This window comes from Molothrus ater, chromosome 6 (genome assembly GCF_012460135.2).
Source record: "Molothrus ater isolate BHLD 08-10-18 breed brown headed cowbird chromosome 6, BPBGC_Mater_1.1, whole genome shotgun sequence".
Classification (NCBI taxonomy): domain Eukaryota; kingdom Metazoa; phylum Chordata; class Aves; order Passeriformes; family Icteridae; genus Molothrus; species Molothrus ater.
The window spans coordinates 25,213,543-25,335,438 of record NC_050483.2 but is presented as its reverse complement, the minus strand read 5'-3'; the positions used below and the strand labels follow the sequence as shown (position 1 = coordinate 25,335,438).

The following is a 121,896-nucleotide window of genomic DNA, read 5'->3' as shown; positions in this document are numbered from 1 at the left end:
AACTATGGGGTTTCCAGTTCCCCACATGTGCCCCATCATTAATCTGTACTCTTCTATTCTACATCCTTTGTTTCCAATTCTAAAGGCCTGCTATTATATAACATGCCTGCATTTCTCTCCATATCATTATTTTGGTCATAAATGTCTTATTGCACATAAAATACCTGCTTAATACTCGTACATATATAAAACTCTGGTTGCACCACCTGAAGGCAAACAGAAGTAAAAGAAATTAACCATAGACACCTGGCCAGTTATAGAAATTGTTATAGCAAAGCTAAGTAAAACAAAGATACAGGCAGGCCAAAGAAAGTTCATAAGGGGAAGCATGATTTTCCTCCTCGGGCCCTGCAGGCTTTGCAGACTCAGTACTAAGCTTATGGCCTGTTACTAACAGCCCTAAGACACTATTACAGTGCTTGTCATGACCTTCTTGGAAGAAGCTGAACAAGCCCTAATCCATGACCATCTCAGTGGCCTTTCACTAAATTTGTTTCAGGTTGCTGAAATCTTCCTTGAACTGGGGAACCCCAAAATTACACACAGTCTACATGCAGTCTGATATAAAATACCAGATACATCATCCTAAGTACTATCAATACTCACCCTGCCTTCTGTTACTGATAGGTAAGGGCAATATATTGGCTATTTCTGAGAAGTTCCTACTTTAAATTACCTTCTTTAACTGCTCATTCTCTTAGCTGAATACTGCTTCTTCTCAGGAGAAAGAAGTATGCTAAATTAAAAGAGTCAAGTCTCCCTCCAAAGGCTGGAATTATGCGGGTAATGCCTACCTGTTATGGCCTGACACAGCTGGGCCACAGGAGCCTTTAAAATCTTGATAGATGTTAAGGCATAAAGAACCCCAAGCAAATATTGAATGGCTGGCTTTCCAAAGAGCTGTCTGTAGAAGTTTAAGATATTACCACTACAACTCTCCATGTTTACTAGCCCCACAGTCCAACTAACCAAGCAGAAACCTAAGTTGGTGGTTGGGTTTTGTTTGTTTGGGGGTTTTTACCCAGATAATTGCACACACAATAGACTTGAAGAAATTGCTCATTTGAGATTCCTTCAGCTACTGAGTGTAGAGGTGAGCTAAAATCTGAAGCAAATGATGGTGGTGGTAAGGTAAAATTAGTGAGTTCAAGATGAAAAAAAAAAGAAAACAAACCTATTTGTTTGGCTACTTAAGCATTTCCCTCTAAAAGACTAAGCGACTGTGCCGAAAGTAAGACTGCATAGGTATCAGTAGCTTAATAACCCAATTTACAATTCACAAGTACAGCAAAGGAACGCTTTGCTAAGCAAATCTCAGTTACAGCTCTTAACTCAAACTTCCAGGCCAAGTCTTCCAGCCTGCTCAGTGATTAATCGCTAGGGACAATCTTGTTTCACAGACAGCCCTAGCAGGTGTCCACAACCAGGGAGTCTCAGAAAGGATGTGTTGGGAAATCCTGCACTGCTCATCCTAAGCCACCATGTCTGTGAGAAAAATTCTGGGTACTACATTACTTTGCATGTCAAAAGGGGGATGGGGCAGAGGCAGTACTTGCAGGGAAGACAGAGAAAACTGGAGAAAGTACAAAATTACCTCCAGCTCATACATTAATTTAGATCAGAAAGGAGCTCAGGGTGATCCCCAATCCATGCTCCTTCTCAAAACTGGGTAAGCTACAGGATTGCTAGATTAAGGCATGAGTAACACAATCCATTCTCTTTTTGGAGGAAAACCTCCAAAAGAGACAGAAAAATCTCTCAGGCAACCTAGTTCACTGTTTAACTGTCCTGAAGGTAATTTTTTAAATATTACATCTTGGCAGAGCTTAGCCTGTTTCAAATTATGCCTGTTGTGTCTCATCCTCACACTGAGCGCCCCTGAGAAATCTTGCTTCACCTTACTCAGTAGCTTCTTCAAGTTCAGCTATATGCTTTAGCATTTTTGATTACAAAAGTAGACTGGATTTCTACAAGACAAGCAAAGTCTGTTTTAAGTGAGATGCAATAGAGGTGCAAGTGAACTAACCTTCCAAGAGGCTCCATTTGAGTCTAGTGATAAGGACCAACTCCAGATGTTAGAGAGTGATCCAGGAGTCAACAGCAGCTCTTGCAAAGAAAGAGGGCTTACTTTTCATTAATTATTTCACAGTATTAGTATTAAATATAATAGTGTCAGTTTCTAAAAAACAAGATCCAGACAGGAAACCCTTAGCACCTCAGATCAAGGGATAAACAATCAACCTTATTAAACCAACAAACCAAGTTTATTTATATAAGTCTGTACAATTGTGATGAACTATGCTAGGACACCAATGAAACAAAGTAAACAAATCTCTCCCTCTCTAACAAGTGGGAGGTGTAGTCACTCACCTTTACATGCACTTAAAGGAAAAAAGATTACAGCTTTCATACAATTATGTAACTATTCAAGAGTACTTTCTTCATGTATTATTTTCAATATAAGAGGTTTGCATAATTTACTGACAGTTGCCTTCTCTGAAAAACAGCATTTTAGGAAAACGCAGAGACTTTGAGAAGGTAAGTGGCAGCTTCATAATTGCAGATAACTAGGTCATAGTCCATCAATCAGACTGGCATCCTAAACACACTGCATCTCCTGTGTTTCAGTTTTCTCTACTAAAAGTTATTTGCAACACTGTATGGATCCATCATCCACATTTTGGTGTTTTGTGTTACCAAATGCAGAAGTTAACTAAAACTAATACATCAAGGCCAAGCATATTAAAAATACTGTATTTGGGTTAAGTTTACCTTTAGAGACCACTTGTCACTGCATCTCAGAGCTCTGAGGCATTTCTGTGGAAAAAATCAGTTCCTGAACTCTTTGATTTGGCAATTATTTCTGCAAACCATTAGAGTGATTATTTTTAAAACCGTCTATTGCCAAGTAAGTTTAATATTTTTTTTATCACAAATCACTTTAGCTGTTGAAAAAACCAAATCATATCAAATGCTTATCTACACAGTGAATCACAATGTTTCCTATGAAGTTATGATGGTACGTCCCATAAATCCAATCTTAAAAAGTTATAAGTATGTATATGTGACAGCCTACTCTAACTCCAGAGAAGCTGCTAAAATAGGCCATCAAATAAAGTAGTCTATGATTACATATTTACAGAATAATCCATATGTCCTAGAACTATGGACTATTCAGTAAATATGTACTGAAATAATTCTATTTATTTGTTTACATGGTAGGCTTCATATGTTGATTTTCTTTTTATACACAGTTTGTAGAATCAATCTGCACATATTACATGATGTTTCTTTAAAGTTGCTGTTAAAAAAGGAAGAAAAAGTTAAATAAGAACTAGATTAAAGTTTCATTAAGAATCCAACAAGAAAGTATCAAACACAGGTTTTAAGATAACCAGTGTATAATTTCAGAAAAACAGCGATGCTCTGACACAAGAAGAGCATTGCATTTTTGCTCCTTAGAGTCCCCCAGAAACATTCCTATCCAGTTCAGTGCTTAAGTTGTTATATTCATACTGGCCTGAGTAGGAACACACACGTGCTTGCACGCTTACCTGAACGAGGGCCTCTAACTTTTAGATTTCTAATTCTCTTTTAATTTAGTTCTTAGTTTCATATATTCAGCTGTATCTTTTTTGGAAAAGCTATTTTTTAAATGTCACTTATATTTACATTTGATTTTTTTTTCTTTTTTACACCTGAGTGATAATTTAGCTGTCAATTTATGCCTAGTCAAATATTCCATAAAGCCATATAATTCTTGTGCTAATGTTGCACTCTACTTGTACCAGGTTATATATGAAAAATGTCCATCACCTACCTCTCATATTACCCACTGATCTTTCTATTATGTCCTTCCTCTTCCATAAAATGTGATTTTTAAAAAAAAAATTTTGTTTATCATAGAAGTCCCATTTAAATGGTTCAGAAAGCAAGAAACAAAGTAAGCTGGAGTCCAGTGACGACATGATAACTTAACAAATATGTAATATTGAAGACTTGGAGAAGAAACTAAAGCCCAACCAAATGAGCTCCCCAGGATCACCCCATAAAAAGCTACTTCACCCCATTACAGCTGTAGAGTCTGGATGTGCTATAGATGACAAGTCCCACATTAAGAGCTGTGTACCTCTTTCTCATCGGTTAAGTATAATTAAAAAAGAGAACATGAGTTAAATAGCTATATCAGCCAAGCCGTTTTAGTAAGAAGAATCACATTTAATGAGTTTCTTTCTTGCAATTTCAGATGCTCAAATACAGCTGGTAGAAATTCAAACAGCCGTAAAGAACTGTGACAGACGGATACAAATAGTACTGCAGCTTAAAAATGATAAAAAACACCTGAAAAAAAGTCACACAACCCTCCCAAAAAAATTTACACTTTGAACCTAGGCCAGTTTTTGAAGATTCCCTTCTCCAAAACTAGGATGAAGGAGGAAGAAGAGGGAGAAAGTGCAGATGACCTTCCAGCCACAAAGGTCTTGCGCCAACGTTTATTCACTGTGCCTGTGGTGGTATGTAAGGGGAGATCACCAAGTGTTGATTCTGCGACTGCCAAGATTCCTATGGAAATCCAGACCTCAGGCTAATACTGAACACAGAGTGGACCAACGAGCTGCATCAACAAAATAAAAACAAAACTCAAACTAAAAGAAATGGGAAAACCCCAAATAGCACAGATCCACATTTGTGAGGGGAGCAGAGGAAAGGGCAAGAAGGGAGGTCTATACAGTAAATAGTTGAATGGTTTATGTTACAGATGACTGGCAGTTTTAAAGAGTCTCTTCCCAGCTCCATTGCTGCTCCAACCCAGAAGAGAGAACTGAAAAGGGAGGAAGAAAAAGTAGGACATCATCATGGAGCATGCAGGATCAGAAGCAGCAGAGTGGGCATGCTCAAATAAGCCCCCGTCTCTTTTTGTAGTCCTCCAAGTTCAATGATCGCCGAGGGGCACCATCTTTTGCTGGAGGAGCCTTGGAGGTGATGGCCAGTGCCTTAGATTCTGTTGGGGACAAGAAAAGAGTAAGGACAAAACTACAGGCAAAATTTTTACTTGTTGTTTTTGCTGACAACTTCACCACAAAATCATGTTTGGCTTCTCTAGTACACATCTTCAGTTAATAATACAGACAGTATTGGGGAGCTTATACTCATAGATGCAGCACATGCAATTTTGAGTCTGTATATTAATCCAGAGACAGATAGTAAGCAGAAAAAGTCAAACATTCTATCTATGTCTACCACACATTTTCATCAGTCTCCAGATTCTTCTGCTAAGCAAGGAGACTGCACAAAATAAGATGCCAAAATGGGTGTTCTGTCTAAGGAAAACTCCTCATCCTTCTCTCTTCAGTGTCCTTCAGTGCCTAACCCTCATCTGCTTGCTAACTCAAGTTCCTAACTCTCACTAGCTGTTACACAAAGTTTCTTGTTCTTGAACTCCTGCCTCATTCTCTAGTCTTACATCCAGAGTTGACCTCGTTTTGAAAAACAACTTCTCCTGCTCTTGCTTCTTGTCTTTGTGCATTCTTACAGTACTTCCTAAATTACTGTCCTCCAAAAAACTGCAGATCTAATCCTTCAAGTAATGAAAGAAATGGATGTCACTATCACACATCCCCACCCTCCTCAGTTCAAGATACTTGCCAAGATGGTAAACAGAGTCCTTACTCCCATTTCCAAAAGCCCACCAAATCCTTGAAAGAATTATTCTGGAAGAAGTAAGTTCTATCAAAATGGGCTGGACGATCACATCCCCAAACTCAGATGGAACACCTACCTGAACTGGGAACCTGAAGATCAATCTTTACATCAAAGTCATGCACTTTGAAAAGATCTTCTGAGAGGTCACTAGCTGATTTAGAGTTCACATCTTTATCTTTTCCTTGACCCTGAAATAAAAACTACAGGTAAGTCTCCAAACCTTACCTGGCCACAAAAACAGAGATAAAAATGTTTTTTCCCCGTCTTCTGTCATAAACACACTTAGTGTAGCTTTCATACTGCTAGAGCAACTTAAATTTCCTGTTTCAAGTAACCAAGAAACTGTTGCTTTTTATGATAAAGCTCTACAGGATACCCTGTTCTACGATTGAAGCATGCATCTCTGTTACTCACAAGCTTCACAGAACAAAAGGGTGACAGTGTGAGGAACATAATGGAGACAAAAATGGAAACTTACCTTATTTATGTCCTTTGGAGCATCTGGTAACACACCAGATCCATATTTTGCATTTAGCTGGGCAAGGATGGCAGCTTGGACAGCAGGATCTCTGGACTGCAAAGGTGAAATATCAGGCAAGGATAAAAATCAAAAATTCATGCATTTAAATTTGCAAAAGCTAGAACTACATTTTGTTAAAACAGTTTTCACATCCATGAATCTAAAACCATAAGAGACTGTATATGCGTTTACCCAACTTTCAGAATCCCAGAAGGCTACTGAAATCATCCTGGCATTATCTGACAATAACAAACTAAAAATCATCGTCAGAAAGAAACCAGAAATACATTCCCTGGTTATACGGTTTGTTTCTGTGATTACTCTTGATGCTACTTAGTATGTATTTGCTTTCAGTTCTGCCTGAAACACTGACAAGCAATCTATAGAAGACTACTGTCTTTACCTAATAGTTCTCTAGCATAATAAAGCTACTCAGTTACAATTCTTTTCTATTAAAGAAGTATTTCAGAAATACTTCATTCAATCCCTGCAACAGAATTTCTCTTTTGTTTCCTTGCTGGTTTGTGATGAAGCCACTGATGAAAGCCAACCTGAGCAGTTGGTTTTTTAGGTACCTACACCAGAACCACATACTCTTCCAGAACAGACCTCAACAAGGCCAGATTACTTAGAAGGAGGAGGTGATCACCTTGCCACTCATCAGTTATATACGGAGGAATTGCAGGAGAAGGTTTTGCCACAGTGTCACGAGGGAGGTTTCTGTTTAACTACTTCATCCATCACAGGCCCAAATGCTTGTTCTCCTCTCACCCTAAACTGACCTTTCAGGAAACTTTCAGCTAATTAAAAGTGAAACTCACACTTAAAGCAAACTATATTCTCAGAGCTAACTAAATCTGAATAATTCAACATAGATGAACTCATGACAGAAGTCTCAATCATGGTTGCTTTTGCAGTACATACCCACATCACTTATGTCCTTCACACTTTGCATTAAAAAAGAAGAGGGACCAGGATCTCACTCAGCTGTATCTCACAGCGCCATTCAGGGTGTTAATAGCATATGGCACAGTTGGGAATTTTTGTTCCTGCATTCTGCATTACATTGGTTTCTGTTTTTCAACAAATTGCCTTAACTGAACTTAAGTCTTACACTCACATTAGACACTATTGTGGGCTTGCACTGCCGTCTAGTAAAGGGGTCCATTTGTTGGTTCTTCATGCTGTGACTTTCAGCCTGGAGAAGAAATTGCACATGGTTTTGCAGAGTTTGCTACTTGTTCTCTTTTAAATCCTCCCACAGCCCCCCATCCATGGAATTACTCATCTGCTATATACAATACTGAGATCAGAGAAAAACCAGCAACATTACAGATTAGAAAGATTTTAATGCACCCATTGTCTTGTGCTTCATAGGACAAAAGTGTCCATATTGCATGCAACAACAGAAAATAGGCACACAGCTCTCAGGAAGGTTAATGCTTAAGCATTTGGTAACAAGCTTAACTCTTCCTTAATAAAAATGTAACTACAAAGAACCGAATATCTCCTTCACTCTTCTCTTATTTGAAGTCTCCTTTATGAGGAGACATTTTCTTTCCCATACAACAAGCATTAAGTCACTCTTACAGTGACTAATCTGCTGATAACTGAATTGAGGAAAAGGATAAAGCAATGTGCTTTCAAATCATATCATTTGCCTCTATGAAAGATTTTACAGATTTTAAAAAATTAGTGACTTTGCCATGCAATTATCCCTCTGCATCATTTCACCTCTACTCGTAGAAAAGTATGAATTCAGCACTATTTACCACAAGAGCCTTCTCAGACTCAACGATATTCCACTCTCTATTTCTCTGGTTGATGTAACTGCAGAATGGAAAAAAAGGAGGGTGGGGGAAAGAAAAAGAAAGTGACTGTCATTTATCAGTCCCTACACAGCAAAACAGCTGAAAGCATTCTTGCAGCTTCATCCTGACCATAAATTACTCTTATTGCAATGCAACTGCACCCTGGGGTATATAGAAGACAGTTTACATTTTTGACAGTTTTAACAGCATGACAGATACAAGAAAGTGAAGATAGACAAGGACTAACAGAGCCATTACAATACACATTAACACACTGTACAGGAAAAAAGAAACAAAATCCTGCAGTTAATTTTTAATGCATTAGTTTCTCTTTTTTACATATTGTTTGATACTGTTTAAGAAAGAAAATGCCCAATATCTGCTTCTTACCTGATTGCAGAAATATTTTTTGTTCGCTGACGATCCAGGGCCTCTGCTCTCTCTTCAAGTTCATTAAGCTGATCTTGAATCTGCTTGGCCTTATCTTGGTCCCCCAAATCCTCAGCCATAGCCTTCAACCAAAAAGGAACTAATTAGGAACTACTCTCTACCCAGAATTACTCAGAGAGACAAGAGATATATCCATGAATCAGTCAGCCAACCCTACTTCAGTCGTGAATGTTCTTCCCTGCATGGTAAGAGTACAACAAAGAGCTACACTTTCCTTACAACTCAGGGCAAAACTGGATTTCTTATTCTGAAGAACTCTGAAAACCCTCACACTAAGGAGGATGTAGGAACACCAGTCCCAGCATGGGGAGGACAGGTCAGTGAGATTACTTAAATTACAAGTTTTATTAAAATTTAACAACCCCATCATCCCCATTTAGCAGATCAGGAAAAGAATTATTTCCACAACTTCCAGTTGCCATTTACTTCGGCGAGCGAGGCGTCACCTGAGGCACGACAACAGCTTATTGCGCCACCTGGTGACAACAAAAAGAAACTGCACTCCCTGTGACGGGAACCTCATCATTTACATGTTCGTGTATAGTAAAATAGCGACCACAGAAAAAAATACAGTTAAACCAAGGAACCAAGAAAGGTACATTAATACGAACTCTTGGGTTTTACTGTATATGAAGCTTTAATGTCTCGAGAAAGACAAACAAATTTTGGCTCTATTTGTGCAGTCCTATCTTCAGAGATACTTAAGACTGCTCCTTTTCTTCACTTCTTGGCTTTGGCTTTTATGCACTGCTAGGTCTACTTGTTCCAGGAAGACTACAGGTAAAAATAGTTCATGGCAAGTAAACCTTTCAGCCACTTCTTTTTTTTCAATAGAAATTACCAGGCATAAAATGACAATTCAGTTAGTCCTGAATAAAAAATGTAAAACAACTTCTATTTTTCCTATCTTATAATAAGAAGAGGAAATCAACTTCCAAACATTATTACCAAGTACTATAAAAACAAAAACAAACAAAACCAAAACAAACAAAAAAAACCCAAAAAAACCCCAAAAAAAACGAAACAAAAAACCCACCACCACCACCACCAAAAAAACCTAAAAGGACCAAAAAAAAAAAAAAAAAACAAAAGAGAAAAAAACTAAGAAAAAATAAGAAGTTTCTGAGGCAGACCAATTTAAGACCTTGTTTAACAGACACAAGAAAAGACAGCTTAAATTGTTGGCAATTGCCCCTAAAAAAAAGGGGTGCAATAGCTGACTGGATTCTTCTGAGTATTCCAATCCCAGCAATGAACCTTGAGAACCCCCTTCCAGCTACACAGTTAAAGTTGAGCCTACTGCTGACTTCTGCCAATCCAGATGAGCTCCAGTTCTTTGAAATCAAAGACTGCATTAAGCTTGCAGGCATCATCTCATCTCTCACCTTCTCCTTTAATAGCTGAGTTTTCTTCATGGCATAATTTGGAGGTGCTTTTCTGAACCTTTCCTTCTCCTTCACAATCTGTAAGATGCAGAGGAAACAACATGAATATGCAAATATGAAATCTCTATTTCAGTAGTTGGACATTAGAATCAACAGAAGAGTATCACCTAGGAAATTTATTTATTGCCACTGAATTTGATGTATGCTCTGATAGTTCTGTTTTTTAGTTTGTGCCCTTGGTAATGAGTTTCAGCTCCATTCTCCTTACTACCTACAAAAGCCTGATGCTTATCACCTTTGGTCAGTACCAAGCAAGTACAAAACTGCAAAACCTGTGAAAAATGCAACTACCATGATGCTGTCAAGTTTTTCACAACTTGAGAACTAAGTTGCCATACTCAGGAGTTCAGAGATACGCAACACAAGTTCAAGAGGAGATAACAGGGCACAAATGATAAAGAAAAGCAGGAGTGAACACAAGACAACGGCAGGATCACCAAGCTACTCTATCCAGTTATGAAACTTCCTTTGAGCCTTTTACTTCCTTGTAATGCAAATATCATGATCATTTGGCTTTGTAACTGCTACTGCATGAATTCCTGTCACTTTTAAGCACTGACACAGCTTCACTACAATGCACCATTTACCTCTTCAATGTCCTGATCATTAAACTTGTAGTTGAGGGCTTCTTTGATGGACACTTCCTTCTTGTTTATCTCATCTAGTGTGGGTAGCTGCATCCCAGCAGAGAACATCTAAACACAAGACAGAGTTACTTTCTACTTAAAGTATGTTTGGCAGAAGGCTGCTAAGAAGCAACTGAAGTCTAGCCAACTTACTGCTTCCTTCCACTTCATAAATTCACTTTCAGTAAATTCCTGATTTGAGACAAACTCCAAGCGAAACACACGTGAATCATTGCCATGCCTGCAATGATAAAATGCAAAACATCCCCTTGTGATGGTGTAAAGTGGTGACATTGGATCTATACGTGTAATCTGATTAAACAAGTCCAAAAATAAACAACCACACATCAACATAATCATAACAGCCTGCATGAAATTTTTGGGGTATTTTATAATTTCCACTACGCACAAGGAGGAAAAAAACCCAAATAAATCCAAACCAAACATTCTAGCATTAAGTAGCGTGACAAGGCTCAGTCTACTTTTCAGTTCTCACCTCCAAATCCCACACAAACTATTATTTGCTATGAAAAGGACACTTATTTATGAACTAAAGAGAATTCCTTTAGTATCTTACCGCAACTGCAGGCCTTTGTTTGTCCGTGTGCCACCAAGCTGGTAAACCTTTGCAGTCTCTACCACACCAGTTATTTCAGCAACCTGTATCACAGAGTATAATATATGAGAAGAAGGATGCAAGAGAGGTTTAGGGCTGTTTTTTCATGTTTCTGGAATGTATCAGGCATATTCAAACCTTTTCATTAGAAATAAAAAACCTTTTTCTAGCTAACAATTCTAACCAGATCAAGGAAAGCAAGACACTTCAGTATACGTTATCAGGTACTGAATGAGTTGCTTCATACATAATTTTTGAGTTAATAAATTATACCATCTGAATATATGATGCAGTTTTTGTATCTTCACAGCTCTGCCTTCCTGCCCAAATAGTGTACACTCTCCTACCTTTCCTATTTCCTTCTCAAATAATGTTGGTTTGGGTTAACATATATTTCAAATGAAATACACTACTGCTGCTCAGATACTAAACACAACCCTTCTGGGGTCTTTTTAAGGCAGTTTTAGAGACTATTATTGTATCCTATGATTACAACAATGAAACAGAAAAACAAAACTGTGTTCTCAATGCAGTCTCTTCTGAAGGCACAGGGGTGTACTAGAAGCTTTGTAAAAAAAGAGTCAAGACCACACAATAACTTCAGAATGGTCCTAAAAGTAAGGAATGAATCTTACTCATCCTTACTTGGTCTAAGCAGTCTCAAACTAGAGTCTAAAACTCTAGTTTGCAATACAAATGATAAGACAGCATGAACCAAAACTGGAAGATCAGGCTTTTATAGTGCTCTGTCTCTCTCACTAAATTTATCTCCTCCCCTAGGTGGTCACACAGATTTAATTATTCTTAAACCAGTCTCTTCCACCTCTTTGGCAGCAATTACATTTTCTGGTTATAAGCAATCTTTTTTTATCAGTCAAACAGTCCCTGGTACCTGAGACCTGATAAGCTGCAAATATTTTATTACAGCGCACAACAAAGAATCAAATCCCTCAGCGCTAAACCCACCCGATATACAGGTTTGCTGTTGTGATTGCCGATGCCAATGCGGACAAAGCAGCCGGTGACGGTCTTGGCAAAGAAGGGCATGTGACACCAGCGCTCCAGCTTGTGCCGCGACAACCGCACTCGGTTCAGCTCTTCAGGCAGGGACACTGGCTGGGACTTGGGAGGAATTTCTTCTTTCCTGATTTGGGAGAGGTGAGAGAGAATAAAGAAAAAAGTAGAGACATAATTGAAGCCCAAAAAGGGGGTCCTGAGTAAGGTGCAGCATGAGCACCTTACATTATTTAAATTACCAGTAAAAGGAATGATTCATCATGCACTAGTTGACTGTAGATGTGTGAATTTAGCATTCATGAGAAAGGCTTAAGGTGAAATCCTAGACTTATTAAATGCTGCCCCTGCTACCAGAAAGCAGAAAGACACACACCGAGGCAGTTTATAGACAAATGCTTTAAGATAAGCCAGCACATGTATCTGCCCAGAGATCTGCAGCTGCTGAACTGCAGGACTAAACAAACCAGTACACAACAGTGTAATTTGGGCTAAATCTGACAGCAGGGAACTGAAGTTGCAAACCCACCCAAGGTAACAAGTCCCATGAACCATGATATAGTGCCAAGGACTCAAATCTGAGCAATGCCATTTTGCCCAGAGGCAAAAACACTTTAGAGACACTGAACTGCCCCAAACAATCCTCTGAAAAAGCATGTGTCTACCTAAAGTAGATCTCTATTTTTGAACATACTTACAAGGAATCATAGCCTAGTGTTTACTACTTACTCTTCCTCTTCATCAGAGGATGACGATCTGGATGAGCGATCACTTTTCTCACTAGACTTATCATCCTCCTCCTCCTCTTCATCATCAGAGTATACTTCACTAGTTTTTAATGGCTGTTTTTTTGCAAGCAATTCAGCTGGGTGAAGGACAGAGAACAAGGAAAAGCAAGCTATAAATATTTTATGAAATGCTTCCCTATAAGAGCTGAACTTTAATTGCTTTAAAAAAAGTCCAAGAGGCAGACAGGTATTAATTTTACACTAGATACAGGTGGCACATGTTCAAATCCACTAGTAAGCTGTGCACTTCGTTGATTTTTCTCTTTGCATATACATGAAGTATTTAAAATCATTCTAAACCTCAGTTGTACTTAATTTCAGTCTCCCAATTTGACTGCACATAGTAACTCAAGATGGGTGTAACAATTGGATATACAAGAAAAAAACTATTATGATCAGACAACTCATTGCTATTTTACATGGAAAAATAAAAAACCTCATGTTTGGAGAGGATTACAATGAAGTCCAGTAGAGTAAAAAATATGGCTGCATCAAAAGTTAGTGGCAAGATGGACAAGATGATGTGCCAGTGAAGAAACAAGCAAATGTAGACAGGGTATCACAAGTACAATAAGCAGGAGTTTGAATGATTCAGAGATTAAAAACCTGAATCCAAGTGACCAATTCAGATACATTAACTAAACCTTACTAAGAACCATTCAGTGGACTGTGATCAGAGTTCTGATGTTAGGCCACTCCAGGGAGGGGCAGGGGTGAGGAATATTCCATCAGTGGTAAATTGCCAAGTATCACCCTAGATGGTCATGCTGGGCAAAGGCCAAGGAAAACACAGACATGGAATTCATTCACTCCAAGGTGTAGGATTGATGCATTAATTTGAAACAGGAAGTAGTGATTTCAGAAAGCTGCAATAATGCCTCAAAAACTGTAGCAAGAGCAACATCCTTTCATACCTGTTCTGTTCTTCCTTTTCTCTCTTTCTGCTTTTAGCTCCTCCATTGCCTGAGATTTCTTGTCTAGCTTTTCATCCCGCTTTGATCTCCGCTCTTTGTTATGTGACATGACCTAAAAACATATGCAGAAAATCCCTCAACATCATTAATCCATAAGTAGAAAAGCATCAAAGCAAATATTTGTTTGCATACTTTGAATTTTTTTCAAATAGAAATTACTAGCTTATTCCTTTTTCAAATCAGTTTTTTTCAGTTCATTTTTTATGGAAGCTAGAGAGAGATAGCAATCTGGAGCATATTTCTCTATTCTACCTCAAATCAAAATTAATGAACATATTTATAGTTCAACATTTCTGCCACCAAGTCTTAGTCTCAAAATTCCTCCTTTAAGTTACAAAAGGATAGAGAAATAAAACAGAAATAATTCAACAAATAACATGTAATGAGGAAAAACTGGATGAATAGTCTCATTTGCTGCTTCTGCAAGGCCAAATCAAAGCACTAGTTTTCACTTAGTAGCAAAGGAAAAAGTCATGTTAAAAAATACTTAAAGCAGAAAGAAAGTTGCTTGTAAAATCTGCAAGATGGTCCAAATCTTAAATGTTTAAAGTCTTCTTGTGTTTTCCATTTCTAACAGGTCTATCTCTATAGAGAAAGCAGCCTCTATAATAAGCATAAAAGACAGTAATTTCAGCTAAGTTGAAGTAATTTCTGCAAGGCACCGTAAAAGAACTCTACATAAGATCCTTTTACACATGCATATATGTATTTGCAAGTACACTTTGTGTATTATAAATGGACTATTAAAGCATACACAATGTACATATATGAAGTTGAGGGAGTAGGGAAATGTGATTCATTCCACTCAACATGTGCCTAAGGGAAAACTCATCTCACCCAATTAGATTTTAGGTGTTAAACATCTGTTTCACTAGAAAATAACACAGTGAATCGTCAGCTGAAGATGCCCTCTTCCATTGCACAAAACGACAGGCAACAAAAAGTGTAAACAATCAACTGGTTCTTAGATGGCTGAAGTTAGGCAAGATGAATCTCATCCCACTCTGAGAGCCTACCTGCCCTGGCTCTGTATTAATGGCAGGATCTTCATTATTTGAAACCACAGCTCAGTTACAGAGGCCTGGCCTCAAAAACTAGTGTTGTCCTCTTTTTACTGGAGGTAGGAAAAACTATAGAACTACTTCTGCTCCTCCTGGCATTCAAGCTTTTCCTTGACATCCTGCCAGAGGAAACTAAGCATCTTTGCCACTGTATGTATGTGCACACAAAATAATTAATATGATAGCTGAGCAGTTTTTGGTCTGCTCTCTCAAACTTTTCAAGAAGAGCATGTATGGAATGTTTCAGACAGAACTACAGAAGTTTGGCTAAAGGAACTGTAAAAGGTTGCTTTCCTTTTCTCATGTGGGAGGGCTATCACAGCAACTGCAGACATAGCTGCAATTCTGTATTTTTCATTAAAGTAGTATTAGTGCACCCCTCAACAGGCCAAAGATGTTAACTTCCTTAAATAAACTGGAAAAACTGAAGATAGCTTGAGCATATAAATTAACTAAATTCTGATTTGCTTACTACACTGTTAGACATTAAGGGAAAACATTAGGGGTAGAGAGGCCATATCCTCTCCCCTTTCTCCAAGGAAAAAGGGTTTGTTACAAAGAACAGTTTCATTTCCTACCTGGGATTCCTGGATCTGTGTGAGTTTTTTCTTCTCCTGCTCTTCCTCTTGCTTTTTCTTTTTCTCTTTCTTTTCTTTCTTTTTTGCTGTTTTTAGTTTTTTCTTGATTTCAAATCTAGTAGAAGTTATTGGAACAAAGAGAATGTATGAAAGAATGCTCTTCCTGAGAGAGCAAAGGATTGCTCACATGCTATCACAATTGCTATTAGGCTGCAAGTAACACTTCAACTGCTTGTTCCTTGTCCCTTTTATGTTATCCTGTCCCCTATTCCCACCCCCTTCCTTTCCCAAGAAAACATAGTGAATAAAAGCTGAGCACACCAAGTGCAGTCCTTCAGAGAGCTAACCTAAAGGGTTGATGAGACCATGTAGAAATTACTATTCCAGAAATATGCCCTTACTCCATCTTCCTCTTTGCCAGTGCAGCGATCATTGCATGCTGCCTCAAACTCTAAAATCATGTGGCTATTTTACATAATTTGAACCTAAACAGCTAAAGATTTTTTTTCTTTAAAGCCACTGTCATGCTAGCTTTTTCATGCTTAAACTTCACCTTTTTACTGGCACTGGTCTGTATAAGAATGATTGCCACGTTTCAAGTCCTCCTTCAGCAGCTGAATTCTCATCAGACTCAGTTTCTGCAGAATAATTTAGGCACTTCCATGTCTACCTTCATGAAATATATCACCCTGATGTCTTATTTTCAGCCACTGAATTCAGAAGAGTAGTAATTTCAATAGAACAGACCCAAGAACAAGATTCCACTGCACCCTGGACTGGTCATTGCTTTAGTGAAGTGTGCATATGGACATACACAAGAAAAAAAATAGCTTCCAAAAACTGAAATTCATGTGTTATCTACATGCACACTACACAGTCGATTCTTCTTCAGTCCTTTACACCTGGATTTTGTAGACAACAAACTGAAGTGTCAGATGAGCTCATTGCCCTTTATGCCTTTAACATGAAGCATGACACACAAGGCACAGGCATTATAGCAGATGCAATGTCTGCTGTAATCCAAATGAACTCACAGCATAATGTGCACACAAAGAGCTTTTAAAAGATTAAATTTATCATAAATGACTACCCCACCACCCCCTTAGTTCTAACTGCCAAGACTTTACACAGACAGCACAAATTCATTTAAGATTAAATCAGTAACTCAAGCTTTGACTGTTTAGCTTGTTTGTATCAAGTATTCTCCAGCATTCATTCTAGAACAGAGACATTCAGTTACCAGGAAATAGAGAGTAAAATTTGAACAATACGATGTCCTTCTATATGATCTAAATCCAAACTTACAATCATTCTGATCCCTTTGAGGAGAGCAGCAGACCACATAAGATTCTGAATGTGGTGTTAAAATCAAGGCAGGCAGGCAGTGCTCTAGCTATTGCTTGGACAAACACAGTTTGGCAGTTGCTTGTATTGACATGATTTACTCAACAGATGTCAGTCTTCTAGGGAAATTTCTCAGCAAGTGAGAAAAGAGAAGGCACTAAAGAAGAAAGAAACTCGAGAAACCTTGTCCCATACATGCCAAATCCTTTAGATTAAGACACATGGGAAGTAAAATACCTTTACTATATAAAGAAGCTGCCTGGACAGTGTAACAGCTACAGACAAACAATAAAACAACAGTACATAAGGTACTAAAGATTCCATGAAAAGGACATATCCAACACCACTCATTATTTCAGTATCTCTACCTTCTATTAGGACCCAAACCAGTTTCACACCCATATACAGGCAACCCTAACACTGATCATGGTTTTCTGAAAAGTTGCAAAAACTCATGTACACCTTATGCTTTGTTTGCCTTCCCAAAGCATCAACACATGACAGTTAATACAAAAAAGATGAAGAAAAGCAGGCCTTCTGACTGTCTGGCATCTAACCTATGGGGCAGTAAAATAACTACAAGAGTAGCTGATAGAACCAGGCATATTCAACAGCTGAGAAACTTTTAGATACTGTCTCCTACAAGAATATGCAGAACTCCTGCTGTGTGCTTCTTAACTACTATAAGGACAGTTTAGTTACAAAAAATATACAGTCAAGCTTAACTCACTAAACAGTACTGAGAGCACAGTCAGCATACTCCCTATGCAGCCTTTAAGAATTTGCTACCAAATATCAACAGATATAAAATTCACCTTCTCTTTAGCACTTCTCTCTTCTCTATCCGGTTAAACAGCTCCTGCTCTCTCTCCTTTTCCGTCATTTGTTCCAGTCGAGCTCGGTCTTCTTCATCTCCCATCAGGTCTTCTCCATAGCCATCATGGAATTCCTCATCTTCAGATGAAGAATCTGAATCTGAGCTAGATGAGGAGCTGTTGCTTTCTGAGTCAGAGACCTCTCCTAAATCAAAAATATAAGGTAATGAGATTCAGCTGGGGCAAAGCCCAGCCACTTCATTATAGCATATTAGCAAGGCATAACATGAATTAATTCTACACTTGTCTTCCACTATACTAAAAACATACCTATAATGCAATTTAAGGCCAGATCAAAATTATCATAATATATGTATGCTAAAAAAATTCTAAAATGAGTGGTACTACATTTGAATACAAACTGGGTTATAATGAAAAATTCTTAGTAGAACAAACAAATTTAAAAGGCCTTTTAGTAATGTGTTGCAGTCCTACAGTTAGATTTCTATGCCCATATGCTTATGTCCCTGACAAGTTGCTTATACAGCCATGAATTTGTGTGCACACACCTCAAACACCATGATCAACCACCACGGAATTAACCACCTCATTATAGCAACCTAAATGACCAAAATTAGTCATACAAAGACTGCAACACTATAAATTGCTACACCAGGAGATAAAGTTGAAACCAATACCCTCAGGGCTGGCAATGCCCTGTTACTGTAACAAGTCCTCCCAGCTCCAGAGGGGTTTAGGGAACAGCTGACTCCTCTCTAGTATTGGGTAATACCACCTTTAAACTTGATCCAAGTCCAAACGCTTTGATTGTCTCACCTAATTGACTAAATAACATTGAATTACGAAAAGCAGGCCATTAGGATTCCTTCTTTCACTTCCACTCTGGTATTGGTATTTCTGGAAACTTCCAGCTTTGCAAGCTCACACTGTGAAAACCCTTGATTTGTAAGCGCTGGTATATACAGGTGCAGTCACTCCATGCTTTTGTCTGTATATGCTGTGCTTGATACACTTAAAACTTTAAGCTCCTTCATGTACTTTTTTAACTTCCTTTTTTAGCATCAATGGAAATTGCAAGTAAGCACCTGCAAACCTTCATGGACATGATGAAAACAGAAGATAGGAAGTTTGCCCAGCATTGAAATGTATTCAATATTAATTAAAAAAAATTCTGACAAAGTTATAAAATTATTTTTCTTCTTCTATGTCAGTATAAATGTGCAAGAATTCCAATTCAGAGCAAATGCATAAAAGATAAGCTCTTATTTGCATCACAAACACTATGTACCTTTCCCTTTGTTATCACAAGAAGTTTGGGATGGGAAAGTACGTCAATGAGAATCAAAAATGCTTCCCACATGGATAGATAGGACATGCTAGAAGGAAGCAAGGAAGCCTCTTTTCCAGGAGAAAGTCAAGCAATGAAATGTCATTCATTCTTCAGATGAAATAGCATTTACCTTGTAGTTGTAATGGAGTGCTCACAGCAATGCTACACTGAATTACTTTAAGCCACAGTAAATGTAAAAGTTACTCTGACTGTTAAGTTACACAACTAAAAATCTTTGAAGATGGTCTTCAATATCACCATGCAACATTTCTCTCCAGGGTGCACAACAGGTAAGTTCACTTGGAATCACTCTAAATAAATGCACAGGTATTATCTTACCCTCTTCAGGTGCCGAGCTCTCGGCCGAGCTGTCTTTATCCGAGCTGCCAGAAGAGGCAGCTTTGTTCATCTGTCTCTTCATGGCTCCTTTCTTCTCTGCCTTACCCGCTTTTCCCTTTTTCTTGTTTTTAGAACCTCCAACAGTCCACTGCAAGGAAAGAAGCAAGAAAGGGATCGTGAGATACAAACGCCACTCTCTTCTCCCTTCTCCAGAACACTGGAGTAAAACCAGCTGAGAAATAGTCCAACACCTGACAGCAAAAAAACCATACAAGTGTAAAGAAGAGAAAAAAAGAGAAGCCAATAGGAAACTTATCACATAAATGAGAGCCTTTTTTGGGAGAGGTTTTCGGGAGTAGAGTGTTGTGCGGTTGGGTGAAGCTTTTTCTTTGAAAAAAAAAACAGTTTTAACAGTTGGTAAATGACTGCTTTTAAAAGATAATGAAGACTTCAAAGTTGGCAATATCTGCCAAGCGAGGAGGTATTGAAAATATTTTCCTAAGAAAATAATTTTAAAAAATGTGTCCAATGTGTTTGTAAAGATTAGCTTTAGTTTACTATTGAACAGAAGCAACTGATGTTTTTCCAGAACTAGTTTAACCAGGAGCAGATTTTACATTCATGAAGGACACCAATTATATGTGACAGCCTCTTCAAAATCTCAGTTTTACCAAAATTACACAATGTCTGTATTTCTATGCAACAAGCCAACAGTCCACTTATAGATGCAGGTGGTGGCACTACCCCCTATGTATACAAAGTGGAATCAAATCAGAATCAAAGAAGTCAGGGAAAAAAAAAAAGAAAAAAATACAGTATCAAGTCCTAATTTTAATTTTCTTTTAATGTCATATTTTCAGTTAACTTGGACCATAGTTTCCAAGTACAAGACTTACACCACCACCAGACAGATAGCCATTTTAATTCCCAAAGTCCCAGAAGAACTAGGGTTTACCTTACAGTGTGATTTCTTAATAGAATTTTTACATTGTTTCAACTACCTGGGTAAAGATAGAGGGAATAGAAGCAATAAAGATTGCCCATATATTACTTAAAGGCATTACAATATTTTGCACTCCACCACCTCTTTCTAAAAATTCTCCAGGCATGAGACCCTCAGGCTTTTTACATTATATATATATACATATATATATATATATACATATAAAAATAAATATTTATATACACACACAGATCCTCTAAATACCTGCGTATTATTCTCATCTTTCATGCACATCACCATCTGGTTGAACATAGAGTCTTAAAAAACTAGTCATAATGCAAGTGAGCAAATACACCTGTGCATAAGTGAGGTCTTGCACTAAAAACTACTCTAAGTGGAAAAAAAACCACCTTAGATTTGACCTCAGATACATAAAAACTTCAGGCTTCTTACCCGATCACTCTATCCTGGGAGATGAATCAAGAATATCTCTGCAGACAGTCATCATTCCATCAAATTTGATAAATTGTTCTGTCTGATAAGACACCATCCTCAGAGATCCCTGGTGTTCAATTACTCCAGATGAAACTCAAGCAGGTAATTATAAGCCACTACCTAATCTAACAATACCGAACAAATACCTTTAGAATTTGCCAGGTTTTGATTACTCTCACACCCAACCTTGTACTTTCCATGTAACCAAATGCTTCATCATGTACTTTAGGCACCATCAGAGTATTCAAAAGTCTCTGTCAAGGCCAAAGCTGGTTTTGTTCTTTTTCCTAAGGTAAAAGTGATGAGCCTTGCAATTCATACCCTATGCAGGTACCCCAGAGTCTGCTATGGTCCGTAGGACAGGTGAGAAAAAACTGCACAGAAAGCTTCTAACTTTATACTAGCCTGAGCTGGAAGTTTTTACTGGCTTCAGCATTAAAGTTTTACTTGTTCAGTGTTACAATATTGCTGTCTAATATTATTTCTGGTTACTATGCTCATATAAATCAGTAAAGAACAAGCTGGCACTCTGTCTAAATCTACTCAAATCTCAGCATTAAGGAATCATCTCCCAGGTGAAGAGAAAAGTGCATTTTTGCTATTTGCTCAAACACCCACCTACCGCTGACTTACCAGAGAGGACACAACAGCAAGAAAAGTGAAACTCAGTGTTTAGCAGTGATGAAGAGGTGCCTCCCTCCCAGAGCTCTGCCACTTCTTTTCAGTGTTCTAATGCTGAATTATACCTCATGTCAGCATGCTGCACAGCAAGGAAGCAGCACACAGAAAGCCACAGTCGAGCAGCACAGTTATATCAAGACCTTGAGAGGTCATGCTGAGATTAAAGAAGCTAAGATCAGATAAAAACCAGCAGGGCCTCAGTGAATAAAATGTTTGATAACTGTACATACATGTGTTACATATCACTGTTTTCAGCTTTTAACTCACTAGTAGAATTGTGGATAAAACCTGTGACCAGGAAGATAGGACTGAAAAGAAACCTATGTGACAAACACTTGGAAAAACAAAACAAAACAAAAAAACAGCAACCAAAACAAAACCCACAAAGAAACATCAAACAAAAAAATCCCACCTAAACAACAAAAATCCCAAACACACAAACAATGACAAAAAAAAAAAAAAACCAAAAACAAAAAACCCCAAAGCAAAACAAAAACAAAAAACCCCACAAACAAAAAAACACGCCATCAAAATGAAAAAATGAAAAACCACCCAAACAAACCAACACGGGACAAGGTAATTAAAATTCTGCTCTCTCATCTAGGAAAATGTGCTTTGGTTTCTATTTCACCCTGGAGATAACACTTCATCTCATTTTTGTTCATTCAAGTGACCTCTATGTCCATCTTCCAATTTCAGTGCTGTCACAAAGCCAAATTCTTAGCCAACTCAGTTGCTTCTGGGCTTATTCAGTTACCTCAATCCCTCATGAGTGCCTGGTTATTCCCAGAACAACTACAAGACAAGACAAGAGTTAGGACAAATCTTGGACCACTCAAAACCAGGACAAGCACAAGACTCCTAGGCTCACAAAGTGCATTTGGACACTACTGCACTTGCTGTTTGGACACTCAATGATCTATCTGCTCTGCTCAGAGAGCATGGCCAATATGAATTTCTTCTTGCAACAGAGGAGGACACAACAGCTTAGCTGGTCTAGGAAGGAGAGGGAAGGAAATATTGGAAAGCCAAAGTCTTGAGTCCCTTCCTCATTCTCCAGCACACCAGCAGAAATCAAAAATACAACATGTTCACAATGCAACATCAAGTAAAAATGCACACAGTTATAGTCAGAAACATTTCTTTGCTCTTTTTCCCTTAACTCCAAACAACAGTCACTTTCCAAAATGTGTCCTCTACTGCAGTTTCTCCAGGTCCCCTCTTCCACTCTGCTGCAGTCAGGCAGCCCCAGTCAATGCCTCTCATGCTTCTCATGACTGTACTGCCTGCTGGGAACAGCCCCTCTATTCAGCACTGCCTCCTCGGCCACCATCTGGAACCCTCCGTGGTTCCAGACACAACAAGTTAATAAAGCCGTGCACAAGTGTAGTGCAACGTGCCCTTCTGCTTATTGTTCAGCACTACCAAACAACAGAGCTTTATGGCTCTCTCACAAGAAGGAGCCAGAAGAGCCTTTTGAATTTCCCTCTTGCTGCCAAGGTTCATAGTGCTAATAGCCTGCATGTTTCCTCCAAGAAACAGTTGGACATGATGATCCTAAAGGTCCTTGTCAACCTAAATAATTCTTTGATTCTAAGAAGTCCAAATTAAGCCACAGTAACCAGAATGGACTTAGGGAAAAAAAAAACCCCAACTCACCCCATTAGAAATTACCTAGATTTAAAAGTCAGCTCTAGAAAAAACAACTACACAAAGTGATTTAAGAAAACAATGTATAGCTCAGCAAACCTGGAACATATTTCCAGTAGGGAGACGAAATGAAATTGTGGGGAAAAAAAAGAAAAAAGAAAAAAAAGAAAAAAACCCTATACCTGAAGTGAGCTCAGAATACAGAATTGTTCTACTGCTCAGGTAGTTGCTACTTCCTTCTATTCACACAGTACCTAAATGCATTAGACGCTGGGATTTTAATTTGCAAATAGGTGTTCTCCCAGCTTTTTTTTAACCCCTTATCAAGCCAGAGAGGCACAAGGGAGGTTGCCAGCCTGTCTTGCCATATCCAATGGCTTTATAAGCAAAATGCAAACTACAAGCCACAACATCAAAGCAACATAAGTCCCTTACCAATGTGTTCCTTTCCAAGGCCAGAAAAACTTCAGTTGTCCTGTTGGCATTGCATTTAAGTGCACCAAGGTAGGTAACATCAGCTCAGCTTACAAGCTCTCATGCATTCATACAGGAAAAAAATAGGGCAGTCCACCAGGCAAGCCATGAAACTACAGTTCCAGCCTGTCTGAACTCAACAGCAGGAAGCACAGATATGAAAATAAGGCAGAATTTACTGTCTTCAGGCTTTCTCAAAGCTTGGAAAATTCTACAGACAGCACTCCAAGAGCTTCAAGGAGGAAAATACTCTCTACCACTACTTTTAAAACAAAATAGTAAATAAAAAGTCCCTGTTATTTATCCTGCCTTTACAGGATCTACACCTGTCATTTGAACACCTCAAACTCTTTCATGATGATAACAGCCTAGCAATCAGAAAACTTTAAGAACTATTTTAGACAGAGAGGAAATTCTAGGTACAAACACCAAAATGGAAAGGAAATAAGCAAATAAAGAAAACACCTTTGGAAGCCACAGAAGAGGCTTTCACAGGCACTGGCTGAAGAAGGCTTCATGGACCAAAGTATCACCAGACACCTGATCTACCCTTTTCATTCAAGTACAGCTCTAAGAAGCTCCCAGAAATCAAATCCTTAGAAGTTATCCCCATGCTAGTTTGCAATATAAAGAAGTTAGTTACAGATTAAATTTTATACCAATTTTGTCCACAGCTTATTCACATTATTCCTTTGGACATGCCAGCCTTCACACAGCTTGTGCTATTCAGATTTGCACTTGCACCTTATTTGGAGTGGAGGAAATATCACCACCTCTCTTACTTGAGAAAAGCTTTACTATTGCACCCATTCATAGCTGAAGGAAACTGTCTCTAGGAAAAGTCAAAGTTACAAAGCACAGTCTATAAGCTGTGTTTAAGAAGATTAAAGCATGGCCTGTTTCAAATTTCCTAAGCTTGAAAAAAATGTGTGGCAAAGGCCTCACAGGACTGGAGAACTCACTCATTTTTGAAGGTTTAATTAAGCAGTATTATAAAATAAAAGTACACAGGAAAAGACAATATTCAGTACTGTAATTTCTACAAACCCACAAAAAGACATCCCCAAAACAGAAAGAACACATGCAGTATTCTGTTCATCTATGCTTTGCTGGAGTGCTCTAACTTTAAGTGCAGTAAGGAGATACAAAAAGGCATAAAACCCTCTAGGCTGTTACTTGAAACCAATCTCCTCACTAGCTGCATGACTACTGCTCTTCCTCCTCTGTCCCGTAGCTCTTGACAAGATCTTCAGCTATACAGGTCCCTAACAAATTATCACATTTGTAAAAAAATGGTATAAACAGATAATCCTCACTAAACTCCAGAACAGTACTAAGCACTCATTATAGAAGTTTTCTAGTTCTGGAAGGATATTCTGTCCTGACCCTGTAGGTGTTGAAAGGCAGAACTGAACTCTTCCTGCCAGTAGAATGAGTGTACTTTTCAAGAGAAACAAACAGGAGCTCCTGTAGCACTGTGGCTTTCAGTCTAATCAACACTAATGTCAGTAAAGTTGTTCCAGAAGTCATCCCCTCTTCTCACACAACAGAATGAATTATCTTACTGTAAGCAAAGATGCTTAAAAGGAAAAGCAAGAGCCCAGAACTAACCTACTGCAATTGAGGAACATCATCCACCTAATGCCCTCAATCAGTAACACGAACACTTTGTGGACACACAAACCTCTGGCATGGTAGCCCCAGCAGGAACCTGGCTAGCACCAAACTGGTTACATGTAGAAAGCTACCAGTTTGACAGGGTGAGCTCTTGAGCAGACATGGTCACACACCAGATAAAGGAGCCATCTGTGTCCAGATTAGTACATCTCTTTGCAAAGGTGGCTCTCCTCATTGCAATGCCCTGCAGTCATTGCTATTTATCAGCTCTCTGAACAAAAGACTAGAGTGATTCAGTCAAGAATGCCCCACAGCTCCACCAGAAGGCAGTTCAGAGCATCCCTCCTATTTCATTACTTGCAACTCACTTTCAGTCTGGTGGCTAGGAAATTTGATTCAGACCACAGAGGTGGTTACGGAAGTGTTACAGAAGTGTTACAGAACTCAGCATCTGGGAGAGAAGCGCATTCTCACTGATACACATAAATATAACATAAAAGATGTAGTGACATCCCTTGGGCACTATCATATAGATGCAGCATGATTTGTACCTGCTGTTATTTAGTAATTCCAAAATGTTTTTTCTCTCCCCTATGCCCCACAAACTTTCCTCCCTCTAAAAGAAAGCAGCATGCTGCATTACACTCTGCAATAGATTTAGGCTTCTTTCCTGTACATGCAACATAGTGCCAATCTTGGAACATTTAGTGCTTTCCAGGAATCACAAAGGACATGCACATTGAAAAGCCTCTGTGGAAACACATGGGTACGATTAGGAACATTTGTCCAGGGCAACAATTTCCATGCTTTTGCCTCAAGGTCTTCACCTTGCAGGAAGTCAAATAATACAAATTCAACTTTTAGATCCCCCCTACTCCAAATCCCAGGGTTGAACAAACTTCAAACCAACCACAAGAATACTTATTAAAACGTGAGTTATTCAGCAGGACTAATGCAGTCAAGCCCAGGAAAGGAATGACTGGCAGAAGCAGAACTGTTGTAAGCCAGCCGCTCATCCTGCTGTGACAAGCAGCAGTTCAGAATGCATATTTCAGGCACAGGAATAGAAGCAAGTGTCCTAATTACCTCTTCTCTAAATCTTTTTCCTCTTGCTGCATGGAGGTCAGAAAGAACATAGTATCAATTTGAAATGACATACAGATTAGAAAGAGTATCAAACACGCTGGGTGCAACAGTAGCACCGCTGATCCGCAAGGTCTGTGCAAATTTGTGAAAAGGAATTGTCACATTCTACACAGAAGAGAAAGGTAGACCTTACTTATTACACAAGTTAAAATTATGACAGCTTTCAGAGATAAATTCAGAATGGAAGGCTTTATCATCCACATGCTCTCCACACCCAAGTCTACTTTTTCCAGACAAGCTGGTCTCCACATAACTTAGAATAAATAAACTGGGAGCCAGCAGATCTGAACACACACCATGACGTGACAGACTGAGTAGTTCCCCAATAAGAAACCTAATATATCTAGGTTGTCCACTATTTTGTCTGTCTTTGTGCCTTAAATGCATATTAGATATACAAGAAGCAGGTTTTTTAAGAAAATGATTGATTTGGAACAGAGTTCCAAGCATATTTATTTTTAAAATGCCTCAGAAAGAAAATTAAACTGCACATTCTTCACAGTTATTGGAACAACTCTGCTACACTAACAAATACTTTACAGTTTATCACTGGCCTACCCTGTTAGGCTACAAGTTGCCACAATGGATAATCTGTACTGTTACTTTAGAAGGAAAAAAAGTACAAAAACCCACACCAAACATCTCCCTGTCAAATATTTAAGAATAGGTGGAATAGCAAAAATATTTGTAAGCTTTCCAGAAATTGCTTTTACTCACATACCTGTTTAACATTTGTCAGTACCTGTTTTAATAGTTTTTTTAAATTTTTCTTTTCTTGATGCACAGGCTTTTGACCAGCTCTAGACTATAGTACCAAGAACAAATACTAAAAACAGAACCAGCAGATAAGCACTGTTATACAAGAAATTGAGAAACCTTAGAAAAAAGTAATGCTGAACTCTTTCTTGCCTCTTTCTTCAAAGATGTCAATCAAAACACACCCTGTTGCATATCCAAATGGCCAGACAGCTAATTCACAGCACAGTTTTTGGAGAATAAAAGTAGCTAAGTAGAACAGTTTTACTACCTGTAAAATAGTACTATCCGCCTTGACCCTTCTGTCACGTAGGAAGCTCCACTCAAAAGGTGAAAATCTCACTCCCTGAATTCAGAGTCCAGCTTTAGCAGCTTCACTGCTACTTCAACAGCAAGCACAACACAGGAAAAACACTAGTTTAAAGCAGGCAGCTCACCACACCATATGAATGTGGGAATAAAGTGGCAGTCATCTTTTCTATATACAGACTATTTTGTGTACAATTAGAATTCAAAACATATTCATTAAAAAAAAAATCTCTGGCCTTAATGGGTCTCCATCATTGTTAGCCAGTCCCACCTTATGAAGTCAGCAGGCTAAATATACTGTATGATAAATACACTTTCACTGCTTAGGTATGATCAGACAAATAGCCCACAGCAACGTCACTGATAACGCGATAAAGTCACCTCATCATCACTGTCTGATGTCTCAGAGTCCGAGGATGCTGTAGGTTTGCTCACAGGTGGTTCCTTTTCTTCAGAGTCACTGCGCTTCCGTTTGGCCAATGACAGGAGCTCCTGGTGTAAAAACACACACATTTATTTCAAAGTGTTGTGATTAGTTTTAACAATCCAGGTCAGTGCATGTGCAGGTTCTCTGCAATATCTGAGCACATCTCAGTAGCACAATCATTGCCACCTACTAAGGAACAACTCTACCTGTGTTTCATAAATATACATGTGCACGCACAATTTTAATACTGGATGCTACAAAAGGATTTTAAAGATAACAAGCTATAAAAGGTAACTATTACTACCATTACTTTCTTGGCATAAACAATGTAAGACAAGTTACTTTCAGAGTCATGTTCAGATCTGTCTTATTTGGATTGGGTAATAATTCAAAACCACCCTAACTACACCATGAAGCATCAGCTCTAAAAAGCCAAATACCAGTAGATAGCAGCCTTCTTCTCCTCAATAACAGAGATGTCTGCAATTATACACTTTAAAGGGTAAATGCTTTAGGCATCACTTTTACATCATGTTTGGTAATATTTAGTCAGTTTGGACAGTCTGTGAAACTTAGTAGAGCTGTTCTGCTCAAAAGGAAGCATTTTCACAGGCAACACACACGCACACAAAGAACTACATGGCTCTCAAATACTCTCATCATCTTCTGTTCATCACTTGTTCAGGTGACACAAGCAGTAGTACAAAGCAAACATTTTTGAAGCTGTGTTACTGTCTTTGCAGTCTGGGACACAGAATCTATTCTCAGAAACATTACTCTGGGGTTGATGAGTCTTAGCTGTGTGTAGAAATACAGCCACACCAACTTCTGCAGTCCTGGGAAGTTGATGCTGGATTAGTTTCCATTAGTTCCACAACTGGAAGATTATCTCAACAAACTGATTACAATTTACTACCTCAAATGAGAACACAAACACTGCAGAAACTGACGGTCTGCCTACTTACCAACAAAGAAACTTTTTATTAGTTCATTAGCAATGGCATTTTACCAACTTCTAAAGAAGCCCTGCAACATCAACATAGCACAACTGTACAATTAACAGATATCTGGAAGCTCCTGAAGAAGCTTCAGTGCTTCTCTTTGGGAAGCTCTTGAAGGGAAGCACCACTTTAAAGCCATATTCCTTTTTCTTTCTTTCTTTCTATACTTGTTCTGTTTTCCAACATACTATATTTAAAAGGCTGCTAGCCCTTTGATTCAACAAGCCTAGATTGCCATGGGAACCTGTCAAACATTTAATCTACTCAGTATTTAACATTTAAGTCAGTATTCTCTCGTCTCAAAAACATGGCTTCCCTGCTACCTGATCTTCATCTTTGCACACACACCTCCCTGCTGTCACAGTTGCTACAAGCAGCTCAGTGGAGGGGAAACACCTACTACTCGGGTCCAGCTGCAGATGCCTGCTGCCAGTGAGGGATGGAACAGATGCAGAACCACGTGGTTACTCCTACCACCATCACTCCAATTGTCTGACTGATGCTAGAGCTAGTTCAACTCCCATTTTCAAGTTCTAAAACTATCAAACTGATACATTAGCAGTGAGATGTTGGCAGTGCTAAGGACTCTAGAGGTATACAAGATCAACCACATCAGCTCCAGTGTATTTGTTTTAATAGAGTATCTGATTGATTTTCCTGAAGCCCCTGTCTGCAAATGTATTTTTGTGTGTTGGGGAAGGCTGTTTATTGCAACATAGCAACAGCTTCTGTATTAAAAACTCTGAAGGTCCAACACATAATTTACATCAGACATGCCGGCTTCAGCATATTCGATCTGCCAAACTTCTCCCCGGAGCAAGCACTGCCATCCAAACTGCAACACACTTCACCTATAATGTCTTTATTTAGCCATTGGAAATCACACCATCAATACCTGCTACACCAAAAGGTGAATCTTTGAAAGCAGCCCGCTCCACAGGGGGAGACATCCCCTTTGCAACCCTGACACGCTTGAACTCACACCAGACATCGCACTTACAGCCCCGGGAGATGCTCGGATGACCAATACATAAATACTACCCTTCTTACATCTACAGGCTGGTTTCCCACCAACAGAGCTCTCCAGCGCGGTCACCAAGATTGAGAGGGTCGGATTAAACACGCATTAACACTCCAGGAGCCTGCCTGCCCCGAGGAGGGGCAGGGACCTGACACGCCGTTCTCCCGGCGTACCAAAGTAGCATGGAAAAGTTGCCCAGCCCTTTGGGCCTCTTTCCCCACTACTCGAGGTGAGAAGACCACTGGCAGCCGGGCCTCGCTACCCCCTGCTCAGGGCCAGACCGCCCGGAGCATCGCCCCGGAGCATCCACCGCGCCTCCGTCCCGCCGGCGCCGAGCAGCGGGCCCGCTGCAAAGAGCCCCCGCCAACGCGGGCCTCCTGCCAGGGGCGGGCCGGGGACCCGCCGGAGGGACGCGGGCTCTGCCCACGGCGGCCGCGGGGCCCCATCGGGCTGAGGAGGGCGAGAGCGGCGCGGGACCACCGGGCGGGAGCGAGGGAGGGATGGCGGCGCCGAGCCTCGCGCGGGCCGGCGATCCCAGGCCCCGCGTTTGGGCCGGGCCTGCCCGCGCACCTGGTCCAGGTTCTCCTCGCTGCCGCTGTCCTCGGTGTCGGAGTCGATAAGGACACGGCCTTTCCGCTTCTTCACCATGGCGGAGCCGGCGGTGCCCCCTCCCCGCCCCGGCGGCGGCGGCGGCGGCGGCGGCGCTCGCACGGCCCGGCCCGGCCTGACCCGCGCCGCCCGCCCGCCCGCCCGACACAAAGGGCACCGCGCATGCGCGGCGCGTGGGGCGGGGCGAGGGCGGGGCGTCCGCCGCTGCCGCCGTCCCCTCAGGGAGCCGTGCGCTGTCCCCGCGGCCGCTCCGCCGGCGACCGGAGATCCGCGGCGATCCCGGGTCGCGCCTCGGCCGCCGCTGTGGGCGGGACGTCCGTGGCCGCCGTCGGTGGCGGCGGAACCGGAGCGCCGCGGCGCTCGTTCCTTGGCCGGCCCAGGGCGCGGCGGACCCGGCGGCGGGAAGGTGAGGCGGAGTGGGTGCCGAGGTCTGTCGGTCACGGAGAGGCGAGGGGATTCGGCCGCCGCCCCCCCGCCCTGGCCTCGCCTCTGCCCGCCGGGCTCAGTCGTGCGGGCGGGATCCGGGCCCGGTGCCCAGGCCGCGGCGCAAGCGGGGCCGAGGCGCCGCAGCTGCCGGGCCGCGCACCGGGCTGGCGCTACAGCGGCGGACAAGGCTTCTAAAGCCTTGCTGAGGGACAAAAACCGGGCTAAAGTAGAACGCATTCGAATTCTCCGCTCTCTTCTGGTACTCGGGTGAAGCAATGAGGAGACAGGGTTTCTTGATCGAGAACTTGCTCCGATCGTAAAGTGCACGATAGAGCATAATGTGGTGTAGCTTTAGACATAACTTAATTAGAGTGTGAGAATAACAGTAGTAAATTTTACAGTGAGTAAAGGAAGGTGAGTGACATATAGAGGACATGAGTGGGGTGCCTGACTCCATTCTTAAAAGCTCACAGAAGTTGAATGCATGTGACATCGTTTTTGGTTTTGTTCTGTGGCATGAAAAAAAAAAACAAAAACCAAAAAAACCCGTTTAATTTTACAAGGAAGAGAAAATAGCCTCTGTACAGAGCATTGAGCAGAATTTTCCTAAAGCCTTATAAAAAAAAACCCCATATTGAACTCTAGTCTTTCATGTTAAACTTTTCAGTCTTTGCAAATGTCTCTGTAATCCTAACACAGGTTGAGGATGACTTGGAAGAAGATTGTGGGACTTAGTATTTGAGAAGTCTTGTCATCTGTGTCAGATGAAATTGTGATTTTTGTCTATGTGGCAGCAGCATCTGCCTGTTGTGAATTTGTGATTTTCATACAGGAATAAAACTTTTTAGTTATGTAGGTGTCATCTTTTAGAAACCTTCATGAGTTGTTTTTGCTGGTGTTATCCATAACACCTAAACTTATTGTTGGAAGGGATGAAGAGAAATTGATTTTCTTTTCTTTTTTCAGTTTTATTTGAAGTAGTTTACTTGAGTTTTCTTATTTGCATGGGGATTTTACACCGTGGGGAGAGGGGAAAGCATAGGTTGGAAGTCAATAAATAAACTCAAGCTCTGAGGAAGTGTCATTCCTGATGGTTTTTTTCATTCTGTTTTCCAATGACTTGGATTTCTAGCTAGTATTGATTATAAAAGTTAAATAATTTCACAAGCATCCCATATGTAATTTTTTATAAGTTTTTCTCTTTTTCATTAAAGGTGAAGATCAACTACATAACTACAGTAAGATAACTCTGAATACTAGTTCTGTTGTTAAATTAATTTCAATCCATTAATTGCCTTACTGGACGTGGATTCTTCAAGTTACCAGTATGGCTCTGGCTGTGATGCTGCTGAATGGTACTTCCTTCCACGGTGGATGCTGCAGGCACAAAGTTTTGCTCTCCTCACTTGGACCTCTCCTCAGCAATTCAAAATTGTACAGCAGCTACAGGAGGCCCGGGGCAGAGCCTGAGAAAAAACTGTCTTGGCAAAATGCTGATTTCAGCTTTAAGAAGAGCATTGATCACCTGAAGACTCAGCTAAGCTTGCTGAAGAAGGAAACCCAAGATTACTTAAAAGGACCTGGAGGCAATCCATTAAGTCGGCACTTGATGGAACAAACAAGGGTGTTGTGGCAGTTTAGGAGCCAAGAAGATTTAAATAAATGGGTTATTTCCTCTGATGTGGAGATTGGAGGGAAAAGTAAAGTTTACATCAAATTGGGTAGGAATAACCAGGCTGCTCTGCTGTATGGAACCCTCAATACAGAAGTGCCTCGTGATGGGGAGACAAAATACAGTGGATATTGCAGTATGAGATCCAGACCAGAAGTGGTAAGTACAGCTCCGTGTTCGCACAGCTTCTCATACCGGATCTGAGGGTGTTTGTGGAATCCCAGTGACAGCAAGTGCCTGCTCTTTCCTGCTGATCACTTTCAGGAGCACTGCATTTTCTCTCAGACGTGTAATTGCTGCTGTGCCGCTTTGACTTCGAGGGAAGTTAAATTTTTTCTTGGATTTCGTTTTCCTTTCTTAGAAAAGGAATATACATATTTGATCATTTCCTTATGTACAATAGACAGACCTGTTTGCAGCATCCTTACAAATGAAGGATCTGGAATGAAACTTTATATCCAAAATTGGAATCATTGAAATAGACATCTTTCTAAATTAGAAGTTGATTGAATGTGTCATAAGTAAGAATTTTCTGGGCTTTAACTTGGTCTATTCATCAGACTTTGTTAGGGTGAATGAATCATTTTCTCACAGGAACAGAAAACAGTGCTTTGAAATGTACTTTTTAAAGGTTGACTCCTACTGTACATCAGAAAAAAAAGTAAGACACAAATCTTTGATAGCTCAGAATTGAGCAAAATAGAACCAGAAATGGGTGTGCTTATTATGGATACTTCTTGTTTCATCCCTTATTTCTAAGCACCTTTAAAAGCCAAGGAACATTTTCACACACTGGATAAAATTCTTAAATATTTAATGTGTCTGTTGTTTGTGTCTTGGCACAAGTGCTTAGGTAAATTAATTTCTGGGCCAGAATCTTGGGGAGCAGAGAATATGAGTAAGCAAAATCAATGGGTAAATGAGAGGCATATGAACAGTGATTAAAATGGTGACATTAGATCAGGTGACTGGAACAAGTGGAGTCTTGTCTGAGTTAGACTCTCAGGACTGCTACTGACTTTTGCAAATGTGACTCAAACTTTCACCTCCTAATTCTGAAGTAGTGGAGTGTATCAGTCCATCCTTGTTTAAGTAGAAAGGCTCAAAACTGTTAAAACCATAAAATGAAGTAGCTACAGGCTTTATATTTATATATTCATCATCTACTTATTCTGTTACCTACAAGATGAGTTGGTAGAACAATAGCTGATAGGTAATCCTAGTAGTGCTGTAAAATAAAGGGGAAGCATGTGAATTTTTGGTGCTAATTTTGACTTCTTGGCAAGTCTGGCCAAGAATAACCCTGCCCTCTGCCCCTCAATGCTCCAAGTGACTTCAGTGTATCTTTCTGAGGACTCTTGGATATGTCATCATGCAAATGACAACATCAGGATTTTTCAGATCTTTGGAAAAATGCAATAAAGAATTAGATATGCTTGCAATCTTATTATTTTGCACAGTTAATGAAAAATAAGTTGTAAACATTAAATGCTCCCAGTGTTCATTAGTCTTCTGTTGGGAAGTTATCAAAGAGGATAAATTATTTCACTGCTTCAATTTCCTGCCATCACTTCTGAATGATCTAGAACTGACCACAGAATATGAAACTTAGTGAGCTACATAAGTGCTGATCTATCACTGCAGCATTTGTGTAATTGCCTGGTAGGGAATTCAGTCCTAGGAAGGAGGCCTGATTTCTGATAGTTACAAGATTGTGACTTATAATGAAAGTGTGAGTCCTCAGGCAGCAATATTGCAATTTGTGGTCTCTGATAGAGTGCCGAAGGAAATTCAGTGAGCTCAGCAGCCAGGGTGAGGACAGAGTAGCTGTGTTCACTGTGTTACAGTAAATACTATCTGACATAATAACAAGGGCAGTGATCAAGGCAAAAATGCTCTGTTCCTCATGTTGAAAGTGTCCCTCTATTAATGAGAAATAATTTTATTTATCAATAATTTGTAGGGATCTTTTAACAGGAAGAAGTATTATGACTGGTCAAACTTCAACAGTCTGTATTTACGTGTCCGTGGTGATGGCAGACCTTGGATGGTAAACATTTATACAGACCCCTACTTCTCTCATCAAAAGGATGACCTCTACAGCTACTTCATGTTTACCCGAGGAGGCCCATACTGGGAGGAAATAATGGTGAGCTAAGGAATCTTTCAAACTAATGAGACCATCTTGTGGTCCTGGCCAAAGCACAGGAAGGGGAATTCTTTCCACATTCACAGTTTATATTGCTGTCCACTTGACGTTTTCATTATACAATAGACATGTGCCTTTGACTTGGGAGTTCCCAAAACTGGACTAGGGAGGGCACACTGTGCAATTGTGTTAGAGAATCGAACCACCAGCTATTTCTCTGAATGCCTACTGTTGGCTCTTACTGGATTAACAGGATAGATACAGCAATTGAAGCTTAGCAGGTGTTGCCTGGAATATTCTCTGTGGTAACCATTTTATCTGTAATGCAAATGGGTGTGGGCTGTTGGAGGATTTGTTCCATGCAACAGGATTTGCTTAACTTGCAGCCTCTCTGGAGTCAGTCAGACTCAAGAGTTGGGGTTTGTCATTTGTGACCTTTGACTCTGTGACACAGAATAATATTTTTAAGTGTGAGTTGTGGCTCTTTTCTGGTGAAACTTGGCGACCTTTTGTAATTCTCTGATGACAACTCCAGGGAGGTTTGCACATCCCTATGAAATGCTGTTGAGTGCTCCACGATACCATTGTCCAATCATGTGGGAAAGCCTGCTGTTCCACAGACGAGGAGCCAGGAGGATGAAAGTTGGAGTGTCATTGCTGGCTTGGATGTTTTCCTCTCACCCTCACCAGCCACCAGCCCAGCCAGCCCTGCTTTCTTGCTCCCACTACTTTCAAAGAAATTTTTACATTACCCTGAGGTGCTTTGCTAGAGATACCGATGTCTGAGTATGAAGTTTGCACTGTGAAATCCACAGCCTGGGTACAGATGAGCTGTCAGTATGTGCCCATGGTAGACTTTGCAGTAATTTCTGGTTGCTATTTCCGTGTTACTGGAAGAAGATATTCTCTCTGTAAGCAGCCACCTTCTGTGCTGCAGCCATTCACTGTGTCCTGACAGGGTAGCGCTCCTGTGTGATGGCTGCAGCCACCACAGGACAGAGTGGGCCTGGAGCTGGCTGCGAGAGGCCACTTGAAGGGTTAATGTGGCCCCTTTCTTTGTGCCAGTTTTATGTACCCAATTAATGCTAGTACCAGATACAGCAGAGTGTTACTTTACTAACATGTTATTTTCTTTTCCCTAAGTTTCTATTTTATACACTAGTGAGACTAAAGTCTGATTTTGTTTTGTTTTGTTTATGTCAGATTCCATTCTCCAAATTCTTTCTCTCCAGTCGGGGAAGAGTCCAGGATAACCAGCACCCTGTCTGGTTAGACAAGGCAAGTTTTCTATAGGCTTTATTTGAAATTTCATTTGAAAAGCAGTATAAGGAACACACAACTGCTCTGTAAGAAATTCAGAATTTCCTTCAAGATGGCCTGATATAGATAACTTACAAATTCTCTAATGTTTGTGAATTTGCAATTGAAGGGCCTCTTCATGTTATAAGGTACTTATTCTCATGTGTGGTAAATGAAAACATAAGTTGTATATGGTCTATTTAAAAATATTTACTGGGAGTTAAAGGGAGAAATCAGTACTTGATCTAAGTATCCTCCACTGAAGTTTTGTTGATGATTATTTTATGTATAGCATTTGACAGCAAAAATTATGCACTTGCAGGGTAATTTTGCAAGCATATTTTAAAGAAACCCAAAAATCAGGGAAGCAGTGTGAAGGTAATTTAAGAAATCTTAATAAAATGTCTTGGTCACACTCTTGGTCACACGCTGAATATTTGGAGTTGGAAGGGACCCACAGAAACCATCAGGTCCAACTCTTAAATGAATGGCCCTCATGCTACTAATGTATGTTTTCCTAGGAGCCTGGAAAGGCAGAAAATAATTGTTAACTAGGAATAAAAAAGGCAAGAAACAGTCAATGTATCTAGGGCTTGCAAAGGAATAGATTCTTTAGAGCAGAGTTTAGGTGACTCCTGTAGATTATCTGTAACAATGTGATTTGGAAAAAAGGAGCTTTAAAAACTCTCTGGACTCCAAAAGCCAAGGGGCTGCTTGTAGAGCTTGCTGCTGGGAAGGAATAGCATGGAGAGCATTAGAATGATCCAGAGGAGTGTCAGTGCATTTACCTCGCTTTGTTCTGTTCTTTATTTAGCATATATTTGCAATATAGATTTAGATTCAGTCCACATTTATTCATCTGACACGTCCTAGACATTATTTTCCCAAACTTACAGCAGTCCTTAAAATCATGGGCACTGCTCAGACCTGCACTTTCAGCAGGGCTTTGGGGCAGCTGAGTTTGTGAGGTGGCCTGCACTGGTGACTGGACTGAGCTGGTAATGATGGAGGTGTTTTGTAACATGTGAGAGCTGAGGGAGCATTTGGGCAAGCCACAGGCTAATAGAGAGCAGGCATGAGCCACACAGATTTGTGCTTATATTTAAGAACATTATTCTAATTGGGAAACAGTGGCTAAGAACCTTGTCTTACTATTAAACTCAGTAATTAAGTTTCATGCCAACTTAAACTTAACACCAAACCAGACATTTTAGAATTTTTCACAGAGTAGATGGTGTATCACTGTCTAGAATGATCCCTTCCATCCTTAATTACATCTTTGTTTCTCCTGTTAATGAAAGAATTGTGATTTTATGAAAATGTGTTTAGAAACTCAATTGTGATGAAAAGCATGAAGGATAAAAGTAACTGTTGCTTTAGGCTCAGGCCATTTTAAATCAAGGGTTTATTTACACAGTGGCAGAAAGGCACATGTGGAGTCATTTCCCACTGGAGTCTGTATTGAAAATGGGGTAGGGAAGTGTTCAAGCCTTAAAAAATGCTGCTGCATTTTGAACAATACCAGTTTAAAGAAGATCGCTGTGATCAGCATGGAAAGTAGGGAATTGGGAGATACAACTGAGTTTGATGGTAATATTATAAATACTGTTCTACCCTCTGTGTCTTTTAACTAGGTTAGAACCCTTGGATTCACCATTGGAGATAAAGTAGATGGTCCATTCCAGCTGGAGATCGATTTTATTGGTCTGGTAAATGACAGAGCTCATAAAGAAAAGTTTGCCTATGAAGCATATGACAAGAACACTCCAGTCTAAGCTGGGCTGGTGTCCTTTGGAACATTGTTCAGATATTTGGTTTATTTTTATAGAATACTTATTAACATGTGGCTTTTAACAACTTGAAGGACCTATGTAAACATTAAAGAGATAAGTGCATGAAGTGTGGCACCACTGGCATCTTGAAACTCCCAACTACAGAATCATGGAGAGACTGTACATAGATGGATGGACTGCAATGTAGCCTGAGAGCAGTTGTGATGTTCTTACAAAGTAGTGACTCTTCTTGGCTTCTGTCCTGACCTTTACTGAAATAAAAGTATTTCATGAGTTTGTTGTTCTTTTCTTGTCCACCACTTTCATTTTCTACATTGTGGTTTATTGACAGTTGTAAAACACTTGCATTTGCTAGTTTTAAACTGAAAAAGGTATGAGAATTAATACTCTGAGGACTGGTGCGACTCAACTTCTGAAATTTACAAAGAGCAGCACCAGAAGTGGAAAAGGCAGAAGTATTGGCTCCTCTAGATAGCTAAAAAAAGAAAAAGCTGCCACTGCTAATATTTAAACAAGAGCTATGCAGCAGGCTTGACTTTTCCTTCAGAGCTGTTGAAGATAATCCTAGAATGATACAGAGCCAAGGAAGTTGGAAAGAAGCAATGCTCCAAAGGAGGGGTGGGAGGAAAGCTGCAGCCTCTGTCTGCTCCCTGAGGAGGCAGAGCTTGCCTTAGCATCATTACAGGGCACAGCAGCTCCCATTTCTGCTGTGCACAGTTAGCCTAACTCAGCTGTGTTGCAAGAATTCACAGCCTCAACTGCTGCACAGAACCTTAACACCTCCCTTTTGCAGAGAAATCCAGTTTTCAGTAATTCAAGATAACCACTCAGCACTTGTTTTGTAAAGGGCATGTTTCAGCTGTCAAATTTAAGTAATCAAAGCACTGACCTCCTCCTCCAGTGACCTTAAGTGTACTTTATAAATATTAAATGTACCTGTATTTTATAGGGAAGAGACCACAATAAAGCAAGCTGAAACAGAATCTTGTACTACCATTTTCCTTTTGCACTGAATTCAGCAGCTTAATTGTAGAAGAAGGATCATACCAGGAAAATACCAGAGCAAACATCTTTCATGGAGTGGGAGGCAGGTGAGTTGGTGAGGAAAACTTGGCACAGGAAAACACAGCAGTAAATACAAGTGTGAACAAAATGAGTGCCAGAGTAAGGAAGTTGTAGTTGGTATACTAAATGATAAAGCCAGTGATAAATAGGACATATACAAAATATTTGTCTTTATTAAAAAATTTGCTTTTTCTTGACATTGCAACATATATTTGATGGGACACTAAATTCAGTGAAACATTTATTTGCTCAACAGCTGAGATTACAACTGCTAAATTACCTTTCTACTTCTATCCCTAAAAAATCCAGACAACTTTTCTATGCATTTTTTAAATGCAAAAATAACAGCTTCTTTTAAAACCAAGGTATTGAGTTTTACATATTTATACAATTATAACATCTCAACACAATTATAACATCTTCTAAGCATCTTAGAGGTGAAAAGCAAGAGAATTTTAACATCTGCTATTGACCATAGAAACTGTTCAAAGCATGCAGTTGGTAATTTGTAAATTCAGTTGTGACTATTTCAAAAAGGTAGTTTACAATTATGTTATGCATTAGTTTGCCAGAGAGCTTGCATATTTTTTTCTTCTCTTTGAAATTCCCTACTATTTCATAGGCATTAGATTAGAAATGCTGAATAATTGCTGTAACTTAGAGCATTTAAGGATTGATCTGGAGAACAGAGCAAGCACGTACTTCCAAATCTTGTCATTTTGAACACTTGAGGAACATTTGAAGCTGCTGGTATCTAAAGCCTGCATTCTAGCACACAAGTGCATTCTGATGTACAAGTCTATCCTAAGTTGCAAGGAGGCTGCTCGAGCATCTTTTTTCCACTTATATTTTCTTCTTTAACATCTTTTAGTCAAGTAAATTAGCTAAATGAAAACATTATGAAGCAACAAGAGAGTTCTAAGGCCCTGAAAGTTTAGAATTCTCATCTTAGTAGAGAAGTTGATCATCATTATGCTCAGAGCACATTACAAGGTCTCATTAATTGCTTTCTGGATTCCACTAGCTAAAAGCAACCTGAACCATACACAGAGCACAAGCCTTTAAATGAGAGGAACAGTATTTACAGTGAAGTCTTAGATACTTCTTGTTCATCCTAACACCCAGATAGGCCTCTACGTTTTCCAAGAGCGTGAGCCTTTTTCTTTTTTCTGTCTTGCTCAAGCGTCTCACGCCTTTCTTCCCTGGAGGGGAAAAAAAAAGACCATGTCAAGTTTTATTAAAGGTAGAGACACTAGCAACCAAAGGAATCTGAAGCTGACCACAGCCTAACACAAGTTTAATCAGCGTGCTGCCTTTGCCATAGGCAGAGATAAAAGTACCACTATGGACTGAACCCAAACATTCAGGCAAATACATCTGATGAGACATGCAGGTCTAACACTTGAGGTAACAGCATGGTAATATCGACAGCTTCTACCAAGATGAAGGTGAATCTCCAAACCCTGGAACTGATACTCTTCATGGAAAAAAAAGTCTTAAATTCAGAGCAGCCTTTTGTTGACCTTCTTGAAATTGAACAGTCATTGGAAGGCCCCTTGAAAACATCAGTATGATTATACAAAAGTATTCTTTCCTAAGCTACATTTAAATCCTAAAAGAATGAATCATCATATTACTTTAAGTAACACTATCTATAAAAAGACGAGTGGCGTACTAACCTTGTCTGGAGATGTGGCTGCTTGTAATCTTTCCTATGTGAACAGATACCACCAGACCTACTGAGAACAGCATTTTCTTTAAATTCTCCCCACGGTTTTAGTCGTCCTACAATTTAGGAGCAAAACGAGAGACTAGTTTAACAGTTTAGTAACTAACTGTGTGCTTAACTTCTTATCATGAATTTATCCTAGCTAGCCTGTTTCTTATTGGTTGTTTTGAAGATGAAATGCCTCTTTAAGCTGTATTATCAGTTTCACCAGCCCATTCCCTACAAGTAGTTCTTCTGTAAGTAGAAACAAGTGACTGTACTTAGAAGTAACACTTACCATGCAAAGTTCAGCATCTCGCATGAGATTAAAAAAACCCACCTTGTTGTGTAAGGAATATTCTGTATTTCCTGTACATGCATCTATTCAGTGGAATGCAAGGATATTTATTCTTGTATATATGGGCCTTAGGTCATAAAAATCCTAATCTTCAGTAGGGAGGCTCTTGAAGCATGTATTATGAAGAAATTTAACATCAGACTATGTGGGAACCCATAGAGAAAACAAAAGGGGCAGGAAAAGAGACTGTAAACTTTGTTCTCATTGTTTGTATCAAAGTGCCCCCCCGCAGGAGCAGCTGAGTGCAAGGGGTATGACCACCACAGGCTGCGCAGGGTCACAGTACCTTTGTGTGGCTGATACCGAAGTGGCCGAGAGAGACTTGCTTTGAGATCAAATGTCTTCTTTCCACTTGTGGGTTCTGCAGGTTGAGCTCCAAACTTGAAGGGGGTAAGAGCTACAAAAGGCACCAAGATACCATCATTGGAGTAGCAAGAGCATCAATGTACACAGAAAGACCACACTGCGATTACCAAGACCAAAGAGCCGTTAAATGCCCCTGCTGCTACTTCTAAAGATAGAATTGCACAAACAACACAATTCTCACTTGAAATAGGGAGAGGCAAGAGTTGTAGAGTACTGGCCCTTTAGTATTATACAGAAAACCAGGAAGCTCTGGGTTCTTGACCCGTGCAAATATGCCTGTAATGCTAAGGGTGCCAATGGCTGGATAGCAGAGAAATTGTTAGTAATCAGATAACTTCTGATTTTTCTTAATTTTAGTTCCTGAGTTATCAGGGTCCTGAGGCTGATAACAGGTTATCCTAAAGCACAGCTAGAAACCTGATGCATGCTAACCCCACAAGAAGAATGAGACCTCTGAGAAGGTGTCAGGAATTCCTTTCTGTGCTGATGGGGTGTCCCTGTATCTGCTATATGAATCTTCTGCTATGTAATTCCTAAAGGTCTTAGAAGACTTTCTATCCTCTTTTCTGTAGGTAGCTAGGTACCATATGTTTACGTTGTGGCACTTAAACATTTTAGTTAAACCACTGGAAAACAAAGGAAACAAAGAAACTACTGCAGTTTCTGAAGAACCAGTCATAAATTAGAGAATTAAATTAAAACCTGGGTCTACATGACATTCGATTGTTAAAAACTTGTACAGTAATTCAGTAAGACAAAAGTCTTGATCTGAAAGAGCCAAATAGTCACCATCCACCTTACCCTTTGATGCAGTCAGGTCATTATTTCTTGCATTTCCCTTACTGTTCTTCTGACTTAGTAGTTTGCAGCTCTTTTGAGTGTCAGGTGTGCAGATCTCCTCCATGTATGGAGACATTCTAGATGGAGTCTTGGTAAGAGAGCGTTTGTGCTCATTATCTTTTGTGGCTTCTGAGAACCTGAAAGATTTTAGAAGTATCAAGACAAGTTCAGTCACCTACAAGGAATGTAAGCAATGTGCCAGAATATAGAAGGTCCCGCCTTCTATATTAATTATTATTAAATTATTTATTACAGATAGAAATATTTACTGTGTGAAAGATGTTCACAGCTCATACAAAAACTGTACTAAAATACATTGCTGGTATAACACTTTAAGTTTCAAGCCAGTGTCAATAGCAGTAAGTACTACTAGAAACTACAAAGAACTGACTTTCTTGTTATTTTGAAAAGCAAATATACTTGGGTGCAATAAGCTAGTAGATTTATTCACCAACAGATGTGATTTACTTTAGACCTGGATTCTGTAGTAAAGCATTGCATATTTCATTAGTTTTAAAATTCAAATTAAGAAAAACTGAAAGACAACTAACAGAATGCTGGACCTCAAAGACCTACAAGAAGAAGAAGCTGAAAATTTTGAAACACACAAGTTACCTGCATACCAAGACACACCCATTCCATATGTATTCCAAATGTGTATATACACATTTTTAATGAACACCTATGATTACTCATACGTGCACATGCATAAAAATCAAAATCTTGCAAAAATGCATGAGAATAAGCCATGAGCTTGCAAGATTTAGAAAGACAAGGAGTAAATGTTGAAGAAAGCTGTTTTTGTGGACAAGCAAGTTTATGATGAAGTACAGCTTGCAAGGTCCACCACCACAGTGCAACTGTGGAATGGAATTTTGGAAGCAAATTCTGAAAGTGATGTTTTGGTTCACATATTGCTGGAAGTCAATTAGGGCTACAGTGAAGACATCCAAGCTCATCCAAGAGGACACTAGAGGCAGTGTATTTTTTACATTTGTTATCTATTGAAATAAAAAAGACATTTAAAGTAAAAACAAAGCCATTAAGTTTGCAATCTTGATTTTGACCTTTGAACAGCAGAAGACCTGCATTCCAAAGTCTCATAAATATATATTATCAGCAATATGAGAAGTTGCATTATCTGACTTAAAAAAAAAAAAAATCCCACATACACTTTAGTCAGGGACAAAAAAAAAGCCCCAGCAGCCATGATCTTGGCATGCAGAAGTGGAAAAGTGAAGGTCATCAGAGCAAGGAACACAACCAAGGCCTGTGAACAACCGTGTATTGTTAGCAAAGGGAGAATATCTAATCAGAACTTCAGTCACTGTGGAAGGTTAAGGAAACTGATTAAAGTCAAAATCAGTATAATAGTTAGAAATCAACAAAGAAATAGCAGAAATAAAGGCTTTCATTAGAAGTTAGAAATTTCATGCAATATTAACACTAATAGAGAATTAGATTACTGTGGAGGAATGATGACATACACATAATGTTCTAAAAGGAAATGAGACGAGGTATAATAGCATTGAGTAAGAATTCATCCATTTAGCAATTGCTCATGACTTCTGGTGTCAGTTCCCATCTGAAACAGTCTGCTTATAGTAGTCAATCATAAGAGGACCCATGCTGTGACACTGAAGGGGAGGGAAAGTAGAGGACAGAAGGAAGAAAGTACCTAAAAACCATTGCAGGAATACTGAAGAGAGTTCTGATTTTAAAAATTTACAGAAAAATTAATTAGGATAAACAGAAACTACTAGGCTGCCTGGCAAAAATAGAAAACCTAACACAGTAATAGAAGAAAAATAATTTGCTTGATTTTGCATCATTTGGCTTCAGAAAAATGAAAGCCAGGACTTGAGATTCTTCTAACAGACATAAAAATGAAGAATGAAGACAGTAACAGCACAATGAGGCTTAAACCACCCAAAAAACCAGGCTGAAAGTTAGTAATCAGAATTAGTCTTGCATAGTTCATTTTTGGAAGAGAAATAATGTAGTAAATTCACAGTCAGTGTTAATTATTTCATATGTATCACATCAAATGGATTGCTGGTAGCTTTGGTTTGTTTTTTTACCTGACATTCATTTTGGATGTTGAAAGTACAGAAGGATGAAACGAAGATTTCTGGGATAAAATGCTCCGATTAGCAGCGTTCAGAGAATTGCGTGGTGAGCGCCGGACATTACAAGGAGTGCTGGTGGTGGAGAACCTGCCTCTTTCTGGATTTGGGCTGAATAAAAATCTTTTGCCACTGGCTTGTTTCTAGGGAAAAGCAAATTCTGAGTTACCATACTCTGATGAAAATTTATCTACAAAGCAGCCAAGAGGAAGGGAAAACACACAGTGAATCAGAAGCATATGGCCTCTTCAGTTCTCTCCCTTTTTTTCATCTTTAAAAGCATATTTTAAATGTAAGTATTTTTATTATTAAATTGACATGAAAAAACACATACCTTAGAATATGGAGTGTCTTTTTCTGATGCTCTTAAAGGATTTGATTTTCTGGTCAGCACCTGCCAATAGTAATTTGTCTGAAGTATACATTGATACAATATATGCCATTAAAAAAAAAAAGTAGCGTTCAGGAGTTTCATTCATTGTTACTGTTTGATATGGACAGTGCTAGAGTAACCAACCTGAACAATTCTATGGCCATTGCCATATTCATTCACACATTCATTGATGCATTACTGTCACTTTTTTAGGCTCTACTTTGTGAGAGGCCCTGTCAGCAGCTTTCACCCATGTGAGGGTGAAATACAAGAACTGAGAACAACACATATTGAATGTATTTTTAAGGAGAATCATATGCAGCCATGGGATGATAATTCAGGCACAAAAGAGAAAATTCCTGCTCTTTGAAAAATAACCTATCCCCTTGGTTAAATTTTGCAGCAATTAAAAAAGTTGTAAACAAAAGATCCAGGAGATCTTTCACAAAAGTAATTGCGACAATTATTTTTACTCAAAAACCACAAGTTAGTTGTTGGTTTCTACAGCTGTACACTGTTAACACGTAAAACATTGTATTGTTTTATAAGTTATATACAAATAACTATATACATTGGTTATAATATTCCACTGCAGGTTCACATGACCAGCTACTTACTGATCTAAAGAGACCTGGTAGGACTTTTACAGAAAGGCCCTCGAAATAATTGAATATGCCAACAATGGGTATCTTCCCAAGTTATCTCTTACCTTGACTGCACTGCAACTTTCATTCAGTTTTTTTTTCCTCTCAATGTAGTCAGCAATAGATTCCATTTTCTTGAACTGAGCCTCATGCAACTTTTTGAAGTCTAAGAAGTTCCAAAAATAAGAACATTCACAGGTATAATTTGGTGTTAAGGGAGTTTAGTACATAATAGGAGAATTTTGTGACACCAATTGTCATGGCCTCAAAGAAGCCAATGCATCCCTCTAACTAAAGGCTGTCCAACCAGCTGACCAAACAGGACCAAAAGAATCTTTCACCAGCAACATGGCCCATTACCTGGTAACCTAGAGGATTATAGAATCATGGTCTGGGTTGGAAGGGGCCTTTAAAGATCATCCAACCCAACCCCCAAATTCTGCAGTTAAAGAAAACAATAAATACTTCTACATTTGAGACGATTTAACACATTTTAAGAAGTGATGAACATGAGCTAATGTATAGTAATACAGCTCAACCATAGTATTTATAAAGTGAAAACTAAACGAGCATGAATAATAGCATGTATGTGTTCCTGTTCTTTCAAAATCATTAATACAAGTTTTGTATGGAAAAGTACCAAAATGTTCAATAAACCAGTTTTTTAACATACATGCCAGTCATTTACTACTATGAATTTACAAGCTGGAATATATACCTTGATATGTAACATTTGGGAATTCTTTTTTCTTGCTTGCTTTTTACAGAGAGAATATTCTTTCATTTGAGAATGAATAGAAATCTGAGTTTTAAAAAACTAAGCCAAGTCTCCCTTTACACAGAGAAAACACATCTCTTCCTAGAGATGGCAGGTTATCTTACTTGGTGTGGTAGCTGTCACTCCTGCAGACCTAGGTGCACGGCCTACATGTAAAGGGATCTTCCCTCCTGCAGGATGAGCATTACCTGGTACAGCAAGATTAGACAAAATCATTATGACTCCTGGATGATTTAAAGTAATCACAGTGGTTTTAAATATTGTTCCAATGTTTGTTTCAAAACACACTTTATCTCTTCAAAGCGGGTCATATTAGGTTAGTATCTTATGATAGTAAAATATTTTTCAGGGAAAGTTTACAAGAGACCTGTGCTTGCGGTAAACAAAAACTTTAAACTCACGGGCCTTGGTATGTGTTTTTTAAATGTTGATACTAAAGAAGAAATACCTTTTGACCAACTTTTCTGCCACTGCCTTATTTACATACAAAGTCCAAGCTATTGTTGTCATCTCTGTTCTCAAGTGTAGTAATACGCTCATGTTCACATTTTAATGATTAATTTTCTTAAGGAAAAAAATCAGGTAGCAACTTTACGTCAAGTTCAGCTTTTGCATGTCAACAGCAAACACTTGTATTTCTGGTCATTCACATCCCTTCAAAAGTAAACTTAGATGACTACAATATATTGAAAGAAGTCCTTATTGGAAACAAATAATGGCATGCAGTTAAAAAATCGATTTAATATTAAATGCAGACTTGTTACTACAGCTATAGGAAAAGATGAGCACTGTACCAACTGTCAAGATGAGTGATGTCCCCTCATACCCTATTGCTTTTGTTTTTAAAAACAAAGAAAATCGTTTTAGTTCATTGAAAAACCCTATTTCTGAGCTAGTTCAAAATTATTGGTGGTCTCCCATAAGACTGTCCTTGTAAATTCTATGGAACAAGAAGAATATCCATAATAAACTTACAGACTACATGCACTGAGCCTAACAGAGCAAATGCAGAAGTGTATCTTACTTGACAGATCCCTCAATATCAAGAAATTATCAGATTAGGTGGACAAACCAATTTCTTCATGTCAGCTACATACATAAAGCAGTGGGAGATAAATTAATTCCTATTTTCAGTGGCATCATGTTTGACGGACTAAAGACACCACCAGATGAAAAAGTGATCCAGTGGAATACATTCAGATACTCTACAGATACAGGTAGTTCAAACAAATGGTAAAGGATTCTATGTTTTCTGCTGATTTTACTCCTGGAAAGCAAAAGATAAATCTGTTCCTCTGTAGAAAAAGATAAATGGATCATAACGAAGCAAGTCCTCCCTTTCTTGCCACCTCCTAGAGGCCAAACAACACCTCAAGGGTATTCCAAAAGGCATTGATCCTTTTGGAAGTGTAAAACTCAAAAACACTCATATCTCTCTGAAAACTCCTTCACTAAAACAAGAGTTCTGAAGTCAAAGCCAGCAAAATTCCTACACTGCAGAATTTGTGGATTTGTGTTACAATGTTAAACAAGTAACACAAACTCAAACCAGACCAATTTTCTTCTGGTAGCCCCAAAACAAGTTACTGATCAACAGATGCGCCACAAAAATGGTATGAAGACACAATAAAATTATCTTTTGGTTATTCTGAGCAGCACAAATTGAAGTTACTTTTATCCAATTTTCTACTTACGTTGTCCTCCCCAGCCTTTAGTAGAAGTCTTCTCTGCCTGTTTCTTCTGTCCAGCACCCATCCCTGGATTCTCAATATCTCTCTCTTCAGTTATTTGGATTTTGTTTTGTGATATCTTCTGTCCCTTTTTGTGCTCCCCCTGAGGCACTTCATTTTCTTTCATATCAGAATGCGCCTGCAATTTAAACATACCTTGTTTAAGCAGTTTGTTCCAACTGGATATAAAGCAAGGCTGTTGTTCTGAGAACAGTGAGTCAGTGGAACAGATTGCCCAGAGAGGTGCACAGCCTTCATCCTCAAGGGTTTTCAGCATCAGATTGGATAAAGCCTAAAGCACTGGGCTCTAACCTCACAGCTGAGTATGCTTTGACTGAGAGATTGAGCAAGAGATTTTCTGAAGTCCAAACTGAGTTAACCTGTGAAATACTCACCCTGTTACTTCACAAACTTAGATATATTAGAAAGCTTTGACCTGCATAGCTCTCACATTTTAGTATAAAATTGCCTTTATGGATTAAAATTAATGATTTGTAAGTAAGATTAAATTCACTGAGGATGTTACTTTTTACTGCTGTATTTTTGCATACTGTACAATTCTCTAACACTAAAAGACTAATACTCCTCATTTTCTCATTCCCCTCCTCTACCTCAGTAAAAGTCTTCCAGACAGTTCTTAATTTACCTACTCCTTGTAACTCAAAAAAACTTCAACCTTCATCTCACCTGTAACTTTCTCTCCCTAAGTCACACAACCCTCACAATAAAAAAAATTATGACATTTAGGCAATTGTGCAACTTCTGATAATTTTTTCTGTACCAAAAAAGAGAGAACAGCATTATTTTAGACAAATTCTGAAACTAGCCTAAGATTCGGAATATTACAATGAACTAGCAGCCTTACACTCAGATAAGGTGTTTGGAATTGTATATTTCTTACAGGAATTTATTGTCTTGAAGCAGTGACTAGAAGTAATGTCTGTTTATTATGGGACAGTGCATAAAGGGACAAAAGCCAGTGCTACAAAATACAAAAGACCAGTACCAGAATGCGTGCATATCAATTTCTGTATGTGTCTATACACATACATATGAATACATACCATCTATAAATGGTGACTGAAAAGAAATCAAGTGTGCTTAAATTATGCTCAGAGGAAGGGAGGACAGCACACAAAAGCATGCCAAGCAAATCACCTGTTTCTCATCTGAAAGCACTGGGTTTTCTTCACTGCTGTTAGTTTCCTCATGGGAGTTCCTCTTTTTTCTGGTTATTTTCTTATCCTGACCACGTCTTTTTGTAATGAAACACACTGAATCAGACATTTCCTCCTGATTGCTCAGTTCTTCTGATTTGATGGAAGCAGATGCACTCTTTACAGGACCCTGTAGCAGAAAAATACTATAACTGGAAGATATCTGACACAAATATGAATTAAATACTCCAGGGACAGTTTCAATTTTATTATGTAAAAAAGTATTTTATACTAAGGATAAACAGAAGCATACCACATAGCAGCATAGTAATCAAGAAACAGGCAAAATATAGATTCCCCTAAGCATCAAAGCTCATTGTTTGGAGACTTTAAATACAATTCCTATGACTGGTTTATCACATTTCATTTTAATAATTTATAATAATCTAATATTTTATTTTTGAAATCTAACTTGCATGATGCCATGACCCTCCCATATTTGTACATTTGTGGAATACTCTTCAGCAGTAAAAACAGGGCTCCTTTCCTGCTCATGAAAATTTTTAAAAACCTGACAAGGTTCCTCAAGCCTTTAAAGATTTTTAAGGGATGCACTTAAAGGGAGATGTATTTTAGAAAAAGGAGATAACAAATTACTTTAATCAAAAACATTGCCACATTCAACAAAACAATTCAGCTTACAGAAAATTTTTTAAAAAGTTAAGAAAACAAAACACTAAGAGGCAAATAAAGGAAGTAGCACAACTATATTGCTTTCTTATAGGGAAAGTAAACTGTAGTAGATGCAAAATGCTTTCCAATTAGTACCTAGTCTTCTTCATTTAGGCATGCAAAATGAATAAAATATTTTTATATTTGCTACTGAATAATGTCTAGAGCCAAACAAGCAAGAATTAAGGTTTGTTCAGTGGAAATAAAATGTCATTGTTCACAGAGAATAGGTTTGTACTGATGCTGAAAAATACATTGGTAATTTTGGCAGCTGAAAGGAAATCAGCTTTCAGTCATAGAGGCTGCTTCAAAACTAACATTAGCATATCTATTTCTATCAGCATATAAGTACTTAAAACTAAGGGCACTAAGAAGAGAAAGGTATTTCTATTACAGTTCCCATTGTGGTCAAAATCACTCTTCAGGACATGCTCTGCTCTATGGGTTACAAATTAAGGTTTACATTTCTTAAAAGCAAGGTCTGATTTATTATGTTACCATATTTTCACTTTCTTCATTTGTCCTTTCAAAGTGTTGCTTCAATGATTCCAATAATTTGTCCGCCTGAAGAGAAATCGAAACAACCCATGAACCAAAGAGTCCATTAAGTCACTGAAGAGCTGCCCAGGCCCAACCCACATCCTAGAAACTGATCCAACGAGCGAGCAGAACATTTCCCGAATCCAACAGCATAAGGCATACCTAGGACTCGTTCGAGTCAGTCAATGAGAGAAAGCGCCTAAGGCCGCAGATAAATCTGCAGCGTATTCTCCACGGAGGCACAACGGCAAATTTCCTTGACTAGGTTTCCCCTGCTCTATTGTCGAGGAGGTTAATTGTTCAAGGAAGGAGACAAACTGTTTTAAGCCCCACAGCGCAGCTGAACTTGAATTAAAATTGTGTCAAATTTCTGCAATTGCTTCTGCCTTGCCCATGCTACATGCAAAGCATTCTTTTCATCCCTCGCATACGTTCAGCAGTAACAGTAATAAAACAACGATGAAAACACACCAAGCTACGAAAGACTCTTAAAGACCTAAGTAGACAGGTCAGCACAAACACAAAGAAAGTACCCCCAAAACTAACATTTCCAGAAGAACTCTGAGTCCTGTGAGGACAGGGAACTGCCTTGTCCACCCAAGATCTTTCTTTTAAGGCTCTATGAGTTGTGCCATTGCTGCAGGAGGAGCCGGGCCGTGCCTCACAGCACCCGCAGCTCCAGGCAGGACCCTGGGGCGCCCTTAAGCTTCTCGCCCTTAAAAGCGACCGCCCTCTCCTCCCGTAAGGTACTCTCTTGTCACTGTTCCTCCCTGTCCGAGTCGTCAGAAAATAAAACCCAAACCAACAAAGCCACACAAACAAACATAGCTACCCGCACCGGGGACACCGGCGTGGGGAGCAGCCGGGCCAGCAGAGGAGGGGCAGCCGCCCCTTCTCGACACCCGGGGAACACCGGAGTCCCGCTCTCCCTCTCCCCCTCCCCCAGTGCGTGCCCGCACCCCGGACGGCCGCGCAGCCCCTGGGCGCCCCAGGGCGAAGTCACCGCCGCACCCCGTGGCGCTCCAGACGCAGGAGGGTGCGCCCTGGGAGGCTGGGGACGCGTTCTCGCTACCGGGCACAGGGGCACCCCAGAACCCGGAGCTTCGTGGGCAGCGCTCCCTCGCAGCCACCCCCGCCTCACCCGAAGGTTGGCCCTCAGGCCAGCGGCCTTAGCGATACGCTGGAGCTCGGCGTATTTCAGCGCCTCCAGGGGCTGCAGCGAAGAGAGCGCCATGACAGCAGCTCCCACCGAGCGGCCCTGCCCGCCCGCGCCAACCGACACGGCTCGCACCGCCCCCGCCGTTCGAACTGGCCCGCTGCGCCAGCCCATTGGCTGGGCCAGGGAAGGGGCGTGGCTAGAGGGGGCGGAGCTCGAGAGCCGCCAATGGCGGCGCGGTCCGCTGCGCGTGCTTATTTTCAAGCGCCATGAGGCGTTCCCGGTAGAGAAAGTCGCGCGCGGTGTGGCCCGCTGCCCAATAGCCGCGGGCGGCCAGGATTGACGCGGCCACTGACCAATAGCAATGCAGATATGCGAACCATCCTCCAATCGCGATACTCGGGGGCGAGCCCCGCGTCCGAACGCTTGGCGGGAGGAGATGGCGGTGCGGCAGCGGCTGCGACAGCTGTTCCAGGACCCGCAGCCCATCGGGGCCATCGTGCTGGAGCGGACGCCCGCCCCCGCCGCTACCGCCTGGGCTTCGCCGCCACCACCCCCGCCCCCGCCGCCGCCGTCCCCGCCCCTGCCGTCGCCGCCGTTGTCTTCCTTGTCGCCGGCCGCGGTGCCGGCATCGCCGCCGCGGCGGCAGGGTCCGCTGCCGGAGGAGTGCGCCGTGTTCCACTGCCGTGGCTGCTGGACGGTGCTGGGGGACTCGCTGCAGCTGTGCGGGCAGGAGCCGCCGGGGCTTAGCGTCCTCATCTGCTTCAGTCAGTGCCTCGTCGGGCCGGCGGGTGCTGCGACGCGCCGCTACCCCGCGCGGGCGTCGGGCGGGCAGCGGCGACCGGGCGGGGGCTGGTCCGGGGGCTCTCGGCTGCAGCGCGTCTCTCTCTTTCTCCTCAGAAGTCACCAGCGATGTGACCTGGGAGGACTCGCTGCTGGTCGGCCTGGAGGGAGCCCTCCTGGGATGGTGCGTAGCTCCCGTAGTTCTGGCCTTGGGCCTGCCCTGGGCGGCAGCCGCGGTAAATCGTGCGGGAAAAGCCGGGCTCCGGCACGGCCGGGAGCTCCTCCGGCTTGTGCGCGGGGGTTCTGCGGGGCTTGGCAAACTCCCAAGTGACTTCTGTGCTTGTTTCACACTTCGGATGGAGAAACCTTTTGTAGGGATGTAGTTTTCACTTGAAATCAAAGAGTTTTGTTGCTATAACCTCTGTAGGTAGAGAGAAAAATTCGAGCAAAGCAGTAGAAGACAGCAAAACTTGTAGGTCCTTTTGTTCCCTTCCTAAAACGTCTCTTAAAACATCTCTGCCTTTTGTTTGGTTTGGTGGGGTTTTGGTTGGCCTTGGGGGGAGGGGTGGCTATTGGTTAGTTGGTTTTTCTTAATACTGAAAATAAAAAAATCGTGCTGCCTTATTCAGGAGCCTACCGTTTGCAAGGTTTGGTAACTCAGTCTAGCGGGAAGAAAGTGAAATGTCATCTAGGGGCTTACAGAACCAGTAGCTTGTTTAAATGATTTTTAAAGGCTATTTTACAAACTGTCAGGACTGGGAACTTTTTCTATTTAAGACTTGCTCTTTTTTTGACTTTTTTCCTTGCCCCTCCCTCTGCATGGGGTAAGAATCTATCTTATTAGAAAGAATTTACAACTAGCACATGCATTGCTTTATTAGTTAAATCATGTTTGAGTAGAATACTCTAAAACATTCTGTGATAATAAGATGTGCATTTTCTTCCTTAATAGCAACTTCACTTATTAGATAGATTACTTCTTTCACTACATGCCCAGTTTTTTATGGTCATGTTGTTTTTGTACATATTACTTTTTTGAGGAGGAGGTGTTATTATGCCTTGGATTTTGCCCCAAGGGAACTGAAGATTTTATGTCCTCTGACAAATATACAGCATCTGTGGTTTCAAAAGCTTCTTTTTAAAAACATTTCCCTTTCTTCTTTTAGTGCTTATTATTTATTATTCTGTCGGTCCTGTGGCTCAGCCGTGGGCTTCATTCTTTATTCTTCTGGCAGTGAGCTGGCACATCTCCGGGACTTGTTCTGTTTCTTCAAGGACAGCATCATGTGGTGAGTACACTGCATTCTTATGGTCAGTGACTTCACAGGTAGCTGTAAGTTACTGTACAACTGGCCTACAGCTAACAAAAGTGGTTTGACTTTTGTCTGAGCACATTGATGTGGGATTTTAATATTCTTGATGTCTAAACTGTGTTGATGTGAATCCCTTTGATTTGCCTTACACCTCTTGAGTGTCCTTGTGTAATGTAAGACTTCATATTTACTTGTGTGCAATGCTGAAATCTCTTCAGTTCCAGATGCATTTCACTAACCTAAGGTATCAAAGTGATTCCATGATAGGTTGAGGACTTGACTATAGCAGCTGTAAATTACTTACAGCAGGTGATGAGAGGATCTTGATTCCAAAATAAAACCATTGTTATGTTTTGAGTATTTTCATAATTACTATTTTTGGCAACAACCTTGTATCTGCTTTAAAATCATCTTAAATCATCTGTCTAAATAGTGCGACTATAGGTTTTTAACTGTTTTTCTTGTGTTTTTTTTTCCTTTCCCCTTTTGTTTTCCAGTTACTTCTTAAAAAATCAAATGATTATAGAAGCTTCTAAGGTGACTTTTCCAGCTGTGACCTTAAAGAAACACATGCAGAATGTAAGAAAATGCTAGTAATTCTGGACATTAATTCAAAAACATTGACAGAAATGTGGGGGTTTTTAGTGCCCAAGATTGAGAAAATGCTGCCTCATTTGACAGTAGTTGACTCAATGCATGAGATGTGAAACATTTTCTAAGATCTCTGAAGTGCAGAACATACCCAGTTCGAGATAAATTTTGGCAGAAGTTTGTTATCCTTTTATCTCTATACCTTGCAAAAAAAAAAAAAAACAAACCTAAAATCATTTATACAGACTTGGCCTAAGTATTACGACTCGTGTTGTCATTATTGAAGAATTTAAAAAATTTTTTTTTTTTTGAAAGGGATTTTTAAAGTCATATTTTTATGTCTGTGTAAGATCAAAACACCATGGCAGTATTTGTAGTTTCGGAGAGAATTCTAGGACCTCCCTCCTGTTGTGGTGTTCAAAGTGGATGTTCTTATCTGTAACCTGACTAGTTGTTATGTTAGTTAATTGCCTGTGCCTTAGCTCAAATGAAGTTATTGTGTGTCGGAGACAGCCAGAATATCCAGTATTTATGTGATAATTTGTTCATTACTTTTTTGTGGGGCTGAGTTTAGGTTTAGGCCTTTTATATTTCTTAAGTTTTATCCTCTTCCAAGTCATCTTCCAGTTTCTATAAGATCAGAGTGTTTTTACAGGTCAAGTGAGGCTAAGATACAAAAATTTTATCTAGATAAAACTTCTGAAGTTGAGACATGATTTAGTAATAATACATGATTGAAGTAAAAATATGACAGCACTTCATTGCAAACACAAATTACGTGACTGTAGGGAGTTCCCTTGTTGACTAGAACAAGCTCAAGCATCTGGCCTTTGCTTTTTGAGACATAATGTCCATATGTATTCCTAAGCTAATGATGAAACAGTTTGTCCACATATTGTCAAAGAAAGTCTCTGTCTGTGTGAAAACTTGAGTTAACTAGAAAAGATCAGGTTCATCATAGTAAAACTGCAACAACTCCATCTTCATCTTCCACTGTGTCCCTGGAAGGGCTGATTCTGGTACACATTGATCCATCTCCAGTTTTTAGTGCAGCCCTCTGATCTGGGTGCTGTTTTTGTCAGTACTAAACATGCAGTATAGAGATCAAGCCCCTCTATATTTTCCCATCTTGAAAGTGAGCTGCTCTTTAGCCACTTTGAGTGGGGTGCAGGTTATTCAAAGATCCAGTGTTAGGACTTTTTTTGCTAATTTTAATACTCTTCTCTTTTTTCCTAGATGAAAGAAAAGCTTGTGGAGTTAAGTAGTCGTGTAGAATTATTGACAAGGAAGCTGGATAAAATAATTATGTAACAAAATCATTATGTAACAGAATGGCAAAACTCTTCAACAGATGCAGATGACCTGCTATCAGGATATGCAAGAGTTAATGCCAACTAATACCCATTTTCAAGAACTGCTGGAGTTGTTTCTGCATCTCTGCTGAGTTTGGTCATTACAGAGAAATAATGCACCAGACCAGGTCTGAGTATTGATCTGTCACTTTATCTGTGTGTGGAAAGAACTGATGATGAAGTACATCCCTTCAAGAACACCTGATAATCTGACATACTAAAGTTATGCTTGGAAGTCTGAATAGCTCACCCATGCAGCATGTTACTCTCTGAGGCTGTGTAAATCTGACTTTGGTTTTTCTAATGACTTTGGGGGAAAACCAGCCTTTGAAATACTGAAGTCAGGTTTCTGGAGTTATGCAAAATATACTTAACAAGGTGATGGTATTCAAGAGCCACCGTTACAAACTGAACATTCTTAAAAACTAAAGCTCTTGTCCTATCTTTCAATACAGACACGTTGTTAATGGCAGCTAGATTTTGGTGAAGTGGCTCATTAGCTACATCTGATGTGTGAGCCACTGCTATATGGACTCCTGAAGAGTTTTGAGATTTGCTTGTGTGTGTTGCCTGCAAAAGCAGCAGACAAGCACGTCACAGATGCTGCAATATTCTTAGAGCGTAGGTCAGGATGGCACCATGGAGACAGAACACAAGGTTTTGAATTTCAGGTAAAGGGCAACCCATGTGCCTGCCAAGTCTGCCGAAGTGCAGCCCCAGGAACAGGACTGAGTCAAATTTTGCCAGCTAAGGCTGTGAGCAACTGCCTTCAACAGATTTGAGTGTTTCTTTCTCGAATGTTAACTATGAAACCAAGGAACAGTCTTCTGCACAATCCTGGAAGCACTGCTTTCCTGAAGTTATGACTGCCTGTTGCCTTCAAATGGCCAGTTAGGATGTTTCATAAAAAAATACCTACTTGTGGCTCATTGGCATCTCTTTCTGTTGAAAATTGGTTCTGCTTATTTCCAAATATTTAGAAAATAAATTTACAGATAATAAAGCACTACTTACCCCTTTTTATTGGGACAGAATATCCCTAATTCTTGTTTTTTGGAAGATTAAGGTCCCTTTTCTCTCCCCTCCCTAAAGGGCTAATGTTTTTCCCCAGTGGAATAATGAATTTTATGGAAAGTTTAGTAGTTTTCTGTAGTAGTCTAGAGAGGATTCTGTATTCTTGATCAACTTAATTCCAGTGATGCAAATTGCCTTCTCCTAACATATATATGACCAGCAGGCTGCAGACCTTGTTGCTGCTACTGCCAGTTCTGTGTTTTGTCTTATTTGTAAAATAACTGCTTGGAGCAGAGGGTACAAAACTCACTGTAAGGCACCTCAGAGGTTTTAGGTGGGCAACTGGTACTTAGGCTACTACTAATGCTCACTGTATTTCTGTTTGGGAGTTCTTATGGACTCAGTTCATTGTCATAAGCAAAACCATGGAGTATCAACAGCCGTTCTGCAAGGAGAGCAGGGACTCTCACAAATTCTAATACCACCTTTGTAGTACTTCCTTAGTGCTTGTGTTGTTGTTGCATGAGTCTAAGAAATGTGATTGATAATGGGCTGTTTGCTTTTGCCCTTTCATTCTAATTTCTGCATTGTGACTGGTTCTTGCTATTTTATGTCTGTATTATGAATAATGCTAAATTGTTTTGTTTCATTAGTGCTGATCCTTAAAAGGAAACTGTCAGTTACATTTTTGTACTATATTTAAAGTTGTGAAGAAGGAACTTCTTAAATAAAAGCTAATTTCTGAAACTCAGAAATTCATATAGTCCAAATCACTGCCAGTATTATGTGAGTCCTAGGCCTACTTCTTTTCCTTTGATTATTTTGCAGAAAAAACCCATCACTTTATCTCACTTGGGTCCTCATTTGTTATGAAGCATTAAAGTATCAGTTCCACAAATTATATTACGTATTATGGATTTAAATAAATAATAAGTATGTGCTGAAGAATAGCTGGTAAATTTTTAAACTGCATTTCTGTAATCTTTGAAACTGGGAGGACCTCCACCAACCACAGAAGAAATTTTTTGAAGTGTAGTCACAATATAAAAAAAAGTGTAGTCACAAAACAATAAACAATACATCCATAAAACATTCTTCTGAGGGGCCTTGTTACTATTAAGCAATCAATACAAGAAGCAGAATTTCTGCTACCCTCAAAAATAACCCTTGAAGGGACTGAAGTGGAATAACAATTTTTGTTTAGCTGCTATTTAAGAAGTCAGAAGCTCTTGTGCCTGAAGTCTACTGGGACACCTGGCCCCAAAGCAGATATCCAGCATATATGAATTCAGCTCAAGTTGTTAAGTTTTGACAGAGCTACAGCAAGTACACCTCAGAAGTGGAGTGGAATGTAATTTGGTTAATTTGTCTTCTGAACAGACGACACATCCAGTTTTAGTGCATTCTCAGCCTGTGCTGCTTTATTGCTAAAAAAGTTTTTATACAGGTGCAGAGTTTCCAGGTTCATTTTTAAACAGTTCCTCTTTACAGTGTCAAAAGAATAAAATCTTATCTTGAAATCCTCAAAGATGCATAGATATAAAAGCAAGCTGCCTTTTGGAAAAAATCAGAATTTGCAGGGAGACATTCTTTCACTGTTACCATGTAAAACATGTGCAATGGGAGTACATAGTTTGTAGTCACACCAATAATTTCCTCCACTAATCCATGCAAGAATGCTATCAGAAATTCAGTGTAAGTATTCTTTAGCCTATTAAGTACTAAGGTAATTTTTAGGAATTTACACCTAATACTTCTCCTTTGCTGTTATGTTTTTCAAAAGGAAAATAACTTCACTGATATCCTGAAGTAGCCTATTCCCCAGGTTATACTGAAGGGAAATACAAAGGATACAATGGCTTACTCATCACAATATTTAACAGACTTTAAAACCATGCATAGTGTTCTAAAGAATTAAGAATGACCGTGGTTAACCACTGGGCTAACTTTGTGTTAGAAATTTTCTTGTTTCTTGAAGAAGTTGGCTCAAAGACTTTCATTCAGTCTAACTTGTGATACCATGGAAATAGTTATCTTCTCTTATAAAATTTGTATCTTCATTTGGCAATCCTTACATATTTCAAAAGAGCATTCATGGGTAAAACCACAATTCCCATTCCAAACCCAAAACACAGTGCTTTATGAATGGTTGGCTATGAAGTATGAACAGGAGTTAACTTGACACACCTTTTTTTCCTCCGAGACACTTTCTACTTAAGAGAGAGGACTGAGCCTCTGTACATGGAGAAGTGTTCTGCACAAGTTAAGCCCACTTACAAAATTAAGCTAAGCTACAAGAATGGAATTCTGCAATTACAAGCCAGTATTCTACACGTTTAATTACAAGTTTAAACTTGGAAAAGTATTAGTGATGCAGGCTATACCACACATTCTCTTATTTTAAAACTGCCAGCAGAAATTGACTGCATTATCCACTAAGAGACTTGAATTACAGAGAACACACTAAGAGTTTACAGAAAGATGGCACCCAAATTCCCTTTTATCTAGTAAGCAAAATAAAGAAAAAAAGACAATTGCAACCTCTGTTGCAGAAGATAAAGACCTTCAGTGATCAAATCTAATTTTCTGTTTTTAAAAATCTCTTTAAAGAACTTAAAAAATATACAACATTACCAGTATTTTCAGGTTCATTCCTGCAGATGCCATTATTGCTGGCTGGTACCATTATGCTTCAGTACAGCTGCCTATGTGGCTAGAGTTACCCGAAAATACTGTCTCTTAAAAAGCTATTCAACACCTGAAAAATATCTACTGTGCTTATTAATTTCAGTATTCTCCAAATAATTTCTCTCACCACACTCAAGCTATTACTGCTGTCTGGCAAATACTACACTCAATTTGAGTCTGTGGTTTCTGTTACTCGTTTGTCGCCTTGGGTTTTGGGGTGATTTTTTTGTGGGTTTGGTTTTTTTCTTTCCCACCAGTCGCTCCCCTGCACCGTGTAAGAAACTCTGCACCCTTTTCCTTGCTACAGCTGCAGCAGGTGAGAAACCTCATCTCGCCTCTAAACATGCTTCGTTCATGCCCTGCTTTTTACATGCTCAGGACAGTGATATGAACCAGACTAGAGGTTATAAAGGCGAGTTCTGCTGATCCCGGTTCCTGATTTACAGTTTTGGTGCCATGCTTCTGTCCCTATCTATACATTCTGCCCCCTTCTCTACAGAGGCAGCACATTCTCTAAAAAAAACCCAAAATTTGAGAATCAAAGCAGGAAGTTCAAGCTATTGGTATATTAATTCCTATTGCTTCATTATGTATAAATGCATATCTCAATTTACTGGTAATAACTACATTACACTAGACATTTTGAATCATGCATAATTAGAACACTAGCTCTAAGATTTGGTTTGTGGGCCTGTGCCACTTTCCTTCAGTTTCTCCATGCAGTTCTTCATGCCTAAGGCATTACAAACTACCTGTCTTTCATTTGACCTGCAAACACACTCATTTGGAGGGGAACTGGAGAGAAGCAGACAGGATTTACATAGGACACACTGAACAGAAAGTTACCTTCTATCTTTAACTTTAGATGGGGTAAAAGTCTTGGGAGTTTGTCTATATTATAACCTGGTACATAGGCTCAGAGACAGAAACACGCTCTGCTGACATCATGAACACTGACACTTTCTCTAAAACGCAGGAGGAAGTGTAGAGACTGAATGGGAACAGATATCAGAATCCATGGTTAGTGTCTGCACTATTGAACAAGACACCCTGATTCAACTGCTGGCTTTTGTGTGCCAGTCAAAGTGCTACAGGGACAAAATGCTGGATCATTCCATGAAAGAAATCCAGTGGAATCTAAGTTGAATGTCATTCTGCAGCTCTGTACCTGATCAGCAAGCAGGATTATTAGTTTTGGAGGAAGACCAGCCAGTTTCCTAAGGATGCAAGAAGCAGTAATTTCTAAGATTCATTATACATCAAAAATAGTTCTACCTTCAGTATTTTTTCCTTTTCTGCCCCCCCCCCAAAAAAAAAAAACAGACTGCCAGTTCTTGACAATGTAATCCTCATGTAAAGTGTCAGTATCCTCAAGCTCAGTACAATTTCTTCCCACTTGCTATTGAGAAGTCTTTGCAAGACTTCCTTTTTTCTCATAAATTTGACAAATACCCTCTGTTTCAGAAGGTATAAGAAGGTTCCCAATACAAGTACTGGCTAGACCTTCTGCAGCAGCACTACTGGATATACACACAGAATATATTTGTATCATCTGAGTTTAGTACTGCTAAAGGAGGCATGTCCATACTGGTCATTATACATTTTGATATAACACACCCAAGAGTGGTAGAACCTGACACTTCCACTTAGGTTTAGAAGCTGTTAAATCAAGGAGGTTGAAGCAAAAATCATGCCATAGTACAAGGGCTGAAAGGCAAAGGAACTCCTTTTGTTGGTGTGAATAGTAATTCCTAGTCTAGCAGCCCACAGAATTCAGATCATTATTAAAAGCCTGAACTGGGAAGTGTATGTAGATAACTTGCCTGGCTACATCAGTCTTTATTTCCTCCCCCCTGTTCTGAGTGGATATACCCTCGAAGAATTCTGTTCAGCCACAAAGTTCAAACTTCTGAAGTATAAATGTGACTTTGTTTTCATTATAATTTCATTATTATGTAAATGTACTTGCTGATCACAGACCACGTAATTTCATAATTTCTCTAATGTAATCAGAAAGCAATCAAATGAAGGTCCCCTATGGCCAGCTTCCAATTTTATCAAAAAATCAATAGTTGGAATTTAAACTGATTACAATCTTTCAGATCAATTAGTTTTCATAAGCATATTACACATTAGCCAACACTTAATTTAGACATTCTCATGCTTATCCTGTTACTTTATACTGCAAAAATGCTCACAGCCATCACAGTTCCATTATCAATTTATGAAGAGCCAAAGTGCTTCACCCCATGCTTTAAAAACACAAGAAGCTTCCATTAAGCTGGAAGCTTACAGTCTAAATTACTTCAGCTTTCCAGAAGAAATGCAGTCAGATTGATCTAAACCTCTGATTCTGTTCAGAATACAATACTGTATGTTGGGCCACACTGTGTCCATAGATGAGGTATCTACACTGAAAAGTGTCAACTAGGAACTGGTTAGAAATCCTGTGGCTCTTTTATGCAACCCTTTGATAGCAAGTAATTTTCTGGATGTAGATCTAGAGGTGAAGATCAATAACCCTTTGTGTTACCAGAGGCTTCACAGTACTTTCCTCTGCAAAACTTCAGGCATCAGCTGAAATCAATTATGGTCTGAAGCAGTGTTTAGCAAAGCTGAAATTATTTTCTGCTGTAACATCTTTAGAATTCTACAGTTGTGCTTGGCATGCACAAATGTTTTGAGTGTCAAGTGCTCTCTAATGTTTTGGTTTGTTTTTTTTTTTTATTTACAGACTACCTCAGATTGGTCTTTATAAACAAAGAAAACAAAAAGTACTTCCCACCACAAAAGCTTCTAACTTTAGAATCAGGTTCTCTTCACAGTACAGTACTTGGAAAAGTTTAATTTCTCAGAGAAATAGAGCAAGTGCTAGGCTACAGAGAAAGAATAAAATAACAGGGAAACTTCAGCTATCCTTTCCAAGAGAACTGTCTGCCCTTCCCCCAGCACTCACTGACAGTGCTTCAGACACGTGGCAAAGCTAATTTTTCTTTTTTTAATATATATATCACTTTCGTTAACTTAGTATTCAGTGCCAATTTCCCTCCAATGAGAGGAACACAAGAAGAATTCACCCTTCTTCTCAGGAAGACTCTTCACACAACTCCCTGCAGCACAGAGCGCCACAAACTTATTTGGTTATTACCCACTTACTCTACTGTACAGTCTTGCTAATGCAAGTTATTTACTATCACATGCAAAACAGTTATTGCTACTAAAGTTCTATTTTCTTATTAAATCATCTTATGGCTTTGTTTGCATCAGGGATTCTTCCCCCTACATACTGTGCTATTTTGCATTCCAGTTTCAGAGGTATTTTTCAATTGATTCTCCCAAGCACTAAACTGCTTTATTCAATGGTACAGCTACGTCCATTTAGAATTGAACCTGACTCTTAGCACAGGTCCCCCAGAGCTCTGCTGTAAATGGCCCACCTGTCCAATTTTCTCAGAAATTTTTAAGATGCAGAGGGTTGTTTGGTTGGTTTTGTTGGGGTTTTTTTTTTCCCTGTTACATACATTAACTCTGCCTGGATTACTGTCATTGCACGGAAGTACATGCTTTTTGATTAATTACTTTAAAGATATATCGTACCAAAATTACAAAACCAAGCTACCCATTCCCTCCCTCCCCCTAATGGCCATTTACAGGCAGGTCTCAGGAAAAAAAGATGCAGTATCCTCTCTAAGCTGAAAGAGAGAAATGGGTGAAGAGCAGCACTGGCATCAAATAAAAGACTTATTCCTAGGAAATCAGAGGATGCCATCCACAGAGCAATGCACATCTCAAGAATCATACCAGTCTCCTATTTGACCAGTCTAAGCTGCCCATTGAGTGCTAAGCCAATTTTACTTCCCTGGTCTAAACTTTCCTTCTGAAAAAAGCAGAGGGAGAGACAGAAATCATTAAAATTGAGCTTAGAGCTGGAAAGCAAAACTGGAAGTTACCTAAAATACAAGATATTGAATTCTCAATAATACAGGGGTGGGGAATCTCTGATTCATTGGCTAGAGACAGCCTGCTGCACAGATACAGCCTGCAACATCGTTTTCCAACAGCCTTGGACCTTAACGCATTCTCTCTTATTAAGATGTATGTAAATGCAGGATCCACCAAAGTTATTTTAAGATTCAATAGGATTTCAGCCAAAAAAGGTTCCCCATTCCTGCAATAATGGAGAAAAGTCTTCTACGCATAATTAGCACATCACATTTTGCAACTATTAACTTATCACATAATGAGGATAATGTTTTGCTAGCTATAATCATAGAGTCAGATCGGAAAAAAAGATTACTTAACAGACTTTGTAAATTATCTGAAGGTAAGAGATGTGTACAGAATGCACACAAACTCCTTAGCATATTCATACTTTTTGAGTATATCACAGGATGGGTGATAGATGGTTCAATAAAATTGAAAATGGAAGAAAACACCAACAAAGATTTAAAGAAAAGAATCACACCGATAGGGATGAGAATTATGGATACTTTTATACTCTAGCTTACTACTGTAGTTGGACAGACAGACAAATATCAAAAAGTCAACTATGATTCTATGAAGCCCATTAAGTGAATGAGTTCCATTCCTAAGGATAGCATTGCCATTGTCAAAGGGAGGATACTGCATGTTTAGACCATGTTTGTGACATTCCTATTGTATCCTTTCTAGTGTTAATTACATTACCATCACTGTTTACTAATAAATTTGTCACTCAGAAATTGTAAAAATACTACTAGGCTCATGCACTGGTCCTAACATGGCACTACAGTTTGCTACAAAGCACTAATGCTTATGGAACTATACACATCTCAAAATGGAAGACATTGGTGATTTTGTTGTTTTCGAACAACTTGTAACATCATTTTGTCCACAAGTATTAAAATATATATATGTATATATATATATATATGAGCTATTGCACATGCCCCTTGTTTTTGTAATCTTTCACATGGGAAGATTTCCAACCAACATAAAGAAAAAGCGGAGCAAGGAAAAGTGAGTCAGATGAAGCAGCATTTCCAAACACAGCAGCTCTTTAAAGGTGCTGGCCAGGAAGGTACAGCAATGGGGGTCTTCTGGGCATGCACTATAGGAGTATTATTTCTGTGAAAGCCACAGATCCTTAACCTAATAAAATCCTGATGTTCTAAAATTAAACTCGAAAACTAATGCTGCTACACTGTCATGAATAGGAGTTATTAAAAAAATCAGTAATTCTACTTTTTGTTATAATGCCAGGTTACAAAATATTAAGGAGCTTAGATTATCAGCTCTCTAATCAGGCAAATTTGCAATTTTTGTACATGTCCACAGAAAAAAAAATACCTTCCTGTCCCCCAAGTATTTTGTCATCAAGCTATGCAAGAAACAACTGCTATCTTTAACATCAGAAGTGTAAGTATGGGCAGAAGGAAGAAAATTCCCAGATCTAAACCAGGCATTTCTTATACCACATACTTCCCAACCACTGTAATCCTATGATATTGACAGTATTTTCCACCACTTAGAGATGGATCCTGCTTCTACAGACATCTCCATTAAATCCTATTGGCTTCAACGTAAGGAGGCCCTAAAACAAAGTGTGCTTTTCTAGTTGCCTCCAATGCCAGAAAGTTCAGACCATATTCAGCAAAGTCAGGCCAAGCTGGCGGTCGCCTCATCAAGCTCCATGTTAGCTCTTATCACACAGCTCACCACAATGTTACACACAATTTTAGAGCACCTCTCTGCTCATTAAAGTTGGCATTACTTTGATACACAGCGTCCTGCCCATCACTCTTAAGCTTATGTGTCTGCTCTTTGCTTCATGGAAACACAAAATGGGTGAAGCTGTCATTAAATCCTATTGTTACAAAACAAGTCTAAACACAGACATTACTTGGAGGATTAGAATCAACATCATCGCTTGTCCTCACTCTGCTATGGAACTTGGTCCCACAAAATGTCACCACATTTCTGATACTAGAATGCTGCCCTGGCAATCAATCACCAAGATTTAAGAAGGATTTCAATTGTTTGCTTTTTGAGCCATTTTCAGGCTGTCTGGCTCTCTCCAGCAGTTTTCTAAAAGGAAAAACAGAACAAGAAATCTAGAACACTTCCCCAGCCATTTTAGTATCTCCCGTACTTTAAGCTAGCAAGCCACATTTCTAAATCACAAGCTTGGAATAAGGTGCACTAAAGAGTTTCAGATTTGAGGTGGAATATAATACATATCCCAGTTCTGGTAGTTTTTTGCCAAAAATCTTACTTGTTATAGATAATCCCATAGCAGGGAGCATGTAAACAATATATGCTCCCATCTCAGAATGACAGAAAATATCCTATATAATTACAAATTACATAGACAAAGAATCTTGTGTAAACATGAGAACAACCAGATTGTGCCTTAGTTTGGGAAGGAATAAGAAGAGCCAGAAAAAGGACTGTACTAAGTATTTCTGCTCTCAACTCACCCCTCTTACGTGGCTAACATTCCATTTTCCTGGGCCTATTTCTACCTAGATGAAGGAAACATAAAGGTCCTCTCAGTCAGGAAAGAATCAAAAACAAGATTTCATCAGCAGTAGGAAAAGCTGAAATTGTGTCGAGGAAGCCAGGTAGATAAACTGCAACTTTACAGCTCTGGTCTCTTCCATCCCATCAAAAGTTAATTTCTATAATAAAGAAAGATGTTCTGCCCATCTCTTCTCCTGTAGAATGGTCTTGTTCCTTTTGATGCTAAGGATTCATTAAAAGCCTGAGGAAGGTAATGATTAAATGCAAACCTAGTCATTATGCTGTTACCCCAGAGGCCTTCAAAGCTTCCTTTTTCTTTGCTAAAAATGAAATGATGCAGAGTAATTTCTTCTTCAGGTGAAAGCTCTTCATATCCTGCACTTACAGAGGTTCACACATGCAAATATACATTTTGATCACAGCTTGGGATACACAGTATAGACAAGGTGATTCTGTATTTGTTCTTGTACATTAGCTGCTTTATGTGAGCTGACGCCTATCTACAAAGTCAAACCAGGGACCTGGACTAGAAAATACCTGTATGAGATACACCTAGTTGTTTGCTAAGTTTCTTGCAGAAAACATTCTGGTTTTCCTCCTGCAACTTTTCATATATATCAGGTCAGTCTGACACAGCAATGCATGCAGACGCTTTATCCGCTAGGAATTCCAATTTGACACAGCAAAGTATTTAACCATCCTAAAATTAAGAAGGAAATACCAGTGAAAAACACCAGCTTCAACTTACATCTGATTACAAAGTATTTTTCATTTTAAAACAGAATGCAGAAAGCTGAATGAAGAGCTGGCACAGAAGACATATTTTCAGGAAAACAAATGCCGATTTGTGTTACTCTGCTTCTGAGTTTTGATAAAACAATGGGCTACTTCTGTGGGGGAAATCATCTGGTGAATCAAATGTTTGGTGAGATGATTCAAACAGAAGTGGACAGATCTTTGTTCATTCAGCTCCATGGAAATGAAGAACGAGTTTTGCTTGCTAGAAGAAAATATCCACATTTTATAGCCTTTGATCAAGTAAGAGGACCACCTTCTTGGGAGCGGATCTGGAATTCCAAATTAAAAAAACAGGGAAGGTAGTTTAGTAATCAGAATAAAATACATTCAACATTAAAATGCCCACCAGTTCACTACTTTAAAAGCCTGACTCTATTGGATAAAATTATCTGGTTTCACAAACTGCAATAGTCCCTTGGTCTGTAAAATTCTGTATCTAACTTTAGATGGCCATAAGCTGGCTAAGGAAACACTTCAGAAATGCTGAACTACATACTTAGAAGCGATGCAGCTAAAAATACACTACTGTTAATTAGCTGTGGGGCTTCAGCCGTGTCTCCAACACAGAGATGACAACGAAGAGGCAGCAGCAGAGTGCACATGGCACAGAGTGTATGTACTCTGCTCTAGCAGGTCACAGCTCAAAGAGACATCATAAACTACCACCCAACTAATTACGAAACTGTCAGTGCCAGAGAGGAAAAGAGCACTTACAACAGTTTTAAGATCACATACATTAGCTTCTTACTTTTACTCATTTCTCCCCACTTAACCACAGCATAGCCAAATTTCAGTAGCTCATCTTTTCACAGATCTCCTGGCCTTCCATCAGTGATACTCACCTGGTACTACCTAGCTACAGCAGCTGTTAACACTGATATTTTTGCATTAAGTTAGAAACTAACATGGCTGCACTCCTGCATCGCTATTACCAGAATGTTTATTAACATTCTCTGGTGCTAAAATAAGATATGCAAAATAGAGGGGAAAAAAAGGAAAAAAAAATATTTCTCATATACAAGAACATGAGAGTAACTAACCTCTTCCTTTTTTTTCCCTATCTCTATTTCTTATTTTAATTACCTTAACCATTCTGTTGATCAAGTCCAGAAATAGTCTTCCAGTGACAATTTTCAGCTCCTATGTTAGAAGCAGTGAGTAGACCATGAAAATGGCAATATAGTACATGTCACTATCAATATCTCTCTTGAGTCACTCAAATATTTTTCAGCTGATCATTGGGCTGACCATCGACTGTTGGGAAAATCTTATTCTTATGAAGATGTGGAAAAACAGACCTGGAAAGCTGCAATAAAACATGCCAAAGGTTTGTGACAGAGCTGAGAACAGAATATAGCCCTTTGCTGCACACCTTAACTACCAGAATATTTCATTCACTGGGAAAAAATAAAACTACAGAAGTTTATTGTAATCTCAGAAATTCTGAATGTACTTTTTTTCTATTTGATAATTTACATTTGGTTATTTTATCATCCTTCCAATCCTATAATTAAACAAATAACACTTTTAAGAAAACTATTACAAGTTAACACAATTTGTTTTAGCAGAGCAAATGACATCACAGGACAGGGATTTTATAACTTTCAAGGCATTTATTCTTGTTAGAATATATAATAGTCAAATCAATGTTTCTTTAAGGTGAAGCCCAAGCTGAAATCTGACACTGTGGCAACATTCCATTTCTCTGAAAGCACACTACAAAAAATTAAAATCTCAATGACAGATTTCTTCGGTCAGGGAAAAGGGAACTAAATCAGCTGACAAACTTGGTTTAGTACCTTACATTTAGTACCTAAATAACCTCCCAATTGTACTCACCATTATTTTTGATCATTCCACATCCTCTTCCGTGAGCTTAGGAAGAAAGAGATTAACAAACAAAATTAAATTTGCATCTAGGAAGCAGCTCAGATCATACATGATTATCTGTATAATACACAAAAGATTAGCTGTACCTTCCATGAAGCAGGTAACATTTTTAGACTTCCTACATAAAACATGCTGATGTTATTTTTCAAATTATCAGATATACCCCCTCTTTTAGTTTAAATCAAGAGAATTAGACTGTGGAAGAGCCAAGACACACAAACTTCAAGTAATTGGAGGCACACATTTCATTTTTATGGGAACTGAGATGGACACATATTCAGTCTCCAGTAAGGCAAGAAACTCTTCACGTTAATAACAAACTACTGTAGTGAGGATAGTGAGGATACTGAGCTGACAACCTAACTGGAAGAATAATGGATTGCTATAAGCAGAACCATCTCATCACACAGAACCTAAATCATTCAAAATTCCTTAGCAGAGTGTTATTAGCTTCCACACTCCTGCACAACATAGCATTTCTACAAGCACCATGCACCTGGACCTTCAGAAAATCCCCCATGAGACAATCCCTATTTCAGGGTAGTTACTTCCTTCCCATGTTGTCAGTTCTGGCCCCTCCTACTCAAATTTTCCCTCAAGAACCATCCAAGCACTATGTGACTTTTGAGACATTAAGGAACCAACAGCATATGCTTCACAAAAGAATTAACTTGAAAAGGAACAATTACCAGGATTGGTATTAATTGGTAATAATCCCAAATTGCCTTGTCATAATAGAAACCACATAATAGAAACCAATCCAATCTTTGAAAAGCTGGGACTTCTTTCAATAAGACTGTGAATTAACTAAACTAAACACTAAAGTAAGTCTTATTAAAAAAGAAAGCAGCTGGTGACATTTAAAGCAACTCAAGCAAAGGACTGGTTCATCCAACACTGAAATTCAGTTAGCTTTAACCTACTTTTTTAATTTTAACAAGTTCACTGACTTTGAATGCCCCAGTTTTTAACTACTCTGCTTGATACACTCTCTACCTGACTTTCATCAATTATGGGAGCACAGAGTTCACAGCAGTCCAACAGAACTTGCAAATGCAACTGGATATATATCAAGGTTATTAAAAATGAGCAGGCACTGAGACTGATGGTGACACTATTAATTCTTCAGATAAAAGCTAGTGGACATTACAAAGAAAAAAAATGTCATTTTTCTTGTTTCATACTGTACTGAACATACAGTCAATTGATGTGGAGCAAGAAATATCTGTGAAAGCTCAACACTGCCTACATGACTCCTTCTTTGTTAAAAATTCAGAATGTATTATTTTCATTAAGTCTTGACCTATTGCCCATTAATTTTTTTCTCTACCATAACTAAAGATTAGTTTCCATGAACTTTAAATCTCACATTCAGAGAGGTGCCTGTATTGAAGAAGTTCAGGAACTTCAGGAATTCCAAAGCCAAAAAGAGATGAAGTCCTATCTCATAAATAAATTTACCAGCAAAACTGCAGTATTTGTCTTCTCATATATATTAACATACTGTATTAACAATCCATCAGTATGGCAAAAAAAAAACCCCACCAAAGTTGGTGTTCTGACATAATCAGCACACTGGAATTGGAGACTATATTAATATAATGGTATACAGTTATGCAACCAACTTCCACTCCACCCTCCATGCCCTGTTTTAAGGTACAACAAAAACTGAGATCCATCAGGTCTGGCATTCCAAAATACTATCTTTGACTCTTATACAGACACAAATCCTCCAGGAGATGAGCAGAACTAAAAAGACTCAGAAGATGATTCCACTTCTCTTGCCTAGCACCTGAGAAGTATGACGAAGTAAGGAAGGAAAGATCTAGAAGCAGGTTTATATAGAAAGACCAATACACAAAAAATTGGAAGTAAAATGGAGACCTATGGAGATACAGAAAGCAAAACTAGCCCCACGCGAGTCCACTGTGGTTTTCCCTATGGCTTAAAAACTGCCAAATTTAACCTGGAAACTGAACGACAAGCATTTAAATTACAAACACAAATACAATAGAAAGTAGCTTACAGTCCTGCAAAAAATAGCTGCCTTCATGCTCTTTTTGCTTTCTAGGCAACTTTGAACTAAGCATCTAAATCTGAGCTACAAGGCAAAGGTGAGAACTTGTAAAAGAAAGTCTTAGACTGGTGTGACTGGAGAAAGACCAGGCGTGCCCGGAGTGTGGAGGCACCAAATGTAACACTGAGCGGGATCTGGGCTCTTAGAAGCAGCACCCAGGTTAGCAGGTCAGATCCCCCTGCCACTTCAGAACACACCCAGATCTGGAGACAACATTGATAACCCAGTCAGAACAATGTAGATGTTCTGCAATGTTCCCTCCAAAAGAGTTCACAAAGGCACATCTGAAGCCTAGAGTGGTTGCCAGCCTAGGAAGAGGCCAGGAGACAGTAAGGACCTGTCAACTTTTGTCCCCTGCCAACAGAGACTGCCAGTCTGCTGGATCCATAGCATGGTGCTTGGCTGCTGTAGAGACATCTCAGGCACCACACACACCCCACCTTCATTTTTTGTTTCACTCTGTATTTTTAAATAAAACCCCTTTGCTCTTTTACCAGGTTTCCAATGCACATCTACTTATTGTTGGCACAATATTTTAACAGTACTTCGTACCACAGCAGAGAAAACTGCTTAAAGATGAGCTTTCAATTCCATGATACACACACTGTAGGAACGTGCTCTAGGAACACTGCTCAGGCAAAGAAACAACCCTTCTTCCACATTCTATTTTGGAAAAATCCTTTTCGTTTTTTTAATCCCCTAAAGACTGTGCAGGTTTTGCATTTCACACTCACATAAACTCTGGCATGTCAGGACTGGTTTCAAACACCACTCCTTTTTCAGTTTTTAAGAATGAATGTGGGAGGTGTTCAAGTGATACTCCAGACTCTTCACAAACTTGGTCAGGACTTTTTAGCCTTGGCTGGCCCATGACTTCTGACACCCCTGAATAAGAAGTGACAACCATGAGATGCTTAGCCTGCTCATGCAAATTTTCATGCTGCAGACTCACAGGACTGTGGGCAAGATTGTAAACCAATGCATATTGATTTGACATATACCAGAGCAACAGGAAATTCTGATATTATTTTTAAGACACTACTTCTCACAGCTTTGTGCATTGAAAGCAAATAAGAATAAATACTAATCCATATGAATTTCTTAATGCTAAAGTAGTGTACAACTTCACACAAAAGTAAGCTGATTGCTTATTATTATTCTTCTAATGATAATATAAAACAGAATTATCTTTATATGTAGTATGCCAAAGACAAATCCCCTGGCATATTTTAAAAGTTCATACACAGACATGTATAAGTAGAAATATTCATCAGAGGCAACATACTGTGTCTTAATGTTATGTTGCTCCTAAGCTGCTATTACTCTTACTACATGAGTAATGTTGCACACGAAAATCAGTAAAATGTTCCTTAAGAAATTTTTCTCCTAAGTAGCTACTGCTTTCAGAACTAATTATAAGACATGCTTATATTTCTTTTGAGTTATTTCACTAGTTACAAACAACTACTTCATTATTAGGTCATCTGTGCTAACACACCATGTCTCCACAAAATCTAAAGCTATGCTTCTCGTTTAACCACTTCAACTTGTTTCTTTTACCTAACATGCAGATTGAAAATGCAATCACAACTCCAGGACGAACTCAAGAACTGCTATCAAATATAGAACACAAGGAATCTCATGCTAGTGGCATTAATTCCTTTGCTTTCAGTAAGAACTGTTGATGCCCTCATTTTTTTTTCTTCAGATTTAAACTAAGTACCATTCTCCAGCACAAAATTCCACGGACAATTTTGAAGAATTCAGGGGAATACCTGGCCTGCATGGTACTAATTTGGAAGGATAAAATATAATTTAGCACTATCTGAAAACAGTTACTGCATTTCAGATTAACTGAAAACAGTTTCACATGTTTCATGGTGTCTTAAATTCTTTTTATCTTATTATCAACAAGAATGCATAGGGCTAAATCAAATTCCACTATAATCTCTCCGCTTTCCATAGAACTTGTTTTGCAGGGTAGATTTTTGTACCTTCTGGTTTTGTCAAACAATTAGGAAGCCATCCCTTTTGTGCACTCCTGTGTCAGCACTACAGACATCATAAAAGGATATAACCATTCAGATTAGCAGAATTCATCCAGCCCACACATCGCATGAATAAGGATAACAGCAGCGTAGCTGTATTCGGCGCTATGCTCGTAGCACACATGCGAAGCCTCATTTCAGATGATAATTTCGGTTTCCCTTCCCCAGGTCGCTGCCGGCTACAGCTGTGCCCAGTCGGCTGCGGGGTACCGCTGTGCAGGAGCAGGCTCTCCCGCTCGGCCATCTGCTGCAGCCCGGCGCCGGAGCTGCCGGACGCCCTCGTCCCCAGCGCCGAAGTTGCTCAGACTTTTCAGGGTAGCGAGCGGGTGGGACCGGCCCGATTCCGGCTGCCGTCCCTCCCCACACGGCCACCGGCCCGCTCCCGCTCGGGGCGGGCGCGGCGACGGCGCCCGGCCGCTCCCACTGCTCCGGCCCGGCGCCGCGCGAACGAGCCCGAGCCCGGGCCCAGCCCAATCACGGGGCGGGACGGGGAGGCGGGTGTGCGGGCGCTCGGTCCCACAGCCCAGTCAGGGATCCGGCACCAGGCTTCGGGGTGGACGCAGCCGCCGCTCCCGCCGCACTCACCTGAGCGCGGCCGAGGCCGCGGGGCCGCGGCCGGCCCGGCCCCTCCGCCTCCTCCGCCCCTCACTCCGCCATCTTCCCCTCCTTCCCCCGGTCTCCCGGCGGGGGCTCGCTGCGCCCGGGCCCGCCCACTCGACCGCGAGCCTATTGGGTGCCGTGCCCGTGCATCAGCCCTCCGATTTTGGCGGTGATTGGCCAGCGGCGCCGTCCATCACAGGTCTGGCCTCCCGCCTCCAAGGCGGCCGGCTCTGATTGGCCCCGGGCAGGGCACAGGGAAGGGATTGGCTCGGGCGGCGCGAGCGGGACTGGCCCGGGGCGAGTCCTCCGGTGACCTCCAGGGGGGTTTAAAGGGGCCGCGCCGCAAGGGCGGACGCGCTGGGCACCCGCCCCGCACCACCGGCCGGGAGGGAATGGGCGCGGGTCGTGGGGTCCCAGTCCGCCGGCCCTACAGTACCTACTGAGCTCACCGAGCATCGTGCGTGCTCCGAAAGGCGGCCTTCAGTCGTTCTGCCTTCAGTCATTCTGCCGGGTTTTTGTCATCCGTAATTTTTTTTTAATTTTTTTTAGCAGCGGTAATTTTGCACTTCAAGCTGACGGGTGGATGCATTGAAGAGTGTGAAGAGGAGTACGTACCCATTCAGAAAACTCTCGAGAAACACCCCCGTCTCACCGTGATTCATCCCACATTACTACAAACCATTTAGCTCGAAATCTTAACACGTGTGTTCAAACATTTAATACAACGCTTTTCTGCGGCGTCACGTTTTAGAGCAGACTGGAATGAAACGCTTTTGCTAACTTCACTACTATGCCCACATTCTATTTGCAAGCAAAGCTCCAGTTTCAAAGAACCACAAACACGTTTTTATGTTCCATTCTACAATTACAGAACATAATTTTTACCCCTGCTCTTCATGAGTCAAATCCTGTATTTGGATTCTTTTCTTTTCCCAGTTGTTGCCAAGCTAAGGGGCCTATAGGTTTCAGTACTGATTAGATATCAAACCTATTTCTGCTTTCTACGGTCTTCACAATACTCTGGTAACCAGCTGCAACCAATAGTTCTGCAGTCAAGCCTCCAGCCAGCCTCAACATAAACTCCTGGCTGCAGATTTGAAAATAAGACTCTCCCTCAGTAGACTGGAGAATGGTTCATCTGTATTTAAAATTCTAGCCCTTGTACTACTTTTCATAAGACAAAGATGAAATATTAAGTAGCTCTGTCTCTGAGCTGCCAACACATTCACCTTCAAGATGATCTTTATCAAGACAAAATACTTTTATAAGAATCAGGTATGCCAAAAATATTACTTTAGTGGAAATCTGCTTGTATCTGTACAGCTTAGTTAAATTTAAAAAATTTAAGAGCTCAGGTCTCTAAAACTCCTCTTACTGTCTACCACCTTTTAAACTATATGTTATATATATAGTTTTCAGAATATTGAGTAAGATAGTTATTTACACCTGATTTATTCTGCTAATGGCGAAGTTAGATTCTGGTAGTTGAGAATCTTTCTTTTATTCTAGGAAGGTTGGTTGTTCTTTGATCAATTGTGTTATGGGGATTTTTTGTGGTACATGTGTTAGACTATTTGTGTTCACCTTCAAGCACATTAGCAAAAATCTCTGACATCTGAGGTGCGAGCTTGTAGGAACAAATGTCACGAAATGTCTGTGTGTCCTCTTCTGGAGCTCAGAAGAGGACATTCACTGGTTTCTGCCAGCAGAAGAAAGGATTATCAAGACTCTGAAAATAAGCTCAGTTACAAGAAACTGATCTGTAAGACCTGCTAGCACCATTCTTACTGGTATTTAGCTTTTCCAGTAATTAAAGGACAGTTGCCCTACAGGAAGAGCTGGGGGGTGGTTTGATTTTGATTTTTGTTTATACAGTAGAAGGTTTATTTATGGATTGATAAATACAATATCCAGTCTCACTGGGACAATAAGGCACAACTGTAGGTTACAACTATAGTGTCAGAAGACAGCAACACCTACTTCTAAGCAAATCACAAAGCTACAAGCAATTTTTACTTTTCATTAGTACTGTTACATTCCTATTTTACATGAGGCAGTTATAAAAGTATAATGTTTCTTTCTCATACAGAATAGAGCTTTTTAATTTACATTTCTTTCTGGAACTGTGCTGCACTCTGCAAAACTATGAAGTGCAACATTTTACTTTTGAATTTCTTTATTTATAACAAATCAAAAATCCTTCAGAGACTTGCATGTTATTTTTCAATGAAAGTGATGATTGAAGGAACTGAGAAAAAAGGAAATGCACATTTAACAGTAGTTTTGAGACCGGTAAGTATTTATAGAAACATTAACACATGACAGAGAAGCAGTTATAACACCGATTCTTCAACAAACAAGCTCCCAGGATTTTTTGGTTTTATTGGAAGTATCTCCCAGATTGTGGAATGCTCCAGCTGAACTACACGAGATCATTTGTCAATCTAGCCACAGAAAATTGTTACTATTGAACCTTCAAGGATTCCGATCTCTTTAATTTATCATCATTACATTAATAGTGTTAATCATCTTACACTTGCAAAGAGATTTGTATAGAAATACATTCTGAAATATTTGGGATAATATGATCTTTCCCAAATTGTATTCTTATACCAGAGCTTTCTTAAATACAGCTACCACCCTCAACACAAATATAACAGACTAGGACTTTCATACTGGAAAATATAAATAATTACTCATTATGCAGGCCACCATAATTGGGGGAAAAAACCCTATAAAATCAAGTTTCACAATTTCGTGTTTCACGACACTGTTACCAGGGGCAGTTACAGAACTACAAATCCAGATTTTAGCACGACTGGTTTTCTTGCATTTTGTACACTGGTAAACAAATTTACACTTTCAGAAGCAAAACCACCCTGATGAGGGGAGGGATCTTAGACGAAAACAATCTGGAGAGGACACTTCATGGTCCACCAGCTGTCAAGCCTGCAAGCTATGCAAAGGAAAGAAACAAGTTTCTGCCTCTGCTGCTAGAACAGTTCAAGTGACATAGTGCGGATTTCCTATTCCTTTTGAGAATACCACAACCTGTCCCAGAAAATCTACCACCATAGATTCTACTATTGTCCCCGAGAATTCATTCCACAAAGAACAAAATCTATTCACAGTACTTTAAAGTACTCTTGGCTATCATCATGCATTTGTGCTAGTTGTACAATGAAGCCATAGAAATTGAGAAGTTCTCAAGTAAAAGGCAGACTTAGAAGCACTGAAGAAACAAGTCTGCATGTAAAGAGCCAAATGGGAAAGGGGCAAAAATACTTTTTAAAAAAAGGCAGCTGTAATGTGGCAAAAGTGAATTATCAATGCACCTAGTATTTGAGTAGATGCTTGTCTCTGAAATGTTTCAGAGGGCACTTCTGTGGCACGTTCCTGTTTTTCTATTCTCAGATTCAGAGCTCAGAAGAATCAGTTTGTAGATTAAACAGTAGTGTTTAAGGAGAGACATTTTTACTAAAACGGTAGTGCAGAAGGAGACAAGAAAAAGGGCAAAAAACCCAGGATGGACAGCATTAAAAAAAGCTCCTTTTCCAAGTTGCATGGTAGCCATTTCCCTTCGTTCCTGTTGCACAGGGAATGTTCACATTGGTAGAACAAATCAGGGAGGGGTTGGAGATGTACTGTATATGCACCAGTAGCAATGCTCTGGGGTATGGTGCTAAGGAGAAAATGAAGTTCTATTCATTACATAGTTGGAGTAGAAAGGAATAGGCTCTCCATCCATCAGTGAAGGAATCGAATGCTCATTTTCTGCTCTACATCCACCTTCTCCAAAACCTGCAATAAAATTGAGAAACAGCTACTTAAGTTACTGTACATCTCTCCTACAAGGTTTCTTATTCTAGTAGTGAGGGAATGGGCAGGAACGTGGGATGTCTTCAATTCAGCATGCCAGTCCTTCATCTAGATGGAGACTGCTGTTTCTCATTGTGGGCTAAGGTCCATCCAAGGGAAGGAACTTAGCCATCAAAGCCGCAAGAAGGCCAATCAAAATGTAACTCATGTGGTTTCAGTCTGCCAACAGCACAGAAAGGCCTGGATTTCCAAAACTAGACTGTGTGGTATAATGTCCAGCCAGGAAACACAAGGGAGAATGGAGTAAAGAAAGGGATGTGAGCAATCATTGAAGAGCAAAATCAAGACCAGAGCACCACTAATTTAGATCATTGTAAAACTGGGGAGGCAAATTCATTCACTAAATTGCTATTAACACTGAGGCATGAAGACATTACTCTGCTCCAGGCTATTTCAGGAAGCAGACTTCAGTGCTCCAAGATGAAAGTAATTTATGTTTGATGAGACCTCTGGAAGTCTTTCAGTCCAATCCCTCAATTCCTACTTAAAGCGGGGCCTACTGAATCAAGTTTCTCAGGGCTTTGTCCTGGTTAAGCTTTAAGTATCTCCAAGGAAGAAAGATTTCTACATCTTTCAGAAGCTATGACCATCCTCCTTGTAAAATGTTTTCCTTAGAGCAAACCACAATTTCCCATGTTGCAACTTGTTTCCGTTGCCTTTTTGTTATCTCCAAGCCTAGTTCCTCTTGTCAAGAGTATCCCCTTAGATAGCTGAAATTGCTCTGCTACAGGATAACTTTCTCCACTGACTATCTAAAATGGCTCCCTACTATTACCTATTTCAGACTATTACAACATGTAATTCAAAGTACCAGAGCTAGGACCTTGAATACCAGTATTAGTTGTGTTGCTAGCAGATGAAATCTACCCGTGAAAGCTGATCAGTGCTATTACAGCAGAAGAATTAACCTGTTCTAACTGTGATAGTCAGGTTACTTGCGTAGAAAGAAGCTGCAAAACAAAAAGTGAAAGTTCTTCAGTATATTCAGGGCTGTAGCTTTATTTAAGAGTATAAAGAAATATGTGGACTAATTATTAGCACCCTGACAGTATTAAAAAACCAAAACATGACTAATAAAGGTCTAATAAAAAGCTAGCAGAAGGCTTTGCCCAAATGCAGGCACAACTATTTCAATGACTTCCTCTCTGTTCCCATTTGCATTTGTCTGAACGACTTGCTCATTACTGAGCAGCTTCACTTAGTCATTAAAAACATAGTTTACAAACCTTTACAAATTCTGCAAAGGAGATGGCACTATCTCCATCTTGATCAGCTTCCTGGATTGTCCTGTCAGCAATGCTGCCCAGCTGTTCATCAGAAATATTTACACCAACCATCATCCGTAATACCTGTAGCATACAAAATAACTATCACTGACATAGGAACAGAAGCATTCTTAGTGTTTTCTTTTTATGTGTACTGTCAAAATAACACCACACAAGATTTTTCACTGAATTAATTTCTAGCCAGACTTCTGTTGTCCTTTGTACATTAAGTCTTTCAGGAAATACAGGTATCTTTTGCAGCCACCACTGACAAAGAATCCCGCTTTTTCACTAGGCAGCAGGAAAAGGCAGAAGCAAGAGAAAATTTTTGAAACTAGGAATGAGTAATTTTGTCCAATGCTTCTACTTTTTCCCCCAGAAAACATACCAGCATTTGATTGAGTATCTGCTGTTTGAGATGTTTGCCTACAGGAATCTTGAAGGCACATGGTCCAGTGCCTGAACGTTACCCTCCACGTTCAGTAAAGCATTTTCTGAGCAGATAGAAGAGGGCAGTTCCAGTCAAAAGCAATCCTTTTCTTACATCAGGAACCACAAATTGCCATGTGTACTTCCCAGGATTAGTAGCGTGTAATTACTCCTAGCACAAGCCTAGTTTCATACATATGCAGAACTGATGAACTTTGATTACCTTTGCTGCAATTTCAAGAAGTTTTATTGTGTACAGAGGATGCACAGAGGATCAGGCAAACAACCTAATCCACCTCAGTGACTGTCCTTTTGAAATCCTTTTAGAAGCACCTTTGAAAGTGACAGAAGGTAGTTTTTAAGGAGCTTAGTGTATTATTTGTTGAGTGTTTAGGTGCCACTAGCAAAGTATCTGCCTAGCCTACCAAAGAAGAATAAAGTCCCATACTATATTTAAAGCTTTAAGGCAGAGGTAAGCAAAGCCACCACATTACTCCAGCAGCTCTTTTGAGAAAACCGTTGCAACTCCCCTCTTCTAAGTGGGTATGAAGTGACAGAGATCATCATGATTAAGTCATTCAAAGCAGCCCTGTACTATTTACCTGGAGAAGCTCATCCCTGGAAATTTTGTCATCTTTATCTAGATCATATAATCGAAAGGCAACTACAGAGAAGAAAGAAAGAAAGAGAAGGAACAGTTAAATTCAAGTGATGTTATTTATATTCATAATAATAGATGTATCTGAAAGAAAACCAACAAAACTAAGTACTTGTAAATTATTTTAAGAGAATTAGCTTAGAATTTTAATTCACCATAAAACTCATCCTCAGTTCCATAAAGTATTGTTAGCACACAGAGGAATAGCATTACTGCCAATAATGGAAATTTTTTTTGTTCACAAGCACTCTGCTTGCAGGATATTTCCTAAAAACCTCAAGTCATGGAAGAATAATTATCACTAGGATACATTCAGACCTTTAATTTCAGAGCCAACCGTTTTTACATGATCATTCCTTCTTTTTGACTATATTCTGGATGAGATATGACAAATTTTAAGTGTGAGGACTGTTGCCAACTTTGATTAGCAAGAAAGAGCATTCTGCTCATGAACTGTAGGCAGATATCCAATACTTGGGAAAGTACTCAGCTGAAGGTGGGGAAAAAAAGCAGAATTATATGGAAGTACTGGAGAAATAAGCATAAACACTTATTCATGTATGGGATATGGCTTCTAAATCTGAAATAATTTTGATACAAACCATTTTGAAACACACTTCTGTTATGAGACATCTTGCAAAGTATGTATATTACTCAAGAGTCAACTAATTCCACCAAATTCTAATAAAACAATGGCTCAATTGTTGACATTCTGAACAGATAAGGTTCCAAGTAAGCTTTTCAAAAGATTAGGCATTAAAAGGGATCATTCCACAGGAAATAACTGTGCGGGAAATCTCAAGCCACTTCCCTCCAATCCTAAGGGGGGAAAAAAACCCCAACCCAACCAAAAAGAAGATGGAAAAATAATTGATTCTATAGGAAGGTTCATATTTCTTACAGTGGAGCTTGTTACTTCTGCTGTTCAGTGGTTCTGGTCCATTCTGGTCTTTGCTCTTTTCATTATCTTCTATGGGTCGGAAGTGGGCTAGTGTCCTCATGAATCCACGGAAATTCACCTGGTCCTCTCTGTGTAAGAATTCAGCAGGTCAGTTTTTGGCATACCTTATACAAGCTCTTCATTTCAGTGAGGAAGACTATTAATATCCAAAGCACCAAGACCATGTGAACTCTTATTCTCACCTCCCCAGGGTTTGGCTGCCTATGCTGTTGCACACTGGGATTGTGCTGTTACAAAGTATGAAGTGTAAAAAAACCAGAAGCTGTGAGAAATCTTACTGAGGGCTCTCCTTCCCTGACCTGCAAAATCTATTTAAGCTGAAGCCCTCACCCTTAACAGTACCTGAGCTATCTTGCTGATCTGGATTGACTTGATACAGTTTCAGCACTGTCAGACTGGCCGACCTGACTGCAGTCACCAGGCCTGCTCTGCTTTTGTGTTCAGGCGTGTGCCCTTCTTCAGCAAGTACAGCACCCCTTCCAACTTTGCTGTCACTCTTGGCCCCTGCCTGTGGGGCTGTCATTGCTCAGTGCTCTCTGACAAAGAGTTCTCTAGTTTCTCTGGGGACCAGCCATGTAAGTACTTCCCAGGATGCCTTGTTTCTGTTCAGTAAACCCTGCCTCGTTTTAGCTGTTATTATGACTTGATCAGACAATCCAACCTTCATCAATCAGTAATAGCAACTGTGTTCAAGAGATTCCATAGGACAATCCAGAAAGGCATAATGAAGAGAGACAATATTGAAAATTTGATCATCTCTTTGGATTTGTGTTACAAATGTCATAATCTATGTCTAAATGTAATAAAAACCTAAAATCAACCAACCAAAAGACAATGTAATAACAATGGTACAGTTACTATATCAGATACAGTAAGACCAAATTAGTTAATTGTAATGCTGCTTTGCACAGAATAGTGTCGATACAAGTTTGCTTTAAGAACCAAATTCTATACATGGCCAGGAACTTCTTCATAAGTGTTCAGTAGTTTAAGAAGAAGAGTGGAAAACTGTGACAGGAGCCTGAGTTTGTCAATTAATAAAGCCCCAAAAAGTCTTGTAAAGTTGTAAAGTATTTCTCATTAAGAGAATTAAAATATGCTGAGGAAATTATGTACCCACATACACTTCATGGCAAGTTTGAAGTATTCAGGTATTAGTCAATCCAAATTCTGTGCTTTAACTATCAGCATTTCACTTCTATGAAAACTTCTGACAAACCACAAATTTTGGGTCTGCTCATAAATTCAGTTTGTTGAAACTCACCCTTCTGGAAAGAAGGCATTGATAATTCTGTCTCCGAGTGGATTGATGGCAAGCTCTGGAATCCGCTGGAAATCTTCACGGCTAAGGAAAGCAAATACACCACCAGTCAGCATAAAGTTGAAGTCAGAGAATTTGCTTAAAAAGAATTTACAGTAAAACATCAGTGGAATCCTATTTCTGCAGCAAGACATTTGGTGATTTTGAAAATGCAACTTTTTTAATCATGTTTTCTTTATGACTAATGGCAAAATAAAAGACAATGCCAAACCTGTATTGCATTACAAACTAGCAGTGCTCATTTATCACGTTAACAACATTTCTCAGACACTAACATCATTTGTGCTAGAGACTTCACTGTAATGATGCCAACTAGTTTGCAATATAAGAAAAGGAAAGCTTCTGAAGTTGTTTTGAAAGAAATTCCGGCTCAATGAAAATATTCATTGGAGTTTTTAAATACTTATTTTGGTACTTAATCATATGAGTTGTCATGACTTTTCTAGACTGCCTTATTTCAGATTCTGGAAGAATACCATACTTCTTTAAGCATACTGTAGGTCATTAGCCTGTTTTGATAGATTTTTTTTTTGTTTGTTTATGCAAGAAATCTTTATCTTATTATAAATACCAAATTTCAGATTATTTTCGCTTCAACCAAGCAGTATTCCTCTTTTAAACTAGCAATGTTACACTTTTACAGGTACCTGTACACCAGATATAATTTCACCAGTAGAGGCAAGTACTCAATGCTCTTGCCAGCCATTCTATTTTCTGGTCATGATTATTTGTACACAGCACAATATAAACACAGCTAAGTTACACTATTATTCTTCTGATCTGAAAGACATCGTGAGCTGTACTGCATACACATTTTAGAACAGTATGACATGAACACAGGCTTCATTCTCCTATTAGAATTGCGCTAAGATTTTTCTTTCAACCTGACAGACTGTCAGTGACAGCAGAGTGGGTAATCTTGGTGTGACCAAGGCAAACACACCAAATGTATCTTAGTGAGCAGGTTTGCTTGGTTTGTTTTTCCTTACAACAGAAAACAGCAACTTATCAGTTAGTTCAAGATGCACTTCATAATCATCTAGATTTTAAACTGCAAACAGCAAGGGGGTTAAGCTGTAAGAAAGTCCCACCCTGTTATGTCTGGATGTGTAACTTGACGTTTCCTGCCCAATCTCCAGAAATATTGGCAGTTCCCTTCAAGTCAAATGCAGTCTTGCTGATTTTGAAATTGGGGTCAAAGTCTCAAACTTGATTACTGAATTTTCAAAACTATGCTCACTAACTAAACTGGCAACAAGGTCTGACTCATGGCATCATTACACCAAAAACTTGGCTTAGTAAAGTAAACACAACGAAATTTTGAGATAATTTAAATATAAAAGCCTTTTATATTGCTGTGATATTAAAGGGTAAAAAAGAAATTGGCTGACTTTACCACCAGTCTGGCTTGGGAAAGGCAGAGAAGCAAAATGTTCTAGTTTTAAATGTATTCTAAAGCACTTTTTGCACCCAGTCACCACCACAGCACTGTTAAGAATCCTTATTACAGTGCAATCTTGTTAAACTGTCTGAACTTCTAACAGAGTGACCTGACCATATTTTTAAGTTATCCCAGCAAACTTCTCTGACCAGGTCCCGTGTTATTTTTAATAGGCAAAGTTAACATCTGTTTAGCATGATCAACTTGTTACCAGGCCCTTCAGGACTGCAGCATTTTAAGCTATTGCCGAAGGGCAAAGTATGCATTAATGATTTAAGCAAGAGATGCAGTGTTGTGGAAAGCCTATGTCCTAATAACAGTATTTTAACAGCAGAACTTCAATGTCAATGCTAACTTTATAACCTAAAAGCAGCAGCTGCTCTCTCTTCCATGTAGACCAAAATCCTAATCCTTCAGAAACTTTTACTTGCATATAATGACTTTTTAGTATTCAGCCTCCAGTGATTCTGTTTTCTAACAGGAGATTAACAATTAACCACAAATAATTCCCTGGTTTCAAATCTATTTGTCCTGTCATTATCAGGATTGCAGTAGAGCACTTTTGCTTATTAAGAGCACATTACTGAGTGAGTGTTATAACTGAAATAGCTGCAACAGCCATAAAAGCAAATGAATGTGAGGCAAGTTATTCTCACTTTATAAAGCTAAGCTTTCCTGCAGTCATTAGGGACCAACTTCACCTGGCTGAAGCTGGCACTTACATGAAATTTAATACCCTCTACTTCTTCTGTGTTCATGGGCAACAAGGCTCCTCTTAAGGTATCCTTACATGAACCTGGCTCTTATGAAATCTTTGCTTAAATGCAACAGGCAAAGCCACCTTTAATTGCATGTGGACATTATGTAGGCCAACCATTTAATACATACGCCAGTGTATTCACAATTAGATGTCATTTGCAGCTAAGAATTTCTAGAGTCTAAGCAAGACAAGTGTTCCTAAGCATGAGTATTCCCTCCAAGACACAGAGCAGATCCCTGCTGTAAAGGTAGTTGTGCCTGATTCTAAAGACTGCAAAAAGCCTACAAGACCCTTTTTTTCCTTCTGTTTCTGGTTGTTCATTCTCCTGTTACTTCTAGATGTTAGCAAAACGCTGTTCTATTTGTTCAGGGTGACAGGGATGAGGAGGGGTATCTAGAGCTGAGGGAAAGTAAAATAATGGAAAGGAAAAAACTCCCATATATATGAGCATCAGAAGTGGTAGAAAAAAGAAAAGATGCCCAGACTATACAGGTAACAAGAAATGACTTGAAGAAGGGAAATAACTAAAAGCAGTAAGGCGTATTATGCAAATTAGTCAAAAATATTTAAGAGCTTACTGCTGAAGAGGTTCCATTGCTCCATTCCCTTTGCTAGCATCAGCTTTGCATTCATCTAACCTTTTGATGGTCTAATGTATCCCCTATAAAAAACTCCCTACCTTCCCCCTCTCCAATTAGCTTTCTGTGGAATTCACAACTTGAGGCAGTTCAAAAACTTCAAAAAAGTCTAAGAGCACCACAGCTGACAATGAGGTGCTGGCAGCCTGGAGAAGTTACGGGGAAAGAATAAGAATATCCCCGCCCTTCACGATTGTGTCATCCATCTCATCTAACTCCATCCTTACGCATGCTCTATGCAAATGTTAAAAGTTGCTTAACTATCACAGCACTAATTGGTTCATAAATGTAAGGCCAAGGAGTATGTAAAAAGGTGATAATTAGATGAGCAATAAGGAAGGGAAGAAAAAAGGCAGCATGCATAAAGTGTGGTTGAAGATGCAAGTATAGTCTATTCTTGTACCCTGTCTTTTCCAATCCAAACCCATATCCTTCCTGTCTTTTCTATTTTAGATAAAGCTAAAAATGCTTTGCATTTGCTTGAGCAAAAGTAAAGAATTCCACATTCACAGAGCTAGCTTTTACGTTTTGCAATCTTGAAGTATCTGTTTTAACTAATAAGACCAAGCCTGACATCTTTCCAGACCCAGATGGTTCAGTCAGCTGACAAAGACTGACAGATGGCCTGGCTGGCTCATGTTACCCTTCTCTCAGGATCAGAGGCTTTCTGAAGTTCTCCAGAAGACATGTGTGAACAGCTTTCATAAACACAAGACATGTATAAACAGCTCAGTGTGTCTATTCTCTGTAGCTACCAGCTTTCAGATCCTTCCTTCTTCTATGCTTACCAGGCTATATCAATTACTGTACAGTAAAAACCACTTCTCAAGTGCTTAACCTGTCTTTTCCCCAGTGCCCCAGAAACTACTGTTAAGTGGGAGGTTCCATACAAAAGTTACAGGCAAAGATTGCAGTGTATATAAGTACCTCCTTTTACAGCTTTCTATATGTCTGTCTAGAGCTACTTACTAGTTGATAAGCTTTGGAACAAAGGTATTCTTGTGTGGTGTACGCTGCAGTACCAGCCCAACAGGAAGACTCACTAAGCAATCACATACTTGCTCTGTTCATGCTATACTATTTCCCCATATTGGAAATCAGCATGTAAGTAAGGAAACATGCACTCTTTTCCTCCTGAGCTATAGTTAGGATGTAAACTGAACAAGTATATTCCAGATTTCACAATTTAGATGTAGCTACGGACAACCAAGGGTATCAATCTTTTGTTTTGACAACTCTGCATGTCACAATATTTAAATCAAAGGTGACAAAAGAATTTTCAAGAATTTCAAGAACAGTTTTGTCTTGTCTTTTCCAACATGGTTTTGTTTAGAAAAACTCATTTTGTTTAGAAAAAGTGAAGCTAAGGAAAATTACAAAATTTTTCTACACTTTTAAAGAAAGGTGAAGGTAAACCTGATATTTTTATCTTTACAGGTAAAAATGGCTGTAGTCACTTAGAGAATAAATATGTGAGAGGGGAAAAAAGGAAGCAAAAACCAAAAACTTTTTGAAGACCAAGCTTTGTCTTTATCAATAACCATCTCTAATATTTCATTTCTGTAACTCTTTAAAAACAAAGTACCTTGAAATTGCACATAAGTACACATATCTGGCTATGAAAGATTTCTGCTTTTGATTATAGTTCCAGAACTACCAGGATTAATCATCATCTATCAGATTTTCTGTACAAAGTGCTCTTTACTTTGCCCTTCTTCAGAAGTGTGGTACACATTTAAAGATTTATTTCATGCCATAAAGAACTGACTGACATTTCTTTTCCTAATCATGGTCACATGAGTGATTTTGTCATGTTTGATTTGTAAATCAAAGGTGCAAGTCATCCTTACGGAAACAATAAATCTTGCTCACAGGAAACAAACGGAAGACATACCCTCTAAACTGTTTGGTGGTAGTAAGCAAGTGATAACTTCTTCTTACTTGTCTTAGAGCATCAAGTTCTCTTTGATCCGTATCTCAGAAACCAACATCTATGACCTTCCAAGCTGTAGTTCTTGCTCTCTCCTCAATCTATTTTTCAGGAAGTAGTTATCCATTACTTAAACTTACAAAACTGCATTTTGAGAGTACCAGAACAAGTTTAAAAAATTGAATGCCACTCTTAAGTCAGACATGTTTGAGAGTGGGCTGTGCTTAGGGGGCAAGACTGCAAGTCAAGAGATCATAATACGCACGGTTGCTAGGATTTCCCAAACAACCTCCACTTCCTTTCCTAAGTACTACATGATTATCAACAATAGAAGTCTGCCTCCTCCTGATGCATAATACCATGAAACTAAGCATTGTGCAACAGACATTCATAGCATATTTAATCAATTACTCCTCTTACATAAACTGAGTACAATCACTTTGACATTTATACAAACCTTATGGATTCAGTAAGTGAATTTAGTGTTGGAGAACATGCAAGAGATGAGGAAGAGCACATCCTAGGTTCAAATTGTGCTAGACTAATTCAGTAGCCATCACCTTTATTCATCAATGAATATTAAATTCACATATAAAGTTTGAAAAGGCTGTTAATGTTCTTTTCAAAATAATTTTAAACATAAGGAGTATTAACCTTATCCACAATCTCATCAGTTGATCTCTACATCAGAATTGCCAATGCTACAATTTAAATGCATTGGTTGAAGTGTCAGAGCGGGCTTTTGGAAGTTCCTGCATATCGCATCCCAAGCCAATTTTTTACGTGCACAATCCATTTAGTCATCCCTTCAGCTATGCAAGTCTAGATATTTACAGTACAGCCACAGTCCAAATCACCGGAGTCAATCAGCCTCAAAACCTACACAAAAGGCAAAAAGGGAAGGAGAGTATTTTTAACCCAAAATAATCACTCTGTAGTCCTGTTTACCATACAATTCCACATCCAATTACTTAAATGCTGAGAAGTCAGCAATTCGTGGCACCAGACGGAACTGCGCATTTCCTTCAGGAAAGGAAACTGCAGTAAGCCCAAAGTACTGCCAAAGACCATGTGTCTTACAACTTGCCACTTTGATCTTTTAAGAGGTGATTGCAGCATTACAGTTAGGTTGGTTTAAAGGTAGGCCTATAGCTTTTCTGGGTTTATAGTGCATCCTGCAGTCATATTTTACAAGCTCACATACAAAACCTCAGGTGATGCCTGAATCACTGAATTTGACTGGGAGAGAGCTGCTATAAAAGAAATTAACTCTGTAGGAGCCAGATCTCATGTTATGCTACAACGATGTCCCTTTCTCCTTCCTACTCTCTCCTGCATTCTTCTCCAGCTTTCCTGTGCCACTGTGGCTATAGGGTGAATGGGAAACAAAATCCATGAGAGCAGGAAAGGCAGGGAATGACAGCAGGCAGGGATATATTTTAACAGGCCATCATCTCACCAGAGTTTACCTTTTAGTTGGGAATAGTATTTTCTAGCAGACTTGGTCCATCAAAATGAAAAATATTTTGCAGATAAAGTTAAAGAGTCATCTTTATTTAATTGACTAAGCTGTTAGAAACCAGTTTACTTCTGTAGCTTTCGAATTGTAGATAGGAAACAAACACTAAAGATCTTAGAATGTTCTGCACTACCACTTTAAATAACAGAATGTTTAGTCACAATGACTTGGTTCCAGCTCTTTTTTTATTTTTAAGCATACTAATAGATATGGGTGTTCAACAAGAGGTGCAAAATTAAATATAGTAAATGGATTGCAGATCCAAGTGGTGTTTTAAGACACTGGATATCAGAGACAAGTAAGTATAGATCTTTTTTCTTATGAAAGCCAGGATAAAGATGACACAGCAGAACCATTCTTGTATTAAATAGTAGAAGCAACATATAAAGAAAGGTAAGAAACATCAATCTAAAAGTGTTGTTTCACAATTCTGAACATTTTTATAAGACTCTGAATACCAAATCTGAACTTTCTCCTATTAACTACTACAAACCTTCAACACAACAGTAAAGACAGTTGGTACTTAGAGCACCTCAGTTCAACAATTAAACCTTTCATGTAGACAGTAGCTATGAAAAAACTTGTTACAATAGCCTCAGTGATTTACTAATGAGAAAAACAGGCAGACATCCTGCAACAGCAAGCCACCAATACAGATGTGCCAATGCAAGTACAGCGGAATTACCCACCTAAGAGTGCCATTTTCTCCTTTGTCCAGGCTGGTGAAGCGACTGTAGAGGCGGGTGATTTGACTGTGGGAGACTGAAGAAAAAAAGAAAGAAGATGACAAATTAGCATGTCAATGATTCCTCATAGGAGAAGACCTCTGAACTTTGCTGTTGCCAGAAGCTGTATTCAAAAAAGAGTTCACGTAGAACCAGTTACATTGAAAGCACATGACAAGGAGCATTTAGGGACTTTATGAGCTATAAATCACAGCTTAATATTCAAGAATCCACAAATTAGCTCATTCTTCAAAAATCTGTCTAACTCCGTCTTCTACCCATTTCTATTTTTTATCTTTAACAATTTTTGGTTATCTGACTCAGTAAACGTCAATTAAAAAAAAACAAACTTGATTCACAGTTCCACTTTATTTCCTTTAATTCCTTTACAGCTAGAATTAATCTGAACACAGCCTACACTGATAACCTCTATATCACTCATGACACTAAAGACCCCTGCTATAGAATCTTTCCTTAACTTTTGCTTATCTCTACTCCCATTGTCTGTTTTCCACCTAAAGACAGAAAGTGAGCTCAGTTTCTCTGCATCTGGCAAGTGGTCAGAAAGGCTTTAATTTTTACTTTACTTTTCTTCCTTTACAGGACTGCTGAAATCTGAACATTTTGGGGTTCACAGAATAAGAGAATAACCTGACTTGGAAGAGACCCAGAAGGATCACTGGAGTCCAGCTCCTGACCCTGCACAGCACCATCCTCATGTGCCTGAGAACACTGTCCAAACATTTAAGGAACTCTGTCAGGCTGGTGCTGTGACCCCCTCCCTGGGAAGCCTGTTCCAGTACCCATTCACTCTCTGGGTGAAGAACTTTGTCCTAATATCCAGCCTAAACTTTCCCTGTCACAGCTTCATGCTTTTCCTTCTGGTCCTATGACTGTTCACCAGAGAGCAGAGATGAGGAACGTTTTGTTCCAGAACTTGGAGCCAAAGATAGATTTCTTGTTTTTATTTACTATTATATTTTTAATAGTATTTTTTAGATCATGCATTCAACCAGCAATACTTTGGTGCCCAGCCCTCTGTTAAGATCTCTCTGCCTTCGAGGGAGTCAACAGCTCCTCCCAATTTAGTGACACTGGCAAACTTAGTATGCCTTCCAGTCCTGCATCCAAGTTGTTCACAAAGACATTAAGGAGAACATCTCCTTAACATCAAAGATGTTGAGGAGAACAGCTGGCCCTGAAATGGAGCCCTGCAGAACCCTACTAGTGACTGGTCACCAGCCTGATGTTACCCCATTCACTGAAACCCTTTACACCCAACGTGGGAGCCAATTGCTCAGAAAATTAATTTCCAGGTTCTAGGACATGGAATTAAAAATAAAAAGCCTATTTCTAAAGAAATTTGAGAAGGAGTTGAGCTACAAAGCAAGCAGAAAGTTATTGCAGACTTTAAAACTGCACTTTGAAACATAAATTACAAAGGCAATATTAAGTTCAGCATAACTGTGTCAACATTACCAAGATACTAGACAACCTAAGGTATTAGACAACTAGATCTTTAGTCTGTGATGTGAGTGGGATGAACCTCTATAGAATAGCAATTCCTTTAACACTGAAAGAACACTTGTCCTGGTTTCAGCTGGGACAAAGTTCATTCTCTTCTTAGTAACTGGTACAGTGCTGTGGTTTCTGGATTTCATAGGAGAGTAACGATGACAACACACTGTTGTTTTGGCTGTTGCTAGGTAGAGTTTACCCTAAGCCAAGGGCTTCTCAGCTTCCCAGGCTCTGCCAGTGAGGAGGTGCACAAAAAGCTGAGAGGGAGCACAGCCAGAACAGCTGATCTGAACTGGCCAAAGGGATCTTCTGATCTTCACAGAACATCATGTCCGGTGAATACAATTCTGGAGGGAATTGGCCAGGAGGGGCCAATTGCAGTCTGGGGACAGGCTGGGCATTGGTCGACAGGAGGTGAGCAGTACTGTACTATGTACAGTACTTGTACTGTGCTTCATTTGTCTTTCTTGGGTGTTATTTCTCATTCATTACAATTAGTATTAGCATTGTTATTATTGACATTTTAAAATTTATTATTATATTTTACTTTATTTCAATTATTAAACTTTTTATCTCAACCCATGGGTTTTACCTCCCCTCTCCCCGAGCTTCTACCCTGACCCTGACAGGGACTAAGGAAGCATCTGTGTGGTACTTACTTGTCAGCTGAGGTTAAACCACAAGGCCCTACAGTAGATCTTGGCTTTTCAGTCTCTTCTGATAAATTTAATAAATACATGAAATAAGATTGATTGACTGTTAATGTGTATTCAGTAAAGATGTGATTGTCTACAATGTTAAACTAGGACTTACTGTAATTCTCAGATTAAATAGTTTAAAAAGCTTTCACCAGGACATGCACAATACTTCTCTTACTTGCTCAAACTTATTTGGGAAGAAGTTGCACACTAGCTGTTTGATCTGTAACAAGTGAGGCAGGTTTCTTTTCAGGTTTGTTTTTTCTTTCTCGAGGCTATTTATTTGTTTAGGTTCAACAGTTTTCTCCTTTAGCACGACCTGCCAGCAACTGGGTTTTCAAACACACCCCCCCGCCTTTTTGTCTCCTCAGCAACTTGCATTCTTTGCATAGGATTGGGCAATTTGCTCAGTTTCACCTCAGGCAACTTCTCTACGATAAGACTGGGCAGCTTGCTCACTTCCAAGTTAAGCAACACACACAGAGAAAATAAGTACCAGTACTCTAAAGACTTCAACCTTCTGCATTTCTGATTTAATGTTTTAGATACCATAACAACAACTGATGGTGAAAAAAAGAAGGCTAGAGTTAGATCTATTAGAAGTCCCATACTCCCACTCCTCCCTGAAAACAAAGAAGGTGATGAGAATTCTACTCAGCTACCATTCCCAAACTGATGTCAGCATCTCCATTTTTGGAACATCGCTGTACCAGCTAGTATGTGAGAAATAGTCCATAGCTGTTGACAGGAGAAGTGATATTTTCATTAACGTCACTCTAGACAAAAAGCATATCACAGCTCTGTGCAAAAGGAGGATGATTCAGGTTCACCACTGTCTTCTGTCGTAATTTCCTTTTGGCTCTCATCCCTCACAAAAGCTGTGTCACTGCATTTGTAAGCAAAGTAAAGATTCTCCTGAATACCCAGGAGAGTTAAGATCTGCAATTTATGACTGCTTCTAAAGTTATGACTCAAAAGCTACGGTTAAGGCTTAAAATTAGCTGAAACACCATTTTATACTGCTACTCCACTAAGATCCTCCTAAAAATTTTGGGTCAAGACCTCTAAATTAGGAGTTGCTCTCTCTATTTTACTTATGTTAAATCACTGTAAAGCTTTTAGCAATTACATATTCTTGTCTACAACAGTAGCATAAACTCATATAAAAATATATATATACTTGGAAAAATATATAAATATCCATCAGAAAAATCTATTATCTGCTACCATGCAAACATTTTTTCCTCCCAAATTAAGGTATGAGCATTAATTTATTATTAATCCTTAGGCAGAGTGCTTCAAAGCATGGAAACAAAGGGTGTGAACCAAATAGTTTGAATACTGTTACATTCCAACAGCTTTCCAAAAGCTTGCAACAGAATGCAGACAAGCAACATCTTGGGTCTCTCATCTGTTTTTTTGTTTTGTTTTTTTGTATAGTTGTTAATGAAATATCAAAGCAATTAGGATGACTTCAAGGTGTTTTCCTGCTCAAATCTCAAAATGTTTAAATGCAAAGCAAACACTTTCTAGACAACACCATGTGAGATTTAGGACTGTCAACTTCAGGCTTCGCACCTGCTGCTGAGAACCTCATGCATTACCTTTGCACATGTCTCTGAACTTACCCTACAAAGTGCTTTTCACTACCACAAAATAGAGAAGAATTTTAATTCAAGCAAATTTCATTCAAGAGATTGTGTCATTGCTTAGCTTTTGAAAGACTATGCCTCTAGTGTCCTAAAAGACATGTTCTTTATCTGTTCTGCTGAAGAACATTTACAGTTTCTCACTCATGTCAGTATCATTAGCTATTCAGTTTTGTGCTACATGAAATTGAGCAGAAGTTATATAATTCCACAGTTGAACTCAATCAAATTGGTTAAGTTGGTTCTACTCAGTACTACACACCTACCCCAAACGAACTGTAGAAAACACATTTCACAGTAAAGAGGCCAAAAAGGAATCTTTGGGAGCACTTATCAGACCACCAGTTCAAGATGGACTTGTAATGCTGCCAGATTTTTTCATGTCTACAAAGTCCCTTTCTCAAACTCTTCAGTAGCTAAAGTACCATCAGCATTAAGTTTCCAACAGACCACAGCAGTCTATTCAGTAACACTACCTTAGCATTCTGCCTGTGAACTTCGATCCAGTTAAGTAGTGTTTGTTTGGGTTTTTTCCCCACCTTGTATAAATATTTTCACCTGTATGAAGTGTATAACAGTGCTAACATCTTGGTGGAATTTTCCATCTACCTAGAGAAATATAAAAAGCAGAGAAAAATCACATTCCTAAACTGCAGTTACAGACTGGGGAGAAGAAGAAAATGATTGATAACGTCAATGAGACACACTGTGATGACTTACAAGCAAGCATGAGTCAGAGATTAGCAATGGTTGGTTAACAAAGTGGTACTAATTATAAAATTTACTAGATAAAAACATGGGGAAATGAATGGACATCAGGTCACAAAGCTGAAACCCACCAGTCATAACTTTGATCACCCTCTGATGATACAAGAAGAGCATTTAGAGGCTAACTAGAGTCAAGTGGATTTATTGCTTACAATGCCTATATAGCCATCTAAATGGTATTTATTTAACTATCATGTAAGTAAACTTTAAGGAATAAAACACCACAGACAATAAATCAAGTAGCAGCATGAGGAAAAATGTAAAACCTTCTGGAAAAATATTCCAGATTTGGGGTTTGGATTTTGAAGCATCTTTATAAATGACAGGAGGCTTCCTTTACTCCATGATCTTTGTGATTAAAAAGAAAAAAGCCATATAAAGTTATTGCTGGATAAACAGACTTTGACATTTCTACTTGTTTATCACAGCTTTCCTCTAGAAGGTTTTCATGACAGATGGAAAAAGGATCATGGAAACTATGTTAACTCACTCAGCCTGCCACTACACTAGCTCCAGTGCTCTCTTAATCTTCTACTCCTTTCCTGTAGACAAGCATTTTCCTGACACAAATAAACTAACACTTAAGAAGAATATATGGTCTCATTTATATTGGAAAGAAAACCAAAGAAAGCATTTTCAAGTAGCAAGAACAGATCAGAATGTATATTCAGAAGAAAAATTGGAAAAGCTGGGCACAGCATGTTAACCTGAGAACATTCCTGGAGAAACAAACAGCAAAGTGATACCTATGATGTTATGACCTCTGCTCCCCAGATAGTTAGGAAGGCATCCTGCATTTATTATCATTTAGTCGAACTAAATCATTTCTTATCATTTGCTGGAACTCTCAGGCAGTCATTCTATCAGGCAAATTAACAACACTGGAGTTTCACCTTCTCTAAGGTACTTTATGTTTGTGCAGTATAACTCGATCAAATACTGTAGGGTAAAGTATCTAAATATTAGAGTCCAGCTTAAATAATGCTCACCCAGTTGCTGACTAGTACAGGAATTTCACTTCTTTTTAGTTAATAACACTTATGTCTCGTGAGTTACATTACTTCCTTTAGGGTTTAAATACCACTCAGCATTCATTCTGAATACCCTTACGGCAATTTTAGCATTAACCGATAAAACAAATAACACTTGGGGGAAAAAATTACTATCCAACGACAGCTTCTTTGGGTTAAAAACTGAGAGACACTCCAGCATCAGGCATCGATACAGACAACTCTTCAAAACCCAAGGAGTTATCTCTGACCGAATACAATACTGCACACACCAAGAGCACTGCTTCCCTTCTATCCCGCTGGGATCTCGCTGCTGCCACCGGCAGCGGTGGGGGGGAACCGAGAGGCGCTTCCCAGGTTTCCGCGGGCCTGCCACACATGCCCGGCCCCGGGGGCTGCGCTGGCTGGGACCGGGCACTGCCCCGACGCGAACGCCGCGGCCGCGCCGGGCAGGGCCTGTCCGGCCCCAGGGACTGCGAGCGGCCCCGCTCCGGCCGCCGAGCCCGCGTACTGCCCGCCCCGCCCCGCCCCGCCGCACTCAGGCCCCCGCACTCACAGCCCGTCTCCTTCTTGATCTCCTCGATCTCCTCGTCCCGCAGCAGAGTGGACGCCCGGGACCCCATCGCCGCCGCTGGGCCCGAGGGGAAGGGAAGGGAGGGGCCGGGGGAAGAGTTACGCAGCCGAAGAGCGGCGACAGCGGTGCCACAGCCGCCCCGGCACAGGCCCGACCGCGGCCGCCCCCTGCACTGAGGCGGAAGGCGAGCGCGCACCGACTGCCGCGGCCCCGCCCGCCGCCTCCGCCCAGCCCAGCCCAGCCCGGCCCGGCCCGGCCCGGCCCCGCCCGCCGCCGCCCGCCCCTCACACGCCCGGCAGCCGCCCCCGAACCCCGCGCGCAGGCGTGTGGGAAGCTCTTGTGCGCAGCGAGAGAGCGGCCGGCTAAAGTAATTGCGTTGTTCTTTCTTTCTTTCCCAAGTTGATAGTGGCTCCCGGTCCTGCCGTCTTGCTTTGTTTTGCAAATCGCAGAATCACAGAACGGGGGAGGTTGGAAGGGACTGCAATGGGTCAACTGGTCCAAGCTCCCTGCTCAAGCAGCACTTGGCACAGGATCCCATCCAGATGATTCTTGAGTATCTCCTGTGAGGGAGGCTCCACAACCTCTCTGGGCACCTGATCCAGTGCATGGTCACCCACACAATAGAGTTTTTCCTCATGTTCAGGTGGAACTTCTGTGCATCTATTTCTGCCCATTGCCTCTTGTCCTGTTGCTTAGCACCACTGATGAGAGAGCCTGGCTCCATGCTCTGACACCTTCCTTCAGATACTGATAGACATTGAAGAAGTCCACACTCAATCATCTGTTCTCAAGGCCAAACAGGCCCAGTCCCTCAGCCCATCCTCCAGCTGACCATTCATCCTTATTGCACTCCACTGGTTGCTCCAGGAGCTCCACATCTCTCTTGTACTGAGGAACCAAGAACTAGAGCACAGGACACCATTGGCCTTCTTGGCCACAAGGGAGGGCACTGCTGGCTCATGGCTTGTTGCCCACCAGGACCCCCAGGTCTTTCTCTGCAGGGCTGCTTTCCAGCAGGTCAGTAGTAATGATAAGCTTCCACCTCAAACAGTGGAACCTGATGAATGTCTGTATTTTTTTCCCTCCTTCATGTCAGTGAAGAGCTTGGAAATTGGCAGAAGCGCTCCAGGATTAAGGATAATTTTTGGTCATGGAATAGTCAATGGTGAGGTTTGCTTACTGCATTTTGGGGCAGGGGGGTCGTGCCCACCAATAGTTCAGCATTTTAAATCCTTTTTGGGTCACATCTGAATTACTTGGTTTCATTTTTTCTCCTAAAATCAGTAGGAATTAGAATGGTGTATAAATCAAACGGCTTTTGTTCCCCAATTATCTATAAGTGAAATAATAATAATAACAGCTCACTTTGGGAAGGTCTTGGGACTGTATTGAATTAAAGCTTACTGGTTAAATAACAGTGGTTAATGTCCAATGAGACTGCTAATGAAAGTAACTCCTCCAAAGTATTCAGTTGAGATAAGAGTGCCCCCTGTTTACATCCTGAAGGCAAGTTCATTTGATATGTTGTTGTACATGTGCAAGACTTTCCCTTATGGACTGTGCTGAGAGGTTAAAGGTCATGTTAACTTGGTCTTACTTTTATTCACACAGGCAAAAACATCTCTATTGAATGATCTGTTTATCTGAGCCTCCTTCACTAATGGCATAAATATGGGAATATTTAAGAAAAACATTTCTAACGTATAAAGGTCCTGTGCATTTCTATTGCCATCTGCTTTGCCTCAGGGATAGGAGCAAAGTGCTGAGGGGCAACTAGCTAGAAGGCATCTACTGGACTTACCAAGTGATTAACTTACTTCATTCTGCCTTTTTTTATGTACTTGCTTTATTCTATATGTAATAATCTGTAAATTAATTAGTTATAGTTCAATGCTGGCTTTGTTTCTGATGGGATGCAAAGTCATTAGATTTGACTAGTCTTTAACAAGTGTCCAAAAGTTGCTTTTCAGCACTAGAATATAAATTGCTTCTGTCATTAAATTAAACAGATTCAGGGAAGGGAACAGCAATGCTTTTTGAGTATAGTGAAATGCTTCCTTCCTTTCACAGGAGGAGAAGGGATGCGCAGTGCTTGCTGGGGGAACCACAACTCACACTGACTATAATTCCAATTTTCAAACTCAGTTGTTCCAAGTTTGTTTTCCTCAGCTCTGAAAAGGTGAACAAGGTGGTGGGTATAAGGCTTCTTCCAAGGTAAAAGGTTCCTCCAAGGTATTGTTTACAATTCTTCTCTCTCACATTTTTCTCTCTCTTTTTTTATTTTTGTTTGTTTGGTTTGGTTTTGGTTGGTTGGTTTTGATTTTTGTTTTTTGTGTCTTGTTTCCCAGTAGTGTTCCTAGATAGAAGAATTTCCTTGGTTTGTTTCCTTGTCAGCTTGTGGTTTCAGGGAGAATTTCCTATGAGCATTTCACCTATGGTGGAATGGTTCCAGAACAATTTTACAGGAAAGTTAGAGTTATATAGATGCTCTCAAAACATTTATAAGTGTGCCTTCAGAAAGCTAGTAAAATATATATTTCAAACTCCTGCAGACCCATGCTCCAAGATGGTTTTACTTTAAGTCTTCTCACAAGACCACACTTGAATAGTTTATTCAAATATTATGTTTCTTCTTGAGGTCCAGTGATGTTACCATTTTTTATTATTTTAGTAACTTCTATTTGACTACAGTAAAGTTTCAGTGATGCAACTGTTTTTTTCACACTGGTGAGCTTGTATAATTGCCTTCCAATTACTACCTAACTAATGGATCAAATATTATTGATTCAGGGTAAAGACTGATATTTAATTTGCATCATTCTTGGGCTCCAGTCAGGTACTTCATTCTTTGTGCCTTGAACTGCAGTTTACTTTAAGACTGTTGCTGATCTTTGCAGTGAACATCTGTTCAGGTTCTGCTTTCACCTTATATTTTCAGAATAAACGTGAAATTTTATCTGAGATAAGGGCTTTTTTATGGAAAATAAGCTTATTGTTGGCTAGCTTCAGGATCTTCTGTAAGAACCACACACACTGAATTAAGGAGTTGCTTCATATGCAGCAGTTCATTTTCTGACCAGAGGCAGAGGGTATTGCCTGAAATATTTCTCTTTCACATTGCACCAGCATGGACATTATTTTAATAATGTTTTGACTTCTGTGTTAGGTTTGTTTGTCTTGCTTGCTCAGATGCACTTTAGGCTGTTGAAGTTAACAAACAAGCAGACACAGAACCAAGCAGACTGTGGCCCATGGAGTTCTCCCTATGTTTCCTTAGAAAGCCATCTCAGGGCTTCAGATAGCTCAAAATATTCCCTCTGAGGTAATGTGGATATTAGCCAAGCAGTGTACTTAGTCTTTGTCAGACAACGTTTTTCCCAGAGATTGTAATCTCTTGGTTTGTCTGTATCAGAACAAGATGTATTCTGAGAGAACAATGGCAACAGAAAGGTAGGTACAGAGCTCGTTATCTGCAGCCATCGGAAGGAAACTGGCCTGCTTTCTAAAATGTTTATCCTGTAGCTCTTACCAACTGTAAAAGTGGCTGAGTAGCACCACTGATCTTTTGGAGGAATCAAAGTGCTTCAGCCAGTGAGCATTCCTCTTGGTGACTACTTTAATCTTATACTTATTCCTGAAATGTACATGGTGTGATATATAACTCAAAGCTCAGTAAGTCTATTTGTAGGGACACCGTTTGTGGTAATTGGGAGTGGGGCTGCAGCCAAGCCTCATCCCCAATGGGCTACAGGTGTGAAAAGCAGGTGAGCAGCATTTACAGCAATGAGCCATGGAGTGCCCAGGGGCACTGACCAATCACCAGAGGGAACAGAGGGCACACAGGTGCAGTGCATGAACATGAGGGGCATAAAAGGTTGGGCTAAAGAATAAGAAGGGTAGATGCTTGCAGCCTTCTGAAGTGGTGTGGTGATGCTCTGTATGGGTTAATGCTTGAAGCCTTCTGAAATTGTATGGTGCTACTTTGTGTATTGTGGCTGTCTCAATTGTGCAATATGCTGCAACAACGATTGCCCTTTGGATTTGTGGTGGGTGTCAGGTGCTGATCTGGTTGTGTGGTTCCTGCTCTGATGCATATGCAGATGTATACTTATACAGGCACAGATCCAAAATCAGCTCATTCTGTTCTCAGAGAATGGTGACAAGAGTCCAAGGCCTGTATAGGCTAAAGAACAGGTACCTGCTTTTACCTGGATAGTGGGAGAGAAAATAGAGTCATAGAATGGTTTGGATTGGAAGGGACCTTAAAGATCATGTAGTTCTAGAGACACTTTGTATTAGATGAGATTGCTTAGAGCTCCACCCAGCAGCTTTGGTTGCATACCCCCAACAGGGGTTGCGTACCTGTTGGGCTGTAGCTTTGAACAATTCCAGGGAGAGGACATCCACATCTCCTTTCATATAAAATATATACTTTGATCATTTTACAATAGTCTGCTGTTTGTATATACTCCACAGCTGAGCTGTTAAGTGTTTCAGCTATTTCACTGTCTATTCCCTTTTATATTTAACAATTCAAATACCAAAGTATGAGAGGAAAAAAAAAATTGCAAGGGTTGATGCAATCAGTCTGTTAGTTTTGTCTTTGCAGCAATCTTTTCCCTTCCCTCGCTAAGCCTGGAAATTAGGGTGCATTCTGGTTTTAGTGCACATAATATTTAAATCTGAAACCTTTTTGTTTCATTGTGCATCATAATGAAAAAGAGTAGTGCTGCAGTTCACTCTTAAACAGACAGGGTTTTTGGTTTTTTTTGTTAAATAGCAGAGTTGGGGTCATGCTCTAGACTGTAGGCATTTAAATCAGACTGTTCATGCTTGAAGTCATGCATGGCTGCTGCTGTGTCTCAGATTGTCTCTTTCACCAGTACAGTGTCCTTCAGTGTCTTGGATACACAGGTGCCCTTTGAAAGTATTCTGTTTGGGAACAAAAATTTAACCAAGAGAAACTTTAGGGCATTCTCTCAGAGAAGGTCAGCATTACTAGGATGTGACAGTTGTTGAACCATGTGAATGTTCTGGCTAGAAAGAATGTTGTTCTAGCTAGAAAGAAACTGCGGGCAAGGCTGATAGAATCTTGTGTAGAGCCATTTTAAAAGGTAGTTACTACCCAAAAATAGCAGCAGGTTTAATGTGCTTTTTTTTTTTTTTTTAAAGATGTGTTTGCTGTTCTTGATCAAACTTGGAACAACCTGAGGCTACTGTGACTTAAGCAGGAGCCAGGTCAGCTTGTGCATTATGTTCTTTGTTCTTTCTGCCCCTTGCACAAGTGCAGAAACAAATTCAAATACAGGCATCCAGCAGTGGGAAGCATCTGCTGGTAAAAACAGAGGTGAAAATGAGGGAACAGGCCAAATTATCACAAAAATCTGATTTTGCTGGTGCTAGCCCTGGTGGTGTGGTGGTTAGTACGTGACTAACAGGAGAATTAAGAGCCTTTTGAAGAGAAGAAAGTAACACAATGGCTATGATCCTTCATAATGGGCATGGTATGTTATACATAGTTGACTTGTGCTTGCATATAGACTAACTTTTCATGTCATAGCTATGACTGCCTGTAGGAACTCCTCAAATCCCAAACATGGGCCATATAGCAAGCTTTCTGTGGCACAGGATTCTCTCAGTTACATTCTAATCTTAGAATTTTTAGAGGCCTCTTGCCCCTAAAAATTATGTTATTTCTTTACAGATCACATATCAGTCATTGTTAAGTCTTGACTGTATGAAAAAGGTAGAGCTGAAAATTCCCACCCAAAGCACTCCCAAAGATACTGGCTAGAATATGTACCAGAAACAGTGGCAATAATTAACCAGAGCTGCCCACAGCAGGATCCAAGGTACACAGAATTGCACTCATTGTTCTGTTGTCTTGGTATGAGCTGCTGTGCCCGCTTTCCTTGCACTGATAGCTCTCTGTGCTCGGAGAGTCAATTACTCTGATTCCTTGGCCTCAATCCTACTTCTAATGGAAGTAAGCGACTGACAGAGTCTGGTTTTGGGTACCCTGTAGTGTACCTGATACTGTGAAATTGTCTGTCTTCTACTCTGTACTGCTGGACGAATAACTGGGAGGTACTTCTGAGCAAATTCTCACAGATGCTTTTTGTGAAGCACTTCCCAGAGACAGCTTCTCAGTGTTGTTAAAATGGGAACAGGCTGGGTGCACAAGTGAGACTCTGCATAAAAAGGCAGCAGTGGAATTAAGAACTCTGGCTTACATGGAATCCTGCCTGCATAATTTGAAAAATGTTATCCCTGGTTTTATCCAGTGGCTGCAACAGTTTATTCCTTACAATAAGTAAACTAATATAATTAATACACCATTTAGAGTGTAGCAGTGTTCTGATGTTCTTATAATACTTAAAAAATCACCAGTTGAAGTAACTTTTAATAAAGTTTGTGGAAGTGTGATACTGCTATTTTACATTTGACTTCCCTGGGGGCAGAGGTTATGTACCTCTTGGGCTCTAGCAGCCTAAAGAGCTGCATAGTGAGCAGGCAGCTAGCTGTTGTCAGTGCTTACATCCCTAACCTTGCTTTCTGGGCATCCTCACACTTTGAAACTCCTGCCTTTGTAAAATGTGGCTTGCATATCTGTGTACTACCAAAACAAATACTGCACTTCTTCTTAAAGTTGTGTGCTGAAAAAAATACAGAAAATTTGACAGCTTGAGAGAGACTTTCCATAAGACAGAAGTCCATGAGTCAAGGTTTAACCATAAAATGCACAAGTAAAGAACTCACCGCTGCTATCTGATTCCACAGATCATGCAAACAGGTAAAAAGGATGAAAGCAGGAATAGAAACAAGCAAACACCATGCTATGCTGTTGCCTGCTTTCCTTCTGGCTCTATGTGTTGTCAGAGATGAGTCATAATGACAAAATCAGTTTATAGACAAAAGGTTTGACAACTTAGCTATTCTTTCATCATGTTTTCCTTATCTTGAATCATTATTTTAGGTTTTGGATAAAAGGTAAAACTGTAAGTATCCTGGGAAAGTATCACTGTATGTTTACTCTCTTCTGAGTACTGGGCTAGAAGAAGACATAGACAAATACAGCATAAAACTTACATAAGTCATTCTTAAAATATAATCTACCCTTTTACATAACAGCTTTAAGGAGTCAGATTGCTAGCTCTGCACTGCATGCAGTCAGAATGGTGGTTAATTTGCTTGTAACATATTTTACTCCTTATATGCAACCCCACTGTAAAACCTCCACATTCTTTGCCTTGGGTTAATGGACATTGGTCATGGCATATTGATCCCTTCCATCACAGGCTGCTGATGCTCTGCAACTGTTCTGCAGTTTTCAGTGACAACTTGTGGCTTCCTTCTGCACCATGTCTGCACATTACAGGTGAGGATACCTTCCAGTGAGATGCCATCATGAAGTGCAGACAGCAGGTGACTTCACTGAGTGATTCAATGAGGCACCTTCTGAAGACTCAGTGGTGAGCTGTCCTTTGCCCATCTTGAGATGTTTCTGTGAGGTTCTTTTTTGAGAGCAAGGCAGTAAGCAGTGATTAAATTGCTGTAGTTAAGGACATTTTGTAACACTGCCTTGATAGACAGGTGCAAGCATTAGTTGGCATCAGTGCTTATGCTGGTATTTCCTAATAGCTCATTTGAAATTCAGGTTTTGAAGAACCACAAAGGTTGTACAATACAGGCTATATATAACTTGAGTGGGAAAATGTTCTGGATATATGTTAATATTTTTGACTAATTCTGAAACCTAGTTTCAACAGAGCAAATTGCTTAAAATGAATCCTGAGTCAAATGGGGGAAAAGGGAACTTTTATTGACAGCACTATTAGAATGAAATAATTCTTGTGCAGTTCAGCAGCCAAATTATCATTCTCTATTTTCCTTGGTTTTGTTCATCTTTCAGATGGAAACAAGCAAGGGAAAACTTGATGGGTTAAGAACTTCTAAGATTTGGGGAACATAAGCTTGATAAAATAGACTGTTTCATATGGAAGGGACCTACAGTGAGCATGTAATCCAACTGCCTGACCAGTTCATGGCTGGCCAAGTCAAAGCCTGGTATTAAGGACATTGTCCAAATGCCTCTTAAATACTGTTACACTTGGAGCATCAACCACCTCCCTAGGAAGTTGGTTCCAGTGTTTGACCACCCTCTCAGCCAAGAAATTCTTCCTAATATCCAGACTAAACCTTCCCTGGTGCAGCTTTGAACCATTCCCACATGTCCTGTCACTGGATACCAGGGAGAAGAGCTCAGCATCTTCATCTCCACTGACCAGCTGGTGGTGCTGTGTTTGATGCATCCCAAGATGCCATGCTGCTGACTCCCACTGAGCCTGCTGGCAATCAGATCCCTGTCTGCAGGGCTGTTTTCCAGCCACTCTCACAATATATACTGCTGTCCAATGTTATTCCATCCTAGATGCAGAATCTGGCATTTCAACTTGGAAAATTTCATCCCATTAATTATAGCCCAATGCTCCTAACTATGTAAATCCCTCTCCAAGGCCTCTTGTCCCTCACAAGTCAGCAACACCTCCCAGTTTGGTACCATCAGCAAACTTCCTGATGGTGCATTCAACTCCTACGTCCAGATTGTTGACAAATATACTGAACAAAACAGGCTCTGGAATTGAACCGCAAGGAATACCAATGGTATCCCTCAACTGGTGCCAGTTGCCAGCTAGATAGATGTAGCTCCATTCACTAGAACCCTTTGAGCTCTGTCCTTCAGCCAGTTTTTCACCCAGAACACCATGGACCTGCTTATCCCACAGCTGGGCAACTTGTTCAGAAGGATGCTCTGAAGGGCAGTATCAAAAGCCTTACTAAAATCCAGAAAGAATGTGACCAGCAGGACCAGGGCGTTGATTGTCCCCCTGTACTTAGCACTGGTGATGTCATGGCACAAACCCTGCAGTCGGTTTTGGACCCCTCACTACAAGAACAGCATTCAGGTTCTGCAGCATGTCCAGAGAAAGGGAATGGAGCTGGTGAAGGGTCTGAAGCACAAGTCCTATGAGGAGCAGCTGGGGACCTCGGCTTGTTTAGTGTGAAGAAAAGGAAGCTCAGAGGGCACTTTATTGCTCTCTACAAGTACCTGAAGTGAGGTTGTAGTGAGGTGGAATTGGTCTCTTTCCTCTGGTAACAAGCAACAGGACAAGAGGAAATGGACTCAGGTTGTGCCAGAGGAGGTTTAGATCAGATATGAAGAAAAACTGCTTCACTGAAAGGGTAGTCAGGCATTGGAGTAGGCTGTCTGAGAAAGTGGTGTAGTCACCATCCCTAAAGATATGTGGATGTGGCATTTAGGGATGTGGTTAAGTGGTGGAGTTGATGGTCTTTGAGGTTTTTTCCAAGCTAAATGATTCTATAATTTTTCTAGGATTTTAAATCACATAACCTGGCTTTTTTGTTCTGGAGAGGGGTTGAGGTGGGGTGAGAAGACTTCCAAAGGAGCTATTAAATAAGGATATCAGATACTTAATGAGACCTCACTATATAGGCAAGATTTTTTACCAAATAGGAACAATCTCTTTCCTACAAGAGCATTTTTTATCCCTTCATTCTGGTCTTTTAACTTCCTCAGTAAATATAGGTGGGTTTGTGCTGCCTGTTCATAGACTTAAAATCTTTCTTTTTCAAAAGCCTGGATTAAATGTTATTTGATATTGCTATAAAAGCTACTCAGTGAAACCTCTAATTCAAACACAGCTTTATTTTTATCTAAGTTTTAGAATTCCAATAGTGTCTCTCAAAATTTCTGTTTTGAGAATTCTGTACAGCAAACCTAAGCCAAATGACAACATGCCTTCCTTATTACTAGACCAAATCATCCTATTGCCCTGAAGACTAAAAGTGGAAAATGACCATGTAATGTGCATGTAATAAATATACCAGTGTAAACCACTCCATAGTGCAGTTTTGCCCAGGGTATCATGGTCGTGCTGTTTAATTGGGGCTTATTTTCATGTTCTTCTGGTTTTGACTCCTGATGATGTTACTATCCCTAGCTGCTTCTCTAGCTCCCTTCATGGGAGGTGGTTTTTTTGTCTATAGGTCTTTTATTTCAGCTCTTAGGAATCCAGTGTAGTTTCAGAGATAGATGATAGAGAATCTAGCATTAAATGCTGGAGTAGGTGTGTGTTGGTTTTTGGTTCATGTTTTTGTTGGTTGGGTTTTTTGCTGGTTTGTTTTGTTTTGTTTTGTTTTTAAGGAAGCAATCCCTCCTTCCAAATTTCTGCTTCTCTAACCAACACAGACTTGTACACGGATGGCCTTAGACACTGAAAGCATTCAGTTGCACTGAAAATAAAGATCAACATGAGGAAATATGTTGTAAACTGCAGAAGTCTATGATGAAAAGCTTTCTTAAATATTTTTCAACTTAAGTAACTGTCTTGGGACAGAGTACATTTTCTTCTTAGTAACTGGTACAGCGCTGTGGTTTTTGGATTCAGTATGAGAATAGTGTTGACAACACTGATTTGGTTCTTACTCAGTAGTGGTTACCCTAAGCTGAGGGCTTTTAGATTTTCCATGCTCTGCCATGAGGAGCTGCACAAAAAGGTGGGCGTATGGCCAGGACAGGTGATCCAAACTGGCCAAAGGGATGTTCCATACCATAGAACGCCATGCCCAGTATTTAAACCAGAGGAGTTACCTGGAAGGGAGCTGATTGCTGCTCAATGATTGTGCATCACTTTTTCTCTTGGATTTTATTTTCCTTTCTCCCTCCACTTATCATTATTATATTATTAGCTTTTTTATTTTTTGAATTATTAAACTACTTTTATCTCAACCCACAAGGTGTAACTTTTGTTTCCAGTTCTCCTCCCTACCCTGATGGGGGTTGAGGGGAGTGACCTTACAGCTGGCATGGGATTTAATTTGTGGCTGGGATTAAACCACAACAATAACTGGTTTCATCTGCACTGGGATATGCAGGAGAATCTTGATATATGGTCCTTGAGACCCTTCCTAGCTTCTCTGCCTAAAGCATTTGTTCTGAAAGCTAAGTGCCTTCTGCTGCTCCACTCATCTCTAATGGATAACTTGATGTCTGACCTAACAACTTATTTAAATGCTTACTGGACTGGATCTGGAGATCACTTTGTGAGCACAAAGGTAGGTATGTCTTTGATTATTTCTCTGGCTACTGATTGGATCTAGGGCTCTAATGGATAAACTCCAGAGTACCCAGTTACCAGAAGCTTCTTTTTCTGCAGCTGTACACCCTGCTTTATGCTACATACCTTGTTTCAATGTGCAGAAGTGCTGGTGTCTGTATGTACCTATCTCCATTTCCTGTTAGTTCAGTAGCAGAAGCCACCCCATGTCTGCCTAGTGGATGGTGAGTTGCAGCTCTTAAGGCATGAGCACAGTCACCTGCACCTTCTGTTCACTCTGCTCAGAGACCGAGAACCACTGGGCTCAACAGGGGCTGGTACATGTGTGAGGAAATGAAGAGCAACAGGCAGGAGTAAAGTGCTGGTACCTGGAGCTGACAGAGTTGCTTTGTTTTGGTGAGAGTGTTTGGTCCCCACATCTTGTTCTGTTTTTCTCCTGATCTATCAACTGTGCTGCTGAGCTGGTTTGCATACACTGCCTGGTTTTGAGTAATGTTTGTTCACCAAAGATTTTTATTTCTATAAAAGCATGACTGAGTTATCTGGTCATCCTTGTTAATTCTCACAAGAGTTATCTTAAAAAAAAAAGGGAAAAATCAAATGAAGTAATGTTTTTCATCTTTGGTTACACAGAACCAGTGGTAGTGGATGCTCAGGTACCCTGGAGTGGCTGGATGGTGGAGACTTCTGTAATTGTTTGTTAATTTTTAAAGCGGAAGGTGGAGGAAATGAGATTTTTCGTGAAAGAGCTTCACTTATTGCACTGCTGGAAAGAACAGGTCCATGCAAACCAAACAAGCAGTGGTATTGGTGTGGTGCTTTTCTGTCTGCTCAATGACATAATCTTGTGAGAGCTTACACTAACTGTGGAAGATATTGTTGGTATTAAATTTGGGTGAAAAGTGCATGGTCAAACATCCTCATTCATAAGAAAGAGGAAACTAACATGATTAAATCCTTTTAGCTCCTCATTTTTGCAGTTTTAAATGTCTTGAAGTATTTATTAGGAAAAGAGAATGCAGCTCTATCTTCATGAAAAAAAATCTGTTTTTCTTTGCCCTAGTTTAACAAAGCACTGAAGCACAGACTTGAATCCTTTGGGAATTACTTAAGGGCTCAAAGCCATAAATCCCATTATTGAGGATTTAGGAGTAGATCAGATAACCACAAGAGGTCATAGTTGCTTCACAGATAACCACAAGAGGTCATAGTTGCTTCACAGATATAAGAGAGGAGGTCATATTTGAAAATCTTTTCTGTTTAGAGGAAAGCTGCCAAAAAAAAATAAGGTTGTTCTTAGTTCATGGGAAAAAAAAGAGCTTGACATGTGAATTTCCATGTGAAATGCATGCGAAAGTAGGCATGATACAAGAGAAAAGAACAGTTTGTTAAAGGGAAGAGAGTACAAATTCTGCTTTGTATTGGGCTATTTGTAGAATTTTTTAAATGGTTCTCCGCTTGCTGAAAACAATCCTTTTGTAAATCCATTTATTCCATAAGATTAGCCAAGGAATTAACTTGATCCTGGGTATTTCAAATGGTATTTTGAAGACTGATTTGATATCTCATCTTGTTGTCATTACTTTCTGCATTCTAAAGCAGTTGGCTTCAGAAATCTAGTACGGGTAGCAAAAGGAGCCATTTTCACTGTCATTTCACTGTTAATAATTTTCTGTTGTTTCTATATCTTGTGGGTAGATCACACAAATAAAAGTTTCTTCTACTTTATTTGAAATCTGTTTGCAATACATATTTAAACTCCAAATATGTAGTGGCAAAATACCAGAATCACTTTCTGACTAAATGAGCTCCTGCTAGGGTCAGATCATCCTTGTGGTCTTTGACATACTCAGGAGTGCTTGATTTCAGACTTCTGCATCATTGCATGTGATAGATGTGATCAGACTGTGTCTGACTTACTAGCAACAGCAAAGTATTGCCAGTGGTTCACAGCAGCCAAAAGAGATAATGCAGCATTCTTGTTGATGAAGTACTGGCAGAAGAGGATGAAGAAGAAAATATAGAAAAAAAAATAATAAAAAGGAAGGAAATAAAAAGAAAGGCATCCCATTGATCCTGATGTTTTTGGAAAGGTATGTTGACATTTCCTGTGGTTGCCTGTGTCATCATCTGCAAGGGGTAGTTGAGTCTTCTGAATGGTGGATACTCCCTCCTAAGCAAGGGGAGGACACTCCCTGACTTTTTACCCACAAACCAGATGCAAAGCAGCAACCTCTGATCCTCAGGGCTTCATTATCGAAACCCTCAGCTTCCCTCTTCCTTGTCTTTCAGAAACTGATAATCTTCCTCCCTGCTGAGGGGGAGGAGTGAACACAAACTTCCCACCCTGAAACGCCTGGCAGTTCCTGCATTTTCAGTGTGACTGTCTGCCAGCAGTAATTGTTCTTCTTGTGGATGCAGACACCTAGGAAAAGAGCTAGTAAAGCAGCTACATCTGCTATATTTTTACCCCTCCTTGTGGATTCATACTGATGGTTGTTAGGTACTTGGAAATCCAGATGTGTTCTCATGTTTAGGACTTAAGTTCAAAGAAGCAGATGCCTGGGAACCTGGTGTACAGAAGTAAATGTTTTCCTAGAAGTTCAGAGTCCTCTTGTTTAAGAGGTGCCAGTTCACATGTAGAGCTCTGGTACCACAGAGCCATTACCACACCCATGTGCAGCACAGTTGATATCCCCAGTGCACTTACGGTAGAGCTGCAGTAGATAAGGTGCTGTGCTGTATGTGATAGCAGGATTGTTGTGTTCCATTGGCTAACTACAGAGGGACCTCGTCCCTGCTTCTAACAAAACTATAGTATGCTATTTCATGTTATTGATTTGATTTCTTTTCTGTTTCTTTTTCCTTATTAGCCCATTTGCATGAAGCTGCCAGAGGAGCTGTGTCAGCTGGCAGACATACAGAAACTGAAAAGGGAGAAAGTAATAGAAGACTACAGAATGAATGAGGATGGTCTTTTGATCCAACCAGCCATGGAATTTAATAGAGGGAAACAATCCACAGAAGGATAGAAACTACAGAGATGATGGCAATTGCTTTCCCACAAAAAAAAGGCAAAAAAGCAGGGTCTCAAAACACATCGTTCAAAAATCAAGGATGTGCTTTGTCAAAGCAGAGCTTGAAAATCAAATTCATATAGTAAAATCTGTGGGAGGACCTTAAACTGACCTCAAGCAGATTGTATGAATTTAATTTCTGACACAGGTGATTTGATGAGCTTAGATTGGATGTTTGGAGACATCCAAGTGAAAAAAGAGGCTACTCCCCTTGCAAAGGTGTCCAACAAAAGCTCCTGACTTTACAATGACAGGTAATTCAACATTCCACTGTTGAATGGAAATAACGATGGTCTGTCTTTTGGAGGAAATTCCTGCTGTGTCTGACTGTTCTTCTCTAGGTCTATTTTTGAGATTCATTTTTTCCAAGAGCTATTTTTGATTTTAGAAGAGTGACTTTTATTTTTCTTGCATTGTTAACAGACCACTTTCTTAAACTGTATTAGTTCTTTTGCTACCTGTCGCAGGTATGTAAAACTCATTAGAGCAGCTTCCTGCTGGAAGCTGCAGACCACCACCACCACTGTTGTTCGCCATGCTGCCACATCCAGCTCCGTGGATAAGGCTGTAACACCACTGTGCTGTGTGGTGTATGTAAAAAGCACTTTAGGAGGTCCAGACCAGTCCCTCCCCAGGCAAAATAAAGTATTAAGGCAAAACTACTGCTCTATCACAGGACAAAATTAATGTGGGCCGTGCCTCAGTCTCAGAACAAGTTTTCTGACATATTGGCAAATACTGAATGTAGAATAGGGAGGAATGAAGAAGGATCAAAGGTCGCTGTGCCAACCAGATTGCAGTCCAAGAACAATCTGGGCATCAGGCTGCAAAGGTGTGAATAATAATGACACCAGCTTGGAAGGTATATGACATCTGCATGTGAGTACGTGCCACTCACTACCTGTTTTGAGTTGGTTTTCTTTGGATGTAAATTGGTGTGACTGTGTTTATGATGTATCTAAACATTTTAAAAATTTTTTTAGGGGAAACATGTTGGTTTTCTGGTGTGTTGGGTTTTTTTACCTTTCCCCACAAAGTACTAGATTGGCAGTATTTAAATACATTTTCATGGGAAACTGTAAGTCAGACTTCCTCACTTGGCAGAGTGACAGAAAACCTGCCAAGGTTTTCTTTGTCATTTAACTGAAGGAAGATTTTTCCAAGCAGTCATGGGTTATCACAGATCAGTGGGGTACAGTGTGGAACATGCAGGCTCTTCTGTCAGAGACAGCTCAAGAGCACTTAGGTTGTATTTCCACAACATGGTCCATGCAGTCCTATTACCAGACAGAAAATAGTGATGTATCAGGTAAGGGAAAGGGGGGGGGGGGGAGAGGAGCTGAGAGATGAAGGCATCAAGTCTGGGATGTAGTATGGAATGTTTTTACATGACACAAAGTAATTGCTGAAGCTACCCTTCTTGATAAGAGACTGAGTGCTTTCTCAGCCTCTTCCAAGGACTTGATCTCTGACTGGAATGGCATTATCATGGAATAAGGATTTCCAGAGAGGGACTTCACAGTCCAGTTGCATCTGTGCCACTATAATGATTAAAGTAGCAAAACTTCCTTGGGTAAATATAAGTACTGCTTTCCCTTTGGTTCTCTTTTGGGAATAGCATAAAGAAAATAAATCTATTGGAATGGAGTCATCACTCACTGAAGCACAAGATTAAAAATTACTATTTTCTTAAGAAGAAAAAAGGGGTTATTTTTTCAAAGGTCCATCAGCAGTGATGCTGCTCAGTGCCAGCTCTGTTTGTCTGAGCTCATGTGGTACTAACATGTAACCAAATCATGCACGCCTCCTGAACAATGCAATTCCTGGCTGTACTTAGGGGTACAATTAGCATCACTAGTTAAGGACAACTCTAGTGAAGTTTTACTGGAGCAGTAGCAATGGTCTTATTTTTATATCCTAGCAGCTCTGTGTGGTGGTTTAAGCCCAGCTGGCAACTAAGCACCATGAAGCTGCTCACTCCCACCCTGCCCCAGTGGAATGAGGCAGAGAATCAAAAGTAAAAACTCATAGTTTAAGATAAAAAGAGTTTAATAATTGGGGAAAAAAAGAGCAATAAATAATGATAAAAAGGGGAAGAAAAACAAGTGATGCACAATACAATTGCTCACCCTATGCTGACTAATGCCAGATTCCCTTCCTGAATCCAGATTGGCCTCATTTCCAAGTAGCTGCCCTTATTTATACTGGGCATTATGTCCTGTGGTATGGAATATCCCTCTGGTGAGTTCAGGTCAGCAGTCCTGGCTGAGCACCCTCCCAAGATTTCCCTCTCCGTGGCAGAGGATGAGACGCGACAAGTACTTGACCTAGAATAAACACGATTTAGTGAAACTCAGAACATCAGGTTTTTTATTCTGCATGCAAAACTCAGTACTGTCTCAGCTACTGAGGAATTAACTCCATCCAGCCAAAACCAGGGCACGGATACCTACTGAGCGCTGGAGTGACAAAGCTTAGTCCTGAAATACAGATTTTTATCGCTATGCAGTAGGTGACATGGATTAATCATCCACTTAAGGATTTGCTCTAAGTGTACTGGTTAATGGGTTAGGGGAGGCAGCAGTGCTGAACAGCAGATGGCCACACTGTGTTTACGGTGCAAAGCATCTTCGCAATTAACCTTCAGGCCTATTTCCTTTAGAACTCCTCTAATGCAACTCCTAGCGCCTGACAAGGCGAGAGCGGTAGAACGCACGCAGCCCCACCGACTGCCCCACGTGTTAACCCTGACAGCGCCCCGGCTCCAGCGCCACCAGCCCCTCACCGCTCTCATCATCTGCGGCGGCTGCCAGGCCGGACAAGCTGCCTAGCTGCCGCGGGCGGCCTCCGCGACACGCACGCACGCCCGGTACCGGCTCCCGGCTGCCCCGGCCCAGCAGCGAGAGCGAGCGGCGCCGAGCGCACCCGCCGCCCCCCCGCGGCGCCTCAAGGGCGAGCGCGCGTCACTTCCGGGACGCACCCGCCTCCCCGCACCAGCATCGCGAGACCCCGCCCCGCCTCGCGCGAGACTCGCTGGCTCACCCGGCCGTCTGGCCGAGTCCCTTCGGCAATTTCCGTCATCGCCAGACCCTATCAATCGGCTGCAGGAGCGCATCGATGAGGAAGGGCCCCCCGCGGAGTCCCTGCGGGGCCGAGCCCCGCGGTGCGGTCGTGGGGTCCGTGCGGCGGCCACGGCGACGCGGGCGGGGCGGCGGGGCCCAGGCGCGGGGCCGGAGCGGCGGGGAGGCATGCGGGGTTCGATTGATCAGGCCTGGGCATGGCGCCTCTCCTCCCCCCCGCCATGGCTCCCCGTGTCCCTGCTCCTCTCCTCTCAGTGAGCGAAAGTGGCCGCCGCCGCCGTCCCAGCGCCCGCAGCCGCCGCCTCCTCCTCAGCACCAGCGCGGGCGCCATCTTGGCGAGGCAGGAGCCGGGAGCGCCCCGCGGCAGGAGACAGGCAACGCCAGCCCCGGCAACGCGGGGCGAGAGGCCGGGTGGAGCAAGCGGGGGAGCGAGCCCGGGAGACACCCCCAGCCCCCCGCCGCCGCCGCCGCCGCGTCGCCGCCGGGCCCGGTACCCAGGTGAGCCACCGCGGCCACTGCGCAAGGGCACGCCAGGCCGGGGCTACTGGAGGCGGCAGTGGGGGCGCCGGCTGGGCAGGCCGCGGCTTCACCCCCCGCGCCGACCGGCGGCCGCAGCAGCCGGGCCTCTTCTTAAAGAGACAGGCCCCTTCCCCGCCCTGCCCGCCGGATGCCTCCCGCGGTACCGGCGTCCGTGGAGCCACCGTTCGCCCCCTCCCCCAGTGCCTGTCTAGAGCGGCGGCCGGGCCCCGACAGGCGCGGGGGGGGCTCGGCGGGGGGGCGGGGGCGCCGCCGCGCACCTGCCGGCGCACGTGCGGGCGGTGGCGCGTGCGCGGGTGCGGGCGGGGGGTGCGGGGCGGGGGGGGGGCGAGGGCGGCGGCGCGGCCGGGCCAGGAGCGCCGCGTCACCGGCGGGAGCGCGTGCCCGCCGCCGCCTGCGGGGGCGCGCCTGCGGGTACGCGCTCGCCTCCCCCCTCCCCGGTGCCGTCAGAGCGCGGCCTCCGCCCCGCGGCCCGGCCGGGCCGCCCCTGTGCGTGAGGCCGCGTGGCGCGGCGGTGCCCGCAGAGCCCGGCAGAGTGGGGGCCCGGCCGCCCCAGCACTCCCGGAATAGCCACCGGCACCTGCAGGAAGGGGCCGCCTGCCAGACTCGTGGCGTTGTTGATGGAAAGTGTCTCCCGGGTGCCCGTGAAACGTAGTTCAGCGCTGTGTTCGCGCCCGTGAATGCGCACTTCCCTAAAGCTGCGCTATAAAGTCCGCTCCTGTTTGACAGCAAACAGGTAGCCTGGTGCAATTGCTCTGGGAGACTCCACACAATTTCTGTTCGTGATTTAGCGTTATACGTTCTTAACGCTGTTGCCTGTCTTCTGTGAATGATTTCTCCCACTGCGGTGTTGCAGATAATAATAAACTCCTTTAATTTATTTTCGCCTTTGCATGAAGAAAATGGTTCAAGTCAAGTTAGTTTTTTTATAGTGAAATATGTATATTTTGGATATTAGTTTCCTTTCTTACAAACAAATCTAGTGCATGGATTTGTACAGCACATCTGATAAGCCCTGTATGGATGTGATCAACACAGTTTTTAACTTCAACGATTCATTTTTGCTGTCACTCCTTTAATGTGTATGTATAAGAGTGTCGTGACACTGAGAGGTTGGTAAGATAGTGAGGGAAAAGTACAAGAAATAGAACTGTATCTTGAACCTTTTTCCAGGGCTAAAGAATATTGCCTGTAATTCTTCTTTGTATATTCTCACATGGATTTTGTTGAAGCTGCTGAAAATACTGCCTCCCAATTTTTGATGGTTGAAGTGAGCAAGTTTTGTTCCGTTTGGGTATAACATAATACGCTGTAAATTCTGTAATAAGCATGCTCTTTGACAGGCTAGACTACATGCTAGATTAGCTTAGATGGCAAGTGCTCTTAGAGCTTTTTTTGGATATAGTTCCCTTTTCATGGTCTGGGGTGGAGGGAGTAAAAACCAAATAAAACTGAAAATATCCATGCAGTTGTTATTTTGTGTGCACAGAATGGCAAAGTGTGAGGGTAAGTGTTGGTGCTGCTGTGTAGAGCAGAAACTATAAATGCATTGTCAGAGGCATCCATAAATACTATTAACTCTCTGGGGACAAGAGTTACACTTATTGAACGATTAAATAGGTTTGTTTTTCTGCTAATTTAAACTTGGAAGCAGAGCTCTGATTCGCCTACTTTTGTGTTCAGTATGTTTAAAGGTATTCTGCTGTTTGCTACGTATAGGCTTCTGATACACTGCTGTATAGTTTTTCTTTTAAATAATAAATAAGGCCCTATCTCTAACTGGGATTTTTGGGAATTGGAAAATCCAGGGCATTCCGGAGGCAATGCCCTGCTGGCTCTTCTCTGTATTTAAAAGTGATTAAAAGGTGGAACACAGATCACTGAAATGCTGTCTCATTCCTTGGAAAACAATATGAAGCCTTACCACAAAAGCAGAACGGCAAAGTAAAGCATCTAGTTTACCTAGATTTCATTACTCACAAAAGCAATTAAAATGTCTTTTTTAAATTTCAAACTCAAATGGTGTGAATGCAGAGTTTAGTTGTATATACATTAGTTTTATTTGTTCAACTTGAGGTTAGTGGAGGCTTTCAGTTCATATGAAATTTCGTATTTGCTTTTTGAAAAGCCATAGTGTCTTATATATCCCAGTTATATTTAGAACGCTGCCATAAAAAAACCCCATGTGGGACTTAGGTTTTGCTTTAAAATGTGCTCTATAGCTCTGGGAAATTGTTGTTAGTGTAACTATGCATTTACCAAAGCAAGCTAAAATGAGTGGAGAAAGGAGAGCATGTCATTCTCCTTCAAACAAAATAGTTCTTCAGGTTTTTTATACCACTACAGTTTTTTCTATTGGAGATTATATGCATTTAAGGAAGTCTGACAAAAATATGCCTAGCTGCTATTACTGTGCTAGTCTTTGTTTTCCACACAGACCTTGACTTGGTGAATCTTCTGTTTGGATATATTTTTGTCAGGATTTATTCTGGAGATTTTACTACTGGAACATCTCACAGCATTAACTGTTCTGCTCCTCCAATGAGACCTGTGTATGTCTCAATTCTAAATTTCTTCAAGAAGGAAAAGTATTTTAGGGATTTGCGTAAGTTTGGAAAATCTATCTTAATAAGTTGGTGTCAAATTGCAAAGCACAAACCCCCCATTTTTTAGCAGAAAACTGCTAAAATTGCAAGGCAATTAAGGTGGCATAGAAGATTGTATTTTGACCAGTTTTAATCCTTATATAGATAAAGCCTTCCATGCTATAAATAATTGAGGAGTACATACTTTCTGTGATTTCAGGTTTTTGTCCACATGGATGTTTTGTCAGTGTGTTTGCAGTGATGGGATGGAGAAGAGAAAAGAGGCTGCTTCTGTGGGCTGAAGTACTGGAACAAGTATTGGTGCTCACCTGCCTGGTCACACTTCATATCCCTGCACTTAGTGTGTGGCTGGGGAGACTGAATTACTTTTACCTCCCTGATTTGCCTTGCTAAGAAGAGGGACTGTGCATTAGCTACAGTCCAGTACTTTTTACTTGCATGGCAGCTTGTGTTTGTGCATGTGCCCTCAGCTAGGAGGGGAGTTGTTATCATTATTTACTATGACAGTTGATGTTAGTCATAAAGAGCAGAAAAGCTAATCCTCTGGGCCTTATCTGAGGTGTAGAGGTGGCAGCAGCTAAAGGGAAAAAACACAAGAAACTCATGGATGAAAAAGTATTGCTTCAAACAGCTCTGCAAAGCAAACCCCATCCAGCTTGCAGCTAGGCACAAGAGCCAGATTTTGCACTTAGCACTTACGGGGTTCCTCTTTGATACCAGTAGGAAAAGCTTGCTGGACTTCCATTCAGAAATATGCAGTGGATATTTGTTTAAATTAGGAGAATCTTCTTTTAAAGCTAAGCTGTTTTAGGAGAGCATGGTTGTGCTGTTTGGTTGGTGCAGGTCAGTGGGCATAAAATTTAGACACCTTGTTATAAAACCTAGCTGCTCTCAGAAGATATCCTTGGAGGATTCTTCTCCAGTGTGGGGTGTTTGCTTACTGACTGGATGCTATAAATGGGCAGACTTGAAAAAACAGGAGTGAGGGAAGAAACCCCACACCTACATTAACATTGAACTAAGCAATGGGACTTTAAAACAGCGTAAGGAAGGCTCTTTCAGAACTGAAATTAGTTATTAAAAAAATACAATTACTATGAAAATTATTTGCATGAAGTTATTACATTCCTGCTGATATTTTACCTGTACTTTTAATAATTTAGTGGTTCATATGATACAATTAAACGGCTTCAGTGTGAACTTCTGATTAAAAATGCCAGAAGATTCAAAGTGCCAGCCTGGCAGTGCAGAAGCTATTTATTTCCAAATGCTGTTTTTCTAAACTGTTAGAACTCTAGAGAAGAGGAAGAGAGAAAGCAAATAGCTTTTGAATTTGATACTGAAACTTAACATGAAGTTGGTATATATCAGTAAGAAAGTCATGATGGCACAAGGATTACTGTGCAGCTTCTGCTCATTTTACCCCTGTAACGTACGAGTATTTACCTAAATGTTACCATCAGTAATGAAATCTTTTTGAAAATCTGTGTTTTGTCCTTAAACTGAGTAGACAAAAGGATAGATTCATTTCAAAAATGTGAAAGGTGGAATGAATGTCATCACCATGTAAATCCACTGAAGCAGTATGTTGGTGGTGTCATACACAGTTACATACAGTAGTGGATCAGGCTGTGTGCCTCTCGTTTGTTCCTGTCTTCTCTCACTTCAGTGTTCAATCAGTTTTTGCTATTGGAAATCTTTGTTTGTTAAAACCTATAGTGGAAATAAAAGGATAGAGAATGAATTATCTGTCACTTAGCCTTCTGTATTACTACTTTGATCAACAGGGAAGCACTCTGTGACTGTCAGCATATAAATAAATGAAGGGTTGAATTAAATGTCTGAGTTATTCACTATTCAGTATGCTTGTGTAACACTTACTGAATTTCTTTTGGGCATTGTAAATATGTTTTAAGGATATTGTTAAGCTCTCCTGTGCTTATTTGTTTATTTGGTAGGCAGGATGCAGACTAGTAACTGTTTTGAGGACAAGAGTAATTAATGTTGTATGTACAGGAGTCTTGTGGAGCAATTAAAATAGGAAGACGAGCAAAAACGTGTCTTTTATATGGGTGAAATGCAGAGGAGTTGAGCTGTGTCAGGTCAAGGAGGACTTCATTAAGTGTGGAAATGCAAGGCTGAGTTTTGGGAATGTGGTTTTCTGCAAAGAGCAGACAGGTGAAAGTTGCCATGTTTTTTTGAGTTAACTGTGTTAACATAATACATGCCCTTGTTGATGGATACATTTTGAAATGGAATGGGAAAATGCTTGTTTTGCTATGATACTAGGGAGAGATTTTCGCTCTTGTAATATATGTAATTTTATTAGTGATCATGAGGAAAGGAAAACGCCTTTCACCTTCAAGTGTTATTTTCTACCACTTCATCAATTATCTCTTCCATTAAAGGCACAAGTTTCATGTTTCCTCTCATTTTTTAACCCTTTTACTTAATTTCTTCACAGAAAGGGTTGTCAAGCATTGGAACAGGCTGCCCAGGCAAGACGTTGAGTCACTGTCCCTTGGAGGTATTTAAAAGGTGTGTGGATGTGGTACCTGGGGACATGGTTTAGTGGTGGACTTGGCAGTGTTGGATTAACAGCTGGATTTGATGATCCTAGAGATCTTTCCCGACCTAAATGATTTTGTGGTTCATTTTGTGTCTTCCTCTCTCTTGGAAGGCTGTTCTTGATTTAAGTTTTTTTGTTTGGTTTGTTTGGTTTCAAATACCTGTTAAGTGCTATGACATATGTAGATAAAAGTTGCTTGGAAAATATGCATCTTACTACCCTTATCATAGGGAAGGCTTTCAGGTGTTGCTAAGTTCTGCTGGAAATGAGGATTTGGTGACAGAGGTCAGTCATTCAACTGCTGTCAGGTATGCAAAGACCTAATATGTAGAAAGCTTCAGTCTAAAAATAATTTTTATCATAGAGCTGTTACCTTGTCTAATGAATTCTGGTGTGTTATTGGTTATCCTCTGTGGGTAAGGATGTTAACTCAAGAGCCAGTGTTTATTAAGAAATAATACGATTTGCTCTTGTTCAAGCACAGCCATTAGTCTTAAGATGAGGATCACTTATAGTTAATTGTAACTTTGAAGTTCTGAATTTGTTCTGTAATTTTGAAGGATAAAAGACTTAGAGAAGGTTAGATGCTGGGTTTTGGATCTGTACATGTGGAGGGAGAGCAGCTTGAAGATTGGATACTCAATCTGTATGTTTACTTACATAAGCATAAAACAATTTAGTCACTGATTTAATAATTGAACAAATATATGTCTTTCAACAAATTAATGAGAAGTTTGCTTCAGATTTTGTAGTATTTTTAAGAAGTGATAAAAACCGCAAGAATCCTTCAGAAGAGCAATTAATCTAAGTCTGACTGGTTTTAATTTGAGCATCCTGTTCTAGCGAGAGGTGTCCCTCCCTGTGGCGGGGGTTGGAACTAGATGTTCTCTAAGGGCCTTTCAAACCTAAACCATTCCATGATTTTTGTCCTCCACCAGAAGTAAAAGCTTTAGACATTTATTTGTTTGTTTGTTTGTTTGTAAATATTTAAGATCTTGATAGCACTTTGATTTACGAAGTAACAACTCTGGCTTTGGAAATCACGTACCTTTCTCACTGTTATTATAACAGTGATGGCATCTTTTGTAGTCAAAGAAAAGTAAAATTTGAGTTGACAGAGCTATTTCTGTAACAGTTGTTATGATGTCTTTTGTAATTGGAGGAAGAGAAAACTGCAGTTGACAGAGGAATAAAATGTTTTGATACCTTTGTTTCCAGAGTATGTAGTATGCAAATATTGCAGGGGGGTGCATTTGGATTTATTAAGTATCTTAAATCCAGAGAACAAATAAAAAAAAATCCGGTGGACAGTTCCTACTAGTGGAAAAACATAATGCTAGAATACATTCTAAATTTTTAAATATTAAAAAGTATCTTGAAAATTGCTTTTCATGTATTATTTTTCTTTAATAAAATAACAGTTGCGCTTTAGAAGGAAAGGGTTTTTGGTCAAGTATTTGTAGCTTGTTTGCCAGCAGGTAACAGCTATATTTTCAGTGCTGAAAGAGCATTGCTGTAAGGTAAAGGAGAAATATTACAAGTATTCAGTAGACTACAGCTGTGAACTGAAAAAAAACAGAGGAACAATGTTTTTAGTAATTCCTCCTTTTGAGTCAGTTATATATATATGCCTTCTGTTCAGGGTTAAGCATCATCAATAACGTGATGAAAGCTTACTGTGGTTGCTTGAGGACTGTCTTCATAATACTTTGAATTTCTATGTCACCACTTGGATTACCATACTAGGTTAAAACAGTGCTTGTTCCTATCAAACAGCAACCACAAAGTCATAAACCAGAAAACTAAGAATCTAGTTTGTGGCTGTGGTAGTACTGTGGTGGAAAGTTGAATAGCAATTTCTGTTTGTTTACTATATCTATTAACTGCAGCCTAAGCTTTTGCCTAGAGTTGTCTTGGTTTTTTGTCTTTTTTGCTCCTTTCAGAGGTGTGGAGCTGATGGCCATTGTTTCCTTTTACAGCTGTGTGTTCAGAGGCACCTGTGCATGAGGAGAAGTTTGTTCTATGGCCTCAGAGCTGGGTGCCAGGGAGGATGGCAGCTGCTCAGAGCTGGCAAAACCCCTCTATCTGCAATACCTGGAAAAAGCTCTGCAACTGGATCAGTTCTTACGACAGACGTCTGCCATCTTTAACAGGAGTATATCCAGGTACCAAAAGCTTTCCTACTTTCCCTTGGGAGTGCCAAGGAAAGACAGGCATTTTTATAATATTGTTCCACACCTACACCGTATGAAGAATTTATCAGTGACTTGTTCGTTAGAAGCTCTTCTGCTTTAGGAGAGGTCACTTGGATCTCTCAGCCTAGAGAAGAGGAAATCTAAACAATACTATTAAATTTAATAATAAATCTAGCATTAGGTTTGAGTTTTGAAACAAAGCTTTTCTAATTTCTTCTCTCTGGTGACCACTGATACGACCTGAGGCAATGACATGAAATTTTGTCAGGGGAGATTTAGGTGGGATATTAAGGAAAGGTTCTCTAACCGGAGGGTGGTTGGGCGCTGGAACAGGCTCCCTAGGGAAGGGGTCACAGCACTAGCTGGACAGAGTTCAAGAAGCCTTTGGACAACACTCTCAGGCACATGGTGTGATTCTTGGGGACTCTCCTGTGCAGGACCAGGAGTTGGACTTAAAGATTTTTGTGGCTCCCTTCCAACTTGGGATATTCTCTGATTGTATAAAAGATTTTGGACTGTGCTTCTCTCAGTTCATAGTGATAATACAGTGTACTACCAGCTCATGTACAAATTAGTACAATGTTTTAAAGCTCTTTTTTTGTAGCTGAGTGGCCAAAACTTTCTTTGTCTGCAAAAAGTAGAAGGAGGAAGCCCTAAGTAGATTTTCAGGGACACTTAGAGCCTTTAGTCATAAAGAAAACGGAAAGATTTGTCAGATGCAGAATTTGTCTTAAGTTGTAGCAATGAGGCATCATCAATGTGTGTTTCTGTCCCAAAACAATCAAATATGTAATTTCATCAGTGTTTCAGTATTGCAGAGTTACAGAGCTGCTAACAGAATGGGCAACTGCTAACAGATATATTTATAAGCATGTATTAAGACCCACAAAAGGATTAGAAAAGGTATATGTACATTTCTTACATGTTCCAATGAGTATGACAATATTATGCTTTGGTTTGACTTGCACAGTTCATGCTTCTAAAACTAGACACCTAGTTGAAGACTGGAGGTGCAGGTTGATAACATAGCCAGGCTGATCTCATGATTAACTGTTGCTAAGGGTAAATGGGAAATTATTAACAGCAATATTTCTAATGTCTAGAATTACATCTGAAGGAGTCTCAGTTCTCAAACCTTTAGACAAATGCCCATATGTAAGAAAGCTGGATGGTCATCTTCTCTTTTGAATATTTTCCTGTCATTGTCACTGTATTATGGATCTTCTTGCAGTGATGAAAGTGAAGATGGATTGGATGACAATCCTTTGCTGCCTCAGTCTGGGGATCCCCTGATGCAAGTTAAGGAAGAGCCTCCAGACTCCTTGCTTGGAGAGTCTTCTGGAGCAGGGAATTCTGGGATGCTGAACGCACATTCCCTGAATGGAGTACTCCAGCCAGGTGGGTGTTTATTAGGTTGAATCTTGACTTTCTTTGAGTTAGTCTGGAAAAGCATTATTTCTAAGAACTTTATTTTTTTTTCCTGTAAACAGAACCAAAGTCTGAAAAAGGGAGCTTGTATAATTTTTCCAAACTGAAGAAAAGCAGAAAGTGGCTGAAGGTAAGAATATTGGAAAGCAATGCAGCTATTGTGGAATCTCTGAGTAGAGTTACCCACCTAGCCATTCTCAGTCATTTACCAGCAGTCCTGGCTAACCAGGGAGATCCTAATTGACTGAAAGTTTGCAAACATGACAACCATTTACAAGAAAAGCTGGATGGAGGGCCTAGGGAACTACAGAACTGTCAGCTTATCCTTGGTGCTCTGTGAAATGTTATGGAGCAGAACATCTTGAGTGTCATCACACAGCATGTGCAAGATA

The 121,896-nt window shown here is 40.2% G+C and overlaps 7 protein-coding genes across 7 annotated transcripts in view; 3 read left to right on the top strand and 4 right to left on the bottom strand.

Moving 5' to 3' along the window:
• Positions 1-2,242: 2,242 nt before the first annotated feature.
• RTF1 (RTF1 homolog, Paf1/RNA polymerase II complex component) lies at positions 2,243-30,669 on the bottom strand. The gene is made up of 18 exons (XM_036383945.2): positions 30,526-30,669; positions 27,888-27,998; positions 19,436-19,583; positions 17,746-17,950; positions 15,587-15,701; positions 13,888-13,999; positions 12,915-13,050; positions 12,138-12,315; positions 11,133-11,215; positions 10,709-10,796; positions 10,517-10,624; positions 9,870-9,947; positions 8,425-8,546; positions 7,996-8,053; positions 7,344-7,421; positions 6,182-6,277; positions 5,780-5,891; positions 2,243-5,002 (listed from the first exon to the last, which is right to left on the bottom strand). Exons 1-18 carry the CDS (start codon positions 30,601-30,603, stop codon positions 4,896-4,898), a joined length of 2,013 nt encoding a protein of 670 aa, XP_036239838.1. The 5' UTR covers positions 30,604-30,669; the 3' UTR covers positions 2,243-4,895.
• A 154-nt stretch (positions 30,670-30,823) lies between these two features.
• On the top strand, positions 30,824-38,176 carry NDUFAF1 (NADH:ubiquinone oxidoreductase complex assembly factor 1). Its single transcript, XM_036384814.2, has 5 exons — positions 30,824-30,970; positions 32,205-32,821; positions 34,626-34,811; positions 36,015-36,089; positions 37,745-38,176. The coding sequence occupies exons 2-5, from the start codon at positions 32,318-32,320 to the stop codon at positions 37,883-37,885; spliced, it is 906 nt and encodes a 301-aa protein (XP_036240707.1). The 5' UTR covers positions 30,824-30,970; positions 32,205-32,317; the 3' UTR covers positions 37,886-38,176.
• A 945-nt stretch (positions 38,177-39,121) lies between these two features.
• Positions 39,122-51,554, bottom strand: NUSAP1 (nucleolar and spindle associated protein 1). The gene is made up of 12 exons (XM_036384321.2): positions 51,462-51,554; positions 50,279-50,344; positions 49,050-49,238; positions 47,856-48,030; positions 46,266-46,349; positions 45,449-45,549; positions 44,701-44,760; positions 44,322-44,509; positions 42,202-42,377; positions 41,321-41,431; positions 40,648-40,753; positions 39,122-40,170 (listed from the first exon to the last, which is right to left on the bottom strand). The coding sequence occupies exons 1-12, from the start codon at positions 51,552-51,554 to the stop codon at positions 40,083-40,085; spliced, it is 1,437 nt and encodes a 478-aa protein (XP_036240214.1). The 3' UTR covers positions 39,122-40,082.
• A 361-nt stretch (positions 51,555-51,915) lies between these two features.
• OIP5 (Opa interacting protein 5) lies at positions 51,916-57,278 on the top strand. The gene is made up of 5 exons (XM_036383178.2): positions 51,916-52,243; positions 52,377-52,443; positions 53,426-53,548; positions 54,070-54,151; positions 55,400-57,278. Exons 1-5 carry the CDS (start codon positions 51,916-51,918, stop codon positions 55,472-55,474), a joined length of 675 nt encoding a protein of 224 aa, XP_036239071.1. The 3' UTR covers positions 55,475-57,278.
• Positions 57,279-74,980: 17,702 nt separating this feature from the next.
• CHP1 (calcineurin like EF-hand protein 1) lies at positions 74,981-95,075 on the bottom strand. The gene is made up of 7 exons (XM_036384373.1): positions 94,857-95,075; positions 88,622-88,694; positions 81,588-81,668; positions 80,264-80,391; positions 79,307-79,368; positions 78,237-78,359; positions 74,981-76,932 (listed from the first exon to the last, which is right to left on the bottom strand). Exons 1-7 carry the CDS (start codon positions 94,921-94,923, stop codon positions 76,879-76,881), a joined length of 588 nt encoding a protein of 195 aa, XP_036240266.1. The 5' UTR covers positions 94,924-95,075; the 3' UTR covers positions 74,981-76,878.
• Positions 95,076-111,120: 16,045 nt separating this feature from the next.
• LOC118687225 (30S ribosomal protein S3-like) lies at positions 111,121-112,621 on the bottom strand. The gene is made up of 2 exons (XM_036384062.2): positions 112,132-112,621; positions 111,121-111,416 (listed from the first exon to the last, which is right to left on the bottom strand). The coding sequence occupies exons 1-2, from the start codon at positions 112,337-112,339 to the stop codon at positions 111,337-111,339; spliced, it is 288 nt and encodes a 95-aa protein (XP_036239955.1). The 5' UTR covers positions 112,340-112,621; the 3' UTR covers positions 111,121-111,336.
• Positions 112,581-121,896, top strand: part of INO80 (INO80 complex ATPase subunit) — a 73,901-nt gene continuing 64,585 nt past the window's right edge. The window contains exons 1-5 of the mRNA XM_036384064.2: positions 112,581-112,667; positions 117,777-117,850; positions 119,861-120,046; positions 121,308-121,474; positions 121,567-121,634. Of these exons, the coding sequence (XP_036239957.1) occupies positions 119,904-120,046; positions 121,308-121,474; positions 121,567-121,634 (378 nt within the window). The 5' untranslated portion in view covers positions 112,581-112,667; positions 117,777-117,850; positions 119,861-119,903. The remainder of the gene's footprint in view (positions 112,668-117,776; positions 117,851-119,860; positions 120,047-121,307; positions 121,475-121,566; positions 121,635-121,896) is intronic.

Excerpts from the sequence above, each read along its gene's own strand:
- RTF1 (XM_036383945.2), bottom strand. The coding sequence starts at position 30,603 with ATGGTGAAGAAGCGGAAAGGCCGTGTCCTTATCGACTCCGACACCGAG. Across the intron at positions 12,316-12,914 it reads TCCTCTGATGAAGAGGAAGA|GAAAGAAGAAATTCCTCCCA; the intron begins GTAAGTAGTAAA and ends CTCCCAAATCAG. Across the intron at positions 5,003-5,779 it reads TCTTCAGGTTCCCAGTTCAG|AATCTAAGGCACTGGCCATC; the intron begins GTAGGTGTTCCA and ends TGTCCCCAACAG.
- NDUFAF1 (XM_036384814.2), top strand. The coding sequence starts at position 32,318 with ATGGCTCTGGCTGTGATGCTGCTGAATGGTACTTCCTTCCACGGTGGA. Across the intron at positions 32,822-34,625 it reads TGAGATCCAGACCAGAAGTG|GGATCTTTTAACAGGAAGAA; the intron begins GTAAGTACAGCT and ends AATAATTTGTAG. Across the intron at positions 34,812-36,014 it reads CATACTGGGAGGAAATAATG|ATTCCATTCTCCAAATTCTT; the intron begins GTGAGCTAAGGA and ends TGTTTATGTCAG.
- NUSAP1 (XM_036384321.2), bottom strand. The coding sequence starts at position 51,554 with ATGGCGCTCTCTTCGCTGCAGCCCCTGGAGGCGCTGAAATACGCCGAG. Across the intron at positions 49,239-50,278 it reads ATGAAGAAAGTGAAAATATG|GGTCCTGTAAAGAGTGCATC; the intron begins GTAACATAATAA and ends TTTCTGCTACAG. Across the intron at positions 44,510-44,700 it reads AAGACACTCCATATTCTAAG|AAACAAGCCAGTGGCAAAAG; the intron begins GTATGTGTTTTT and ends GCTTTTCCCTAG.
- OIP5 (XM_036383178.2), top strand. The coding sequence starts at position 51,916 with ATGGCGGTGCGGCAGCGGCTGCGACAGCTGTTCCAGGACCCGCAGCCC. Across the intron at positions 52,444-53,425 it reads GAGGGAGCCCTCCTGGGATG|TGCTTATTATTTATTATTCT; the intron begins GTGCGTAGCTCC and ends TTCTTCTTTTAG. Across the intron at positions 54,152-55,399 it reads TAAAGAAACACATGCAGAAT|ATGAAAGAAAAGCTTGTGGA; the intron begins GTAAGAAAATGC and ends CTTTTTTCCTAG.
- CHP1 (XM_036384373.1), bottom strand. The coding sequence starts at position 94,923 with ATGGGGTCCCGGGCGTCCACTCTGCTGCGGGACGAGGAGATCGAGGAG. Across the intron at positions 88,695-94,856 it reads GATCAAGAAGGAGACGGGCT|TCTCCCACAGTCAAATCACC; the intron begins GTGAGTGCGGGG and ends TTTTTTCTTCAG. Across the intron at positions 78,360-79,306 it reads CCAGGGATGAGCTTCTCCAG|GTATTACGGATGATGGTTGG; the intron begins GTAAATAGTACA and ends TGTATGCTACAG.
- LOC118687225 (XM_036384062.2), bottom strand. The coding sequence starts at position 112,339 with ATGCCTCCCCGCCGCTCCGGCCCCGCGCCTGGGCCCCGCCGCCCCGCC. Across the intron at positions 111,417-112,131 it reads GGACTCGGCCAGACGGCCGG|GTCAAGTACTTGTCGCGTCT; the intron begins GTGAGCCAGCGA and ends TGTTTATTCTAG.